This window comes from Microtus pennsylvanicus, chromosome 11 (assembly GCF_037038515.1).
Source record: "Microtus pennsylvanicus isolate mMicPen1 chromosome 11, mMicPen1.hap1, whole genome shotgun sequence".
Taxonomy (NCBI): Eukaryota; Metazoa; Chordata; class Mammalia; order Rodentia; family Cricetidae; genus Microtus; species Microtus pennsylvanicus.
The window spans coordinates 24,206,168-24,313,949 of NC_134589.1; the positions used below are offsets into that span (position 1 = coordinate 24,206,168).

Sequence of the window (107,782 nt, forward strand, 5' to 3'; positions counted from 1 at the left end):
GCGGAGAGAGAAGGGGACTCGCGCGCGCCCCTCTGCCGCCCACCTGCTCCAGCCAAGCGGCCGCCTTCCCGCGCCTGCCCGGCCGCGTCACTCGCCGGCTCGCGTGTCCCGAGCTATTTTTAGGCGCGGGGGGGGGGGGGGACAAGCGAGCCCGAGGCTGCTGCGGGGGTGACAGGGCACAGAAGGTGGGAATCTGCCTCTTTTGACAAGTACACTCTTCGTCCATCCCAGTCTGGGTCCCGCCTCCATCTTCAGAGCTAGGTAGGCGAGGTGGGACCAGACTGTGGTGCCTCCTTCTTGAGCATCCTTTGGGCCCCTTCATCCAGTAAAAGCCTTATAGATTGAGAAGGGCAGCCCTCTCCTAGAATCTCCCGCCCTGGAACTGGAAGGGAATTTCACCCCCAAGACTGAAGGCTTTCTTTTCTTTGGAACAGGGTCTTGTTTTGAACTCAGTCACCGCCCTGCTTCAGGCTCCCAGGGGCTGGGATTGCAGGTATAAGGCGCCATGCCTGGCTCTGAAGGCTATAGAGAGAATTATGTAACTCAGGCAGACCATTTCCTGAGTAGCTGAGATTACAGGTGTGCAGTGCACTGCCTGCCTCGAAAGGGACACCGGGTGCGGCCCACGGAGCATGCCAGGAACTTCATGCTATTGGGTCCTCTCACCGACCCTTTGACCGACGAGGACACTGTCGTAGAGATGGGGAGTGGTTTACTGAGGTCGCACAGTTTATACAACCCAAACCCCATCCCTTTCATACTTGGGAAAGCTAATGCCTAGAGAACGCTATTGACTTGTTCTGATTATCAAGCGATCAGTGGCCCAGACATCTTTCTTACTGCCCTGCCCTGTGGCTCTCAGTGCCATAAGCCACTAGGAGAGAGGACAGCCTGAGATGTTGGGCCAGGGCCTCCAGAAATAGATGCTTCCACCTCACTGGAGACAAGTGGGAATGTTGTATTCCAGCCTGATGCAGCCCCAGTGTCTGCCACCAGCCAGCAGCTGGCCTGGAACAGCCCCCCCTCTCCCCCACTGGTTTGCCGCACTGCTGAGTACAGCAGCTTTTTCAGGTGGTTGAACCACTGACAGCAGGCTCACAGCCTGGGGGCTGGGAACAGCTGGTGTCCCCACTATAGCCTCTGCCCTCCTCTGTGCCCGTTCTTGGGGGGAGGGTCTGGCTGAACCAGCAATCCTACTGGCCTGGGATCCCCAGAAATCTGCTGCCAGTACCATCTCTGACCTCCACACACCCTTCTTCCTGAGCCCACCTAGTACACTCCATCTGGGCTCAAGGAAGATGCAGGAAGAAAAATTAAAGGCGTGGTGGCACACGCCTTTAATTCCAGCACTCGGGAGGCAGAGACAGGTGGATCTCTGTGAGTTCAAGGTCAGCCTGGTCTACAGAGTGAGGTCCAGGACAGTCAGAGCTGTTACACAGAGAAACCCTGTCCTGGGGGGAACAAAAAAAAAAGAAGAAGGAGGAGGAGGAGAAGGAGGAGGAGGAGGAGGAGGAGGAGGAGGAGGAAGAAGAAGAAGAAGAAGAAGAAGAAGAAGAAGAAGAAGAAGAAGAAGAAGAAGAAGAAGAAGAAGAAGAAGAAGAAGAGAAAAGAGAAAAACCTAGGAGCCAGAGACAGGGAGGCCTAAAGGGACGAGGGGGTAAAGGGGGTAGATGCTGGAGACAGGGAAGATTCAGGCAGGTTTTCTGTGTAATCCTGCCATATTGCTAGCATATCCCCTTCCCTTCAGCCTTCTGCATCCCCCAGTCTCCTAGGACTCTGACCAACTAGGGACCTGCTGAGACACTCAAGGAAGGCAGCTGTGCATGTCTAGACTCAGTCTCTTGTGCTTCATAGAAGATGGCCTAGCTTGCCTGCCTCTGCTTCACTGATGTCACCAGGGAGGAGGCCAAAGCCATCCCCAATTTCCCAGCCCTTCCCCACCTCCCAGCCGACATCGGTGGCTCTGCTCTGAGTCTATAACCAACAGCTGGAAGCCCAGTGCCAGACTGGTGTGGTAGAGTCTAACTAGACAATGCTGAGGTTCTGGGGAGTCATTGAACCTCAGCTGCCTTATTTAAAGAATAAGTTCGGTAGCCAGGCGGTGGTGGCTCATGCCTTTAATCCCAGGACAGGCAGGTGGATCTCTGCGTTTTCCTAGTCTACAGAGCAAGTTCCAGGACAGTTAAGACAGCCAAAGTTACACAGAAAAACACTGTCTCAAAAACAACAGAAAAAAGAAAGAAAGAAAGATCAGCAATTAAGAGCACTGGCTGCTCTTCAGAGGAACCCAGGTTCAATTCCCAGAACCACCTGGCAGCTCACAACTGTCTACAATTCACTTAGTTCCAGGGGATCTGACACCTTCATACCAATGCACCTAAAATAAAGTTAAATAGATACTTAAAGCAGGAGGAAAGAAAGATGAGTTGGGTTTGCTCAGGGTGTTTACCTGGGGGAGAGTGAGCCCCTTGGAAAGACATATATGTTCTATAGGGAATAGTTCTGCGCTTTTGTTCTGTTTTGCTATGTATCCCCAGCTGGCCTCAAGCTTGGCGCAATAAGGCTCCTGAGTGCTGGGATTACACGTATCACTTTGCCTGGCTAGTCATATACTTTTTAAAGATTTGTTTTTTATTTTTATGTGTTCCTATATGTGTGTGTGTGTTACATGTATATGGGTGCCCACGTATGTGGGCATCAGTAGCCCTGGAGCTGGAGTTACAGGTGGCTGTGAGCTGCCTGATATGGGTTCTGGGAACTGAACTTCCGTCTTCTGGAATAGCAGGAAATGTTCTAAATTACCAAGCATCTCACCCCACCCAAGTCATATACTCTTGAATGAGAGGGCGTATATTTAGGGGTGGAGGGGCTGAGTAGTGAAGCTAGAGATGAAACCCATGCTAAGTACATACTGTACTGTAGCTAGATCTTCAGTGCTAAACTGACTGGATTTCCAGGGCATGGAATGGATTCAATGGTTAGTTAGGAGTTCTTAATGATTGCAGCTCCCTGAAAATTAGATGCCCTCCATACATTTCCTGTAAAGGTTGTCAGACCTCATGGCAGGAGGGACGGACTTTCCAGGCCTGGGGTAACATTCAGAAAGAAATGACCCCGGGGTGAGTCAGTAGTAGAGCCATGGTCATGAGTGAGCAGTCAGTGAAGGAAGGGGCTCTTCCGAGAGGTGGACTCCTCCACCTTTGCTTAGTTTGAATCTCTATGGCTGTGATAAACAGTGACCAAAAACAGCGGTGGGGAGAGGAATGGGTTTATTCAGCATACAGATTACAACCTATCACTATCCAGGGAGGAAACTGGAGGTAGGAACAGAAGCAGACTGTGGAAGAATGCTGCTTACAGACTGGCTGGCACCTTAGTAGTCTCAATTTAGCACTGAAAACCTGGAAAATTCTTAGAAAGTTCTTATCCTTAATCAGTGACGGAGACCTGAAAACACCGGTTCTGGTATCAGCGAAGGGTGAATTAATTTGGTGCCGAGGGAAGACCAAGCACGGAGAAAGACTAACCTTCCATCTGCCGTGACCCTTTTATCTGGGTCATTTCTAGAAGAGGTGGGTCTTCCTAACATCTATTAAGGCCATCAGAATTCTTCATCTGAGGCTCTCTACTCATTTGTGGTAGGTTGACATTAAAACCTGTCATCTTAACTTTTCAAAACAACTCAATGTCAACTCATTGAAGCCCGAGTCAGTGAGCGAACAGCACCACCTTCTGGCCTGGAATGGAATCGGTCCCTGTAGAGTGGTCTCAGGATCCAGGGAGGGCCCCATGCTTTATCACTATCTCTACAATGGGGGAGGCTGGGATTGGGTGGTCTCCTAAGCCTTTCCCCCTCTGAGTTGGGCTGGAAAAGATGTGTCTGTGCTAAGCTGAGCTTGGCTAAGGCCACCCCACTTTTAGGCCTTAGAAAGATCTATTAGGAAGTTAAAGCAAGAATTCAAGGTAGCAATTGCAGGTTGCTTCCACGGACAGATCCAGAAATCACTGTTCCTTTTGCCAAGCCTTGCACATGGCAGGATGGGGGAGATCCTTAGAGGTCTTCCGAGTAACCACCCCTTTCCTACCATGCTCAGAACCAATGAGGTAAAACTGCTTGGTCCCCTCGTCACAGTGCCTCCTCCCACTCTTTCCGGTGGACATCCTATTTCAAACCACCACACTTATGCCTCCCTTTTTTTTTCTTTTAAAAATATGTATTATGTATACAATATTCTGTGTGCCTGCCTGTAGGCCAGAAGAGGGCACCAGACCCCATTACAGATGGTTGTGAGCCACCATGTGGTTGCTGGGAGTTGAACTCAGGACCTTTGGAAGAGCAGGCAATGCTCTTAACCTCTAAGCCATCTCTCCAGCCCCTCCCTTACTTTTTGCAGCTGCCCACCCCACTGGTTCCTTCTCACTGAGGTTTGGAAGTCCTCAAAGACCTGGGAATCTGGTTGACTGCCCATAGTACATGGTACCTAACTGCAGCTCACCTCAGCACAGGCTGTGAAGCCTTGTCAGTTCACCGACTCATTTGCAAAATGGAGGTGGTGAGCCCCACTTCATTATATTGTGAGGATTAGTTGGCTCACAGGAATCACCGAAAACCTTACTGGCAGCCACTACCACAGCTAAGTGAGAAATTAACTACCAGACCCATTTAAATAGGCTCACAATAGCCCGTCTGGTCCTAGAGCGGGCTACTGCACAGCCATACCAGTATTTTTCTGACTAGGACCAGGCTGCTTGACATATGCCCCAAATCTCTGGAGAATGGATGCATAATCACTTAAACCTATGCACTAGAGAAATAGGCAAAACCTCAATTCCTGGTGCTGCTTCTGAGCTGCTGTGTGAGGCAGCTTCTGGGTTTTCATTTTATATTCAGCCTATTTCCCCACACACTACCTTGGAGAAGGTAGGTCTGACTCTGCAAGCCATGTAACCCTGCCTCTTTGACAGACAGCTTCTATTGGGTTCTAAGCTAGAAACCAGGCTGGCCTTGAACTTCTCTAAACCATTTTCAAGAGCTAGAACCACAAGTATCAGGTCACCATGTGTCCAATAAAGGGCAGTTTTGAAATACAGTATTTTGAAGGTAAGGGTAGAAGCCACCCCTTGTATCCCTTCTAATTTTACAAAAACCACCCCACAGAAACAAGGTTAAAAAAAAAACACCCCCTACAATAATCTACAAAACTTGAAATGGCTGACATCCTCCCAGGCTCATGTGGTCAGCTGGGGCCCTCGAATGATTAAGATGCAGCAGGCAGAACTGCCAAAAAAGAGGGCACCAGGCAAAGGCTTGTTTTATTTTAATGACTGATCCACCTGAGGCCACAGGCAGCCCACTATGTACAGACTCGAGGAAAGCTCTATTTCTTGGTCTCTTCCTCCTTGGACAGAGTCTTGATGATCTCCTCCTTCTTGGCCTGGAGGCGCTCCTCCCGGCGCTTTCTTGCTTCCTTGGTCTTAGACCTGCGAGCCTCAGCCTGGTCACTAGTACAAAGGAAAAAGATTATCAGTCTGCGGACAGGAACAGCTAGGGAAGCAGACGCCCCAGACTCTACACCCTCAGAGCTCCATCACCCCAAGGAACAGCAGCTGCTGTCCCGCCAGCCCGTTGCCAATGGGCAGGTGGCATGGGAACATGCAAGCCAACAGCTGTGCTCCTAACAGATGCAACACCAGGAAGCACCAGATCCCTCAGTAGTACTGTCACAAGGCAACTCTAAAAGAAACTTACGCCAGGAGCTTCTTGCGGGCCTTGTCTGCCTTCAGTTTGTGGATGTGCTCCATGAGAATCCGCTTGTTTTTGAAGACATTCCCTTTGACCTTCAGGTAAAGGCTGTGATACCTGTATGGTCAATAAATAGCTCTGGTTAGCAATGGGACCAGAGATGGCACCTGTGGGCTGCTTCTCTCCCCAAGTCACTCAGCCGGTTCAGAGTCTGTTTCCCATTACCACAGGGACTACCATTCCCAAACCAAACCTCCTTGGGCAGCCTACATGGAACCTGCCTAGTAAACCAGTTCTTGGGCTATTCTGATAGTACAGGGAAACCAAGAAAGCAACCCTACTAGAATTAGATAACCCAAAGTCACTGAGAGAGATCTACGAAAAGACAAAACCAACAAAGTGGCTTACATATGGCGGTCAATCTTCTTGGATTCACGGTATCTCCTGAGGAGGCGGCGCAGGATCCGCATTCTTCTCATCCAGGTCACCTTCTCGGGCATTCGGGCATTGGCAGTACCCTTCCGCTTTCCTGTTGAAAGTTATGGACTGGACTCTAGGTAATAGCTTTAAGCTCACTGTTAAGTCAGTTACTAGACACAGCCAAGTTCACCTCACTTAACCCTTTCATTTTAAACAATATTACTCCCAAATGTTTAACTCAATTTCTCCTCTGGGGAGAAGCATCAAAGCTGGCCTTGGAACTGATATCTACCTGCTAAATGTGCAAACACGGAAAGTATTGTCCTCTTATTCTATAAGCATGCTGTTACGATAGGACAAAAGGTAACGACAGCTGGGCCGTGGTGGTGCACACTTTTAATCCTAGCACTAGGGAGGCAGGCGGATCTCTGTGAGTTCAAAGCCAGCCTGGTCTTCAAGAGTTCCAGGACAGGATCCAAAACTACAGAGAAAGCCTATCACCAAAACCTAAAACCCCACAAAAACACACAACCAAAAGCCCCCAAATCAGCATGGCTTTGGATGCAGTGTGACCCTAACTCATCTCTTTAAAAACAGCCCTAGAAAGCGGTTTCTCAAAACTATGTGGGGCACGTGCACACCTATGTCCAGGTGTCTGTGAGTCACCTGACATGAGTGTTGGGAACCAAACCTCCCATCCTCTACATGAGCAGTAAACAGTCCCAATTTCTCCACCACCCCCCCCAGTTTAAAAATACCCAGTATAAACCCCAGCATAGAGACTTAACATTAGCATTTTTCTCCCAAGAATAAACACAACTCAGTGCTAATTCCAACTTGTATCCATGCAAAAGATACAAAGCGGCAAAATAAAGATCACCAGAATTAGTGCCAACTTCAACAGTCTTTCCACAATGACTGGAACTGAACCCAGATGACTGCTCTACCATTGAACTAGATCTCTGTCTGAACCCATTATTTAATAGGCAGGAGAAAGGGAAGACTGTTCTCACCTATGCCCATATGCCTGCCCTTCCGTCGAGCCAAAGTGTTTTTCCGGCATCGAGCCCGGGAATGCACAGTCACAGGCTTCCGGATGATCAGCCCATCTTTGATCAGCTTCCGTATCTGCTGACCTGGGAAAGCATTAATTCACCTGTGTAGTTAGCAAAGGCCTAGCCACAAACTCAAATAGAAACAGTGCTTATATCCTTGACCCAACATTCTCAAAAGATGAATTCCTGGTGTACTTTTTTTTCTTTTGAAAAAGCCATTTCTAGTTTTTAAATATTTCACAGCATACTTAGTGTACCTGAAATGTGGACGCAACACAGGATGACTTGGAGTCACCTGTCAGGAAAACAATATACTAACAAGCCTCTGCTTATGTCCTGAAGCCTCATCAAACACCCTTCTAGTCCTCAAATCTCTCTTCACACTTCCATTCGGCAGGCTGCAGAGATGGCTCAGTGGTTAAGAGCACTGACTGCTCTTCCAGAGGGTCTGAGCTCAATTCCCAGTAACCACATGGTGGCTCATAGCCACCTGTAATGAGATCTGGTGTCAAGGCACCAAGCAGACAGAACACTGTGTACACACACACACACACACGTCATCTTGCACACAGTTTAAAATCTACACTGGATAGTTGCAGTAATTTCCCTCCTAGTTTCAGGCAAATAAAGGACCTGCATTTTTTACCCCATTTTATGGCTCCCGTAGAATGTGAGCCTTCTAAGGGCCATAAAAAGCCAACACATTTGCGATGTCCTTTACCTGAGGCAAGTAGGAGGTGAGGGTGAAGGATTATACTTACGGGAGTTGGCATTGGCGATTTCATTGGTCTCGTTGGGGTCCAACCAGACCTTCTTTTTACCACAGCGCAGGACGCTGGAGGCAAGCCTCTTCTGTAGCCTGAGCATACTGGGGAACACAGAAAGCAGTATTAAGCCCTGGAAGCCACTTCTGGACAACGGCAAACACAAGCAAAATCTTCCCTCCAAAGTCTCGATATTGTTTGAAAAATACGCATTATTGTCTACACATCGTTACTACTAGGGCCAAATACACTTTCTAGTCCCATAATTCTTGCCATCCCTTCGTGTTCCATAACCATTTCCAAATCAAGATCGTTGCTAAGGCTGTGGGGGGTGCATGCAGATGTAAGAAAACTTAAGTTCGAACTAAGGATCTAAAAGGAGACTTGAGCCCGTTCAGGTATTTAGATATAGTTAGGATTTGGTGTTAAGGATCAGACAGACGCCAATGGATCAGGGCTGTGACGTAGCCTGTTTACCCAGAAGGGCAGGCGCTTGCTGGGTTCTTTGTCACAGTAACAAACGCCGTCCAGCCGTCCTTCCAGTTTGTTACATCCGTCCGATTGGAAGCCTCCCTGGAGGCTCACCCTCGGCAGACGGAGGCCTGGGCTTGCCCAAGACTTGTCCCACGTCACATGGCGGAGGTCCGCTAAGCGCCAGGCACGCCAGGGAGCCACAAGCGGCCCAGATGCCGCCGCTCTACCCGCGCAGTCGCCCGCGTTGCAAGCCGAGCGGAGAGCAGCGCTCGTGGGAGATTCTCTCCAGGCCCCGGCGTCCCGCACCCCACCCTCCCCAGGCCCAGGCCGCGCGTGCTCGCGTCCTCCCCTCGCTCCCGGCGCTGCCGCACCACGCCCGCCTCCCTCTCCTCTTTGCCATCCGGGGTCGTGGCACTGATCCCCGCCAAACCCCGCCGGACCCATCGGCCGAGAACCGAGAGCCGCGCGCGCTCACCTCATGGCTGCGGACGCAGCAGCGAAAGGAAAGAGCTTGCTGGTCGCGGGCTCCTCCCATTATCTGAGAAGGGGAGAGCCCAAGCCCGACCCCATGCTCATCTGTATTTCCACTCCGCTCTCTCATCTTATTCCTTCTCATACACACTTAAATCCTTCCTAAAAAATTGTCATCATAGATGCTTAAGGTCTAGAATCGGTTTTAAGCTTTAAAACACAGACGGTGTACCCCTTTCGTCTGGCATAATGGTTCAGTCCAACCTCTCGGCAGACATGCGCAGTGAGGGTATTTGATCACGTGGGTACTTGGGTGGCCGGAAGTCGCACTAAGTCGCGCAAGCGGAGTGAGGAGGGTTTAGCCCGAATGGCCTAGTCTTCGCAGAGGCCCAGTCATCAGTGAAGGCTGTTATTCTAGCTGGGAGAAAATTAGCGAACGAAGCGTTAGAGGATAATGAAAGCAGAAAGCGAGAAAAGGTAACCTCGCGTTCACACTCTTAGAGGAAGAACTGGTGTGCAGGCTAAATCACCAAAAACTTTACCTCGGTACCACTGCAAATCCCTAATCCCCGGATACCTCCTCCATTGTAGACTGAGCCGAATCCTAATTTCTGTCATCCACTTGTGAAAATCATATGCATCTACTTTTACAAGGAAGGCATTAGCACAAGCAAGCGAAACCAATTTTTGGCTCACTGTAGCAAGCACATAGAAGAACTACGTTGACTGAGTAGATGAATTGTCTAAACAACAACAAAAACCCAACGGCTTTGAATACTCCTGAGACATCCAAGGAGAATGTTCTGGGAGGCGGAATCAAGAGTTAAAACATGGCGGTCTGGAGCAGAGAAGCTGACTCCCTTAATTCTAGCAGTTGGGAGATGAGATTGAGGTAGCGAGATAGCCAAGGTGAAGGATTCCAGGCAGTCTGGGCTGCAGAATGAGACCCTGTCTTAAAAAAAAAAAAAAAGCGCTGAGATGGTAGTACAGGATTGAGTACTTGCTGCTCCCTCAGACAACTATAGTTGCTTTTCCAGGACCCGTATCTGGTGGCTCACAGCTGCCTGCTACTCCAGTTCCTTGGGATCTGTTGCTGTCTTCTACCGCCTCATGCACCCATAGATATCAGCCATGCTGGCATGCATGCATGCAAACTCATACACAAAAGTAACCCCTCCTTTTTTTTAAAAAAAATAATGTATACAATGTTCTGTCTGTGTATATGCCTAAAGGTCAGAAGAGGGCACCAAACCTCATTACAGATGGTTGTGATCCACCATGTGGTTGCTGGGAATTGAACTCAGGACCTTTGGAAGAGCAAGGAATCCTCTTAACCACTGAGCCATCCCTCCAGCCTAGTAACCCTCCTTTTAAAAAAGTCTGAGATCAGGAGCTGGGCAGTGGTGGCGCACACTTTTAATCCCAGCACTAGGGAGGCAGAGAAAGGCAAATCCCTGTGAGTTTGAGGTCAGCCTGGTCTACAAGAGCTAGTTCCAGGACAACTAGGACTGTTACAGAGATACCCTATCGCGAAGGGAAAAAAAAGTCTCTTTTTTTTTCTCCTTGGTTTTTGTTTTTGTTTGTTTTGTTTTTTGAGACAAGAGTTTCTCTTTGTAACAGTCCTAGCTGTGCTAGAGCTAGCTCTGTAGACCAGGCTAGCCTCAGACTCACAGAAATCCACCTGCCTTTATCTCCTAAATTCTGGGATTAAAAATGTGCATCACCATTGCTCAGCTGTTCCTATCATTTTCATCTGAATTTTCTAGGCAGTTAAATGAGCTGAGAATTTAAAAGGAAAGGGAGAGGGTGTGGGGAAACATTTATGTACTGCCTCACAAGAATGCAACTTTTTTAAATAGGTTTTTTAATTTTTTTTAGAATTTATTATGTATCTAATATTCTGTCTGTGTGTATGAAGAGGGCAGTAGCAGACCTCATTACAGATGGTTGTGAGCCACCATGTGGTTGCTGGGAATTGAACTCGGGACCTTCAGAAGAGCAGGCAATGCTCTTAACTGCTGAGCCATCTCTCTAGCCCAAGAATGCAACTTTTTAAAAATCTTCATTTTGGTGGTGATGAACGCCTTCAATCACAGCATTTGGGAGGCAGATGCAAGGCAGATCTGAGAATTCAAGGCCAGCTTGGTCTACAGAGGGAGTTCCAGGCCAGACACGGCTTCATAATGAGCCATGTCTCAAAACAATCAATCAAATAATTAAGACAAACAAACAATTCGCTTCACTTTACAACTTAAGAAACAGATCAAGAACACATGTCTTCCTCTTCCTCCTCTTCTGCTGTTGCTGTTTGAGACAGGGTCTGTAGCCCTTACCTGGCCTGAACTTCCTATGTAGACCAGGTTAGCCTCGAACTCAGATCCGCCTGCCTCTGCCTCTTGAATACTGGGGTTGAGGGCCTCCGCCATCATGCCTCGCTGAGAAGTGCATGCTTCCCTGCTTCCCTCCTTGCAAGGCTCTGTTGTCCTTGGTGCACTGGCGGAAACGCTGCCAGGGTTGGGGATGTTCATGGAAAGACACAAAGTCTCTCACTACTGCTCAATCCTTATCACAAGATGATGTGACCAGAGCGTGAGAGTTCACCTGTCAGAATCCAGAGTGAGGAGGAGTCCACGTCTCCCTGGTCCCCAGTAAAGGGGAACACAGAAAGTTGGCTTTATTTTAGGAGCACTTGACCTCGACAAGGCTTTATTTGGCCTCTCTGCTGAATGCGGAACACAGAACAGGGTGGGGAAGGGAGGAAATGGTCCTCCTGCCACCAAGGACCCCTGCACTGCTCCTCAAAGCACCTCCAGAACCTCAGCATCTTTTTTCACTGTGGGGCATTTCTGTTTATTCATTGATATTTTGTAACCAGGTCTTTCTATGTAGCTGAGTAGGTGGTTGAGGCTAGCCTCCAGCCCTGATCATCCTGCCCCATGCTGAGTGCTGGCATGGCTGCTGCACACATCACACCCAGCTTCCAGGCTTTTCCTGGTTCTCTCACCTTGCCAATAACTCCAGTAGACAAAGGCACCATAACCAGCAACACCTTTGATAGGAAAGGAAACTGAAGCAAAGAGACTGGCTGGTTTGTTTGAGATGGGTCTGTCTGTGTAGTCCCTGCTGTCCTGGAGCTCGCTATGCAGACCAGGCTGGCCTCGAACTCACAGAAATTCTGCCTTTGTCTCTCCAGTGCTGGGATTAAAGACATGCTACACCCCACAACCAGAACCTGAGCCTAGTTAGCACTGAGTTGCTAGGATCCTACTCCTCCCCACAGGCCTGGGACATTTGTTCCCCAGTAAGGATAAAGGAAGGACAATCCTAGGTCAACATTCATGGCTTCTGATCTTGAATAGTCTTTCTCCTTCTCTCATCTTCACACTTGCTCCTGTTTCTTTCTGTTCTAAGCAACAGGGACTTTGCCTAACCTGACCGCTGGGCTTTTGAAAGGGCCTGGGGAACCTTAGTAACTGATGAGACAGACGCACTCCTGGGTCCCTGGACAGCATTCCTATTGGCGTGTCCCTTTGGACAGTTATGCCATCCTCAGCCAACAGCCCTAAAGCCAGGCTGGAGAGGGAGGTCTACTCTGTGGGTTTCATGGCGGCCTGGGCCCCACACTGGAAAGAAAGGAGTTAAAGCCAGGTCCCAGGATCACAGGGACCGGGAAGTTCCGGTGGCCCAAGCAGGAGTGGTCAGGGAGACCCGTTGGGACAATAGTTTGGGACAGAAAGGGAGGTAGTGCCAGCCCTGCCAACCTGCGCTTCAGCGCTTGGCACTCACTGGTAAACGCCCCCCACCTCCACCTCAGCCTCAAGGCCTGTTTCCCCTTGATCCCCTGCAGACTGCCCTCATCCTAGGCTAATCGGAGGACAGCGGTCAAGCCCTTATGGGATCGGGAGGCCAACTGGACTCCGCCGCTCCGCCATTGTCTGCGCGCAACCCGCGGAGGGGCTAGAGGGGCGGGGCCGCGGCGCTGGGCGGGAGCGAGGGAGGGGCGGGGAGGCGGGGGGGGGGGGGGGCGATGCTGAGCCTTCAGGGGCGGAGGCGGCGGAGACGGCCGCAGAGACGAGAGCGCGAGCCGGGAGGGCGGCAAAGCGGCGAGCTTGCAGCTCCAGGTCCTGCTGGGCGACTGCACCCGGTGCTGGCTGCGCGACGCCGCGCTGCTTTCTGCTTGGACGGCCTCTCCCATGCGCTGAGAGCGTCCGGCTGGGCCGGGCGGGCGGCCGGACGGGAGGATCCTCTCCATGGTCCAGAAGGGCGGCATGTCCCGGGGCCCTTACCCACCTTCCCAGGAGATCCCCATGGAGGTCTTCGACCCTAGCCCACAGGTGAGGGGAGGTGTCGGGCTCGAGGGAAAGGAACCGCTCCTGCGGAGCTTGGGGTTGGCTCAGGAAGCCCCGGGAAGGAAAGGGTTATATGCCCGGCGTGGGTGAAAGAGGGGTGTCTGCGCGACCCCCTATTCTCAAGGTTTAATGATCAATGGACTATTGGTCCGAGCTGGGCTGCGGTCCTGCGGAGAGGAGAGAGGGTGGGCGGTTTGCCTGTCAGCCTTGCCTCCCGGTCTCCCCCGCGTTCAGGTCCCTGCTGCTGGTCCCAGCGGGCTGACAGCGGGGTTGCTGATGGGGGGCGGGGGAAATCCAGGCCTTGAGAAGAGGAGTTGGAGGGAGGCTGAAGAGCGAATCAGGCGACGGGGGCGACGCCAGAGCACGTTTGGGGGTGCTAGCGGGTGTGGGTGGGGTGGGGGTAGGACTGGGAGACGGCAGAGACGATGGTCAGAGGGCGTTGCCAACAGGCCTTCGAAGGCTCAGCCGCTGGCTTTCGAAGGTGGGGAAGGGATCAGCCCTGGGAGGCCCTCCCCTAGTCACCTGGTCTCCATCCCTCTCTTGGATGTTTCCCTCCCCCCCCCAACACCCACATTGACTTACCCCTCCTCCCACCCTAAGGGGTGGGAGCCTCCAAAGTTTGGAAAGTTGGATGGGTGCCAGCTCACTGTCTTTGGAGGGGAGGAAGCTGTTTTACCTGGGGGAGGGGCTCTGCCTGCTCGCATTCTCACTTTTTCTGTACCCTTGCATTACCCTCAGGTAGGGGCATTCCTGGGTATAGAAACTCCCCAAAGAATGACCAGCAGGGTATGTGGTGGCCATGCCAGGGGATTTCTCTCGGCCTCGTCCTTCTCCAAGGATAGCATTAACTCTTGTATTGCTGTGGCCAGCCTGGAGCAACTGTGAGCCCCATGATGTGGTTATGGGTGTGTATGGGGTGGGGGTGGGGGGTCAGGCCAGGCCTAAAAATACCTCCCTCCTCACCCCAGGCCCCTTGGAGCCTGGGAGGCAGCTGACTGATGCCTTCCTTTCAGCTGTCCCCTGTCCCTCCGGAGGCCACTCCCTTTGCTCAGCTGGCTCCGGGTAGTGATGTGAAGAGTCTGAGGTTCTGGGCAGGGTCCTCTTAGGTTTGTAGGGAGCCTCCAGCTAGTTTAGCTGTATGTCCAATCTGAAAGAAGAAGGAAAGAGGATCATGGAAGGTTCTTGTTATTTGTGTGTACATTGTGTGTGTGTGTGTGTTTGTGTGTGTGTGTGTGTGTGTGTGTTAGGGTCTTATGTAGTTCAGGCTGGCCTTGAACTCCTGATCCTCCTACCTCTACTTTGGAAGTGTGGTGATTACTATGCTTGGCTATCCAGCCTCCTTGTTACTAGGTCTCAGGAGCCAGAGCCTGCAGTGTGGTTGAGGCTCCTCTAGGTTCTTTGGTCAAAGAAAGTCTGGGATTGAGGCTGGGGGCAGGGGCTCTTGGGCTTTCTGCCCATTCTGTACTGGGCTAGGGCCGTGTGTGTGTGTGTGTGTGTGTGTGTGTGTGTGTGTGTGTGTGTGTAAAAGAGGTGGGGGGGAGAACGAGAGAGAGCAAAGAAGCATCTCTCTCGTAGGAAACAGAGAAATTGAAGCCTTGGCCTATACCTTTGGCATCTGAGAGATGAGGCTGAACCCCCACCCCAGTTAAGAGTCCAGCAAGATCAACTGATTAGCCATTTACCTGGGACTGGCAGGATTATGTTCTAGTTTCAGCTTGGGGTGGGGCCAAAGGGGCCTTTAGATTGCTGGAGCAGGGTTAGCACCCTGCAGAGAGGCACAGGTGGGATAGGGTGGATTCTACCTTGGGAGGAATGTAAGCCCTGATTATGAGGACAGCGGCTGAGAGAAGGGCCTGGTAAGCTGCGGGGAGAGTGGGAAGATGCTACTCCCAAGGCGCCAGGCCACAGGTTGGATGTTTACTTTCCAGACACGGTTGTGTGCCTCCTCCCTCTTTTCCTTCCCCAGAAATGAGGCTTTGGTTCTTGAGAGCTGAGTGCTTTACCCTTCCTACTCTGGAAACAGAAAGCACAAGAGGTGGGCTCAGGGGAAAAGCCAAGCCTGGCCCTGGGTTGCTTTCCCTCCTCTCTCCGGGGAGGGGGCGGGCACAGCATACTCTGCTGCCTCAGCTCCAAACGCAGGGGAGAAGACATCCCCCTCTCTTCCTCCGCCCCCCCAGCACTGCAGGCAGCCTCCCCCCCCCCAAGGCTGGTGCAGCCTGGCCAGCATCTAATTACCTTTGCTGCCTAACGAACCTGCCTTTCTGCAGGCCCTCTGCTTCCCAGCCTTCAGCTCGATTTGGGGATCCCTGTGTGTGCATCCTGGGTGCTCTTACAGGGTTCCTCATGGTGGCTGTTGTCTGTGCGCTGTCAGTGCGAAGGAAGACCCTCTTTCCTTTCAGGCTGGCCATCTCTAGAAGGAGAAGCTGGGAGAGGGGTGGGGCAGAGCAGAGAGTGCTGGGGTTAGCTGTAGCACCAGCCCTGGGAGGAGATGAACTGGAAAAGGTCTTTCTGATTTCCCTCTTGTTCCTTCCCCACCTCTCCAGGGCAAATACAGCAAGAGGAAAGGGCGGTTCAAAAGATCAGATGGGAGTACATCCTCGGATACAACATCCAACAGCTTCGTCCGCCAGGTAACGGGATGGTGGCTTGGGAGGGAGATGCAGCTGGTTGGTACAGGCTGGCCTGTGACTTTCTCCAGGCACCCTTTGTCACCTGCCCGGAACCACCACAACACATTGACACCCCGTGACCTCTCCTGGATGTGCTGTCAGCTGCACCCACTGCCTCAGCCCCCGCCCCCGCCAGCCCCTCCTCCAGCACCAGCTACCAGCCCCTGCTGCCTGCCTGCCTGCCTGCGTCATCTCATTCAGGGACAGCCTGGCCTGCCTCCTCCTGGCTTGCTTCGGGCTGTCACCCACTCCCCCTGCCGGCTGTCTGCTTCCACATCCTCCCCCAGAATCTGTGACAGGGTGGGGCTGAGGCAGGTGCTTGGCAATAAGCTGAGCCTCTGAGCCCCGGTTAGGTGTAGGTCAGAAACATGTGCTCCCCACTTCCAAATATGACTCCTTAATATGCAGAGAGAGAGCAAAGTATGGGAGAAGAGGTGTTTCACTCTAGAGAGCTCTCGCCTGCAGCCCTAGCTGAAGTGGGTGCTGACAGTAGCTCCCTGGGCCCTCGTACTGAGCTGGGAAAACTGCCACTTTCCTCCCTTCCCTCAACCCCAGGCCGTCTTAGACTGGGGAGAGGCAGTGAGGAGGCATGTGGTTGCTATGACTACTGAACATCTCAACAAAGCCTGGTACCCAAAAAAGGCAAGAGGGTCTTGGGATCAGACAAGGAAAGCAGTGTGTTAGGCAGAACATGAGAGGGCAGAGGACACCAGATAGGAGGACCCCCTGAGGTGAGCCCCACTAGGGCCCCCGTGAGAGCTAGAGAAGGTGGTAGTAGGCAGAATCACCTCTGACTGGAGCGAGTACTTTCTTTTGGATTCTTCTATCTCTAGGATTTGCACATGTGAGCCCAGGCCTAGCTCCAGGGACTGAAGGGAGGTGGCCTGAGTGTGTCTGAAGCACACAGACAGACAGAAGTCCTTCTGTAATCCTTCCTTCCGCCCCCTGCTCCCGAATGCGGCCAAGGCCAGGTCTAGACAGAACGATGATGTGTTTTTATTGTTACTCAAGGCAGGAAGAGCCTTCGGTTTCCCATTGCCAGCCAAGGGCGTCAGACCCCCACATCCTCCCGTTCTTCTGTTCTTCCTCCTCTTAGCTCCCCAAATCCTACCCCCGGTAGGTGGCAGGAGTGGGGGGCAGACCTTGCCACATCTCTGAGCTAAATATACCCTAGCAGTTTGCACATGTAGCAACTCTACTTGTAACCTGAGCTCCTGGGGGAACGGGCTGTGTGGGCCACCCCTAGGCCAGCAGGGCCGGGCACTGAGGGCGCCGGGATGGAGGTGCCCAGCCGGACTCTGGTAGTGGTGAGCTGGGGATGGGGCAGGTGGTGGGCGGGGGAACAAACCCTCAAATTGCTGTGGAGAGTCTCTCTCTAGCCCATCTTCTTGCTTCCTGACTTTCCTATCTCCCATTTCTGGTTGTGTGTATGTGTGTGCGTGTGTGTGTGTGTGTGTGTGCGTGCATATGCAAGTTTGTTGGGGTCAGTGGGTGCCTCTCTGCTTGTCCACTTCTGCTTGTCCCTCTGTCTATCTGGCCATCTGTATTCTTGTTTTGGGTGTCTGTGTAACGGGAGAATGGAGGTTCTTTTGCTTCTCCCTTCCCCAGGCTTTGTGTCTCTTTCCAAATCCCTCACCCAACTCTGTTCCAGTGAATCCCCATTCTCAGATTTTTCCCTAGAAAGGTAATGCCAGTACCAACTGACGGCCAGGGGTGCTTGGGGAGAGGTAGGTCTTGGCCTCTTCTCTCCATGCCAAACCAATGGACAGTCCCGGCTGGGTGATTCTTTCCTGCCCTCAGATCCCTCATGTCCCTGTAATCCCAGTCTTCCCCATATTCCCTCCCAGACTTGCCACCACCCTAGAAGTCACAACAAATCCCGCATCCTGTTCTCTGCCATCCTTTATCTCCCACTGTCGGGGACATAGACCTCAGGGTTGCCCTTGGTGACTCGATTGTCCACACCCGGTACATACTATGGAGTACATCTTTTCAAGCACACTTTTTATATTCCCAAATATACTCACACGTGTCTGCACATTCATGACTAGTGCCATGTTATCTGTACAGGTTCCATGTGTCTCATACATATAGACGTGTCTCTACTAGAGTCCTTTGCACTCTGGGGTGGTGACTGTGGTCCAAGCTGGCTTCCTGGCACACCCAGTTTTCTCAACCTGACTTTACCCTGGCATTCTAGGGGCGAAGGCTATTCCATGTTCTGCCCTTCACTTGCATCTCCTGTCTGTACTGCACTGAAAATCATAGGAGAGCCTGGGGTTGTCTCTGAGTGGCTCTATTCAGAAATTCCCAGCTGGAGGGGTAGGAGAAGTATGTGTCTTGCTCTCCTGATCCTTAAGCAATATTTTTGGTGGCCCTGTCATTCCAACAGGCCACCCACAGGCAACAGTGAGGATTCGGGTCTAAGAAGGTGACTACAGTCCCTGGGAAGGGTGGCATTGAGCTTCTGCTGTGCTTTCTCACTCAGCCATTCAGGGGGCAGAGCTAGGAAGGAGGAGCCAGGAGCTAGACTCATCTCCTGGCACTCCTCCCTTGGGCTGTGCCCTATCAGGTTCCCACCCCCTCCCAAGCCCCAAACAGCTGTCATTAGACCTGCCTTAACCCCCTAGCTTGCTCTTGTCACCTTTCCTGGGGTCACACTCATTCCAAAGGCCTGCAAACCTTGATCCCTGGACCCCTCTCCCTAACAATCCTTCTTTCTAGGCCTTGTGGCATTGTGCTTGACAGATGGGGCTTCGGGGCTTTCAGATGGGTAGCAACTCCATGTCTGTCCAAGAGCCAGAGCCTGCCCTGAGCTGGCCCCTTCTGCTTTCAGGGCTCAGCAGAGTCCTACACGAGCCGCCCATCAGACTCTGATGTATCTCTGGAGGAGGACCGGGAAGCCTTAAGGAAGGAGGCAGAGCGCCAAGCTTTAGCCCAGCTTGAGAAAGCCAAGGTGAGATGGATGAAGAGAAGGGAGCTTGTGGGCATTGTCCTCACCCCTCCCCTACCCCCATCCCAAGAGAGCCTGGGCAGACCCAGTGTCAAGTTTTGGACCAGTTACTTGCAGAGGTCTTTCTCAGACCTCATGGTGTCTTTCCCCTGTGAAGAAAGTATGGACTGTGATAGCCCCCTCCCCAGACAGCATTCAGCGTGTCTGCTGCTATTCCACACAGCTTGATGAGTGAGGGAACTCTTTCTGTCTGGGCTAGGAATGTAGCTCAATGGTAGAGTGCTTGCTTAGCTCGTGCAAGGTCCTAGGTTCAATCCTCAACACTAGAAAACAAACCTATTTTCTAGCATCAAACATACTGGGTTGGAATTCCAGCCCTGGCTGTTGTTTGTTCTGGAAGGCGGGTCTCCCTAGGTGGTCCATACCTGCCTTGAACTTCTGGTGTTTCTGTTTCAGGCTTCAGAATACACCTAGTCCTGATTCCCCTGCCAACACACTCATACCTACACACATCTACACACTTGTACCTACCTACACACACATCTATACATTTGTACCTACCTACACACATATCCACACACTCATACCTATACACACACACGAGATTGAACCTAAGGCCTTATTCATTCCAGGTGAGTTCTCTACCGCTGAGCTATATCCCCAGCCGTTTTTTAGGAGGGTTTTTGCAGTTTTAAAATCACCATTTTCTTGTGGGGGCATCCAGCCATGCCGTACTGAACGTGTGGAAGTCAAAGGACAACTTGGGGGCAGTTATCTACTTCTACCAATGAACCCAGTTCAGGTGGCAGGCTTGGTGGCAGGCTCCTTTGCATGCTGAGCCATCTCACTGGCTCTCGCTCTTCTTTAATGTTTGAAACAGGGTCTTGTTCCATAGCCCAGGATGTCCCAGAATTTATAGCAGCCCTTCTTCCTCAGCCTCCCAAGAGGAGGAATTGCAGACTGAGCCACCACACATGGCTGATGGTAGCCCTGTGTGGGGTGTACATGTGTTTGTAGTGTGTGCATGTGTGTGCACTGGTGTACAGGTGCACTCCCCCATGTGTGCTGGAGCAGAGGCCAGAGGTAATGTCACATAGCTTTCTCAGTTGTTCCTCAATGAACCTGAAGCTTGCCATTTTGACTAGACTAGCCAGTGAACCTTCTTGGGATTCACTTGCTCTGCTCCTGAAACCTCAATGCTGGGGTTCCAGATGCGAACTGACGTTTCTGGCCTTTACATGAGTGCTGGGAAGTTTCAGGGCCGGTCTCTGATATACCCCCCCCCCACACACACAGGGTAACTTACCCACTGAGCCCTCTCACAGCCATGATGATGACTTTTTGCCACCTTTCCATGACAGCATAATGTGGACAAAACATTGTATCTGATGCTCTTGGAAGCACCAACAATGTTAAATATCAAATTCTAGGTTCTTTTAAAAGATTGCTTTATTTATTTGTTTTGAATCAGAATCTTATTATATAGCTTTGGCTGACATGGAACTAACTATATAGATCAGGTTGGCCTCAAACTCATAGAAAACCCTCTGTCTCTGCTGCCCAAGTACACCACCACATCAAGCTTTAAGATTTACTTATTTGTTTTTAGCCGGGCAGTGATGGCGCACACCTTTAATCCCAGCACTCAGGAGGCAGAGGCAGGTGGATCTCTGAGTTCGAGGCCAATTTGATCTACAAAGCAAGTTCCAGGACAGGCTCCAAAACTATACAGAGATATCCTATCTTAAACTGCTCCCCCCAAAAAAAATTATTTATTTTTACTTATGCATATGTCTGTATCCCAAGCAAGTCCAGATACTCACAAAGGCCAGATGAAGGCAGCAGACCCTTGGAGCTGGAGTTACAGTTGACTGTGAGCCACCTGATGTAGGTGCTGGGAAACAACCCAGATCATTTTCATTGCCGAGCCATCTCTCCAGCTCCTAAAGGCCTCGTTCTCCTTGGGCTGTCTGCTGTCATCTGTGTCTGTGGTGGTGACGGTGGTTCTTCTATCAGTGTGTTTGAAATCTCTGATCACCACTGGGCTGAGAAATATTATGAACATCACAGGCTGGTTAAAATGGATGAGTAATCACCTTAGGTTTGGTCGGAAGGCCAAAACTCCAGAAGAATGAATGACAGTCTGAACTGGGGCTGTAGCTTAGTTGGTACAGTGCTCGCCTATTATATGTGAGGTCCAATCCCCAGATCAATAAGAGCAGATATGGTGGCCCGGGCCTGTAATCCTAGTACTTGGGAGGTAGAGGCCCCATGAAGAAGTTCAAGGTCAACCCCGGGCTAGCCTAGACTACGTTAGACCTTGTCTAGAAAGAGAAAGGAAAGAAAAAAGAAAAAAAGAAAAAGAAAGAAAGAAAAAATGGGGTGGGGCATTGCTCAGATTGCTCAGTCAGTAAAATGCTTTGCTGGTCAAGCCTGACCAATTCCTGGGACCCACAGTGAAAGGAGAGAATTGATTCCTGACCACATAGGTGTTATGACATGTGCACACTCATGCTCACAAACATCTTTCCCTGTTTCTCTCCCTCTCTGTCTCTCTCTCACACACACAAATTTAGAAAAATTAAACTAAATCAAAAGTAAGCCAAGCCTGGTGGTGATGGCACACACCTTTAATCCCAGGCAGAGGCAGGTGGATCTCTGTGAGTTCAAAGACACCCTAGTCTACAGAGAGAGTTCCAGGACAGGCCCCAAAGCTATACACAGAAACCCTGTTTTGAAAAACAAACAAATAAACAAGTAAAACAAAAACTAGAAATAAACACAGATAGTGGTGAGGGTGTAATAGGCTCAGCAGTCGGGCACTTGTCTTGTGGACAAAGCCTTGGTTTGATCCCAGTCCTGCAAAACAAAATAATAACAGCAAACATCTTTAAAAACAGTTCTAAGTTTTATGGAAAACTTGTTTTTGAGGCGTAGTCTTTTCCTGTAATCTAGACTGTCCTAAAGAGACTGATCTAAATTCAGAGGCATCCTCCTGCTTCAGCCTCCTGAGTGCTTGATTACAGCCGTGAGCCCTGGCATCTCGAAATAAATAAACAAAGTGGAGATACTAACAATTCTCCACAAGAGCATAGGGTTTTGTGAAGAATTGAGGTGACCAGTGAGACTGTGCTGTGCCTGGCCACGGGAGTGGCAGCTGTGTGGTCCTGCTGGCCACGGGAGTGGCAGCAGTGGGGTTCTGTTATTTCCTCAAGGCCCCCTCCACCGCAACAGTGTTAGATTCCATTTTTAAAGATGTTAAAATTTACCTTATACCTTATTACCTTATACCCATGCTGCACGTGGAGATCAGGAGACAACTTGCTGGAGTTGGGTCTCTCCTTCCACCCACCACGTTAGTCCTGGGGAATCGAACTCAGGTGTCTGTCAAACTTAGTGGCGGGTACCACTACCTGCTGAGCATCTCTCCAACCTTGAATCCCACTTTTTCTTTCTTTTCTTTTTACTCAGCTAGTGTGTGTGCTGTTGTTTGTATTTGGACATGATGCTGTATGTGTGTGGATGTGCACGCTGCAGCACACGTGTGGAGGGCAGACACCTTTGTAAAGTCTGTTCTCTCCTCCACCCCTACTTATGTTCTGGGGATCAAACTCAGATTGCTAAGCTGTACAATAAACGTCATTACCCGATGAGCCATCTCTGCAGTACCCCCCCCCGCCTTTTATTGAAAAAGTTACAGAAAACCACAGCATCCATTCAGCATACATTTTAATGAATAATTTACAAGCAAACAGCCACAGTCACTATCCCAGTCAAGCAAGGCACGGCTTGGCTACAGCCTGCTTTCGTCCACCTCATGTGTCTCTTCTAGACCAAACCAGTGGCTTTTGCTGTCCGGACAAATGTTGGCTACAATCCATCTCCGGGGGATGAGGTGCCTGTGCAGGGAGTGGCCATCACCTTTGAGCCCAAGGACTTCCTGCACATCAAGGAGGTGGGCCAAACACTCGGCACCTGGAGGGAGGTGGGGATGGGCTAGGGATGCCAGGGGTGTTTGGAAGTCTAGTGGGGAAAAGCTGCTGAACAGAGCCGAGCTGGGCTGAGTCTGCTGTGCAACTTTAGGCAAATCCCCTTGCCTCGCTGAGCCCCTGAGTTTTCATTGGTTAATGGATGGCAATGCCTAGGTCACAGAGATGTTGAGTGGTTTGTTGAGTCCTGAGATGGAGTGACAGTGTCACTACCTGGTGCGTGCAGGTGTCTGCTCTCACTCCTGCTGCGCTCTCCTGGGGATGGGGAAGTCTTCTTCCCTCCTCTAGCAGATGGTGGGCCATGCTTGGGGAGGGGCCTGGTCAAGGGTGAGGGTGGTTTGAGGGAACCATCTCCTGGCAGAGCCGGCCACCTGGAGGTCCCTCTTGGTCTCTTGTTCACAGAAATACAATAATGACTGGTGGATTGGAAGGCTGGTGAAGGAAGGCTGTGAGGTTGGCTTCATCCCCAGCCCTGTCAAACTGGACAGCCTTCGCCTACTACAGGAACAGACCCTGCGCCAGAACCGCCTCAGCTCCAGGTGTCTGCCTGGGGGTGGGGCATTACTATCTTGGGAGAGGCCAGCAGAGAGGAGTCCGCAGGGCACGGAGCTGCCTGCCGTAGCCTTATGGGAGAGGAGGGTTGGAGAAGTACCAGGCATGCGCCCTGCGTCAGAACTAAAGTCCTGCAGCCCCACGCCCACCCGTGCTCACCAGCTCCTTTGCTTCCCTGCCCACACAGCAAGTCAGGTGACAACTCCAGTTCCAGTCTGGGAGACGTGGTGACTGGCACCCGCCGCCCCACGCCCCCTGCCAGTGGTAAGAGCTGCCGGCAACCCAGGGGAGGGAGTTTTTCCTGGGTGGGGTGGTCTCTCCACAGGGGTGGCCCCTCTTCCCTGCAATAGGAGGTACCCCAATTCTGAGTCCCCCATACACATACAATGGTACCTCTCCGTCAAGGATAGGATATCCTACAAGCTGAGCCTGTTGTGTCTCTCCTGTCCCCTCTCTGTGGTAGCTCCATCTCTCTGCCCCCCCACCCTCCATCCCCCCATTCATTCTCCTAGCCCCATTCCATTCACCTCTTCTTTCTTTCTCCCCCATCCCATCCTTGTGTCCTGCACTGTATCTTCATGCTCATCTTACTCCTCCCTCCACCTCCTTCCCGACTGGTCCAGGTAACGAAATGACTAACTTAGCCTTTGAGCTAGACCCCCTAGAGTTAGAGGATGAGGAGGCAGAGCTAGGGGAGCAGAGTGGCTCCGCCAAGACTAGCGTGAGCAGTGTCACCACGCCGCCACCCCACGGCAAGCGCATCCCCTTCTTTAAGAAGGTAATTCTGCCTGATTTCTTGTGAGGGGAGTCAGGACCCAACTCTTGGCAAAGAAGGGGGCTGGAATGGCCCAGATGTGGTCCAGTCTTTACTTCGGGCATCAGGGCTTTCTGCCTAGCTGGGTGTAAAGAGGGTGGGGCAGGGCAGGATGGGACCATCCCTCTCTTTATAAAACCCCACTCCTAGGATTGCAAAGGATGGGATGGTCTTCATTAGCCCCTTTTCTGCTCTATGAGTGGATGTATGAGGTGGTCTATGGATGCAGAGCAAGTCCTCAGAGGAACCTTGAAATATCCGGGAAGATAGCCAACGAAGCAGAGGGTGGGCTCTGAGTTAGGGGCTTCCATCTTTTCTAGCTCTTCCCAGAGCTAGGCTAAAGGGGGCAGGAGGCATGAGCCACTATTCCCCATTCCACGGGATGGTTGTCAGTCCTGCCTCCAAGGCCACCTTTGGCTCCCCTTGGCCCCGGGGTCCCATCCCCTCTCTGGCTCTGTCTGTCACTAACACGCATGCCTGTTATTTTTCCTCGTCTACCCACTCTCTTGCTCCCTCTTCCTGTCCTGGCTCCGTCCTGGCCTTCTACCCCTGCCTGGTGCCTTCCCCTCTCTCCTTCCCTTCCCCCTCCTGGCAATCTCTGGACCCAGCCAAACAGAAGCAGAAGTCGGTGAGTATAACAGCTTTCTGTGTCTGTCCCACCCCGGGATGAGCTGGGGGACCTTCTAACACCCATCCCCACATCTTTCTCCCTTTACCTTCCCTCCTGGTCCTTCCCAGCCATTCCTCCCCATCCCATGACACCTGAATCTGGGTTTTGGGGTCAAAGGGAGGAAAGGCTGCATGTGGGAGCCTGGAGACTTAGGGAGAGGGGCTGATGCCATCTCTACTCTGGGATTTCCCTTCCCTGCTTCCCTCCTAGACAGAGCATGTGCCCCCCTATGACGTGGTGCCTTCCATGAGGCCCATCATCCTGGTGGGACCGTCGCTCAAGGGCTATGAGGTAGGAGCTCTAAAAGACTGTGCACCAGATGGGCCCAGACCTCCAGAGTGCATAGAAACATCTCCAGAGATCCCGTGTCCCCAAAGCCCATATCCCGTCAGAGAAAACCCTCAGAGGGGGCTGACCCTAGGGAAGGCCACTCAGGAGGGCCCAGTCTCCCAAGGGAAGCTCTTAAGAGCCTTCTTAGAGATGCCATATATTAGACCAGTGGGGCTCGGGGTGCATTGGAGGCCCCAGGGGAGGATCCCACCTCTCTTAAAAAGGCCCCTACATCTCAAGAATTTTGAAAGAAGGTAGAAAGGGTGAATGCCCTCTCTGGGGTTTCAGAGCCTGACTTCTCTCTTCCCCTCCAATTCCCACCCCACCCCCACAATGACAGGTAACAGACATGATGCAAAAGGCATTGTTTGACTTCCTGAAGCATCGGTTTGATGGCAGGTAAGACCCTGAGATTCCCACCATCCACGTAGGGATGAACACGGTGCCTGGCGGCACTTAGAGACAAGGGTAGCAGCAGGCCCGCAACCTGTGCGTGGACAGTATGTGTGTTCTTGCCCACCCAACCCCTGACCTCCTCCCTGCCTGGTCCTTCAGGATTTCCATCACTCGGGTAACGGCCGACATCTCCCTGGCCAAGCGCTCAGTCCTCAACAACCCCAGCAAACACATTATCATAGAGCGCTCCAACACACGCTCCAGTCTGGGTGAGCTGCCCCTACTCTCCCCCTCCCGGCCTGGCAGGGTGGGTGGGATGTCTTCCCCTCCCCTGCCTCCTGGGGATGCCTTACGAGTCTCCCCCATGCCTCCTGGGGATGCCTTACAAGTCTCTCCCCTGCCTCCATGCGCCAGCTGAGGTGCAGAGTGAGATTGAGAGGATCTTCGAGCTGGCCCGGACCTTGCAGCTGGTTGCCCTGGACGCGGACACCATCAACCACCCAGCCCAGCTCTCTAAAACTTCGCTGGCCCCCATCATTGTTTACATCAAGATCACATCTCCCAAGGTGGGTGCAGGAGACCGGTTCTAACGGTAGACACGGTCTCCAAGGAATGTTCCGGAGTGGGGCTGCGTGGTTTACTCTGCTGATTCTGATAGGCTGACCATCTCCAACCCCACCCCACCCCTAGCCTTAGTTCCCGTCTCTGTGACATTCATGTGGCTGTTGGGACTACATAATCTAATATGGATGGAAAGTGTTTGTACCTTCTGTGTATTCGATGTTATAAATTTTATTAGGGTTACACAGGCCAATTTCATCTCCACTCTTTTGATCCATCATTGGATCTAAAAATGAAAGAATGTGGTGTAGTTTGTTCCAGTGCCACCCAGTTACGTGGTCATGGGATAGTTACTTCAGGCCTGTTCTGCTGTAACTGTGGTCATATGAACTTTGATACAGAGGATATTGGCAGGGAGGCTGGTTTCATTTTCATCACGTTGTCCTCTGTGAGCTTTCTCCTTTTTTTCTTTTTAATCATGTATCTGTATGTGGGTGTGTGCACGTGAGTACAGATGCCCTGGCAGCCCATGGCGTAGGCTTCTCTCTGGAACTGGAGTCTCAGGTGGCTGTGACTTGTCCCACCTGGATGCCAGGAATCAATGAAACCTGCGTCCTCTGCAAGTGCGATGCATCATCCTTTTTAAAAATTTAAAAATTTTTATTTTAGGGCTAGAGAGATGGCTCAGTGGTTAAGAGCACTGGCTGCTCTTCCAGAGGTCCTGAGTTCAATTCCCAGCAACCACATGGTGGCTCACAACCATTTGTAATGAGATCTGGTGCCCTCTTCTGGCATGCGGGCATACATGGAGGCAGAATGTTGTATACATAATAAATAAATAAATCTTTAAAAAAATTATTTTATTTTTATTTTTCAAGACAGTTACTCTGAGTAGCCCTGGCTGTTCTATAACTAGCTCTGTAGTGCAGGCTGGCCTTGAACTCACAGATCTGCCTGCCTCCGTGGTACTGGGCTCAAAGGCATGTGTGCCACCACCTGGTGCAGTACTGCTCTTAACCACTGAGCCATCTCTCCAGTCTTTTTGTTTTTCAAGACAGGGTCTCCCTGTGTAGCTTGAACTTGCCTCCTCTGCTCTTGATTACCAGGTACTGGGATTCATATATGTGACATCACAATGGCCCCATGAACTTCCCCTTCTAGACGTTAGTGGGGACAGGAGAAACGTGGAAGAGGAATTTAGGTGAAGGTTTTGTTTTGTTTTTGTTTTTGTTTTGTTTTGTTTTGTTTGAGGCAGGGTCTCTCTGTGCAGCTCTGGCTGTCCTGGAACTTGCTCTGTAGACCAGGCTGAACTCAAATTTAGAACCGCCTGTCTCTTTCTGGGATTAAAGGCGTGCACCACCACCACCCACCTTGTTCTTAATTTTTAACTTAATTAATTAATTTTGAGGCAGGGTCACCCGTAGCCTAGGCTGGCCTTGACTTTACAATCCTCCTGCCTCAGCCTCTCCAGGGCTGGGTTAGGTGTAGGTCACCCCACCTGGCTCTCTGAAGCTCAGGGATTTTGAGGCCCATTGCACAATTCAGTTACTGATGGCAGCTGCAGTAGTGACTGTCACCTTTGCAGTGTCCTGGCAGCTAGAAACCCTGTGCCATTGTGTTGACCTTTCTGAGTCCCCTGTCCCTAATGAAATAACTGGCATGGTGGGATTTACATACTTGAGGGCAGAGAGTTTGGAAAGATCAAATGAGGTGATGGATGCAAAACATTCCGTGGCCTAGAATGTAAAAGAGATTCCATTTCCTCTACTGGGGTTGTGGGCGTGGACTCCAAGTGCCTGGGCTTCCTACTTGGCATCACTGTGTTCTCCTGACAAGTCTTCCATCATCTCTGTGCCCTAGTTTCCCCACCTTCTACCTAGTCACGCTTCAGTGATTATTGTAAAAACTTGGTAAATGGATTGGTTCTGCAGAAAGAAAGGTAGCCTGCTGTCTACCAAGGTACCATATTCTTTCTGTTAGCCTTGTTTTCAGTTTTGAAACAGGATCTCATGTAGTCTGTTCTGGCCTCCAGTTCACTGATCTGCTTGACTCTGTTTCTCTGTTTCCCAAGCGCTTAGGATTTCAAGCATATGCTGGCATGCGTCACCATACTCTGGCTTTTTGCTTCGTTGTATTGTGTTTTTGGCTTTTTGAAATAGGATTTCTCTGTAGCTTTGGAGACTATCCTGGAACTAACTCTTGTAGACCAGGCTGGCCTCGAACTCACAGAGATCCACCTGTCTCTGCCTCCCGAGTGCTGGGATTAAAGGCGTGCGCCACCACCCAGCTGTTGTGTTTGTTTGTTTTGAGATGGTGTCTCCTGTTTCCCAGGCTAGCCTTGAACTCACTGTGTACCAAGGATGACACTGAACTTCTTGTGTAAGTGCAGCTGTGTGTGTGCGTGTGTGCATGTGTGTATTGATGTGTGTGTGCGCATGTGCATGTGTGTATTGGTGTGTGTGCATGTGTGTGTGCGCGCGCGCACGTGTGTGTGTATGTGTGTGTACACGTGTGTGTGTGTGCTTGCATGTGTGTGTGTGCACGTGTGTGTGTGTGCACGTGTGTGTGTGTGCATGCATGTGTGTGTAGGCCAGAGGACAACCTCCAGTGTCATTTTTTGAGACGGTCTGGTAGACTAGGTTGACTGGCCCTGGGGATCCATTTGTCTCCAGCCCCCAGCACTAGAATTATAAGCCCACACCTCTATGTCCAACCTTTTATGCTGGTTGGTTGGAAATCAGGTCTTGAGACTTGGGAGGCAAGCACTCCAGCTGAGCTACCAGCCTGCTCCTGGACTTGATTCTACCTCCTGCCTTCATTTCATTGTTTCACTGCTCGGAATCAAACCCAGAGTCTTGTGAGTGCAAAGCAAGCTGTGCCAGCAGGCTATACCTCTAGTCTAATTCTATTTTATTTCAATCAATTAATCTTTATTCTCATTTTCATTATGTAGCCATGTCTGGCCACAATCCCCAGACCCTCCTGCATTTGATCCCAGAGTACTGGGATGATAGGCTGTGCCATTCTGCCCAGCTCCAATTTTATTTTGTTTTATTTTTGTTTTGTTTGAGATGGGGTTTCACACTATGCAGCCCTGACTGGCCTGGAACTCACTATGTAGATCAGGTTGGCTCTGAACTACAGAGATCCCCCTGCCTCTGCCTCTTGAGTGCTGGGACTAAAGGCATTCACCACTACCCTGGCCTTTCAATTTTATTTTTAATAGATTGTAAGTTTGGTATGTATGAACCCTGGATTCAGGTCTCAGCACACACTTAACAAAAAAATCTTATGCCTTTATTCTATTTGCTTTAGCATCATGCCTTTCTTAATTGCCCCATACTCCGTCCTATGATACCATTTTCTGTAACCAGGAGGCCAACCAGGGTCACATTTTTTTTTTCCCTAAACAGAGTTTCTCAGTGTAGCCCTGGCTGTCCTGGAACTTGCTCTGTAGACCAGGCTGAACTCAGACTCAGAGATCCGCCTGCCTCTGCCTCCCACGTGCTGGGATTAAAGGCGAGCGCCACCTCTGCCTGGTGTAGGTCGTGTTTTTAATGTGGAGTAGTTCTTCCGCTTTCTTTAGAGTTTTATGACAATGACATTTGCAGTAGTATAGGCCAACCATGTTGTGCACCATTTCCCAGTTTGAATCTGATGTTTTTCCATGGCTGGATTTAGTATTGGGAGGACTAAACTGATCACATAAAGAAGCACAGGAACAACCAGGTAGAGTGTAGCATGTGTCAGCTACTCAGGAGACTAGGCAAGAGGCAGCCAATCCCTGGTACCCAGGACCTGTTGGATGTCAGCCTGGGTGAAACTGCAAGCCCTCACCTCGAAAAGAAACTCCGAACAGTGCTAATATCCAACAAGGAGTTCCTCCCTGACGGATGACAAGAGGGGCATACTAGAGGGTGAGAATGAAACCTGTAGACAGGTGTGTGTGTGAGAGAGTATGTGTGTATGTGAGTGTGTGTGTGTATAACCTGTAGACAGGTGTGTGTGTGTGAGAGAGAGAGAGAGTATGTGTGTATGTGAGTGTGTGTGTGTATAACCTGTAGACAGGTGTGTGTGTGTGAGAGAGTATGTGTGTATGTGAGTGTGTGTGTGTATAACCTGTAGACAGGTGTGTGTGTGTGTGAGAGAGTATGTGTGTATGTGAGTGTGTGTGTGTGTAACCTGTAGACAGGTGTGTGTGTGAGAGAGTATGTGTGTATGTGAGTGTGTGTGTGTATAACCTGTAGACAGGTGTGTGTATGTGTGAGAGTATGTGTGTATGTGAGTGTGTGTGTGTATAACCTGTAGACAGGTGTGTGTGTGAGAGAGTATGTGTGTATGTGAGTGTGTGTGTGTATAACCTGTAGACAGGTGTGTGTGTGTGTGTGTGTGTGAGAGTATGTGTGTATGTGAGTGTGTGTGTGTGTAACCTGTAGACAGGTGTGTGTGTGAGAGAGTATGTGTGTATGTGAGTGTGTGTGTGTATAACCTGTAGACAGGTGTGTGTGTGTGTGTGTGTGTATGAGAGTATGTGTGTATGTGAGTGTGTATATGAGTGTTCATGTATGTGTGTGTATGAGAGAGTGAGTGTGTGTGTGTTTCTGTGTCTTGCCTGTAGCCTTGAGCCTGAGCCTTGTGTGGTGGACATAGAGCTTGTGAGATCATTCTGGCAGAGGTGCTCAGGGCAGAGAATCATGGAACATTCCACTGATCTGACTCCAATTTCCCACTGGCTCCAACCAGAATCTGCCTTTTAGATTTGGTTCATTGCCTGTGTCCTTCTAGCTCCCTCTCTATTCCCCAACCAGGTACTGCAAAGGCTCATCAAATCCCGAGGGAAGTCTCAATCCAAACACCTCAATGTCCAAATAGCAGCCTCGGAGAAGCTGGCCCAGTGTCCCCCCGTGAGTGCTCAGACTGGGGGGTGGGATGGGGTGTGCATTTGGGTTCTCCTCTTTCCTTCAGCCTGCATGGAAGACAGCTCCTGGGATAGGTCTTTGGGTTTAGACTGGTCCTTGGGTAAAGAGGGTTGGCTGGTGGGCAAATGGCTCAAACACTCCTTAGTACGGAGCCAAGCCGTGTTTTCCTCGTTCCTAGAATTCGAGGGAGTTTGGGCTGAGATCTGCAGTTCCATCCTTTGTAGGACTGAGTGTCCTTTCCTTGCGCCACTCCAGAGGCCTTTTAACCTTGTCCTTCAACCCCTTGACTCCACCCACTGCACCCAGGCCACACCTTCAACCCTTGGACACGCCCCCGCTCATCCCAGCCCCGCCCCTAACCCCACCTCCACAGGAAATGTTTGACATAATACTGGACGAGAACCAATTGGAAGATGCCTGCGAGCACCTGGCCGAGTACTTGGAAGCCTACTGGAAGGCCACACACCCGCCCAGCAGCACGCCACCCAATCCGCTGCTGAATCGCACCATGGCTACCGCAGCTCTGGCTGCCAGCCCTGCCCCCGTCTCCAACCTCCAGGTACAGGTGCTCACCTCGCTCAGGAGAAATCTCAGCTTCTGGGGCGGGCTGGAGGCCTCACCGCAGGGAGGCGACGCGGTGGCCCAGCCGCAGGAGCACGCCATGTAGCCGGTGTCTCTCCGGTCTTCCCTCCCACCCTGGAGTGCAGGGAACATGGGGAAGGAAGGGAAGAGTTTTATTTTGTAAAAAACGTGGTGAGCGGCAGCCTCTGGTGTCTGTGGTTTTTGGTGGGACTGGGGACTGGCTGGTGCTGCCTCCCTGGAACTGGTCCCTTAGGACTGCATCTGCTGCCTGTTGGATCTGAGACCTGATGGGAACCCTTATAAGTCCAGGAACTAGGAAGAAAATCTGAGGAAGACCAATAGGCTTGTTTACTGGACTCGACATTCTTGTCTTTTTTGTTGTTGTTGGTTTTTGAAAACAGTTTCATTCTGGTAGTAGCTGGCCTGAATTTCCCAGTGTTCCAGACTTGAGGCAATCCTCCTGCTTCAGCCTCCTGGGTGCTGGAATTACAAGCTAGCCCTACAGCTCCCAGCGCTTTAGATCTAACAGAGTCCAAAGAACTTGCCCCTCCCCAGCACCCTCAGTCCTGCAGCATCTATGTGCAAAACTGGGCCTCCCGCCGTCTCCCAGGGAACAGAGTCCAGGAAAGGCTCTCCTCCCACGGAGCCACAGCCCATCTCTTGCCCACACCATTAAATGTATGGTCTGGATTAGAGCCAGAACACCATGAAGTCATTCCAGACTGCTGCATCTCAAGTGCATTTTCAGCAACAGAGCCCACTTGCTCAGTGAAGCTGAGCCATCCTGGATCTACTCCTGGCGAGCTGGGGGCCTGGCGGGCCTGGCGGGCCTGGCCTCCCTTCCCTGCCTCAGGGACCTCAGAAGCACTTTGCTCTCCCCACTCTGCCATAGAGCAGCTCCAGGAAGCAGTTTGGAAACATGGTGCTGCAGTCTGTTTCCCATCACGCTCTACCCAGGAAGTGGTAGCTGCAGAGAGGGGATCATTTGCTTAGCCACACAGCTTGAGATGGCAGGAGCTGTCACCACTGGTGACAGGGCATTGGGCTGTGGATGGGGAGATGGGGGTGGAGACATGGAATCATTAGCTGTTTTTAATAGGCTGCTCTGAGTCCGCTGTAGGGGGCAGGAGAGGAATCCTATCAACCTTGGAGACTCGTTTATGTGAGGAATGGCAGAAGTGTGGGGTTCTAGAGGAAGCCTGTGACTGAGGTCTAGTGTGGGCAGAGGAAGCTGGGGTCAGTGCGTTGGAGCTGACATCTCAGTGTATTTAAAAAATTGGAGGATTGACTAACCCAAGTAACTGCTAATGAGTGGCAATACTAATGAGCTGTTAACGATGATTAACCCAGGAAAGCATTAATAACATGCTCTGAGGAACCGGTGACTAATTATTCAGGGCTCCTTAACCATGGTTACCAGGAGAGTTCATGATCAGATGAAGTTGGGTGCCCTTGGGCTGCTAGAGGAGCAGATGGTCTGAGCAAATGTCCTGTGGCCTGCCCTCAGGCTGAGCTCTAGAGCCAACTGCCCTGGTCCTGGGTGCCCCTCCCCTAGAGCCAGCGCCTCCAGGAGCCAGGCTGGTGTCTTGGCACCATCACTAACCTGCCTTGCTTTGTTGTGTTTTTCTCATCCCTGCCTGTTCTGCATGGTGCGTGCCGTCTGTCTGCTAACCAGGGACCTTACCTTGCTTCCGGGGACCAACCGCTGGACCGGGCCACTGGGGAGCACGCCAGCGTGCACGAGTACCCCGGGGAGCTGGGCCAGCCCCCGGGCCATTACCCCAGCAACCACCCACCTGGCCGAGCAGGCACCCTGCGGGCACTGTCCCGCCAAGACACGTTTGATGCTGACACCCCCGGCAGCCGAAACTCTGCCTACACGGAGCCGGGAGACTCGTGTGTGGACATGGAGACGGACCCCTCAGAGGGCCCAGGCCCCGGAGACCCTGCAGGGGGAGGCACACCACCAGCCCGGCAGGGTTCCTGGGAAGAGGAGGAAGACTATGAGGAGGAGATGACCGACAACCGGAACCGGGGCCGGAATAAGGCCCGCTACTGTGCGGAGGGTGGTGGGCCGGTTCTGGGGCGCAATAAGAATGAGCTGGAGGGTTGGGGACAAGGCGTCTACATCCGCTGAGAGGCAGGGGCAGCGTTGGAAGAGGAAAGGCTCTGAGCCCGGGGAAGGGAGAGAAGAGGGGCGCACCACCCGAGATGTATCTTGCCTCTAGGGGGCGCTGTGTCCCTCATTTTCAGATGCCTTTGGTGGTTATCATCCCAACTCCTGGGAGGCCCTAAACCCCCAGCTCTAGGTCCTTCCCTAACTGCTGTGGGTGGATGGGGGAATACCTACTTTCCGAAGTGCCCCCTTTCCCCATCTTAGGGGGCTCTCTCCCTCCCAGAGAAAAGGTGCACTTCCTTAACTCTTTCTACTCGGGGCTGTAAGTGAAGGTCCTACAAGGGGTGGGGGTGGGGCTTCTTTTACCAACATAGGGGTATTTGGGAAAGGTTGGGTGCTTTTCCTGAAGAGAGAGGCCGCTGAATCTCCCCCAAACTCCAGACCCAGAGTCCCCCACCATGTCCATCCCATAACCTGGTTTCCTAGCAGCGTCCTCTGGTGGGTGAGAGACACAGCTTGGAAACCCGTGTGGAGCTTGCCTTGGGGAGCAGGGACCTGTGGAAGCTGACAGTCATGCCCTCTGCCCTCCGTGGTCATGGCAGGAGCCCAGGGCCTAGAACCTTGAGGAATGAGCAAATCAAGATGCTGCCCTCCCACCCCCATATCCCAGCCCTTGCCTCCCCCAGGAATGAGCTTTGTCTACAGCATCCCCTGCCTGCTGCCATCGGAAGAGAGGGGCCCTCTGCATCTGAGCCCCACATCTCCGTGCCACCTGGGTGTGGAGACCATGAATATTTTGGTCCACCTCATTCTAAACCAAAAAAACTGCTCCTTCACCCTGAGGCCCCAGGGGAGAGGCTCTGTGGGTTGGTGCCCAAGAGGTGACCATCTTCCAGGAGCTGCCTGAGAACCTTGAGTCTCCCTAGGGGCCTTGGTTGCTGCTGCTTCTCTGTATTTGCCTCTTGTGGTCCTGTCCTTTCCCAGTGTCCACTTTCCCTAAGAGGTCCTGGTAGCCCCTCTCCCTTGGGGTACCACTTAGCCTCAGCATCCCCATAGTCCAGCAGCCCCACCCCTCCCCAGCATCACAGCTGGTCCAGAGAGAGCCGATTGTGCCAACGAGGACTGGGCCCTGCCCAGCTGCCCACCTCAGGGATGGGCACCTCACGCCTGTCTCGCCACCTGTGCCAATGTCGTCCCACCCCTCCACCTGGGGGCGGGGTGCAGCTTCCACTTACAGGTTAGAAGATACCACTGCCCAACCTTTCGCTCCCTGTCTTGTCCTGTGCCCGTCTGTCTGTCTATTTGTCTGTACTCCTCTAGGAGAGATATTTTGCCACATATAAAACCGCAGTCCTGTCCTTTGCGGCCACCTCCTGAGCCTGTTTCTTTGTTGCCACCATACGTAATCAGCCTTGCAGCCTCACCGGCTCTCGGTAGTGGGAGCTGAGGACCTGAGGGGACGCGAAGGAGGAGCAAGAAAGCTGTGCCCGGGATTGGGCCAGAAGAGAGCTAGTATTCCTTTTGCTGGTTCTGAATTGTCTGCAAGGGTCCTAGTTCAGCCACAAGCTTACGTCTTACCCGTAGAGGTGGGTGGGGGTGATGCTAATTGGTGTGTGGCTCAGTGGGTGGGCTCCAGACCCCCTGGTTCACATCTTAAAGACACATGCGCTTTTTCTTTTCTTTCTTTTTTTCCTTTTTTCTTTAACTTCCAGTGCCCTAGTAACCCACCTCACGCAAGAAGGGGTGACCTTCAGCTCCTCTGGGATTTTTTTTCCCTACTGGAACTAACAGGTTTGTCTGCCTTGCTTTTGAGTGCCAAGTTTAAAGGCATGTGTCATCATGACCTCAGCAACCAGTTTTTGGGTTTTGTATCCCCACACCCTCCACCCCTCAGACAGGGTCTCACACTGTAGACAAGGCTCACTTGGAGTTCAAGTTGGCCTGGAATTACTTCAGCTTCCCCAGATGCTGGAATCACAGGTGTGTGTGAGCCACCATGCCAGAATATTTTATTTATTTTGTGACAGAGCTTGCTATGGAACCCACACTGACCAGGAATTCAAGTAGTTGAGGGGGGACTCATAGTAACTCTCCTGTCTCAGCCTCCTGAATGCTGGGATCACAGGGTTACACAAGTGCCACCATGTGGGTCCTGAGAACCAGTTTCAGAGCTGAGAAGGCTGTCTGCTTCTATGAAGAGGTGGTAGTGACCAGCCCCCTGAGACATGTGAGGAGAACACAAGCAGGTGGCGGGCCCCTCCACCATCGCCAGCTGGCAGGATGTGGGCTGTCACCCATATCCTGCCTCACACAGCACCTGCGAGCTTCCCCACCCTGCCAGGTCCAGTCTCTGAGGTGATGGCTCTAGAGGACTTGAATGTCTGGGTCCTCCACCTAAGTGCTTCTGCCCAGAGTGCTCAAGTGTGCAGAATAACAGTAGACCCCTGATGTTCCAGCAGATCACAGGGACAGGAACGGGGCAGGCCACTGCCAGAGTCCCTTAGGGAATTTGTTTTTTGTTTTTGTTTTTTGTTTTTGTTTTGTTTTGGTTTTTCGAGACAGGGTTTCTCTGTGGCTTTGGAGCCTGTCCTGGAACTAGCTCTTGTAGACCAGGCTGGTCTGGAACTCACAGAGATCCGCCTGCCTCTGCCTCCCGAGTGCTGGGATTAAAGGTGTGCGCCACCATCGCCCGGCCCCCTTGGGGAATTTGTAGTAGAGTTGCTGAGAACCTTGCGCTCCCCTCTCCCCCACCTTCTCATTACCTTTCTAATTGTTCACTGCTGTGTTTAGCTATGGAACCAGCAGTTATTAAAGACCTCATACATGGCGGGTACAGATCAAAATGGCAACCACAGACAGCACCCTGAGTTTCTTGCTGTGGGGAACATTTAGTTCTAGGAGTACCATTTAACTTAGCTGGGGAGGTCAGAGAAGGTTTGAAATCTGGGAACAGGTTAGCTTAGCTTAGACAGAGAAGTGGGAGGAAATTCTTAATGCAGAGGAAGAGGGAACATGCATGACATGCTAGTGGCACCTGATTAACAAAGTGTGGTGGCAGCTGGTGGCCAGAGGGGGCCTGGCAGGAGCAAGTCGCAGTAGGCCTTATGTTCTGCTAAGGTATCTGAGTTTTGTTCTGAAGCTAATGCAAAAATTTAAGGAGTGTAAGTGGCTATGGCAAGACAGGGGTGCGGTGTGCATCCCATAGCCTTCCCTGCAGACAGTACTGACACTCCAGGTTGAAAGGAAGGTTTAACCCAGGCCACAGTGGGAGGCACTGATGGCTAGAGGGAACTTACAGGTGAGAAAATTGGGAGTCACTAAGTGTGACTTCACCACCCCCCACAGATATTGAATTTTGTGGTGCTTGTGACCCCCAAGTTCAACTAATTCTTCTGTTCCAGGAAGCCCAGGCTTTAGAGAGAGTTGGGGCTGGGGGGGGGGGGTTGAGGAGGAGGAAGCAGGTGTCAACATGCTCTGATGTCCTCTGGGTACTTTTTGCCTACAGTTACATTTGCTCAGAACTTAGAGGTGGCCATTTCTAGGGGCATAGATAATAGAAATAGAGAGAAAGCGTGGTTTCTAGGTAACCACGGCCCTGTATGGCTGCTCAGTCAGCAAGCTGGTGGTTGTCACCACGTGAGGATTGTAACAGCCATGATGTCAGTCAGCGTTGCTACCACCATCACTCCCAGGACTCAGAAGCAGAGGCAGGGGGGCCCTTCCTAACCGGACCTTTCCTTCACTGCTTCTCTGACTAGCTGCTTCCATCTCTGGTGGATGCTGCCCCAGTGAGCTGCAGTGGGAAAGCCATGGATCCCATTTTGCCCTAACGTTCACTATTCTGAAACTGGGCTGAGCTGAGGCCGCTTTGACCTAGGATGGGACTATGGTTCTAGTCTAATATCCTAAGTCTTGTTTTAGCTCCTATAGCGGATTTCTTGGTGAAGTCTACCTAGGCTCCCTTCTAAATAAAGCCTCAGAGAGGCGGGTCTGTAAATGCTGTGGAGGCCAGAGAGGATGCTGGATCCTTTGGCCTACATGGATGCTAGGAACCAAACTCTGTTCCTCTAGAAGAGCAGCAAGCCATGCTCGACCCCAAATGGAGTCATCTCTGTAGCCCCCAAGGAAGCTCTTCCTACCTGTTTACTTAATGTGCTTGCAGAAGGTCACTTTCAATTCTGCAATTGGGTGACAAAGCAGGAAGCCTTTCTCCCCCAGGACTACAACATCGCTGATTCTCCAGATACCCTCTGTGCTCCAGTCAAGTCTCACAGACTCAACACCAGCTCCCTCCCTAGGGCTGAAATGGAACCAACCCAGATGGACTGTGCTCTGTGGTGGTCAGTTGGGTATCATTTTAACTCTGGCCACCAAGTAGAAAGGGATGAAGTTTGTTATATGTGCCTGGGTGAGCCTCTGGAGGTTACTGCCCAGCTTCCAGAGCTTGCGTCTGTTTTGCTTTGCTCACTACAAATGTCCCAGCTTTCCTTAGGTCTCTTACACTGGTGCCCATGTTACTTTTTTTTTTTCAAGACAGGGCTTTTTTTTTTTTTTAAGACAGGGCTTTTTTTTTTTTTTTTTTTTTTTTTTTTTTTTTTTTTATGTAACAGCGCCCCTGGCTGTTCTGGAGCTTGCTCTGTAGGCGAGGCTGATCTCAAACTCCCAGAGATTTGCCTACTTCTACCTCCTGAGTGCTGGGATTAAAGGTGTGAGCCATCACCGTCAGCCCATGTTACTTTTTGATACTCTAGCTGGCATTCCCCAGGCTATAGTTTATCTCATTCTAATGCAACCCAGTGGCTTCTCTTCCTTAATCATATGCCAGGCATTGGACAAGGCCAGGAGGGGATCATATGCCAGTGAACAGGATTCAAGCTCCACAGGACTCACAGACAATGAAAGGAAACAGGCTTCCAATCTACAGACCCCAAAGAGGGAGAGGTCTGTGTAGCAGCAGAACCAAGCCAGAGGCAGAAAGCGGTGGCGATGGAGCAATGCAGATGAAGGCTTTCAGATGGAGCATTCGAGGTAGAAGAGACAGCAAAGCACGGGCACATTTAGGAAGATCTGGAAAAGATCTGGGCCTATCTGAGTGAGGACCAGCAGATGCAGAACTTGGTGGGGCAGGCTGCAAAGGCAGGCAGGGGCTGCTTGTGGAAGCCCTTGAGAGCCACAGTGGGCAGCAGAGAGTCATTGAAAGCTTATGGAATGGCAGTCAGTGACCATGTGTGTCCTTAAGACAGGTTGGCAGGGCATGAGGAGGAGGAGGGCCCGAGCACAGCAGAGGAAGTAGAGACAGAAAGACCAGCTGAAGGGTGGCTGCCTTAGTAGAGAGCTGGAGGAGAGGCTGGAGGAGGCCCCTTCCAGGGTGTGTTGGTGGGAGAGATGACTGGAGCCACTCTCCTGGAGTCTGCCTTGATTTACAGTCTGGGAGAAGACTATCAAAAATCTCCAGTTTTCTCAGGGCCAGAGAAAAACCGTGGAGTCCGGGAATCTGAGTTTCTCAGCATGAGGTCAACTTGCCTTTTCCACTTCTTTTTGGGTTTTCTGGGTTTTCCCCAAGTTGTGAAGTTCACAAACAACACATCCCTTCCCCTCCTCCTGGACCTGCTGTTTCCCTTGTGACCCATGTCACCCTCTGTTGGGTCTGCCCACTGCCCACTGCTGGAGCCTGTGGGTCAGCCACTTACAAGGTCGAGGCAGGAGGATTGCTGGAATCCAGGAGTCTGAAGTCAGCCCAGGTGACGTATCACATATTGAGGGTCTTCGAAAAAAACAAACCGAAAAAGATCAACAAAAAGACCGTTTCTCCTCGGCTGAGAGAAGTTGGTTGGTGTTTTTTGAGACACTCTCACTAGGAGCCCATGCTGGGCTTTGACTCCAGATCCTCCCCGCTCAGCTTCCCCAGTGCTGGAATTACAATTTATGCTATGACCCCTGACTCCTCCCCTCCGTAGGGCCACCAGCGGGATGATCTTGTCTTCAGACTTCCAATCTTGGTCAACTGCCAGAGAAGTTTGTTTGTCAGTGGATCACAGAAACAACTGATTTCTCCAGAAACTGACCAGGGGTACCCACAAGAAGAAGAGACCCCTCTTCTTTCCTAAGGGAGTCCACTTTGCCTGGACCCAGGAAACTCCCTACTAATGAACCAGCTGGAGCCCTGACAAAAGCTAGAATGTGATCCATGAAGCTGCTGGACATTATTATAAATTTATGTTATTTTTTTTGTTTTGTTTTCTGTGCAACCCTGGCTGTCCTAGAACTTGCTCTGTAGACCAGGCTGGCCTCTAAACTCACAGAGATCCACCTGCTTCTACCTCCTGAGTGCTGGGATTAAAGGCGTGTGCCCCCACACCTAGTCACCTAGTCACTAAAATATTTACTTATATTTTTAATTATATGTGTGTGTGTTTGCGCACGTGCGCGCATGTGGGTATGTGCTGGTATCAATAGAGGCCAGAAGCACCAAACCCCCTGGACCTGGAGTCAACAGAGAGTTGTGATCTGTCTGATGTGGATGCTGGGAACAGAATTTGGGTCCTCTGGAAAAGCAGCAATACCCTAACTACCGACTCATCTCTTCAGCCATTATTGTGATTTTAGGCATGTCCAACCTGTGATCTGTAGGCTGCATGCAATTCATGTAGCCAAGAATAGCTATGAATGTCACCTAACACAAAATGGGGAAACTTAATAACATGCAATTAGGAACTGGAGAGATGCTTCAGCAATTAAAAGCACTCGCTGCTCTTCCAGAGAACCTGAATTGGGTTCCAAGTATCCAAGTTGGGATCTGAGTACCTCTTCTGGCTTCCGAAGGTACATATACACAGGTACTCACACATGTGGCACACACACACATGTAAATGAAAAAATAAATCTTAAGGAGCCGGGCTTGGTGGCACCTGTCTTTAAACCGAGCATTCTGGAAGCAAAGGCAAGTAGATCTCTGAGTTCGAGACTGGACTCAGCCTGGTCTGCAAAGCACAAAGCAAGTTCCAGGATAGCCAGGGCTACACAGAGGAACCCTGTCTCGAAAAAACAAGACAAAAAAAAATCTTTTTAAAATTACGAGGGTTTTTTTGTTGTTTGTTTTGTAACTCAGTTGCAGGGCTCTCTAGTGTGGAACTTTGTAGATGACAATGCTGTGTCGCAATGTCAGAATGTTGCACCGCTCTCGGAGGGTTTCGTCCCGGCGGTGGCTGTTGGGGGAAAGAGCAAGCCTGTGCTTTGCACGTTGCTAACTCTTCTACTCGCCGCTCTGGAGCAGATGCTCCAAAGTCCTCAGTTTTCTCAGAGTGAAGAGGACCCTGGGATTTTCCTTGCACTTTCAAAGTCCTGGTCAGGTTCCTGGTCTTCACGATGACGTCCTTAGCACCGGTGAGTTGCTGGCGTCCCGAGGGATTCCCAGATCTGGGTGATGACGCTTGGGGTTTCCCCCAGCTGATAGGAGCAGCAAGTCCGGCCCTCTCCCAGGCCGGGCTTTGAACGCTTGAGGCTACATCCAGCCGGGGAGGCCACTGAGTCCCCCACATCCCTAGACCACCAGTTCCGGGAGTGCCATGGGACAGCTGATAGCCAAACTGATGCGAATCTTTGGGAGCCAGGGTGAGGGGCGCATTGGACAGCCCAGTGACCTTTTTGAGTCGGCTGTCTTCTGGGGCTCTTGGGATTTGGGGGTCGTCGGGGAAGACGGACTAGAACTTTGGGTTCTAGAGTTCATTCTGTGAATTCCCATATGCTCCATGGCCTCCTCTCCGCTCTCCCCCCTCGCACCCTTCCTGTCCCTGCCCTTCAGTGTGCTCAGTGCATGGGGGTGGGAGAGCTTCCTGCCCCTACCCCACCACCCAGCTGTGCTGAGTGCAACCTGGATAAGTAAATTTCCTCCGATGGTGACTTCGATGCCCCCGTGCTTCGGACCCTCAGACAATCGCTTTCTAGAAATGTGGAGAGGGAGATGGAATGGGGTCAGCTCACTTTTCCACGTTCCTGGAGAGGTTCTGGGGTCCGGTCCAAGGGCAAGTGAAGTGGTACAGTCCTAGTCCGCGGGGGATGCGTTTCCCAGCGCACCCTAGAGATGGTGGGCGGGGAACGGAACGACGGATCGACACGACACAGAAAACTGAGATACTGTCAAAGTGGTTAGGTTCGGAGATTTCCAGGAGAGGGGTGGAGCCGGGAGAGGAGAGGGCACCCAGGCTGGGAGGAGGGTGAGGACAAGAAGCCTCCTGGGGACACCCAAGCCCATTGTTGTCGGGGTTAGCTCTGACCTTGCCCTTCTCCTGGATTCCTCCAGAGCACAAAGTCATCATCGTGGGACTGGACAATGCAGGAAAGACCACCATTCTCCACCAGTTGTAAGTAACGGCAGGGCGAACAGAGCGGGCTGGGCCTCACACCAGACTGATAGTCATTTGGACCAATCACCAGAGCCCTTCCCTGGGTTCCTGGGCAGCGGCAGACGAGAATGATGGGAGGACGCTGGTGTGACCTTTCGGACTTAGTGGCTGTAGGCCTGGATTTGAATTCTGCAAACTGTGGGCGACCCCCAGTTCCACCACCTCCCGCAATCAGTCTTGATCTCACGCACCTCAGTCCTGGCAGGTTTGGAACGCCAAGAGGTCTATCTCCTCGCTGCTCTTGGCGCCCCCTGGCGGCAGGGCCCTTCTCACCCTTGCACCTCGCACTTAATCACTCAATTGTTAACTGCATCCCGATCTTCAAATCCCTGGGCGGACCATGAGCTCCCCGAAGCTCTGCAGCTCCGGGTGTATCGGACAAACTGCGCAACCAGCCACCAGCGCTTTCTCTCCTGATTTTTGCTTCTCTGACAAAGATATAGATAGATAGATATAGATATATATCTTTTATTATATATAATATATTTATATTATATAAAGACATATATAATTTATATATATATAAATTGATTAATATTTAGAAAAAGAAAGGTCTGGCGGTGTTGGTCAAAGGCGCTTAGGGGAGTGCTTGCCTAGAATTCTGGAGACTCTAGATTCCTGACACCATTAGATTAGAAAAGAAAAATTCAAACAATACGAAGTCCTCACTCCCAATCTTCCTCCTTATATCTTCTTGGTAAGCTTTCAGAAAACACGTGTAAACCGGACATAGTGCTCCTTGCCTACAATCATGGCCCTCTGGAGGTTAAGACAGGAGCATCTCATATTTGAGGTCATAGAGATACGACCGTTAAAAAAGAAAAGGAAAGAAAAGAAAAAATAGAAAGAAAAACAACCCCCAGGGGGAAAAACAAAATGAAAACAAACAAAATTTTATTTTATTTTATTTTGCCTTTAAACCAGTAAAGGGTCTGATGGTCCTCACTCGGATCTACGTGGTTCTTCACAATCCCACAATCCCAGTGTGGTCCACAGACCAGAAGCCTCTAAGATTGTTGTCTGGGGTCGCAGGCCAGGCCGCACTTGGACCAACTCACACCTTTCTTTTCCGACACCAGTCATCGGATGTCCACCAGCGACAGTTTGGTCGCCAGGGGCTGAGTTGTTCTGAACTGAACTCAGCCACTCTAGGAGTAGAGGTACGATGCCAAGAGCTGGGCCGAGACCTCAGAACCTTCTTTTGCCTCTCTAGCCTGAGCAATGAGGTGGTTCACACATGTTCCACCATTGGTAGCAACGTGGAAGAAATTGTTCTTCGGAAGACCCGCTTCCTCATGTGGGACTTAGGGGGCCAGGAGGCTCTGCGCTCCTCCTGGGACACTTACTACTCCAGTACGGAGGTGAGGAGGAAACCAGGTCTGGGAGGTCCAAGAGGTGACTGCATTAATCCCCTTGCTAGTCACTATACTCTCTGAGCTCAGCTTCTACCACCTGGGATGTGACTGACTAACCGCTACTCAAGCTGGGCTGAAAGGGAACAATAAACAATGTGTGAGATACTTAACTGCGTAGCATTTGTAAAGATTTCTGAATCCTAAAGAGCAAAACCATTAAAAAAATAAAAATTTAAATATATAAATAAAAATATAAAAGAGAGAAGGGCGTTGTCAGCATGTACCTTTGATCCCAGCACTCAGGAGGCAGGGGCAGGCAAATCTCTGTGAGGTCAAGGCCAGCCCAGTCTACAGAGCGAGTTCCAGGATAGGCTCCAAAGCTACACAGAGAAATTGTGTCTTGAAAAGTCAATATATATAAGAAAGATTTTCAAATCCTAAAATGAGTGTGGTGGTCCATGCCTAGAATCCCAACACTTAGGGGACAGAGACAGGTTCGACTGCCTTGGGTTGCATACCAAGATCTTGTCTCCAAAGAATAAAATATAAGGTGATTAAAATGGGTCCAGCCTGGTGCAAGTGGCAGGCTGCACAGTTCCTTTTCCGTGGGACTGGGACTTGGGTAGGGCAGAGGCCTAACCGTCGATAGGAAGCATCTTCACCAAAGAGAAAGCTTGTAGCTCACATCTCGCTCCTGCTGGACAGTTTGTCATCCTTGTGATCGACAGTACAGACCGGAATCGGCTGCTGACCACCCGGGAGGAGCTGTATAAGATGCTGGTCCATGAGGTAATCCCCCTGAACCGGGAAGCTACCGGTGAGACTAGCTATGTGCTCCCAGGCTGGTCGGTGCCCTCAGAACGACGGAGCCCAGAAGCCAGAGTTGCTGGCTCAAAGACAGCTCGCCACCACTCCCTGTGAGACCCTGAGCAGGCTGCTTGGTTTCTAATAAATTGTCTCACTTCTACCAATAAGGAGGACCGTTACATGGGGATGGCGGCTCTTACAAGTTAGATGGGGATGGCGGCTCTTACAAGTTAGATGGGGATGGCGGCTCTTACAAGTTACATGGGGATGGCGGCTCTTACAAGTTACATGGGGATGGCGGCTCTTACAAGGTAGATGGGGATGGCGGCTCTTACAAGGTAGATGGGGATGGCGGCTCTTACAAGTTAGATGGGGATGGAGGCTCTTACAAGTTACATGGGATGGAGGCTCTTACAAGTTACATGGGGATGGAGGCTCTTACAAGTTACATGGGGATGGAGGCTCTTACAAGTTACATGGGGATGGCGGCTCTTACAAGTTACATGGGGATGGCGGCTCTTACAAGTTAGATGGGGATGGCGGCTCTTACATGCAATCTGGACAGCTAAGGCTGATGCCTATGAGGTTGAAGCCAGCCTGGGCTCTACATAGAGTTCCAGGCCAGCCTGGGCTACAGAGTAAGAGTCTGTTTGTTTTGTAAGCCACAAACAAGCAACAACAATAACAAAACAATGTCTGAGGTTCTCGTAACCACCCTGAAAGCAGTCGTAAAACATCCCAGGAGCTGATGGGGTTGCTAATGTCGGGGTGGGCCATGGGCGTCTCTTGCTAAGACAGTTGGGCAGGGATCCCAGAGGACTCTTGAGACTGTGGGAGGGAGGCCTGGCTGGCTGACCTGGGTGGGGCTCTTCTGCCCACAGGCGCTTCAAGATGCCTCAGTCCTGATCTTTGCCAACAAGCAGGATGTGAAAGACTCCATGAGCCCAGCAGAGATCTCCCAGTTCCTCACGCTCAGTGCCATCACGGAGCACCCGTGGCATATCCAGGGCTGCTGCGCCCTCACCGGAGAAGGGTCAGTTCCCCACCTTTCCCTGGCCTGGCCCAGCCAATGGGCAGCAGGTTACAGGAACCCCTCTCCTGTCTCCTTCCAGTCAGGATGTGGCCCACAGTTGACTCCAGGCCCAGTAAGCTGGACACAGGCCCATAACTAAGGCCATGGGAGCCTGCAGAGTCCCTGTGCTCCAAGGTCTTGCTCTAATGGTAAGCACTAAGACTCCCCCCAAACAACAGGGATGGTAGGGACTGAGAAACTCTTCGGAGAAGTGGATACTGTGGCAGAAGGGCCAGGGTAACCGATTTTGTCTAGGTGGTGGGGACAGCTGAAATCCTAGTGAAGAGGGAGAAGCTGTGGAAAGACTTCGGGGGACCGGCCTTCAAGGCGGAAGTCACCGACTCTCTGACTGTTTCTTTTCTTTCTTTTTTCTTTTTCTTTCTTTTTGGTTTTTTCGAGACAGGGTTTCTCTGTGGCTTTGGAGCCTGTCCTGGAACTAGCTCCGTAGACCAGGCTGGTCTCGAACTCACAGAGAACCGCCTGCCTCTGCCTTCCGAGTGCTGGGATTAAAGGCGTGTGCCACCATCGCCCAGCTTCTCTGGCTGTTTCTTACTAGTCAAAGGAGGGGGTCACACTTCCTTCTCCCCCAGTTCTGCAGGGAGTGACTGGCATGATTTCTTCATTAAGCTTTTCTGAATGCCTTTGTGCCAAGTACTGTTCTGGGAATTAGAAAAAATTAAAACAAAATAGTGGTGAATGAACCAGACAAAACTTCCTGCCTTGGGGCTGGGACGTAGCTGCGCTCGCTTGAAGCCCTCAACTGTTTATTGCAGACTTGTAATACTTGGACAGTAGAGGCCAGAGGATCAGAAGTTCAAGGTCATCCTCGACTATCCAGTGAGGGCAAGGCTAGACTGGGCTAAGTACCAAGTCCCCACCACAAAAATCAAAACAGAGAAAGCAAGTGAAACACAGGAAGGTGGAGAGCAGAAAGAAAGATTGGGACTTAGTGGGCACACGCCCTTGATCAAATACCTCAGAGTGTGAAGGGCTGGACTTCTCCAAAAGGGCCGTCCAAGAGGCCTGGATATTTCCTTTTATCTCCCCTGTCTAGATACTTTTTTGAAAAAAAAGAAAACTTTAAATAAGTGAACCCAAGGAACCACAGATTTCTGGCAATATGTTTCTCACCCCATTAGGGACTCTCATCATCTCCCATCTACATTCTCATTCACAGTACTCCCTGGGCCCCACGTGCCCTTCCCTGGAACCCCGCGTGCCGTTCTCTGAGCCCCACGTGCCGTTCCCTGGGCCCCACGTGCCGTTCCCTGGACCCCACGTGCCGTTCCCTGGACCCCACGTGCCGTTCCCTGAGCCCCACGTGCCATTCCCTGGAACCCCGCGTGCCGTTCTCTGAGCCCCACGTGCCGTTCCCTGGTACCCCACGTGCCGTTCCCTGGGCTCCCACGTGCCGTTCCCTGAGCCCCTGCGTGCCGTTCCCTGGGCCCCCCGCGTGCCATTTCCTGGAACCCCATGTGCCGTTCCCTGGGCCAGGCTAAGCTGGGTGATGACAGACATGGCCAAGTTTCCACTTCTGCTCTGGGGCGTTTTTCACCTCATGAGGAGCTTGGCTCTTCCCAAGCCTTTGAGGTCACACTGCTACTGCCCCTAGTGACAAAACAGGACACAGAAGTCTGGCCCAGAGACACTGCTCAGGGGCTCAGGAAGGTGAGTCTCCGAGCTGCCCCAGAGGAACTTCTGGAGTTACCTAGACCTCTGACTCCTTATTTTTGGGAATTCATTTAATGTCCATCCCGTCTGCTAGACTGTGAACCTCGTAGGACTTCTCCCCAGGAGCCCCAGCCCCCAGCACAGCGGTTCTGCTGTGCTCTGGAATTCAGCTCACTTCCCTTCTACCATTAAGTGATTGGATATAACCTTGGCTACCCTCTCAGTCCGTCCCAGGCCGAGGCTTGGAGCTTTCCAGCCCTCATCTTCTGGGAAATGCTGACGGTCTTTCGTGCCATCCCTTCCTCCCTGCAGGCTGCCAGCTGGGCTTCAGTGGATGCAATCTCAGACCATGACCAACTGAAGTTGCCGCCTGAGGCCTACCAGAAGCCACATGGTTAACACCGGTGACACACCCCGTCATTTGCTGGTGGAAGCGGGGTGTCTGGCTATGGACAGAGAGACTGCCACTGGCCCCTCATTTGTCACTGAGGAGCTGGATCAAGGACTTCAAGATGGTGCTGGCAGAGCCATAGATGAAACTGTCCCCGACTCCATCACTGAAGGTGTGAGGAGACACGGGGAACCTGCTGGGTGTGTTGGAGGACCCCCTCCCAGCCTTCACCTTCTGTCTGCCCGGAAAGCAAGAGATGTTTGACACTGGGCCATATTCTTTGGACAAAGGAGATCCCGATAAAGGAGCCAACGGGACCGGGCCAAAACTTGCCTGGTGTGGTGAGATGGATCTGTGGAGGATGGGAGGACAGAACCTTCCGGACAGAGGCAATCCTTCACACTGCAGGAATCGATGCCCCCCATCCCCCTCCCCTTTCTGCTCCCTCTTGGGTGCTAACTCTGACTCCAGCTTTTGGGGTCTAAGTCACCACGTGGAGTCTCTTAGTGTTCTTCCAGTGTGAGTTTTTACTCCTCTCAAATGTCAAGGTTTTCTCCAGGACCTACTTATTTGTCTTTGGGTCATGATTTTTTTTTTTAAACATTGCATTAAAAATTTAAAAGTGAAGGTATTTAGTAAGTGTCGTTGAAAACGTCTCTCCTCTTATTTCCGTCCGTTCCTAAAACTGGATTTTGTTTTTTGCCTAAAGGTTTGATGAGATTTACCTTGGAAACGGGGTTGGGGAGCCGGCTGCTTCAACGCTCCTTTTGGTTAGAGAACTTGGCTATGGTTGGCCGGGTTGAAGGGCATTGGTACCCGCTAACCAGGACTGGGGTGGGGGGTGGGGGTTCTTGGCCCTAGAGTTAGTGGTGATGAGAGGCTTGATAATGATCCACTAAGAAGGGGACCCCAGAGGGAGGAAAAGGCCCCACTGTCCTTTAGAGGTGATGCTAAAGATGGATTGGAGGCCCTTGCTGCCGTTCAGGGATCTAAACAGGATAGCATGTCCCTTTTGCAATCAGGCAGTGGACCTCTAGGTATCTTCAATTTTGTAGTTTCCCTGAGATGTTGTTATGAAAGAAAAACTTGTGAATTCTAGGCATTTCGGTCATACTTTATGTTTTCCTTAGGTTATTTTTGACATAAATGTTCTAAAAACACAGCAGGGACCTAAAAACCTTTTCCATAGAAATTCATTCGGATAAAGCCTTCCTAGCACATTGGGGGTATAGCTCAGTGGTAGAGCATTTGACTGCAGATCAAGAGGTCCCCGGTTCAAATCCGGGTGCCCCCTCGCAGCACGTGGCTGTGCAGCTTCTTTTGCTAAGCTGACCTAACTTGAAACTTTAGAGAGGGGTACTCCCCGAGTCCCCCGTATTTTGCTGACCCTGTGGGCCGACCGCTACCCCGAGGCAGCCGCTCGTGAAACGCGTGGAGTGGGTGGGTGTTACTCAGGTGCCGGTGACCTCGACGGCTGTCCCTCGTCAGGGAGAGCTGAGTGTCTAGGGTCAGGCTGAGGTTGGAGGCAGAAGGTCGGGAGAAGTCGCGTGAACGTGTAGGAGGGAGAGGAGAGGGCACGCGGAGAAATAGTGGCGGAGCTGCAGAGTGGGACCCCGCCCAGAGGCGCGCCCCGGCCGCCAGGGATCGTCTGTATCTTTCTGGCTACTTTTTCTCGGACTGGTGGAGGACTCTCAGAGCGCCAGGAAACACTTTTTGTTTTCAAGCAAGCAGTCGGCACGTTAGTTCCTTATAATTCCTGAGAACTTCAAACACGATTCTGCCCTTACTTTTAGAGATGCTTTATTGCGCCTGCGCGAGAATCACATTTAGTTGTTACTGGCGCGTGCTTGTCGGCAGAGGGGGTATAGCTCAGTGGTAGAGCATTTGACTGCAGATCAAGAGGTCCCCGGTTCAAATCCGGGTGCCCCCTGCTGTGTGTTTTTCTTTTTACACATCCAGCATTTATTTAGCTGGCTTCCTTACGTTCCAGGTGTTTTTATGGTAACGTTTCGTTCTCCAACTTCCAGACAGTCGGGAAGCAATGACGGCGGTAGCGCCTCTCAGAATGTGATCACTAGCAACACTTTAGGTCCATGCTAGAAATGAAGATTCCTGTGAAGTAGCCTGAGGTGGGGCTAGAAATGTGTGTTCTGAGGAGAGCTCCAGGCGCACGCCCAAGTTCTAGAGGCTTGCGTTTAGAAACTTGTAAACAATACTTCTTCTAATACTTCCAAGTTGCTGCTATTGCCTGACCCCTAATAAAAGACCTTATAAAATTGCAGCGCGGGCACCAAGCCTGGCGGTGCACGAAGACACCAGACCCAGGTTGGAGGTCCGTCATGGGACGCTCTAGAGGCTCTCCGTGGCGCCTGCGCCGGCGGAAAGAGACCGGAGAGCTGCAAAACGCTAACCCGCTGGCTCCTCACAAGTCCACTGGGTGGCGGTAGGAGGCCGCAGCTGGAAAAGACAGCCAATTCGGTTCTCCCCGTCCCCCGCCCCGGGCTGTCCAGGGAGAATTCAGGTTAGGATTTGAGGATTCTTCAGGTTAGGATTTAGGAATGCTGTGGTCCGCTTGGTGGGGCTCACACCAGTAATCCTCTCAGTAACCAGAAACAGGAGGCTTGGTCCTGAGTTCGAGGCCAATCTGGTCTAAAATGCGATTCCCTGTCTGGAAAAAAACAGCAGTAACAACCAAAAACTTCTGCTGCAGCGCTTGCCTTGGCCCCTAGTATTCCACAAAGGGTTGAGGTCGGAGAGAGGCAGCCTCTGGACTCTTGGAACAGCAAGAGAGTGGAACTGTATCCTGAAAGAGGAGAGAGAATTTAGTTTTCATTTCCTTCCTCGGGTCCTTCCTTCGGTCTCCGTATCAGGCTACCCACCTACTCAAGACCACAGGCTACTTCTCCTGTCCCCCCTCCCCAGCACCCTCCTTCTCGGGATGTGCCCCATGAAGCAGCCTCTGTACCCTTTCCTTCCAAGCTCTTCAGATCTCCAGCAGGGAGGAAGCCAGGGCCCCTCAGTCCTCTCCACTCTCTAGGCCCCAGTTCTTCGCCTTCACACAAAGTAGGTCACAGGCATCTTTGCGCCTTGACCTGGTTCTGTGCCGTCTATCAAATCTCCTAAATTGCGGGTATTTTTATTCTCTCCTGGAAGGAAAAAAAAGGTGCCCTATTCCCAGAGTACGGTTGGTGGCAGTGGGCGCCACTTCCAGGCGCTGGGGTCTAACTTTGACTGGGTCTGACCTCCTTGGGGAGGGGGCATCCGTGCTGCTCCAGAGTGGGAATGTGCCAGATTCCTGCACCTACATGTCCTACCGGGCTGGGGGTCGGAGGAGAGCCGGTGTTGGAGATGGGGTGTGAAGCAATGAAATGGGGGATGCAAGTCACACCTCTGCTGGGGCAGAAGCTGGGGGGCTCTGCTGCGGGCGAGTCCTGGTGCGTGGGTCGGTGTCTACGCTTAGGCAGAACACCAGGAAGCCACAGAAGTCTAAGAACCAGCTCAGAAAGTCACATGCCCTGGGGATGAGCGGCAGGAGCCAACGGCCCAAGTAGGGGCGCTTCCTGGGGGTCCTCCCCTGCAGCCTTTTTCCCGGTCTTCTGGGCCAGTCGCGTTCTGGTGACCAGAGGTGTCTCGGCGCAGTACGGGGTCCGGCGGGGCGCGGCGCGGCGCGGAGCTCCGGGAGGCGGGGACCCCGGCGTCGCGCCCCGCCCTCCGGGCCCTCCCGCCCGCGCTCCCCGAGGCCGCAACGCCGCGCTTTGCTCGCGGTGCCAGCTCCGCTCCTGCTTCCCACTCGCCCAGCCCGGGGTCCCTTCCTCTTCAGCCGCCAGCGCGGGGACCCTGAGGCCGTCCGCGCCCACCATGCGGGCTCAGCTTTGGCTGCTGCAGCTGCTGCTGCTCCGCGGGGTCGCGCGCGCTCTCAGTCCCGCAACACCCGCAGGTAGGGCGCGCGGGCAGGGCAGGTGCAGACTCACCAGCAGGGCGCGGGGTATCGTCCGCGGGAGGCCGGGGGACAGGGAGACAGGGACCCTACTTTCCCTGTGTGCGCACAGAGGGTGCGCTTCTGTCGGAAGGACGTGGAGGAACCCAGCTGGGGGTCCCCTAAAGAGTCTTAGGGACCGCGATCATTCCAGAGAGGCGGTTGCCTTTCCATGCTCTTTCCTGTTGCCACCCTCAGCTGCTCTAGGCTGGGTTCCAGTTGGGCTTGAAGACAGCGTGGGAGCCGCCGGAGGATGGGGACACCCTAGCCCAGTCTTTCTCTCTGGGCACCAGCGTGGTCGTCTAACTTGCTTCCCCTACCTATTGCGCACGGGTGGAGAGGCAGGGGCCCTAGGAAAAAGCAGCTTGCTGTTCCCGAACCTCCCAGAGTCAAGGGTCTCGTCCTGTATGGTTCTGCTTGGCTCTCAGTTGCCCTGTCTGCGTCGGGGGGTGGAGATGGGGGCTGGAAGGGGGGAAATGGAGGAGGAGCTTCCATTCCGCACACTCCTCTTTCCCCTAGACCAGTTTCTCAAGCCATTTCTTCCACTTGGAGATGCTTTTGGAGATCTATCTTGAATCCCTCATGTTATCAAGAAAGGCCATTTTTCAATACATAATTTAGGTTCTGCACACAGACTTCCTCTGGGACTGGGAATAGAGAATTGGGTGGCCCTGATTTGGGGTCAGGGAAGGGGTAGTTCTTTGGGATGTAGCTATTGGCTGTTGTGTCAGCATTGGCCCTAACTGTGTGACTTTAATGATCACAATATGTTATTCAAATGAATCTCTGTTGGGATGAGAATGGTATGGCGGGGGGGGGGGGATGCTGGTGATGACAGTGGGGGCAGAGGGCAGAGAATCACGTGTTCAGAGACTGGTGTGGAGCCTACAGAAGGTGGCCAGACCCTTGGCTTCTAGTTCTGCTGTCTCACTTACTATGTGACCTTGGGCAAGTTACTTGCCTTCTCTGGGCCCGTTTCTTGATTTATAAAATGAGGTTACTGGCAAAATCTTCGGCTTTTGGAAGTGACAATGAAAGGTCTTTCTGCTTTTCATGATATTCTTCCCTCTCAAACGTGGACAGACAACCGATGATTTGCTTTAAAATGGAAAATAGGAAGGCACTGGGAGGGTGGATTCCTGAGTTCTTGTCAGCCTTAGCCTGGTGTGTTTTCCGGGCTCAGATATGGCTGGGTTGGTGAGGGGTTTGGGCCATGGTGAGCTGGTGTGTTTTCTGAGCTCAGACATGGCTTGGTTGGTGAGGGGTTTGGGCCATGGCGACCTGGTGTGTTTTCTGAGCTCAGACGTGGCTGGGTTGGTGAGAGGTTTGGGTCATGGCGAGGGTTGCTGAAGGGGAGTTGGCTGCCTCAGGGGTCCAGGGCATGTGTCACCTGGGTAAGTACAGACTACTCTGCTTTTTCTGCATTGAGATTCATCTGGGAGATGAGGTATGGACTATATATGCAGCAAGCAAGACTGAGGTTAGACCCGAGGAAGCTGTAAAAAGCCATCCGGGCAACTGGTGACTCTTCCGGCTTCAGCTGGGCCTCGTGGTGGTGGTGGGGTTCGTAGAGGCCATCAGAGGAGGTGTGCCAGTGGGGAAGACTGGGACCGAAGTCAGTCCCGTCAGGGAGTCACTGTGACCAGCGAGTGTAGCATAGAGGGGCTCCAAGGAGGCCCAACCCCAGAAAAGGCAATGGTGTCCCCATCAGGGCTGGCAGGCTTGGCAGCAGCAAGGTCCCCCCATCCCTAGAGCCTTAGAGTGGGAACAGGAGACACCAATGACCCGAAGTGGGAGTCTAATGACAGGGAGACCAGAAGTCAGTAGACAAACATGAAGACAGACAAACAGATGACAGACAGGAAGATGGCCTCAGAGCCATCTGAGGAGTGGACCCTGAAGGTCTGGTCCCAGGGGAACCAGAGACAGCCAGGGCATACACAGAAGGCAACCATTTCCAAACCTGCCAGGGCCACCAAAAGTGTCCTATTCTCTGAGTCAAGGCTGCCTGTCTCGAGACCGAACGGAAGTCTCATGACCTCTCTAGCCATAATCTGACTCCAGCTTCCTCCTTGCCCACCAGGGACCTCCTAATAACCTAGTATACTGTGACACAATGGCTGCTTTCCATCAGCTCCAGGACTCCCTCTTCAGAGAGACCTCCCTCTCTAACCTGATTCGCTGTGCTGCTGATCTATGGGAAGAGGTCTGGAAGGTTTGGGCTCAGGACCAGGCCTGCCTGTCACTGGGAACTCCTCCACCTCCTCACCACAGCTTGTGTGGAAACCTACTTAATCAATGTGTGTGGGAAAGCTGGGCGAGGTGGGCCACACTGAAAGCAAGGCCACTTGGGGGAAGAATGACCAGAATGATCGGAAGTTCAAGGTCATCCCGAGCCGCCTAGTGAGTCTGAGGCCAGCCTGCTACTTGAAACTGTTTAAAACAAAACCGTTGAACAGTGAGTGTGTAGGTGCTTCTGACTGACCACTTGCTGAGTAACCAGAAAGCAGAGGGTTCGTCCCCCCACTGGGTTTAGTCATCATTGTCATTCTCGTGTGTGTGTCTGTGTGTGCGCGCGCACATGCATGCACATATCCATCACACAGCCACCTGGTGTCCGTCTTCCTTGTATATGTTTCTACCTTTCTAATCTGTGAGGTGAGGGGCAAGGTCTCTGCAGGAGGGACTTTATAAGTAGGAAGTGGGATTTGTTAAGCCTGGGGGGACCTCGTGTGAAGCAAAGAACAGGACCCAGGTTGGCTCTGAATTCATCGTGTCACTGAGGATAACTTTCCGCTTTTGCTCTTGTTGCCTCCGCCCCACAATCCTGGGACTCCAGGCACAGTGCCGTCTGGTCATATTCATGTGGCCCTGGAGAATCGAACCCAGAATGCCCTGCATGCTAGGGAAGTGTTCTAACTGAGCTGCATCCCCAGACCCAGGGAAGGTCAGCTTTGCTGGCTGCTTTGTGAACACAGTTTTGTTAAAGTTTCCACCTAGCAAGTGGTCGAGCTGTTCTCACCCCATCTTATCCGTCAGAGATGGAAGCTTCCAGAGGTTGTAAACTGTGGTGTTGTGGTTCAAGGCTGGACCTCCAGCTTGGTGGTAAACATGTCTCTTCCACTGTTGTGATAGAATAGTGGGGGGTCTCCAGCAGGGCTGTGCCAGAGGGAGGCTCTCCTCGGCCCTCTGAGCCTGGGTGCTGGCTTCCCCTTCCCCCTGCCAGTGTCCCCCCTTCACTCACTGGTCCTTGCAGTACCCAGAATTCTAGATGCACAGGGAGTAAAGAGCATGATTGATGGTCCTGGAGGCTTGGGTGGTGCCCCGGGCATCTGGGGGAGAGGGAGAGAACTGTCAGGAAGACTGTGGGAAGCAATGACATCTTGTCACTTCATCAGATGGAGAGGGCTGTTTAGCAGCAGAGTGGTCCTGACTGAGGCCACTGTGAGTGGCTGGTGGCTGGATAGCAGGACTGGGTCCTAGAGGGCCTCAAGGAATGTGAGGGACAGCAGGACCTGGCCATGAGAGCCCCCAGATCAGCAGGAGGGATGCGTGAAGAATGGAAGGACCAGTTTGAGTGACAAATGGGATTGTGGGTGGGTCAAGCCCCGGGTGGTGTAGTCTGGCTCCCCCTCAGCCTTAGAAGGGTTGTGCCAGGTCGTGGGATGGGACCTTTGTACTCACACCACATCAGGTCACCTGTCTCCTAGGACAGCTCCCACATTCAGGCCAGTGATACCCTGGGGCTGCCCTGCACCTTAAGAGACCGCCTGAGAGTTTCTAGTCATTTCTTTTGTAGCCCAGTCTGATTTTTTTAAAATATTTATTTATTTATTATGTATACAATATTCTGTCTGTGTGTATGTCTGCAGGTCAGAAGAGGGCACCAGACCTCATTACAGACCACATTGTGAGCCACCATGTGGTTGCTGGTAATTGAACTCAGGACCTTTGGAAGAGCAGGCAATGCTCTTAACCACTGAGCTATCTCTCCAGCCTGCCCAGGCTGATTTTTAACTAAAGATTCTCCTACCTCAGCCTCTGGAATGATGGGAGGACAGGGTGTTCCATCCTTCCATCCTGTTAGCTTCCTACTGCTTTTTTTTTTCTTTTCTGGGATAAGATCCCATTATGCAGTTCTGGCTGACCCAAAACTTGCTATGTGACCAGGCTGGCCTTGAACTCACAGAGTTCTGCCTGTCTTTCCCTCCTGAGTGCTGGGATTAAGGGGCATGTGATAGATACTATGCTTGTCTTTATTGCACTGTGTTCTGTGGTTCTAACCAGACTGGAGCCAGCCTGCCTGAGTTCAAATCCTGAGTTCTGCCTCTCTTCTGGAAGCAGAGGATGGAATGGGTGCTGAGAGAAAGCAATAGGGGCAAGGGTGTCGGATGTCCTAGGGTGTCTAGGCATGCCACCTGTTGTGTGACCAGCCACCTACACTGGCTCCTGGCATGGGCTAAGAGGTGACATCCTGGCCCATCCAACTGGGAGGGGCGAGAAATACAGACACGCTGAAGCCGGAAAGACACATCTGGGGAGTTCAAGCTCTTTGTGGCATCCTCTGCCCTTCCCCCACCATCCTGCACAGAACCTGCGCCCCTGCTCCTGGCTGGTTGGAACCTCATCTCTGATTTTATTCAGTACTCAGGGCAACCTGCATTTGGTGTGGTTGTCACAAAGGGAAGCTGAAGCTTACAGAGTTAAACTGCCAGGGCCCAGCTTGAGGGCGGTGCGCTGGAACGGACTGTTTTGTGGGTCTCCCATCTGACATCCCTCTCCATAGTCAGTCCAGGCTTGGTACTTCCTGCCAGTCCACACATCAACCCTTCCACTTGGCCTGCATGTGTACCTTCCTAGTTCTGACTCCTGCCTTCCCCTCGGGGCTACTTGCAGGAGGACTTGGGGAGAAGGCCACCCAACTTAGCACAAACAGCCTGCCACAAACACCCGTGGCCTTGGCTGAAGTGGCCAGTCAGCTTGCGTGGGGCCCAGTGGTCTTCAGCAGCCACCTAGCCCAGGGCGCTCAGCCATGCAGTAGGTGTCTCAGGGGAGAGGTCAGAACTGCCCCTCTGCCCATTCTCCCTGAGCATCTGGCTATGATTAAGGGCAGAGACGTAAGAGGGGCCCCGGCAAGAGTCCAGCAGGCACCAGCCGCCAAGAATGACTTAATTGGATAAAATGTCTAACGACAAATCTGCACTCCACAGCAGCATCCTGGCGAGGCCCCAGGCCTGGTCCAGCCAAGCCTGTTTCAGCCTCTGTCCTTGCTGCTACCCGAGAGTTATCCCCCAGTGGAGTGTCCTCAATTATGCAGTGATGGATGGAGCGCTTACTCTTTGCCAGGCGCTCTGAGGAGAGTGGAGAGAGGCCTGGAAAGCACAAGTCTCCCCAAGAGAGGGCACCTAACCCTCTGAAGTGGAAAGGGGTGCTTTTCAGTATCATTTTGGATCAGTTTAACAGCCCAAAGACGGCTGGAGTCTTGGAACAACTGCATCTGGGCGGCCACTTGCCAATCCTGTGCTCAAGACAGACATTACTAATCGATCATGACACTCTCAGCTGCTAAACACAAATGAAGTCTTGGGATTCCTATCTAGAGTGCTTCTGGCTGCCACTTATTAATGAAAGATGGTATTTGTGATGAAACCTCTTTGCCACGCCCGCTGGTTTCTCTGCCCCCTTGTTACGCAAGGAAAGTGATTTGCTGGAGGTCAAAGCTTGAAAGTAGTGATGGAGCTAAGACTTTGCTCCTCAGTAGGACAAGGGAGCCAGGTGTGGTAATACACACCTTTGGCTCTAGCCCCCCAGAGGCAGTTACAGGAAGATCTCTGTGATTTACATAGCAAGTTGCAGGTCAGCCAGGGCTAAGTATTGAGATCCTGTTTCAAAACAAACCAACCAAATTAAGTGGGCAGGGGAGAACCCTTTGTTTCCCGGGACTGTCTGATAATGTCTGCAGATATATTCAGCAGTCAAAGCCAGTGGAGGAGGGAGGAGAGGGAGGTGCAACAGGGTCCAGTGGGCAGAGAAAAAAGATGTTATTAAATAGCTTACAAAACTATGATCCTGGCCAGCAAGTCACCAGGCTTAAAAATGGGCCAAAGACATTTTCCCAAAGAAAGTATACAAACAGCCAATATCACATGGAATGATGCTCGTCGTTATTAATTATTAAAGAAATGCAAATCGAAGCCACAGGTACATATCACTTCTTGTCCGTTGATTAGAATAGCTACTCCAAGACCCTGGGAAATAACAAGACTTGACGATGATGCTGTGAAGAAATAGGAAACCTCTGGCAATATTGAGAAGAAAAACTGGCCTACTGAGTCTGGAGAGACGGCTCAGTGGCTGAGAGCACTGGCTGCTCTTCCAGATAACCCAGACCTGGTTCCCAGCAGCCACACAGCTACTTACAACTATCTGTAACTATGATTCCAGGAGATCCAAAGTCTTCTTTTGGCCTCCATGGGCACTATATGCAAATAAAACACCCATATATGTAAAATAAAATGAAATTAAAACAATTTTAAAATATACAAACAAATGAACTAGTATAGTTCATATGGAATGTTCCGTATTGTTGTATGGAAAGAAATGGAATTACCGTAGGAGCCAACAATTCCATTTCTGGGCACATAACCCAAAGAATTGAAAACAGGTCCCCAGAGAGATGCTGGTGCCCTTTGTTCCCCTTAGAATCATTCACAACAGCCAACTCATGAACACAACCCAAATTTCTACTGTCAGATGACCAGGTAAGCAAATGTGGTTTAGCATGGGACACGGTTTAGTCTTCAAAATGAACATGGCTGAACCGATGTTATTGTGCTAAGTGAAATAAGCCAGTCACAAGAGATGTATTGTATGAGTCCACTTATATGAGACATAGAGAGTATTCAAAAAACCAAGAGATAGAAGGTAAAAGGCCAGGTGGTGGTGGTGCATCCCAGTACTCGGGAGGCAGAGGCACGTGGGTCTCTGTAAGTTCAAAGGCAACCTGGTCTACAGAGTGATTCCAGGACAATCAGAGCTACACAGAAAAACAGTCTTGGGGAAAAAAGAAGAAGACGAGAAAGAAGGTAGAAGGATAGAGTTGGGCATGTAGATCAATGATAGAGCCTGGCACGTGAGAGGCTCTGAGTTCAATCCCCAGCACCTTTAGCCTCTGAACCAGATTCGTGTTTACCAGACATACCTTCAGATTCTTGTTTGTCAGACATACGGTGTTGAGGGGGTTTAGCATTGCTTGTGCATGTTCCTGGGCATGGTATAAGGCACACGGCTCTCAATCTGTGTTGTGAACCTTCTGTCCTGGTCATCAAGTGTCTCCAGACTCAGTGATGCTGTAGTGTTGAGGCTTCTGCAAGACAGGCGGTCTGGACCCCTTCTTAATCCTTCCTCAGGACCGCCAGCACTCAGCATTCTGTCTCTTCTCGCAGGCCGTGGAGAAGGCCAAGGCTCTGGCTGGACTGTCAAGAGGACCAGGCAAGGATGGAGTCGGACAGCCCGAGAGAGTCCTGCGCAGGTTTTGAAACCAGGCAGGACCCAGCTAAGCCAGGACCTGGGTGGGGCCTCCCTGGCCATTGACACATTACCGGACAACAGGACCAGGGTGGTGGTAAGTTGCTCAACCAACGCGGCGGGAGAGTGGAGCTGGGGTCTGTCTAAGTGTCTGATGTGGAGATTGGAATGGTCGGCGATCCTAGGGAAGAAGAGGCATGCTGACTTCAGGCTAGGCCATACGATCAAAGCATCTCCGAGTTTTGTAGGCTGCTGGCTTCTGCCAGAACCCTGAGAAACGAAGTAACCTGCTCCAGGATGCACGGTCAGGCTGGCACTGAGTCTGCATGACGTGACTTAGGGAGGACAACTCTGAAGGTGGCACAGCTGCCAGTCCAGGCTCCACTCCATCGCATCTGCCTCATCTGTAGACTGCGGGGCCCTGAAGGTTAAGGACAGGGGCCACAGCAGAGGCGGTTGGCAGGGAGGAGGAAGTTTCTGGGCCTGGGAGCGGGGAGCGCTCTGGGGAGGAAATACAGCTCTGAAAGCTGAAGGGCCTCTGCATCCACGTGTGAGTGTGAGTTGGAGGCCTCTGCATCCACGTGTGAGTGTGAGTTGGAGGCTTCTGCATCCACGTGTGAGTGTGAGTTGGAGGCTTCTGCATCCACATGTGAGTGTGAATTGGAGACCTCTGCATCCACGTGTGAGTGTGAGTTGGAGGCCTCTGCATCCACGTGTGAGTGTGAGTTGGAGGCGTCTGCGCCCACGTGAGTGTGAGTTGGAGACCTCTGCGCCCACGTGTGAGTTCTGCACCCACGTGTGAGTGTGAGCTTTGTGTGTCTGTTTGGTTTTGAGACAGGTTTCACTCTGTAGCTTTGACAGGCCTTGAGCTCGCTCTGCAGACCACGCTGGCCTCGAACTCACAGAGATCCACCTGCCTCTGCCTCCAGAGTGCAGTAAAGGTGCTCGCCGCTGCCACCCGGCTCCAGAAGCTTTCTTACATGCCATCCTTTGGCTGCAAATGTAATTTTCAGTGTGGCCAAAGCTGTCATCAAGGGAGCTGGGCTGTGACCCAGTTGATTGAGTGCTCACTTAGCATTCATTAAGCCCTGGGTTCCATCCCCAAAACTGCATAAACTGGGTGCGGTGGGTGGAGCGTGCTTGCAATCCTAGCTCCCAGAGGTGGAAGTAGAAGGGTCAGAAGGTCAAGGTCATCCTCGACCACATAGTAAGCCCAGGCTACTTAGACCCTATCTTCAAAGTAAACAAATACATAGATATAAAAATTTGCCTCAACTTAGCAGACTGCTTACCTGCTCCACGGTTGCAACCCTACACTTCCTCCTTTGTCTCTTAATCATTGGAGGATCTCTGTGAGTTCGAGACCAGCCTGGTCTACAGAGCAAGTTCCGGGGCAGCCAGGGCTGTCACACGGAGAAACCCTGTCTTGAAAAACCTAATAAATAAATTAATTATTTTTCCCCCTTTCAAAGCTTGAGGGCATCTGACCATTTTCTTCTAATGTCACTGAGAAGGGATATGTTGTAACCACAGAGCATGGCTGCTCGCACCTTTAATCCGAGCACTTGGGAGGCTGAGGCAGGAAGATAACTAAGAAATCAAGACCAGCCTGGGGTACCCAATGAGACCCCCATTTCAGCACACATCCACCCCTGTCTCACACCTGTAATCCTAGGATTTAGGCTGAGGCGGGATTGCTGAGAGTGTGAGGCCAGTCCAGCCTACAGAGCAAGTCCCGTCTCAGAAACGAAAACTGAGGTTTACTGTCTCTCTTATCCCTGACCTGGTTATACACTTCTGAAGGCTTTTGGAGTGGTCACTGTCACTACCGCGTTCTGTCTGGGTTGGCCTGGGATTGCGATATAGGACGGGCTAGCCTTCAACCGGAGCCACCACACTGTGTGGGGTGCCCACCAGAGAAGACTGACAGGAACGGGTTTAAGCCCATAGAAAGTCTTCATTAGCCAGTCAGCAAATACGCTCGATGCTTGGGATCCCAGTGTAGCACCGAGCCTTTCTCAGGGTGAGCTTTTAAGCACGAAAACCGTACTCTGGGTTGACATCCTTCTGTTAACAAGAGCAGTTAGCCAGAAACAGAGCCACAGAAGCCAGAAGCCAAGGTCAGTACATTTAGAGACTTTCCCAGAACTATGGACGTTGATGGATTAGGCCTTTGTTTTTGTTTTGACGGGTGGTACTATTTATGTGTTGAGTTTCGTGGCCTGAATGTTACTTCCATCATGGAGTCAGTTGTGTTAAGGTCTTGGGTCTTATTACACACACCTGGCCATGCTTTAAATTTCTAATGCCTTTTTATTAAATATATATTAAATACATAAGTCCTCGTTCTTGTTCTTGCGTCAAGGATGAGCATCTTTTCTCTCTAAAGGTATTTCATAAGCTTTGAGGGTTTGTTGTTGTTGGTATCCCTGCGTCATTTCTGACGCTGCTTTGCTTTACCTCAGTCTCTGAAATACTTTGGTATCATGACCAATTCTGTCATTATTTAACATTCTGAAATTTCATTCATCAAAATATCACCAGCGTTTGGCACTAACTAATGTTGATTTTGTTTGTTTGTTTGTTTTGTTTTTCAACACAGGGTTTCTCTGTGTAGCCCTGACTGTCCTGGAACTGCTCTGTGGACCAGGCTGGCCTTGAACTCACAGAGATCCGCCTGCCTCTGCCTCCCAAGTGCTGGGATTAAAGGCGTGCGCCACCACTGCCTGGCTCGAATGTTGATTTTTAAAATTCCATATTAAGATGTTCTTCTCAACAACTCCTGAACTTTTTGGTTCCCTTATCACTGTGCCTGAAGTAAATGGCTCGCTCAACAGGCCCTCATCCCAGCCCCGAGGTGGATTCTCCAAGCCCGCTTCTTCTTCCCATTCTGTCTTGCTTTCTGGAACACTCAGAACTGAGGAGTAGGGGAGGTGTGGAAGAATGGTAGTGTGCTTAAAAGGAATCCCACACTAGCGCAGAATTGAGACATAGATGGTTGTTTATTTAGGGGTAGCCTCACAAATCAGAATCCTCTGCTTGAACGGAGACCAGAAACCGAATCCCGCAACCAGAACAGAAAGGCCGGACACATGCTTTATATCAGCATACATAGTATAAGAGGCCACACCCAGGGGGTGGATAACCTCTGGCTGTAAGACTTCCTACAGCAGTAGAGTGGACAGTCAGACCATGAGATGTCCCTAAGGACAGGACTCCCATTAGCTTACCCCATTCCTCGCTGCTTTCTCGGACTCTGGATTAAATAACTAACACCTGCTCAGGGGCCGGATGTGGTGGTCAGAGGGCCCGAGTCCCAGTCTGCACATCACAGGAAGTAAGCAAGAGACAAAGACTTCTGGAAGCAATTATCTGTGGGTGTGTGGAAGGAGCAGCGGCATTCAGTGAGCCCCCGGGGATTCAGTAACACCAGGGCTTAAAAACAAAGTCACATTCCTCAGCTCCACTCCGGGAAGGTTAGTTCAGTAGCACTGAAGCCTGGGATTCCTCTCAGTACCCCACAAGGGGCTGGAGAGAACATCAGAGCGCCGGCTGCTCTTCCAGGGGACCTGGGTACTGTCGCAAGTGTCCACAAAGCAGCTCACAACCGTCTGTAATTCCATTTTCCAGGGATCTGATGCTGCTCTGGCCTCCGCAGGCACCAGACACACATGTGGTACACAGACATACGTGCAGGCAAAGTACCTGTACGCATAAATAAAATGAAATAATTTCAAAAGCTAAAAGCCTGCACTTGGGGTAGGGGCGTAGCTCAATGGGGGAGTATTTGCCCAGCATGTGTGTGAGACCCTGGGTTCCATTATCGCTCCCGTGAAAAAGGAGATAAGTAACAAAACTCTGCATGTGGTTGTCTGGGTATGAGAGCTTCTGGGGTCTAAGATGTCCAGGCGATTTTGAGTTTGTTTTTTTTTTTTTAATTTATTATGTATACAATGTTCTGTCTGTGTGTATGCCTGCAGGCCAGAAGAGGGCACCAGACCCCATTACAGATGGTTGTGAGCCACCATGTGGTTGCTGGGAATTGAACTCAGAACTGTTGGAAGAGCAGGCAGTGCTCTTGACCTCTGAGCCATCTCTCCAGCCCCAATTTTGAAGTTTTTAAATGAGATTTGTTTTTCATTTATTTTGTATTTATGTGTATGTGTGTGTGTTTCTGAGAGTCTATAGCATAAGTGTGCAGGTGTCCTCAGAGGCCAGAACAGGGTGTCAGATCCCCCGAAGCTGCAATTACAGGTAGTTATGAGTCAGTGAATGTGGGTGCTGGGAACCCCACTCAGGTCTGGAGGAATTCATATTCATTTCACCGCAGAGCCATCTCTGCAGTCTCTCCAGCCAGCTTTATAATGGTGAGGAATGCTGGGATAGGGAGATCGCAGAGTTAAGGCCTGAGAGGGGTACAGGGTGATTTCAAGACTAGCCTGGGCAACTTAGTCTCAAAACTGGACCGGTGTGGTCGTACATGTCTGAATCCTAGCACTCAGAAGGCAGAGGCAGGAGGATCTCTATGAATTCGAGGCTAGCCTGAGTTTCATGGCCACCAGGGCTGGGTAGAGAGACCCTATCTCAAAAAATAAAATAAAATGGTTAAAAAAGAGTTAGGTATATTATTCAGTGGCATGGGAGACCCAAAGTTGAATACTTAATACTAAAACAAAAAATGAGGTGTGATAGTTCACACATGTAATCCCAGCACTCAGAAGGCTGAGGCAGGAGGATTACTACTAGTTCAAAGACAGTCTGGACTACGTAGTAAATTCTAGAACAAAAAGTGAGATCTTGTCTCAAACTTTCTGAAAGAAATAGCTAACAGTGGCCAGGGTGGTAGCCAGGAAAATGTGTCACGTGGAAATACTTGAGCACGTGACTTCTACCGTCTGGAGGCTTCATGACCCCTTTCACAACCACTCACCAAGAGGTCACACTGCAGCTAGGCATGGTGGTACATGCCCTTTTTTTGCTTTTGTTTTGTTTTTGGAGACAGGGTTTCTCTGTAGCTTTTGAGCCTGTCCTAGAACTAGCTCTTGTAGACCAGGCTGGCCTTGAACTCACAGAGATCCACCTGCCTCTGCCTCCCGAGTGCTGGGATTAAAGACATGTGCCACCACTGCCCAGCTGGCATATGCCTTTTGTCCCAGCACTATGGAGGCAGAAGCAGGCAGATGTCTGAGTTTGAGGCCAGCTTGGTCTACAGACTGAGTTCTAGGACAGCCAGAGATACACAAAGAACTCTGTCTCAAAAAATAAACAAATGAATCAATTTTTAAAAAAGAACAAGGCCATCTGAGAGAAGGCTCCTCTATGGAGTTGTCCCCTGCTCTGTCTAAGAAGTGGGAGGTGAAGGCTTAGGATGAAATCTCTCTGAAATATGTTTCAGATGCTACATCAGGAAGGAGTCAGCGTATCCTTAGTGGGCCGGAGTGGGACCTGTCCCACGCTAGGTGCAGCTGCCTGGACAAATATAAACCCTGGGGCTCAAGGCTCCAGTGAATCAGTGGCTCAGCTGCCAGCCCTGTGGGCCTGCTGTGGGCTGGGCTGAGTCAGGCACGGGGGCCTCTGCCAAGAATGGAGGTGGGAAAGCAGCTGCACTAAAGGAAACCCATGACAGCCGGGAACCAGAGCCAGGGCTCTGGGGATCTTGCAGGCTGTCTTCTGGCTTGCATCCCTTTCTGGTGGCCCTCTAGAACCCAGAGGAGCCCAGGAGACTATAGACTGGACAGTGAAGAGACTTGAGTCCTGGTCCCTGGAGGCTTGGGGGGGGGGGGAGACTCTTAGGTTGCTTCTGGGTTCAGAGAACGCTCTCGATATGGCTGTTTCTGGCAGCTGTGGAGCTGAGATGGACAGAAGGAATGGTCTTATTTTTGCCTCGTGTTGCTTGGCACCCGCACTGCAGTACCTGTGTCCCTTTGTATTGCTTGTCTCCTCCCTCCTTAGAGCCAGGCTGTCTTGTGGTCCTTGCCTGCCTGCAGCAGGTACTCCTCCTCCTCTGAGGGAGCAAAGGAAGGAGGGGCTCCCCATCCCTCGTGGTCTCCAGTGGTGTTAGAGGGAGAACCCATCCGGGTGGACTCAGGTAGCCCCGAAGGACCTCTGCTCCATTTACCTGGTGCCAGGGTCTCTAGGGAGTCTGTGTCTATTTCTCACCTGTTTCTGCCCTAAGCAGCGTTCACCCAGGGCTGCCGATTGCCCACCCATGAGACAAGATCTCTCACTAAACCCAAAGCTTCTCGTTGGGCTAGGCTAGCAGGACCCACCTATCTCCGCTCTTCAGCACTGATTACCAGGGCGTGGCCCTGCCCTGCTTGTATGTGGTTGCTGGGGATTTGAACTCAGGTCTTCTTGCTTTCATAGCAAGCTCTCCTCCCCGCAGGATGTCTGCTTGCTTGCTTAGTCAGAATCCCATCCTGCAGTCAACATAGGAGCTTGCTATAGCCTGTAGTCAAGCATGTTGTCCTCCTGCATCAGACTCCTGCGTATTGGGATTACAGGTATGTTGACTCCCAACTCACAATGCTGTTTAGACGTCAGTTTCCCCAGCGACTAATGATGCTGAAAGTTTTCCTGTGTTTTGATTGGCTATTTGTGTATCTTCCTTGGAGGAGAGTCTACTACCGACTTTTCTGTTTTTTAATCAGGTTGTCTGTTTTGTCTTGGGAAAATCCTTGAGCCTCGCGCCCAGGTTTCATTGTGCTGCAGATGCTGTTGGCTCAGGGACGATGCCCGGTCAGGTCCGTGAAGGCTGGCCCTGGCAGGACTGCAGGGGTGCACGCTGGGTGTGAAATGGGCTGTGGTCCACAGTGGCCAGCCATCCTGGTTTTCCTATGAAGGTCTTTTGAAGAAAGAGACTTGCCAGGAGGGTGATGGATGGGGGAGCAAACCTTTAATCCCAGCACTTTAATCCCTCTCTCTGAGGAGAGAGAGAAGAAGGAGGATCCCTGTGAGTCCAAGCACTACAGAGCAAGTTCCAGGCCAGCCAGAGTTACATAGAGAAGCCCTGTCTCAAAACAAACAAACAACAACAAAACAACTCCCTTGCCAAAAACAAAGAGAAAGCCTTACTAGCTATGAGCACAGGTGTCTGCAGAGGTCAGAGGTGTTGGGTCCCTGGAGCTAGGATTATACACAGTCATGAGCACCTGACTAGGGTGCTGGGCACTGAACTCAGGTGCTCTTAACTTCAGAGCCATCTCTTCAGCTCCCCAGACACTCTCAACATGGACTTGCCAGTATCCTGGGATGTTTCTATGCTCCAGACACATAGGAGAGTCGGTCACTGTATTCTAGTACCAAGTGTGTGTCTTCTATTATCTGTGACTTCGTGTGTTAAAATTGATTCCCACGGCCCCACTTGTAAGTGCTATACTGGGGTTGTAAAGGTGGAGCCCTCAGGCTATCAGATTAATGCCCTTATAAAATAAAAATCCAACAACAAAATGCTATCTGTAAGTCTCTCATGGGAGATTAAATTCACTCACACCTCCTTCTAGGACTTCCTGATCTCCAGAACAGTGAGCAATAATTTTTTCTTGTTTACAAATTACCCAGCCTAAGGTATTTTGTTATAGCAGCCAAAACAGGCTAAGAGAGTATTCTTGCTAAGATATCACTCTAAATCAGTGTCTCCATCTGTAAAATGGGATAAATAAAGCCTCATAGAGTTATAAAAGCCAAACATGTTAAATGGCTGGGAGCAGAAAGATTGCTCCCAGGCTTTACCAGAAACTACAAAAATAGGATCTCAGGGACAAAGAAAACGCCCTGCCTGGGAGCCTGAGACACTGTCCCTTGGGTGTTCATGTGCAGTGGGGCAGAATCCCAGCCCTAAAATGCAGACTCGGATTCCCAGAGTCGGGAAGCACCATCAAACCTGAGCAGCACGGAGTCATACCTGTGGCTTTCACGCAGGGGCATCTGACATACAGAAAATGCGCTCACCACAGTGGTGTTTAGGAGAACACAACACACAGAAGCCAGCAAATGGCCAGTAAAAAGGAAATAGTTAAGAAAATGGTGGGGTGCCGGGTGTGGTGTTACACGCCTACTAATTCTAGTACTCAGGAGGCAGAGGTAGGTAGATCTCTGTGAGTTCAAGGCCAGCCTGGTGTACAGAGCGAGTTCCAAGACAGCCAGGACTGTTACACAGAGAAACCCTGTCTGGAAGAACTGGGGGGAAAATGAGAGAGAGAGAGAGAGAGAGAGAGAGAGAGAGAGAGAGAGAGAGAGAGAGAGAGAGAGAGAGAGAAGGTGGAGTGTGGTGGTTTACACTTGGAATTGCGATCCTTAGGAGGCTGAGGCAGGAGGATGTCTGGGAGCTGAAGGCCAGTCTGGGTACATACAGTGACTTTGTCTTAAAAACAGAGCAAAGAGTGGTTTTCTTCTATTTGGACCATCAGGAAGCTTTTATGAATGGTGACCACTTTTATGAATGGTGACCACTTTCACCATCAGAACCTACTTCGTCTGTCTGTTTTGTGAGACTCCCATTGCATCAAGCTAGACTGACCGGCCCCGGAGCCTCAGGGATTCTCTCGTCCCTTCTTTCCCTGTGCTGAGATTCTGAGGGTATGCCATGATGCCTGACTATTTATGTTGATATTGGAACTGAGACCTCAAAAAAATTAATTAATTATAAACAGAAAGGTTTATTTACCTCACGGTTCTGGAAGGCCAAGATTTGGGGCTGCATCTGGCAAAAGCCTCACCAAGAGTTATAACGTGGCAGGGAAACAGGTGGTAAGACGGCTCAGTGGGTGAAGGGCTGTGCTGGGTGCTTTTTGTCAACACAGACCTAGACATATCTGGGAAGAGTCAATCTTAACTGAGAAAGTGCCCAGATAAGATTGGCCTGCAGCTAAGGCTGTAGATTCTTGTCTTGATTAATGACTGGTGTGGGAGGGGCTGACTCACTGTGGGCACAGGGCCAATCTTGGGCAGCTGGTGTTGGGTTCTGTAAGGAAGCAGTTAGAGCAAGCCTTGGGGAGCAAGCCAGTAGGAGCACTCCTCAGGGTCTCTGCCTCCAGATTCCTGCCCTGACTCCCTCGTGCTGGCCTGTTACCTGCAAGGAAGAGGAAGTAAACCCTTTCTACCCTCAGTTGCTTTTGGCTGTGGTGTTTTACAATAGAAACCCCAGGATGACCCGAGTTCAATCCCCAGGACCCACATAGGAGAAAGAGACCTGACTCCTTCCTGTCAGCCTCACACTCACCACGGCACAGACACAACGAGATAAGTGGGATTTGTAGTCTTGTTTGTTTCTCAAGACAGGGTTTTTCTGTGTTGTCCTGGCTGTCCTGGAACTCGCTTTAGAGCAAGCTGGCCTTGAACTCACAGAGATCTGCCTGCCTCTGACTCCCAAGTGCTGGAATTAAAGGCGTGCGCCACCACTGCCTGGCCAGAGCATCTCTTTCTTTTTAACATTTGTGTAGTATGTGTGCCGTCACAAATGTGTGAAGGTCACAAACATGCATTTTGGGAATGGGTTTTCTCCTTCCACTGTGTGGGTTCTGGAGATAGAACGTCCATCTCAGGCTCAGTGGCAAGTGCCTTCACCCACTGGGCTGTCTTTCCAGCTCAAAACAGGTGATTCAGATGTTCTGTTTTCTCTTGATCCAGAATGGACAACTGAAGTCACCTGCCCAGGGTCACACTTGCAGTGAGTGGCAGAACCCAGACAAGAATGTCAGTTCTGCTTCATAATCTAGCTCTTAGCCACCATCTCCGTAAGGATGAATGATGTCTGGATAAGACCTTTTTTTTTTTTTTTAAATCTGTAGTTTTATTTTTTTATATATTTTTCTCTGCATAAGCAGCCCGGAGAATCTTCTGGAGATGCTGGCTCTGACTCTGCAGGGTTGGGCTGACCAAGGCCACTGCACTCTCCTGCCTCCCCTCTAACCCTCTTCCTGCTGGCCTGCCTGCCTTTTCCTGTTTATTTACAGGTTTTCCTTTTGGCCTCTGGCTGTCCTGTAACTCACCCTATAGCTTAGGCTGCCCTTCAACTGGTAGCAATCCCCCTGCCTCAGTTTCCCAAGTACTAAAATTACACAATGAGACCCCACATCTGGATTTTTTTTCTTTTCTTTCATTTTGAGACAGGGTCTCACTATGTCACCTGGCTGGAATGGGACTTCATATGTAGCCCAGGCTTCCCTGAATTCACAGAGATCTCCCTGGCTCCACCCCCTGCGCTTTGGGATTCAAGGGGTGCACTACTACACCTGGCCCAGAACGCTGCATTTCCAGTGGGCTCCCAAGTGTCTGCTGTCTCTGTCCCAGGAACATTCTGAGTAGCTGGGATCTGGAACACGTTCCCGATGGGTTTGTAAACCCTCGTGGACTGGGGTGATTGAGAGCCCGCCTCTCAGCATCACTTCCCCGGTTGGCCCCAGCTGCCTAAGTGCTGTGCTAACAAGCCTGGCCAGCCAAGCTCTCCTGCCAGCCCTGCGGGTGCCCTTGGTTACTTGCCCAGCATCCCTGTCAGCCAGTTGGCTGGCAGGTGACAGGATGCTTGTGACAGCTTAGCTGGAGTTCCTTTCCAGAAACATCCTTAAGCTCAGCCAAAGTCAATCCGGTGCCACTGTCAGAGTGAAGAGCCTGCAGGATCTCGGGGCATCGTGAGCACTGAGGGAGAGGAGCCCTTGCTATGCAGATCCTGGACTGCAATGTGTATGTGGGGGGGGGTGTTTGAGGAGGCGGTCTGTGCTGTCACGACATTTCATGGAGAAGCCCAGCAAAATCATCTAAGAACTCGCGCTTATGGGACACCTGCTGTGGGCACTGAGCCAAGAGCTCTCCGTTTGTCCTGTGCCGTGGAATGCTTTCAAGACTGCGGCATTGGAGAAGGGACTGCGACCAGGAAGAAGAGTGATGTTTCTTCACCAACCATCGTCATGTCTGCGTTTCGAACTTGGATCAGGCTGACACCAAAGCCCGCACACTTGATCGTGGAGCAGTGGTTTTTCAAATGACGCCCCCACAGAACCCTAAGAGTTCCCGGAGATGCCCCCATGGGTTGCTGTGGGGTGGAGGGTGCTGGAGAAGGCACCAGAAGGTAGGGAGTGGCTTCGCTGGGATGTGATGTAGGTGCTGAGCTGCCACGGAAGAAAGAAAAGGTTGGAGCTCACCCCACTGCCTGTGAAACAGGAAGATTATTGGCCAGGGCTTTGTGACGTGTCATGGATGCTGCCTCCTTCACTAGACTTCCTGACCCTCTTTGAGGTGTCAAACCAGCACTGCCCCAGTCCCAGCACCTGGGGACCACCCTCTGGGGTAGCAAACAGCAGGTTGTATACAGCGATGGCCTGTGCTTTCTGAATAAGACACACACACAATATTGATACATTGTACAATATATTAACTGTAAATCATTACAGGGAGACTGACTAGGGCTTGCTTTCCCACCCCAGCCCCTTTTCTTTCTGTTTTTATTTATTTATTTGAGATAGAGTCTCACACAAGGGAGGCTGCCCTCAGACTTGCAATGTAGCCAAGGCTAGCCTTGAGCTCCTGATTCTCCTGCCTTTTCCTCCCAAGCACTGGGATCCCAAACATGTATCGCCATGCCCTGCTTTGATATTAAGTAGAATGCACACACATTCAGCCCTTGTAGCAAATGCCGCAGTGACTGGGCCTTAAGACACACAGTAACTCTCTTCCCTCGCAGGGAATAGTATGAACAAGGGCTGTTAAAGAGTCTCCTTGAGCCGGGCGGTGGTGGCGCACGCCTTTAATCCCAGCACTCGGGAGGCAGAGGCAGGCGGATCTCTGTGAGTTCGAGACCAGCCTGGTCTACAAGAGCTAGTTCCAGGACAGGCTCCAAAGCCACAGAGAAACCCTGTCTCGAAAAACCAAAAAAAAAAAAAAAAAAAAAAAAAAAAAGAGTCTCCTTGATCTGGGAAGTTTCCCTCTGTCCGGCTGCTCTGCAATCTGCAACCATGCCTCCCATTTTTGTAATCTAAGATGGTGGTTTCCATTCTAGCCATCACATCTGCATCCTGTTTGGACCCGGTGAGGGCACAGAGTTCTGCTGCTCTCCCATTGGTCATACAGCCCTGTGGGTGGGAGGACTAGTGGAGATCCGGTCAGGCTGGATGGCCCGCACTTAGCTAAAGTGGAGCAGCTGCTGTTGGAGTAAGATGAGACAGTGGTGACTGCAAGACTGTTATCCACCTCTGCCACAGTGGACATCCTCATCAGGACCGCTGGGGTAGGTAGTGGCAACTGGGAAGTGTCCTCGAGGGTCATTCCAAGCTATGGGACCCTTCGTTCATGTTCAGTCAAGAAACCAGCCATGGCTGATTTTGTATAAGAAGCAAACAAGCATGGTGGCCAGGGAACAGTTGCCCAGGGAAGACTGTTCCGTGTAAGGTCCCTTCCGTTTCCAGCAGCCATCTTAGCAGCGTCACAAGGAAGGTCTAGACCCTGCGGATCCTAGACAGCTGTGGGAATCAGAGCTGTTGAGCCTGTCTTCCCAGGCAGCCTCAGTTCTGGTCTCGTTTCCATGCTTCATGAGTTGGAGCAGGAAGCAGGGGGCTGTTCCTTCTCCTGTCTGGGGACCAGTGGCTCCTGTGGCCAAGGCAAGATAGCAGTTTTAACTCAGCTCTTCAGCCACTAGTTTCTCACCCATTCGGTTTTACTGTCCCTCTGGAAGGATGAGATTGGCTTAGGCTGCAAAAGCAACAGATGCATGATGTGTGTGTATGTGTGTGTGTGTGTGTGTGTGTGTGTGTGCACATGATGTGTATGTGTGTATGCACGCACATACATATTGGTCTGACTGAGGAAGCACCAGGTTGCAGAACATGGCAGATGTGGCCTGAGATGAGGCAGATGTTCTTGAATAATGGGGTTTGAGAACTCTAAAACACACCTGCAGCTGGGTGTGGTCCACACATACACAGCAAGACTTGCTTCAAGAAAATGAACAAGGAAAAAGGGGCTTGAAAAACCAAAAAAAAAAAAAAAAGAAAGAAAAAAGAAAAGGAAAGAAAGAAAGAAAGAAAGAAAGAAAGAAAAGAGTCTGCAAAGGGCAGAGGGTATCCATCTGAGGTATGTATAGCCCCTCAACCGTCCAGGAGAGCATCTTGTAATCCACAAGCCAGGACGCGAGTGAGCCATACTGTGTTTACAAGGTACCCAGCCTTAGAACCTATGAGGAGGACAACAGACAATAGAGACGAAAGGCCCAAGATCTTGACCTTGAGGCATTCCCGATCAGTTGTGCTGTGAAGACACCTTGGTCTGCTTTCCTCACTTCCCTCCCTGCTTCCTCAGGCCCTAGCCCCTCAGATGATCCAGGCAGACTGAAGCTGACTTCTGTCTTCCAAGCTTCCTGAAGGACCTTGGGGCCAAGTCGTCTTTCTGAACTTGAGCAAGGAGACATGCAGCCCTCTTCAGCACTGGGGTTATCATGGTGTGAGGACCATGAGCTTGATGTGTCTGTCCTCCCCAGACCCTGACCCCTGCTAGACTCCCAGTCACTGGCTGACAAGCTCTTCCTCGTTCCCCCAAAGCATCACTTTCTCAGATAAGAGCTTAAGGAACCAAGGTGGCAGTCTGTGGCTGGGGTGTCCTCACAGGGAACGTTCTCCATGGACTCAGACTTCCAGAGCCACTGATGGCTTCCGTGTCACCTGCCATCAGGAGTGAAGGGAGGTGACCTTACCTGCTGGAGCCACACTGTGCTTCTACATCATGACTCAGGACCATGGGCTTTAAGATGGCTCAACTGTGCCACAGTTTCAGGTACTGGTGGTGAGGTGCAAGGGACCCTGTCCCTGAACTCTGTCTGTCCCCAACATGAAAGGCATTTGATGTAGCTTTTTGAGATGGTTTCACTGTGTTGGCCAAGGCTGCCTTGAATCACATGGTCCTCCCACTCCGGCCTCCTGAAGATCTGGGGTTCCCAGGGTGTACCACAGCACCCGGAGACATGAGAGATTAGGGAAGTATCCCAGGTCACCTTCTAGTGAGACAGCTGCCAAAAGACCCAAGGGACAGTAGACAGAGCACAGATCACATACCTACATGGGGTCAAATCATAGTGATCCGAGGCCTTAATTTCCCTGCTTAAAAAATGGAGGGCCAGGTGTGGTGGCGCAGTACTCAGGAGGCAGAGGCAGGTGGATCTCTGAGTTCGAGGCCAACCTGGTCTGCAGCGTGAATTCCAGGACAGCTTGGACTACACAGAGAAACCCTGTCTCGAAAAACAAAACAAAAGAAGAAAGAATATGGGCCTCTGGAATGGCTGGCAGTGCTGCCTGTGAAATACCAGCTGGTTTCTGTGCCCGCACCACGAATATTGCCTGCCCGTCTTCTGCCTCCCATCTCCCACCACAAATACAGCCTGCCCCTCTGTCTGCCTCCCATCCCCCAGCTTCACCCTGACGTGGGTTGCTATGCCCGAGTGTCCCCTAAGCTCCATCTGGTCCCTCTTCCCACCTAGTATTCCTCGGCCAGGACGCTGGATAGGTGTAGCTCCTGACTTTGGAGAGTCACCTGTGCCGGGAGAAGGGGCAAGTGAGGGGCTGTGTGGGGCCTGAGGGTGACTTTGTGTGGTGACATCTGGTGTAGTAATCTCTGGCAAGCCATTGTGCTGGTGTTGCCGGGGCCTGAGCAGAGCCTGGTCTGGACTACCTACAATCCTCACAGAGATTCTCCCTGCTCTCTGGGAGTGGCTGGCTCTTGGAGAAAATTGAAGCTCAAGAAGTCACTGTGGTTGAGGTTATAATTTACCTGTGTCCCTAAAAGGCAATAGGGTTGAATTTCAGTCCCCATGAGGAAGTATTATGAAAATGGGAACTTAATCTACCATGAAAAAGTAGGGCCCTTGGGAGGTGAGGTTGTCCCCACTGACCCAGAGCAGCATGTGGCCGTGGGCACCTGAATTCATTCATTTTACACACACACACACACACACACACACACACACACACACACACACGAAGCATTTATTCTCCCTCACACCTAGAGACTGAAGCCTCTCTCTCAGGAGGCCCTGGGAAGGGCCCGTCCTTGCAGCCTCTTAGCTCCTGGTGACTCCTGGCCTAGGAACATCTGTCCAGGCTCTCTATGGTCACATGACTTCCTGTGCCTCCTCGTTTTCTCTTCCTGGCCCTCTCTCTCTCCAATGACAAAGACAGCAGCCCTTGGATCAGGGCTTCCCTAATCCAGGGTGACCTGGCGTTCCCTTGACTCTACTTACCTGCAGAGACTGCTTTCCAGGGAGGGCACCCTCTAGGTACTAGGGAATGGGCTTGAATGCCCCTTTAGGCAGGCTGGGCCACCTTCCGCCACTGTGCCCAAGGACAGGACATCAGAGCTTGCTTGTCATTCCTTCCCTTCACTGTCCCCAGGACTTTAGCCTTCAGGGAGGCAGGTTTATTTCCAAACTCTCAACCCACCGTGGACCCGGACTCCTCACTAGTCTCTCAGCCATTGGAGGGCCACTGTACCCCAAACACGGTTTGCTGGTATTTCTTTTGTCGCCCTCCTGGAGACCAAACCCTGAGCCTTGCACATGCTCTACCGCTGAGCTATGTCCCAAACTTGGTTTTGTTTGTGTTTATTTTTTGTTTTGAGGTGGAGTCTCAATAAGTTACCTGAGCTGACCCTGACTCTATGAACCTCAGGCTGGCCTTGAACTTGTCACCCTCCTGCCTCAGCCTCCCAGGTTCCTGGTACTCCGTGTATGCTCCAGCACACCCGAGTCCTGCCCACTTCTTGAGCACGGATGAACAGTGAGGGAGAAACCTTGGTCCACAGCTGCAGAGGTGACTCCCTTGATCTCACATATTAAGAGCGCAAGTTGAAGCTGCCACAGTCATTAAGCCAGCACAGTGGCTCACGCCTGCAATCTCAAGCGCTTGCAAGGTGGAAGCGGGGTGAATATTGGGAGTTCAAGGCCATCCTTGGCTACAAAGCAAGTTCTAGGCCAACTTGAGCTACATGAGGCACTGTGTTAAAAACAACAAAATGTCAGACTTAATAGCATCTAAACTTGATTTCATTTTTTTCACAGAGACCAGATTCCCTGGAGCCGGAGTGATAGGCGGCTGTGAGCCCTGCCATGTGGGTGCTGGGAACTGAACGCTGACCCTCTGAGGAGCAGCAAGCACTCTTAGCTGTCACGCCAGCCCAAAGCTGACCTTTATTAAATAAACTGTTATTTTGTTTGAAACGGGGATGCAGAGAGACAAGCTGCAGGCTTGCCATAGCAGGTGGTCCCTGCAGAACCTCCTATGTTCCTTCTCTCCAAGCCCACCCCAACCCTAAGTCTCCAAAATGTGTTCAGAGGGTGTTGCTTGTCAACATGAGTCTGCTGCCTTGTAGGCGCTCAGTGGCAGGGGACCCAGCTCCTGCTCCCACTGAGCTCAGGCCAAGGGCTGGCTGGGCAGCTGGCAGCTCGACAGGAAGAACATGGTTCGCTCTGCTGTGCCTGCAGCCTGATTAATGACCCGTGGTACAGGGCATCACTGTACCCTAGGTGGCCTTGGAGCCTCTGACCTCGCTGCTATTGCTGCTAAGCCTGCTGTGAGGTGTTCTTGGGCCAGCTCCAGACATGCTGAGACACAGCCCAGCTCACTAGCTTCCCCATTCTTTCTGCCAGCCACTTCCCTGGCCTGCTATCAGCCCTGGCCCCAGATGCTCCTCCAAGGGAGACTATGGAACGAACCCAGCCTGCTGTGGTATCCCCATCAGCCACATAGGGAGATACTAAATTACCCCTTGAGGAACTCCTGGCTTCTTTCTTCTTTCCCTCCATCTGGTGACCACAGCGAGAGCATTGCGGCTCTCGGCTCTGCTCATGCCTGCGGCTGAGTGTTCCGTTGTCTGTGTCCTGTCTCCTCCGTCAGACCAGCAACTCCCGAGACTAGCGGCCGCCTTCTCCCTCGGACATCTAAGACCTCTTTGTAGTTGTTTTTCACTTTTTTCCTGGGGCAGGTCAGAGATTATGTGTCGTTCCTTGTGGTCTGGGCACGCTTCTTTTAGTCAAAGGCTTTATCTGCGGTTCCCCATCATGTCCCCAATGCTGAACTTGGCCTTGGTTCACGCTCTGAAACACTCAGGGTTACAGGAGAAGCCTCTGGCTTGTCTGGGCAGGACAGAGCTGAACCCAGATGGAGCAAGTGTAGATTTGGCTAAGGCCAGATCTGTTGAGGAATAACTGAGGACCGTGCTTTCAAGGGGTGTTCTGAAGCTCCTGGGCCTAAAGCGGTGGCTCCCGTGCTCTGGGCCAGAGGATCCGGGGAACTCTGGGTAGGGAGGGGCAGAGGGTAGGGACCAGTTCACCTGGCTTATTACACCTCCTCTGGGCTCTGTCTCTGTCCCCCGCAGGAGGACAACCACAACTACTATGTGTCCCGTGTCTATGGCCCCGGTGAGCGTCGCAGTCGAGATCTGTGGGTGGACATGGCTGCTGCCAACCGGAGCCACGTGAAGGTCCACAGGATCCTCTCAAGCTCTCACCGGCAGGCTTCGGTGAGTGCCTAGGCCTACCAGGACAGCCTGGGCTGGCTGACTGAGGCTAGGCCAGCAGTGGCTGCCCAGAAGTGGACATGGTTATGGCCTGAGGTCTGTAGGTACAGTCAGAGAACACTCAGTGTGGGCACCCAGCTGTAGTCTAGGGAGTCTGACCCTGGATATGCTGGTGTCCACACTGTTCAGACAAGTCTGGAGCAGGGAGGATGACCAGCCTTCGGCTGGCAGCTCCACCCATGGGGATTCTCTCCTGTCCCTGCAGAGAGTGGTCTTGTCCTTTGATTTCCCTTTCTACGGGCATCCTCTGCGGCAGATCACCATAGCAACTGGAGGTAAGGAAAAACCAGTGAGGCTGGGGGATGACTTGGAGGTCTCATCCTGACTCAGAGAGGCTGTTGAGGGACTCACGGGAGACAGGAGGATAGGTGGGCTGGGGATGCAGTCAGGGAGTGTCCCGTTCAAATCAGGTGGCCTGTGTGTGTGTGCCTGTGTGCTTGCCTGCGTGTATGTGTGCCTGCGTGTATGTGTACATGCGTGTAAGTGTGCCTGCGTGTATGTGTGCATGCATGTATGTGTGCCTGCGTGTATGTGTGCCCGCGTGTATGTGTGCCCGCGTGTATGTGTGCCCGCGTGTATGTGTGCCCGCGTGTATGTGTGCCTGCGTGTATGTGTGCATGCATGCATCCATCCTGCTGGACAAACACGTCAGTATACATAGCTCTGGGGTCTCTATTCTGAGTCTGAGCCCGAGGAAGCAAGGACCAGTGTCCCTGTTGATATGAGAAGTTTCTTTGATTCCTGTCACGTTCATTCTGTTTCCCACTTCCCCGAAACTGGGGAGGATGGGAGTCAGTTCCCCTTCCTTCTCCTACCCAGAGAGAAAGGACAAACATTCTCTAGTCTGAGCCATTTTTCTCTCACCAAGTCACTGGGTGAGGAAGGGGATGAGGCAGCAAGGCTCACTTTAAGCTCCCGCCCGTGGGAGACAAAGACAAAAACAAAAACCCTAGAGGCAGCCCCTCGAGCCATTTCTGGTGGCACCCTTAAACCTCTCTCCCTTAGGCTTCATCTTCACTGGTGACGTGCTCCATCGGATGCTCACAGCCACCCAGTACGTGGCACCCCTGATGGCCAACTTCAACCCTGGCTACTCTGACAACTCCACAGTCGCCTACTTTGACAATGGTGAGGTCTGATCTTAGGGTATATTTCACCTAATCCCAGAGTGTCCTGGCCTAGCCCCTTCCCGGGAGCCCTAGGCAGACAGCCGCCTTTCCATTCTGCCCTATGCTGTCCTCTCTCCTGTAAAGGTGGAAAGGGCGGAAGCATTGCCGCCCACCCAGCATGGTTGAACGCTTTCCCAGAACCTCCCCTCCTTCTCTCATCAGCCCCCACCCACCGAGGAGACAGACATTTCCCCTTTTCCTTTTGTCTCCAGAGGTCAGGATAGTCAAGATAGAAGGGGCACACACACGGTAAGGGATGAGCAAGTTAGGGACCTCTGTAGCTCGGAAGCCAGGCTGATGCTGTGGTTGCCCAGTTCCTGCTTCTCAAACTCACAAATGGCCCCCATCTCTGATTACCGTGTCTGCTGGGTCCCCTTGCACTAGCCAGGTCTCTGTTCTTCTCCCCAGGGACAGTCTTTGTGGTTCAGTGGGACCATGTTTACCTCCAGGGCCGGGAGGACAGGGGCAGCTTCACATTCCAGGCAGCCCTTCACCAGGATGGCCGCATTGTCTTCGGCTACAAAGAGGTGAGCCTCTCCCTTATCCAGCAAATCTTTATAGCTGATATGCAGTGTGGTAGGCACAGGGCTTGGTGCCAAGACAGCTCCGGGCTTGTCTGTGGACCTGGGGCTTAGGCAGCTACAAATCTCATCAAGAGAGATGATTACAGACTGGAAATGCCATATTGATTAGTGCCCCTACATAAAGGCTAAAAGCGCGCTGTGGGGATCTTCACATTGTCAGAGGCCGGGAGAAAAGAGTTGAGAACCCCAGGATGAACAAGAGTGAGGGGAGAAAAGGAAAATGCGGTCTCAGGGTTCTGTTGATGTGAAGAGACACCGCGGCCACAGCAACTCTTGTAAAGGAAACATTTCGTTGGGATGGCTCACTTACAGTCCTGTATTGTCATGGTGGGAAGCATGGCGGTGTGCAGGCAAACATGGTGCAGGAGAGGTAGCTGAGAGTTCTTACACCTTGACTCACAGACAACAGGAAGCGGTCTATCTCACTGGGCATGGCTTGAGCATCTATGAGACCTCAAAGCCCTCCTCCACAGTGACACACTTCCTCCAACAAGACCACACCTCCTAATAGTGCCACTCCCTTTGGGGGCCACTTTCTTTCAATTCCACAAGGGCATCCAGAAGAGAGAATGGCCCACTCAGAGATCCTGTGGCAGGACAGAGCAGGGTCTACTACACAAAGTACTAGAAGAAGTGGAGAGGAGGGGGACAGGACGGGACAGGGGAACAACCAGATGTACCTTTGGGAAAGGACACTCTGGCTCCAGAGTGGAGAACAGACTCTTGGAGAACAAGGGAATGCTGGGAGGTGGCATAGGAAAGTGGCACTTTTAGGGAAGGGATGGGGGAGCCCCAGACAGATATAAGAGCCTTGGGCTAACCTCACAGTGTCTGGAGGTGAATGAGAAGAGGGAGGAAGAGAGTGAGAGGTTTCTGAGCTCCATAAGCCTCTCCACCCATGCGGCGATCCAGACTAGCCGGGCGATGGTGGCGCACGCCTTTAATCCCAGCACTCGGGAGGCAGAGGCAGGCGGATCTCTGTGAGTTCGAGACCAGCCTGGTCTACAGAGCTAGTTCCAGGACAGGCTCCAAAGCCACAGAGAAACCCTGTCTCGAAAAACCAAAAAAAAAAAAAAAAAAAAAAAAAACCAAAAAGCAGACTAGGCCAAATCAAACTGAACTAGGAAAGGCCCAGGTTTAACAGATACAGCACTCCGGGATGATTTTCCAGCCCCACAGAGGAGACAAGAAAGAGAGACTGGAAAACCACCTGTCTGTTTTCTGGGGTGCAGTTTAAATACCTTGTGGGAGTGGTCTTGAGCATCTCCAGAAGAGGAGTCATCATTTGGCAGATTTTCTGAGATTGGCAGGGTTTGGTGAGAGATGGGAGAGGGGGCTTGGGGTGGGACTTCCACCAGAATATTCCAGACTCTTTGGGTATATAGATGCCAGGGGCTGGGGTGAAGCTTCCACCAGAACAGAGAGGAAAGAAAGAGGGAGGCTAAGGGCGACTTCCGGCCTGTGTGGAGCGGGAGGGTCTGTGCGGGAGGCAGTGTGAAAGTCCTAGAATCTGGTTCCAGGTGTTCTCGTCCTCAAGCACTGAGCGGACATTTGGGTGTGGAGCTCTGAGTGGGGACTTGGAGGCCACAGATGGTTCCAGGGGGGTGGCAGGTGCCTCTTCTCCCCGCTGCAGATCCCTATGGCTGTCCTGGAGATCAGCTCTGCCCAGCACCCTGTAAAGGCAGGCCTGTCAGACGCCTTCATGATTCTCAATTCATCCCCAGATGTACCAGGTGAGTTCCCATACCATTACCTCTATGTTAGCTATTTTCCCCTTTCCTGTGGCAAAATACCCAGCGAAGACAGTGTGAGGAATGTGGGTTTGTTCTGGCTGACATACACAGTCCATGCAGTGAGCCCAGTGAGGAGACAGTGGGAGTGTGAGGTACTGGGCACGTGGAGTCCATAGTCAGGATGTAGAGAGAGGCGAAGGCTGGTGGTGTTCAGTCCTGATCCCTAACCCATGTCTGACACCACCCTGTATCCCAGGCCATTCTCCCTTCCTCGGCTGAACCTCTCTGGAAAAGATGTGTCTCCCATGTGATCCTAAATCTAATTAAGTTGACGATGGAGACAAATCCCCAAGCCCTCAGCATCCAGGACTTTTTTTTTTTTTTTGAGACAGGGTTTCTCTGTAGCTTTTTGGTTCCTGTCCTGGAACTAGCTCTTGTAGACCAGGCTGGCCTCGAACTCACAGAGATCCGCCTGCCTCTGCCTCCCGAGTACTGACTAGGACTCTTAAGAGTTCCCAGTGTCCATGGCTGCTCAAAAGCACCCACTTCCCCCAAGCCCCGCCCCTTTATCTTGTTTTAATATTTTAGGATCTTTTTCGTGGAGAACTGTTTCCTATCTTGGCTGAAGGTGTTGGGAGTTCTCTTTGACCTTTCTAAAGGTGAAGTTTGTGGCTCCCTTTGCTTCACGCTGTGTGGCTCTAAGCGGATCCCATTGTCATTTAAGTCCTAATTCTAATCCTAAATACTAGATTCAGGGCTGGTGGCCAGTGAGTGCAAGTCCCTGTGGTAAGTCTGTTCTGAGAACAGTTGTAGGTGGACCTGGCACGTGGTTCAGTGGTAGAGCCCTTGCATAACTGTGCAAGGCCCCGGGTTCCATCCACTGTCAAGGCAATAGTGAGAGGCACATTGGTGTATTCTTTCTGCGGAGGCAGTGTCCTGCCTGTCTTCACTGAGGTTTAGTTTGGTTTGGTGTTTTGAGACAGGGTTTCTCTGTGTAACAGCTCTGGCTGTCCTGAAACTTACACTGTAGACCAGGCTGGCTTCAACCTCACAGAGATCCGCCAGCCACTGCCTCTCAAGTGTTAGGATTACGGGTGTTTGCTGCCACCACCTGGCTCTTCACTGAGTTTTAAAATGGGCCACATAACATGGGCAAGGCCTTGGGCTAACTCTTTTGGACCCCAAAAAAATAATGTCACAGCCCCTGCTTTCAGGAGGTGGCACTTCAGAGGCTACAATGTCAGGATCCTTTATGTCTGTTCTGCTCGGCAAGCAGGGAATTCACTTGGATTAAGCTGAGTAGCAGTGAACCCTGGATGACTGTGGCTGACCGCTTCAGGGAGAGCCCTGTGGTCTGCAGAGTGCTATTTCCCTGGACATCCCACTGTCCAAGCCCAGAATGGGAGGAGCCTCTTCTGTGCTGCGCCCAGGGTCAGCTCTTTTCTGCCTGGGATGACAGAATGGAACTCTGTTTTCCTGATGGTGAAGCTCTCCAGCCATGTGGGTGTAGTGACATGTGTCTGTGATGTCACCACCCTGGTGACAGGCAGGAGGTCAAGGAGTTCAAAGCCAGGCTGGGTTGCAGGAGATGCTGTCTCAGGAAACAAAACAAACATGCAAACAAGAACCTGAGTTTAGATTCCCAACATCCATGTAAGTCTCCCACCCCTCTCCCATGAAGGCGCATGCCTGTAGTTGTAGCACTTAGAGGGCAGACACCTTTGAACTTGATGGACAGCTAGTCTTGCCCTGAGCTGCAGGTTCAGTAAGAAACTATGTCTCAAAAACTGAGGTAGAGAGCAATAGAGGAAGATGCTGGCGTCGGCCTCTGGCTTACTCATACATACACACAAACCCGTGCACCTCCCCACCCACCCCCACCCTCATACATACACACAAACCCGTGCACCTCCCCACCCACCCCCACCCTCATACATACACACAAACCCGTGCACCTCCCCCCCCCACAGAATGGAATATAATAAAGCAAAACAAAGAGCAGCAGCAAAAGGTGAGCCAGCCAGAGTCCTTCTGTCTGGGGGAGCCCTACTGAGTAGGCTGGGAGAGGTCTTAGGAGGGACCAGGGGAGCTTTGCTGGATTTCTTACCATTACCCCCTATGTAAACTGTCGCTTACATTGTGATCAGAGTCCGCAGAGCTGTGTGATGCAGAGAAAAGCCGTGTATGTCAGCAGCATCTGCTTGCAGAAGCGCTCAAATCCTCCACGGTGGCCTCAATGTTCTTCATCTGGCTGGAGATAGTGCCAAAACATAATTCCCTTCACTTGGTTTTAGTTGTTGTTGTTTTCATTTGTTTTTGTTTTTGGAGACAAGGTTTCTCTGTCTGTCCTGAAACTCACTCTGTGGACCAGGCTGACCTTGAACCTCTTCACTTGTCTTAAGACAAGTGGCCGGGTGGTGGTGGCACACACCTTCAATCCCAGCACTTGGCAGGCTGGTTTCTGATTTCAAGACTAGCCTGATCTACAGGGTGAGTTCTTGCAGGACAGTCAGGGCTACACAGAGAAACCCTATCTTGGATAAAGAATATTTCATGTAGCTGTCAAAGCTGACAGATTGTGAATCAGTGTGAAGTCACTGACGGCCAGATTATCCAGGACTCCAGACTGTAATATGAACTCTGGATGGCACCTGACTGGCCTCAGACGGCCCTAAAACACTGGTCCTCCTTTCCCAGAAAAGCCGACTTGAGGCCAGATGTGTGTCGGGAGCACGTGCTGTATCTCTGTGCCAGGCGGTCATGACGGAGGTGGAGGCCCCAGAGCTGGCTGTAGAAGGGAGAGGAACCAGCCAAAGAGGATGTGGAAGGAGGGTTAGCCACCAAATCTGGCCCGTTTTCACTTCTTACTCTCTGATAAAGGATCCTTCATAGACAGAACTGTTAAGTATTTTTTCCTTGAGCGACAAACCTCTTCGCCAACACAAATAATCCCAATGAGACCAAATCAGACCAAATTAAAAGACGCCCATCTTTACTGGCTGCTAGAGCTCCTGGGTGGCCTCCCGGGAAAACACGGAGAGGGGAACAGAGAACCGAAAGACCACGGAGACCACACGTCCATTCTCTAGGGGGCAGTTTAAATAGTCTGTGGGAGTGGTCTTGACCTTTTCTGGGGAGGGGTCACCATTTGGCGGGCTTTCTTGGAGGTGGAGTTTGGACTTGAGGCAACTCCCAGAGGAGGGAGCGTTGAAATGGAACTTTCCACCCAATATTTCGTGATGGAAGCCAGGGGACTGGGATGAAGCCCCCCAACTAAACAATCCAGACTCTTTGTAGAAAGGGGTGCCAGGTGATGCTTCTGACCAAACAAGAGCCTCTCATGATGCTGTGCTCCTGTAGTCCCAGCACTCAGGAGGTGGAGGCAGGGGGATGACCAGTTTAGGGTCATCCTCAGCTGTATTGTGAGTCCCAGGCCTGTCTGGAATTTAAAGAATTTCATAGTGTTCTTCCTTGGAGAGTTTCCCCCCTTTAGGGCCTTTAGTCCTCTCTTCCACTTTTATTCTGTGTTCCCAGTACTTGGCCCTTGGAGTCTTGTGTTTTCATTTTCTGCCCTTTCTTTGCAGTGATGAAGACCTGTTCTGCTTCCTGCCCTGAGCTGAAAGTTCCTCAGGGTTTTCTGCCCGGGTTCTAATCCTGATTATTGACTAAATAACCAAATGAGCAAAGGATGGATGGATGGATGGATGGACGGACGGACGGACGGACGGACGGGCGGATGGATGGAGAGACCCACCACTGCACATTTCCAAACAATGCTTACAACATCTGGGGTGACAATGAAGGCTGAATCCTTCATTGTCTACTAGTGGTGGCTCTCTTCCTCATCCTTCTCCGTTTTTCCTTTTCTCTCTCCCTCTCTTCTCTCCTTCCCCTCAGCTTCCTTTTTCTCCTTCTGAGACAGGAATGAATATAGACCAGGCTCAACTTGAATTTTATATAGTGGAAGGTGACCCTGAGCTCTGGGCCCTCCCGCCTCTACCTCCCCAGTCCTAAAATTACCGGTGTGCACCACTGCTCTTGACTGTAACCAGAGCAACGCTGGCCTGCTGGTGGCTGGTGTGGGAACACACCGGGACAGGTGACCCTCTGCTCTGAGCCATTGCCACGTCTGGATGGGGCAGCAGGCTTTCTGTGGACCTCAGGGTTTCTGAGTCTTGGAAAGCTGAAGCAGACAAAACAGAATATCTCAAACTGCCGGAAGTGTGGCTTGAGGACCTGCCCCTGTCCTGCTTCCAGAAAGCTGGCCAGGCAGATGGATGTCATTGTCACTGGCTGAACACCACATGTTGGTGTAATAACCCAAAGGTAAATGACTCCAGTATGGAAATTCAGGATCCTGTTTATAAAAATGAAAATGTACCGAAGTCACACACTCAGACGGGTACAAGGTGGCAGTTGAACCGGACAGTCTTTTCCATTCAGGGCAGATTTCTGAACGGCACCCCACACACCCCTCCACACTACCATTCCCCTGCCCTGCTGCACCGGTGTGGCTGTGCTTTCTCCCCTAGGACATCCAGCATCCCCTGGGTGCTTTCTGGTCCAGGGCTCAGCCCCACCTCTGCCCCGTCATCTAGTGGGCGCCCTGCAGCATTTTGGCTTCCCTGGTCACAGATTGTACGTCTCAGTCCTTGGACTCGGCTTCCTTGACAAGTACCTGTCTCCATCTCTGCCTGGGTCCCATGTCACCTTCCTTCTGACCGTGTCTGAGCTCTGGCCTCCATCTTTTTAGGAAGGGATTTTCTCAAATTCAGCTCTGTGCCTTCTTTGGGATGTCTGACTTTCTGGGGCCATCTGATGATTCTCCTTCTGAGGTTTTCCGTCCTGATCTGTGGTGAGCAGACAGGAAGGGGCTTCTTAGGGGCCGTGGCTGATGTTAGAATAGGCAGGGCCATCTATAATCTGTTCATTCACAGTCATTTCCTAACCCATGTTAGGTAGGTGGCCTCTGACAGGGAACTGGCAAAGACAATGCCAGGCTGATGCTGTGCTCAGGGATCTTGAAGTCTAGGGGCAGGGGCAGGTAAGACAGGAATCTAGATATCGATGGACCAGTGTGACAGGTAAGATGACATCGGTGATTCGGCCTGAGGGGGGATCCAGTCAGCTGAACCCTGCAGGTGGAGCCAGAAGAGGGAAGGAAGGTTGACATTAGATTTGAGGCCTCATGCCTCAAAGGGGTGGCTGAACGAGGAGAGATGGCTCCTGGGAAGAGTGGACAGGGACGGAGCTGTCAAAAGCTCACTAGAATTTTCCATCTTCTATTTAGATGTTCCCAGGCCCTTCAGGCCACCTTCTGGGCCTCAGTGTCCATCCAGACACATGAATGACAGGAAACTGCCTTCTTCTCCCCACTACCCATATCATCTCTTTCCCCATGACTAGGGGTCTTTTGTCAAAAAGGTCCATATGGGGAAAGTTGAGCATGGTGTCACAGGCCTATAATCTCACCACTCAGGATGCTGAGTTCAAGGACGGCCTGGTATAATGTGAGGCTCTGTCCCAAAAACCATAAGTCTGTGTGGGTGTGGGGATGTGGCCCAGTGGCAGAGTCCTTGCCTAGTAGGAATAGATCCTAGGTTCAGCCCACTGCACTAAAAAACAATATTAAATCTGTGTGCATGTATTTATTATATGCAAACATATTTGTCTATGAAGGTGGCTATTTGAGTTTTGTTGTTTAGTTTTGTTTTGTTTTGAGACAGGATTTCTCTGTGTAACAGCCCTAGCTATCCTGGAACTAGATCTGTAGACCAGGCTGACCTTGAACTCAGAGATCTGCCTGCCTCTGCCTACTGAGTGCTAGGTTTAAGGCAGGCACCACCACTGCCCAGCTGAAGGTGGCTATTTGTGTGTGTGTGTGTATGTATGTGTGTATGTGTATATGTGTGTGTATGTGTGTGTATGTGTGTGTGTATGTGTGTATGTGTGTGTTTGTGTGTGTATGTGTGTGTGTATGTGTGTGTATGTGTGTGTATGTGTGTGTATGTGTGTATGTGTGTGTATGTGTGTGTGTATGTGTGTGTGTGTATGTGTGTGTGTGTATGTGTGTGTGTATGTGTGTGTATGTGTGTGTATGTGTGTGTATGTGTGTGTATGTGTGTGTATGTGTGTGTGTATGTGTGTGTGTATGTGTGTATGTGTGTGTATGTGTGTGTGTATGTGTGTATGTGTGTGTGTATGTGTGTATGTGTGTGTATGTGTGTGTGTATGTGTGTGTGTATGTGTGTGTATGTGTGTGTGTATGTGTGTGTATGTGTGTATGTGTGTGTGTGTATGTGTGTGTGTGTGTGTGTGTGTGTGATAAGTGGAAGTGCTGTGGGTTGATAGGAGTGAGAGGTTTATTCCCACATGCAAGACCTCATTCCCAGAGTTTGGTTTGGTTGTTTTTGTTTGTTTTTGTTTTTAGAGACAAGGTCTCTCTGCATTGCCCTGGCTGCCCTGGAACTCACTGTGTAGAGCAGGCTGGCCTCAAACTCGCAGAGATCTGCCTGCCTCTGCTTCCCAAAGCCATGCACCATGCACCACTATGCCTGGCTGCATTTTCTTGATTGTTGATTGATGTGGGTGGGGCCACCCCTGGGCAGGTGGTCCTGGGTTCTCTAAGAAAGCAGGTTGAGTAAGCCATGGGGAGCAAGCCAGTAAGCAGCTCTCCTCCATGGCTTCTGCATCAGCTCCTGCATCCAGGCTCCTGCCTTGAGTTCCTTCCCTGCCTTCCCTCAGTGACAGGAGGATGGCACAAAGCTGTGAGATGAAGCAGTTCCCGTCCTCCTCCATCCTCCCCAGGATGCTTTTGGTCATGGTGTTTCATCACAGCAGTGGAGACTCTCAGACACTAGAAAACAAACACAATCATCCAAGTTTTAGATGCTGGTATAATTGTTTACTTTCAAAGACAGTTACACAAATGTTCCCTTCTGTCTCTTTTGGAAACACCGGTAAGGATGGTGAAAGCGGGTGCCAGAGCATTTACACCTCAGGGATCAGCCAGAACTCACGTACTCTCCCCTGCTGAACACTCCCCTGCACATACACCTCACAAACAACTCCGGGACCTTCTGGAGCTTCCCAAGGCCTGGGACCTGGGGCTGTTTGTGTGTTTTTGAGACAAGGTCTTGCTCTGTGGCCCTTGCTGGTACTCACTATGCAGGTCTAGGTTCCTCCCACTCGTAGCAATCTTCCTGGCGTAGCTCCCTGGGTGCTGGGATTGCAGGCATGTACCAGGATGCCTAGCTGAATCCTGTGTTTTAAGTCTGCCCCTCGGATTAAAAAAAAAAGCTACCTGTCTTTGAACAGATGATACACATAGATGATAGCATGTAGAAGACACATACGTGATACAGCTAGATAGTACACACAGCATCTCCTTGTTCTCACGTCTTCCTCTAACATGCAGTGAGCAGTGGCAGCTGGCCACCAACTCCAGAAGGGCGCCACGGCAAATGAGACGGTCCAGATTCAGGCTGTCACATTGCTGGGCGCTCAGGATTTAGCAGGTGCCCACACCTACATACCGGATGAGTAACTGAAGGCATTCACGGTGGTGCTGGGCTCTTGCGCAATTTTCCCTTTCCACTGCAGAAGGTGTTTTCTATTTGAGGCTGTGGGTAGGCTTGGCTGGAAAAGTGGTTATAAAAAAATTTATCTGTCCGTGGATTAATGTGTCTGCACCTCAGTTTCCCCACTTGTGAAATGAATGGTGGGACAGTACGTCTTGGCTCCCTTCCAGCTCAGCCTGAGGCGTCTGATGTTACCTCTGTCAGAGCCTACAGGGCAGTAATCCCTTGGAGGTCTGAACCCTTCCTCCCGCCACTGTTTGCCTGTGGATGAGCCTGGGATGGAGGGAAGGGAGGAAGAAGCAGGAGCCTGGATCTCATTATAAACCATCTGCCAAAAAAACAAAAAAAAAAAAACAAAAAAAACCCATCTGCCTCCAAAGCAGGAGTCCCCAAGGAAGGAAAGTGCCCCAGGCCTGGGGTGGTCATCTTCCCTGGCGGGAAAGGAAGGTCAAGGTCCCCCAGCAGCCCCAGAGAGCTAGTAGGATGTGTGAGCTTGGGTTAAGTGGGGTGGGGAGGGAGATCTGGGATCAGCGTTCTCTGAATTGCCCTGAGAGAGTGTTTGCCTGGACCCCAAGACCGCCTGCCACTGATCATGGACAGCAGTGTTTCCTCTTGCCTTGCTTTCTGGTGGGGCCAGCAGGGTGTCAGCGCGGTGGGGATGGCAGAGGCTTGGAGGGCAAAGGCAGGAAGGACGTTCAGATTGCTAGTCAAGGGTCAGGACAGAGACTGCCAAAGTGGGAGGACACTGCTGAAGTTGGCAGAGGTTCTCTGACATGAAATATGCCATGGGGGAATGGGGAGTGGGGGCGGAGGGCAGGGGATCAGAGGGGAGGGAGGGGAGAAGGGAACAAGTGGGGCACCCTTCCTCTCCATGTTCGTTTATAAACATTGGTTAGAGCGGGGTTTGAAGGGTCTGAGGAGGCTGAACGGCCTCAGAATCTCAGCTGAAAACAAAACAGATGAGTCAGGACTGAGAGGAAAGAGAAGCTCACAAGTTTTTGTCTTCTGTAAGCCTCAAAACAAGCCAGGGCTAGTGGGGGTGCACACCTTTAATCCCAGCTCTCTGGATACAGAGGCAGAGGGATCTTTGTGAGTTCAAGATCGGTCTGGTCAACAGATTGAGTTTCAGTCCACCAGCCAAAGCTACCTAGTGAGACTCTGTCTCAAGAAAAACCACAAAACAACTAAAACAAATAAAACCCCAATGCCTCAAAACATCCCCATTGGTAGAGTTTAACTCTACCCATTTCTTGGTGTGGCTCACTGAGCCTAAGTCTCTCATCCAAAGTCACCTGGGCAAGGTGGCCAATCTCACTTCCCTATACAGCCCACCTCCTGGCAAAGGCTTCTCTTTCTCCATGGTCCTGAACCTTGCCTAAGCCTCTACCACGAGGGGAGAGCTGGGGCGTGGACAGACTGGGCAGCCTGTCTGTCTGGAACCTTTGTCAAGCATTCCCTGGGGTCAAGTTCACAATTAGGATGTCACTTGTCCAGTTAGAAGTTAGTAAGGCAGTGTGGGGGAAGCACTGGGCCTGAGTGGAGCGGAGCCGCCTAGGTGCTCTGTCCTGAGGAAGCAGTCCTCCAGCTGGGTCTGCAGGAGTGCACTGGACACCAAGAGAGGCTAGACCAACCTGTGGGCTTATAAGCAGCGACTGTGAACGTCACCCAAGCATGAGGAGGATGTCCTAGGTCCTGACTCCCTCCAGGTTCAGCCTGCCCTTTACAGAAGGCTCTCCTTCTATGGTCAGCCCCAGGTTCAGCCTGCCTTCCACAGAAGGCTCTCCTCCCAAGGTCAGCCCCAGGTTCAGCCTGCCTTCCACAGAAGGCTCTCCTCCCAAGGTCAGCCCCAGGTTCAGCCTGCCTTCCACAGAAGGCTCTCCTCCCAAGGTCAGCCCCAGGTTCAGCCTGCCTTCCACAAAAGGCTCTCCTCCCAAGGTCAGCCCCAGGTTCAGCCTGCCTTCCACAGAAGGCTCTCCTCCCATGGTCAGCCCCAGGTTCAGCCTGCCTTCCACAGAAGGCTCTCCTCCCACGGTCAGCCCCAGGTTCAGCCTGCCTTCCACAGAAGGCTCTCCTCCCATGGTAAGCCCCAGGTTCAGCCTGCCTTCCACAGAAGGCTCTCCTCCCATGGTCAGCCCCCTCACACTCAGTCTCCCTGCAGCTTCGGCACCATCATCCCAGGCTGCCGGGTTCACTTCCTCCTCATTGGCTGCATACTAACCTCAGTTGGGGTGCTGGGCACAGGCTTGGGGGACCTCTGACTATGACATGCTCCTGATATAAATGACAAACTCTACTTTTCTAGAGTCTCGGAGACGGACCATTTTCGAGTACCACCGCGTTGAACTGGACTCCAGCCGGATAACCAACACGTCGGCCGTGGAGTTCACCCCATTGCCAAGTGAGGAGGGGCGGGCAGCCTGCTGTTTTGGAACATGCTTTAGACTAAAAAATGCCGGCTTCTGATCTCAGACTCTATCTCTGATCCCTGGGGACACAGTCACCTAACTTCTCTGGTCCTGCAAAGCTGTAATCAGGGTTGGAGCCACGCAGGCCAAGTTGAGTACAGAAGTGGCAACCTTGACATAGACCAGCTCACCCAGGCCTGGGGTGAGGTTTATGTCTAATAAATGCTATCTATTGCTAGGGATACGTACCTGAAGGCCCAGAGAGCCGAGCCTGCTTGGACAGGGCTCCAGATCTTTGGTTACTCACCCTCTTCCCCCTAGAGGAGATAGACGTCCCTGGAGGCTACCTCACTGGGCAGCCTTGGTTGAGATGGAGCTTGCTATGTAGCCAAGGCTGGTTTCTCCTTTGTGGTGATCCTCCTGCCTCTGCCTCCCAAGAACTAGGACTAAAGGCGTGTGCTACTGCCCTGGGTCCAGAATCCTATTTTTCTAGAGGATTTTGTTCCTTCTCTTGTCTCACGAGTCTTCCTGCTGACAACTGAGGCTGTAGCTGTTCACCAGCCTTCTGTGACATTTCTTGTGTCTCCTACAACCTCCCCTGCCCCACCCCAAGCACTTTTCTCTTCCCTGGAGGTTCTGGGAACAGATAGCAGACAAAGAAAAAGGCAGTTTTGTCATGAGTCCCGGGCCCCACCTCAGCCCGATCTCAGGCAGGTGTCTTCTCCCAGGGTGGTCAGAGGATGAGGACACAACCCAGGTCACAGTCATCCTCCACTGAGGCTAGAAGCCCAAAGGCCTGGGAAACAGGGGTTTCCCAAAGACCACTGTAAGAGTAGACATTGGGATCATGGTGATGTTGGTGTGTAATTCTCTTTGAGATGCTAAGGCAGGAGGGCATTGAGGTCAGGGATATCTTGGGCTGTATAGGGAGACTCTGTCTTTGGGGGGAATTAAACCTCAAGTCCTAGAAATCAGGAGCAAGAATTTCCAGGCTCAGGTGCCCCAGCAGTACAGAGCCAGCCTAGGAATGTGTCTCTTGAGACTGGAGGGAGGCTGGGAGCTGGGCAGACTGAACATTCTGACTCCAGGCTCAGCCAGGCCCTGGTTCAAACCCAGACCTGCCATTCTTTTTTTTTTTTAAATTTTCATTTATTTTTTTTATTGAGAAAAGGAAGAAAAAAAAAACAAGTTTCCACCTCCTCCCAGCCTCCCATTTCCCTCCCCCTCCTCCCACCCTTCTCCCTCTCTTCCCCCCCTTCTCCCCCTCCTCCCACTCCTCTCCCCCTCCCTCTCCAGTCCAAAGAGCAGTCAGGGTTCCCTGCCCTGTGGTAAGTCCTAGGTCCTCCCCCCTCTGTCCATATCTAGAAAGGTGAACATCCAATCTGACTAGGCTCCCACAAAGCCAGCACATTGCGTAGGATCAAAACCCCGTGCCACTGCATTCTTAACTGCAAGACGCCAAGTCTCAGTTCCCCTGTGAAATGGGGTAAGGAAAACTCCTGCCCACGGTTTCCATATATTCCTGACTCCCAGGACATATGAGTGTCCTGTATTGGCTATTGTCCTTGCTGATGTGACAAAATACCAGACAAAAGCAGCTTAAGAAAGGAAGGGAAGGGGCTGGAGAGATTGCTCACTGGTTAAGAGCACTGACTCCTCTTCCAGAGGACCCTGGTTCAGTTCCCGGCACCCACATCCCACATGGTGGCTCATAACTGTCTGCAACCCCAGTTACAGAAAACAAACATGCAGGCAAAATACCAATGCACCTAAAAATAAAAAAAATAAATTATTTAGAAAGAAAGGGAGGGTAGGGTACAGTCCTTCATAGTGGAGACTGGTGTGGTAAGTGCAGCTCACATAGGGTCAGCAGTCGGGGTTCCTGGGTCCCCAACCCGCTGGGCTTCAACTCTCCAACTGTTCTACCCACATTCAGGGTGGATCTTTGTCCTTGGTTGTGCCTCTCTGGGTGGGGTCCTCACAGATACCCTCAGAAGTGTTTCTTCTAGGGTATCCACAATCCAGTCAAGTAGATAAAGAAGACCAGCCATCCCAGTGACCAATAACCAGGAGGGCTGGAGAGAAGAAAGAAAGGGAAAGAGGAATGGCTCTCTAATGAGCACATCCAGGAAGCAGAGGCAGGAGGATTTCTGTGAGTTTAAGGGCAGGCTGGTCTGCATAGCAAACTCCAGGGCAGCCAGGACTACTTAGGGAGAGCCACTGTCTCAAAACATAACAACAAAAGCAAGAGAGACAATAATGACCTTCCATGCCTACCCAAGTCAGAGGCACTGCAGTTCAGGAAGGACGGAATTCAGAAGAAACAGTGACGTCATACTGACAGCAGCAGTTTCCTCTCTTGCAGCCTGCCTCCAACATCGGAGCTGTGACACCTGCATGTCCTCAAACCTGACCTTCAACTGCAGCTGGTGCCACGTCTTACAGAGGTTTGTGTCCAGGTTACACACGGAGGTGAGATGGGGTTGTGAGGGGTGGCCAGAGCCCACTGACAGCCTCAGGCCACACTGCCCACTGTCTGCTGGCATTAGGGTCTCTGTCCAGTGCTGCTCTGGGTCTTTAGGACAAGAATGTCACAAGTAAGTTTCTCTCAAGGCTTGTACCTGCTCCAGGTGGCTGTGTGGCACAGTAAGGCCTGGGGTGGCCAAGCTTCAGGAAGATCATCTGGAGACTCCAGAGACTGTAGATCTCCCAGGAAAGCCAACTCATTCTGGGCCAGAGCTTCAGAGCTGTGGTCACTCCAGAATCACTGGCTCTTGTGTCAAGATTTCCAGGGAGACCCCAGGTCTGAATTTTTGCTGTGGTTATTGTTTCTTTGTTTTTGTTTTTGAGACAAGGTTTCTCTTTGTAGCCCTGGCTGTCTTGAAACTCACTCTGTAGACCAGGCTGACCTCAAACTCACAGAGGTCCACTTGTCTCTGCCTCCCTAGTGCTGGGAAGGTATGTGCCATCACCGGCAGGCCCAGGCCTGCATTCTAGCCTCATTTATAAGCATGTGGCAGGCCATGACATAAAGCTCGTCACTGCTGGGTGAGCTCCATGCCCCCCCACCTCCCCACCCCCGCCACTGTCCTCTTGGGCTGCCACAGATTTCCTGAAAACCAGGAGCATGGATGCTGCAGGTATCGGAAGCTCAGGACATTCTGGATGAGATGCAGTTCTTAAACCCAACACATCTTCCAGTCCTTGTTCTGGAATCATCCCCTCACCAATTAAGCTTGTAATCCAACCTCAGTTCTTCTAGCCAAGATAAATAGTGGCAGGAGATGGGGGAAAGGACTCCTTTGGGGACGCTGACTCTCCTAAGAGTGGGAAGCCCCACAAATTCCAAGAGCCTTTAAGGCCATCTTGAAAATTGCAAAATTATAGTCTCTAAGTCTCTAAGCAGCGGTTGTGCAGTGGTCAGCATTTCCTTTGCTCCTCTCCGGCATCCCAGGGCAGAAATAGAAGCTCTTGATCCTATAGACTGCCAGCCTGTCACAGGAGACACCAAGCCACCCATCAGAGAGCAGCTGGGATGGGATGCCAGGGACCTCGGCCCCCGAGGTGTGTCCTTCCCTTTCCCTTAATTCTTTGCCCTATGAAATGGTCCAGAGTGTGTGACTCAGGGAGGCATGGGTAGGGCACACACTGTCACTGCAGCTCATGTGGTGTTAGATAGCACTTTACCAAACGCATCCAGAGCCCTTAGCAGCACGGAGCCCCAGGGGAAATGGGTGGCATAGACCCCCTAATTGTCTTCTGGGAGCAACGCTTTACTTCCTGTGAACTGTGAGAACCACCTAGAAGACTTGGTAAAAAGAGCAACTGGGCTGGATGTGGTGGTATAGGCTTCTCATCCCAGCACTTAGAAAACAGAGGCAAGCCGGGCGGTGGTGGCACATGCCTTTAATCCCAGCACTCAGGAGGCAGAGGCAGGCAGATCTCTGAATTTGAGGCCAGCCTGGTCTATGGAGCTAGTTCCAGGATAGCTAGGGATGTTATACAGTGAAACCCAGTCTCAAAAAAAAAAAAAGGAGGGAGAAAGAGAGAGAGAGAGAGAGAGAGAGAGAGAGAGAGAGAGAGAGAGAGAGAGAGAGAGGAAAGAAAAGAAAAGAAAAAGAAAAAAGAAGAACACAGAGGCAGGTGGATATCTGTGATATTTAAAGCCATCCTGATCTACATAGTGAGTTCCAGGATATCCAGGGCTACATATTAAGGCCCTGCTTCAAAACAAAACCAAACCAAAACTCAAAAAGCCAGCCCAGGGCTGGAGAGATGACTCATCTGTTAAGAGCACTGACTGCTCTTCCAGAGGGACCCAGGGTTCAAGTCTCAGCATTCAATAGCTTACAACTGTCTGCAATTCCAATTCCAGGGATCTGGTGCCCTCTTCGCCCTCTTCCAACTTCTGCAGGCTCTGCACACATGTGGTACACAGACAGACACACAGGCAAAAATCCATATATGTAAAATAAAAATAAAATACATCTTTAAAAAAAAGCTATCTGAACATGGTGGCACTTGCTTATAATCCCAGAACTTGAGAGGATGGGGCAGGACCAGCAGGAGTTCAAGGTCACCTTCAGTTGTGTAGTGATCCCCAGGGAACAAGATCCCAGGAGCCTGATTTTTTAGTTCACCTCATGCATTTTCAAAGTTGAGCAGCATTTTCTGAGCCTTGGGGTGATACTTGAGATGACCTCACATGATCTCTGGGATTTGGGGGCTGCTGCCAGGCATGACTCAGTATCCAGCTCGTGCTGAGCCCTAGGAAAATGGGTCAGACAAAGCAAACCCTCCCTTCACCACCCCCAGTGAGTGGCTACACCCAAACCTAGCGACGAGATGGTGGAATAGGAGCTGGAGCCCCCGAATGTGAAGATGCTGGCCAGGTTGGGAAATGTAGGGGCTTCGGTGGTGGGCTCTATCTCTGTGACAAAACAGGAATGCCTCAGCAGAGGGTACAAGGGAGCTGAAACCACCCATCCCAGCCAGACACCCACGGCGCTGGACTCCCTCCAGCAAAAACTTCCAGCAGCCAGCTCTCTGGAGCCTCAGCTCCAAATGAGAGCTGATCCCAGTTCCCTGAAAAGCCAGAGGGCAGGGCCAGTGCACTGGGGACACCAGTGGGCTTCTTCTCCCCTCTCTCCCACTCACTCTACCTTCTTTAGCCACTCAGGGCCTCCCTGCTCCCATGCTCTGTAAAGAACACCTGCATGGACCACGGCAGGTAGTTTCCTTTTATCCTACCCTGATCCCCACTTGTCCCCTTGACTCACAGTGGAGTCTGTGGTGGCCTTAGCCCTGGCATTGCCCAGGAGATGATGGTCATAATTCTCATCTTACCATGTCATTGTGAGGGTTCCTTGAGATGAGCCTGGTGCAGTGGCAGACTGCACCAGATATTCAAGACACACTCAGTAAACGGCCCGTTCTCACATTCTTCTCCGAGGCAGTGTTAGCTAGCCTGAGATTTAACATGTGCCGTTAAACCTAAATGGGAGACTCAGGGTTGGGGTAGTTTTTGATTTTTGTTGTTTTTGTTTTGTTTTGTTTGTGAATATGGGTGTTTTTCCTGAATGTATGTCTGTGTACCATGTTCATTCCTGGAGCCCTTGGAGGCCAGAAGAGGGCATGGGATCCCCTGGAACTGGAGGCACAGACTGGGGATGAAACCTGGGTCCTCTTGTCTGGAACTTGCTATGTAGACCAGGCTGCCCTTGAGCTGCTTCTTTGGCATACACTACCACAACCAGCATGAAGATTCAGTCTTTTGTATTTTGGTTTTGTTTTTGTTTTGTTTTCTGAGACTAGGTTTCTCTGTGTAGCCCTGACTGTCCTGCAACTCACTCTGTAGACCAGACTGGCCTTGTCAGAGGTCTTCCTGCCTCTGCCTGGGGTTAAAGGTGTTCACCACTGCCACCACCCGGCTCAACTTAGTCTTAAAAGAATCTGCAGCATCATCAAAGAAGCCTGAGTTCCAGCCTGCAGACTACTCCTTGTCCTCCATCCCCTTAAAAGGGAGAGGATGGTGGCTGGGCCAGCTTAGCCTCTGGAGGCCTCACTGGATGGCCCTCTGGAAACATCGCCTTGATCTCACTGGGGTGTGGGCACATGGCAGCTGCTGGGACTGGATTAACTCGCTGAGAATTCTTTCTCTGCGCTCGTGGTTTAGGATGTTATTCTTCCATGGCGATATGCTTGGGTCGTGTTAGGCTTAGTGGCTTCTTCTGGCAGCAATAACGAAGAATGGAAATTCAAACAGGATGCTGTGAAGAACGAGCTCGGGTTCATGCGTGTGCTCCACCCTCTCCCTAGGAAAATCCTTGGTGTCTCCTGTCCTCTCCAGAGACCCATGTCAGTCTCTGACACCGTTCTTATTGCTGTCTTGTGATTACACAGAGGGAGTTGGCTACATTACATAATCTGATGCCTCAGTAGTGATGGAGAGACCTGACTGAACAAGGTTTTCTCCAATGGAAAGCACAGGCATGGACATCCCAGATTCTCAGTACAGAATTGAAAGGACCCTGAGAGCATCCAGGGTCCTGCACACACAGACACTGCTGGGCAGAGAAAGCCTTGATCTGGGAAGCTGGGGCAGAAGGAAGAAGTAGAGGACATGCAAATCTCATAATGAAAATCTCATATAAAAATCTCATAATGAAAATCTAAATAGAGGACATGCAAATCTCATAATCATCTCCTGCCCAGGGCACCTGTGCAGTGGCCTTCTGGAGCCTAGCCAGCCAGCCTGGAGCTGAACCCCTCCCCTTACTACCCTTGCAGGACTGTTAATGAGTAGAGGGGTAAGCGAGAGGGGAGGGATTCCCTTCCGAACCCCTCACATCTCCCTATTTGCTTCCCCTATAGATGCTCCAGCGGCTTTGACCGCTACCGCCAGGAGTGGTTGGCCTACGGCTGTGCCCAGGAGGTGAGACCCATGAGTGATCTGCTCTAGTCCCCGCTGGGAGAAGGGATGCTGCCAGAGGACTCTGCCCCTGATAACGCTCCTGGCTTTGGTTTGTGACGGCCTCATCCTCCCCTTCACCCCACATAGGCTTTCTGTTCTGCTCTGAGCCACTTTGGAGGGTTTTCCAGGGCTCGTTGAGCCCTAGAGTCTAGTCGAACTAGCGATGTGGCCGTGAGCAGGTCTTACTGCAGAGGAAGGGGTGTTATGACTTGCCTTGGCCACAACCGACTCTTCTGGGGGCCACTGTCACTCTATCCCTTCTGATTTTGAGGGAGGCGGTCATTCTGCGAGTGAGGGGGCTTGTTCCAGGAACCTCCTACTTGGATTCCTATCCAGGTTCCAGGTTCCTTCTAGACCAGTGGTTCTCAACCTTCCTCATGCTGCGACCCTTTAATACAGTTCCTCGTGCTGTGGTGACTCCAGCCATCAAATTATTTCGTTGCTCTTCATAGCTGTCATTTTCCTACTATTAATGAACTGTAAATATTTTTGGAGATAGAGATTTGTTAAGGGGACACAACCCACAGGTTGAGACCCACTGCTCTAGACGCTAGAAAAACCTCACGTGGGCACGAACAGGTGATGTTATCCGGGTACCACCCCTCTCCCGTGCCCTCTCAGATAGGCCTCCCTTTGTGATCTGGGCTAGCCTCGAACTCACGTGGCTTCCTGCTCTAAGCCAGGCACACTTCACTGCTCTTATTAAACATGACCCAAAAACCTGGGGACCAAGGCCTTCACTGACGAGAGGGGAAACTGAGGCACAGAGAAGTTTAAAGAGTTGGCCTGATCTTCACCACGACAAAGTACCAGGCTCAATGTTTAAACACGAGGCCTCAGGCTTCCCTGCCATGTTCTCATCTTTCTCTAACCTAGGAAAAAATAATTGGGGCAGCAAAATGGGTTAGTGAGGAAAGGTGCCTGCTGCCAAGGCTCAGAACCTGAGTTCAATTCCTGGAACTCACATGATAGATGGCAAGAGCAGACTCCTGCGGTTTGTTCTTTGACTTTCATGTGCTTCCTGTGGAGGTCACATACTCTAAATAGATAACATACACAAAATGGATAAATGGGGTGGAGAAGCCAGCCACATCTGATATTGGCTGTTAGTGACTATTAAGATATTATCATTTATTTATTTATTTTGTTTTGAGACAAAGTCTATGTAGTCCTGGATGTGCTGGAACTCACTATTTAGACCAGGATGCCCCCAAACTCACAGAGATCCCCTTGCCTCTGCCTCTGAGTGTTGGCACCCAGCCAGGGACTGTTAAGATTTTATCTATTTATTTAAGATTGACCTCTTGCCAAGTGGTGGTGGCACACACCTTTAATACCAGCACTTGGGAGGCAAAGGAAGGTGTCTCCGTGAGTTTGAGGCCAGCCTGATCTACAGAGTGAGTTCCAGAACAGCCAGGACTGTGACACAGAGAAAAAGATTGGCATCTCAGCCCTCCTCAGAGAATGGTTTGAAGCGCTGGCAGATAAATTACCCTGTGAGATAAGTCGCATTAAAGTGGAAGATTCAATATTAGTTATTTTCTGAGACAGGGTCTCCCTCTGATGACCAGACTGGCCTTGAACTCCTGGATTCAGTCCCCCCACCCCCACTCCCGCTCCCAGCCCACCTCCTGCTCCACCTCCCAAGTAGCTGAGTGTGTCAGGTTTGGATGCATTCGGGACTGGCTGTGTCCGGAAGCAGCACTGGGTCTCTTGCAGGCAGAGGGCAGGACATGCGAGGACTTCGAGGATGAAGGCCACTACTCAGCCTCCCCCGACAGCTCCTTCGGCCCCTTCGATGGTGACCGCACCACCTCTTCCTCCCTCTTCATCGACAGCCTCACCACGGAAGGTAAGACACAAGTCCTGGGGCACAGAGACACCCCGGAAGAGCCTGCCCATTCCTGACAGGGACTGTGTCACAGGACAGGGTCTGCCCTGGTCTTTCGCTGACGGCGCACTGAGGCTCAGACAGCGTAGCTGTCTTGCTGGTGAGAAGTGGGAGCCAATAGAGGAGAAGCTCTGACCGCTGGGAAGACTGACCGTGGGGAGATAGAGATCCCCTCAGAGAGGGGAAATGGATATTAGAGCACCCCATCTTAATAGTAACCTTGCAGAACCCGCGAGGCTATTTATACTATAGAACAACATCTCTGTCCATGTAGTCAGTGGTGAGAGACGATTGTCTGATTTTATTTTTCTATAACCTTCATTTCTTTCCCTTCTTCTGGTATTGAGATCAAGCCCAGGGCCTTGCACGATGCCAAGCAAACACTCCGTCACTACAGTACATGCCTAGCCCTCCTCTTTTACTTATTTTACTGAGACGGGGTATATTAGTTACTTTTCTATTGCTGTGACCAAATGCTGTAACCAAGGCAACTTATACAAGAAAGAGTTTAACTGGGATTATGGTTCCAATCACTGGACAATCCTGGCCATCCATCAGGCGGCCAACTGCATCTTGATCGTGTGCCTAAGAACAATTGTGGTATATGTCCTTTATCAGCTTAATAGCTGCTGCATCCTCCTTCCTCTGACTGGAGAGCCACCTCATACTTCACGAGCCTGGCAAGATGGCTTCCTTCCACTGTCAATGGCTCTGTAGGACAGACTGGAATACTCGTGTCCACCAGGATAGGTGTGGGCTGGGCTGTAGTGAAAGGTCTCGAAGAGATGCCGAGATGATGGCTGGGAGTATGGAGTTTATTGGAAGAGCTATTGATGCCATGGACAGACAGAGAACAGCATGATGGGAGTTCTGAAGAGAGGAGTCAGAACCTGAAGTCTCTCCTGACACCTTCCCTGAGGATGGGAGTGGTTCCACTGCACAAGCCTGCAGTCAGGGAAGGGGCGGGGCAGGATGTGTGGCGAGCAATACCTCCTTCGATGTGAACTCTCTTCTCCAGGTGAGAAACCCTGGCACTCAGGTCCTCTGGAAGAACAGCAAGCACTCTTTACTGCTGAGCCGTCTCTCCAGGCCCCAGCATACGTTTTTCTTATGGTTTTCTTCTGTTATCTACATTTTGATGCTTCAGAACCCCAGAAGAGCGGACAGAGTAGATGTGGAAGCACTTGGGGATCCCAGTGCTGCAGACAAACGGGTGTCAAAGACAGTGAGGCACAGAGAACACACAAACTGTCCCCTGAGAAGCCGCAGTACCTGGACTAGTGAGAGGCCAGCAGGGCATTCGGCTTGGGTGAGGGTTAAAGGAGGCTCCTAAACACCCAAAACTAATATTTGAGATAAATAGTTCAATGCGGTGTTTATAAAGATCAAAATTAATCTAAAAACTAGACAATGAACCAAATACCAACGTTTTCAGCAGAGGATGGGACTCCCAGGTCAGCTCTGCAGGGTTTTCTGTGGTGATGCAGTGGAGGGGGCAGTTGGGGGAGGTTTGGGGATGATGGACATGGAGGCAGAAGCGACAATGGCTCCGCAGCTCAGCCTGGGAAGGACCAGGGCCCTGAAGGGCCTTGAGCATCTCTCCAGCTACTTTCAGCAGCTTCCTCTGCAGTGTGCAGCTGTGACATTTAAGAGACTACTAGGGCCTCAAACGCCAGTGAGCAAACACGGTACCCACTAAGAGTCTCCAGCAACCTGGACGGTGGAGGTCCAGCAGGAAGATGGATGAAAAGCTATAAATTGTGGTGCCGTTAAGACGGTTTCAAGTTGAAGTGGTTAGAGCCACAGCCTGCAGTGCTTTGGGACTCTCAGACACGGAACTCCTGGCTCCCTTTGCCACGTGTGGCAAAACCCCAGGAAGAAGGTTGACCGCGGAACAGACTGAGAAAGCCGCTGGTGTACACCTTGAGCAATAGAGAGGGAGCTGAAATTACTGCAGTCCCAGGAGTCTGCCAACAACCCGGGGGACCACTGTAAAGCTTCCACAGCATCCGGCTGCCCCTTAGAAGGCCAGGCAAGATTTCCATACAGCATCCCAGCCAGCTGCCTGGCCCCTTTCATCTCTCCGCCCACCTGTATACACAGCTGGCAAATTCTTTGACTGGGGGCTGTCCTGTCTTCCCTGCTTCCCAGTTTACGACTCACTTCCTCCCTCTGGGAAACTGTTGATTCCCATGATCTGGGTGAGGCCTGCAGAGATAGCTTCATCATGTGAAGTCTATTTATTTATAGTTTTGGGAGTTTTTTGTTTGTTTATTTGTGTGTGTGTGTGTGTGTGTGTGTTTGTGTGCATGTGCACGTGTTAGAGCCTAAATCCAGAACTTCCCACATGTCTCATGCTTGGCATGTGCTCAGTGACTGAGCTACAGCCTGGTATTGTGTGTGTTTAACTGCCCCTTGCTTCCTACCCCATGTGGGTGAGGACCATGTCCATCCATTATCTGTGGTCTCCCTAACCCTATCCGCAGCGTGCCCAGCCCATAGTAAACACTCATTTTTGTTGAATGAACAACACAGATAGGAAAAGCTGGGTTGTCCCAATCATCCCTTACACTGCTATATAGTTTTGGGCAGGACATCTCCCCTGTCTAAATGGAAAGTTTGGAAAGGACAGCTCCTTAATGTTCCATCTAAACCTGGGGTGACAAAGTCTGAATGATCCACTAATCTTGCTCCTTCTGTCCTCTTTGAAGATGACACCAAGCTGAATCCCTACGCAGGAGGAGACGGTGAGTACAGAATTGCCTGTCCCTCTTCACCAGACGAATGGATGGGGGTCCACCCTGAGGAGTCACAGCGGTGGGGGAGGGAGAAGAGCAAACCACAAGGGTCTCAGGCCTCTGGCTGAACAGGAGGTTGGCAGGTCTGCCACCATAGACCCCTGGTCAATGGAACACGTCTACTCTAGACCCCTCTTGTCTCAGCCAGGAGCCCCCTGTGTCTGTTGCCCTGAAAAGAATTTGAGGAAGTGGCTGATCTGGTGCCACTTGGCAGGGGACAGGGGGACTTGTGACAGGGGGACCTGCTCCCCTGTGGGCCTCAGCTATATGGGGCAAGCAGTTTCCTCAACATTCAGGTTCCCTTCCAGGCAAAAAGCATGCAAGTGTTTGTTGTCCATGCCCCTCTGTAGAGGTCCCAGAGGGGGGCTACCACCAGCCTGAGAGAATGTTCTCTGGTCGTGGAAAGCCCCCCTCTTGCTGTGGCCCAACAAGGATGGACGTGGGAATGCCTTTCTAGCTCCAGGCTGGGGGTGTCCTTGGGAGTCCAGCGGGAGAGCCTCCTTTTTCACAGCGCAGTCTGGCATACCTCCCAGTGGAGATGACACGATTCTTCCCCTCCTTAAGTTTGAGAAGCTTGGTGTGTGTGAGGGGGGAAGGAACCGGGCCAGACTCTTCCAGCTTGTGCTACGTGCTCATCCACCACAGCCCAGATCAGAGCATCACAGCAGGCTAGAGGCCGATGGCGAACCACCAAGTCAGCAGAGGCTAGCCTGGGTGTGTGCCCTCAGCGTTTCCACTTCACAGCATCACTAGAGTGGCCCGGATAGTCTCTGTCCTGGGTTTCTTCTGTGTACACAGTGCCCGGCAGAGACAAATGGGGTGAGCAGGAATCCTGATGCAGTCAACGTCCTGTCGAAGGCCTCACACTCCAGTTCCCCTTCCCACCGAGAGCCACGTGAGGAGGATTGGGCGTTTCCGTTGCTGACATTCACCTCTGTCTTTTTAGCTCATTCCTCCACACTAGGTAGGGGAGCCAGAAATACCCACCTCAGGTAATGTTAGGGAACCCGCCGTCCCAGCAGCCGACACTGTCTGTGTGTCCTTAGGCAAATGGCATGACATCTCTGTGTTTCTGTTACTTTGGACATAAAAGAAAGGGTGAATTTGGATGACCCTTTGGATATATTTCAAATGCCTGAGATATTCTCTAACAGCAGTTTGTAGGTTCCTGTGGAGGGTTTGGCTCATCCCACTGACTTCAGGCAAAATGGGACCCCCATTTCACAGTGAACCCCGTGGTTCTTAAGAGCTAGATAGTAATCCTACCATCCCACAGGCAACAGACAGAAACAAGATAACTATGGTTGCTTGCTATCAAAGCGATTAATACTAGTTCAGGATTTCCGAGATGCTGGGCGAGGTTCTCAGGGCTTCGCATGAGTTCTGTCATTTTATGCATGGCACAGTAACCCCCAGCTAGACAGCTATTGTCCTTGTCCTACAAAGGTGATAACAGGCTCACAGAGGCTAATGTGCCCAAAGTCACACAGCTAAAATGTGATAGATTATAGGTTTGAAGCCAGTCTAGATTCCCTATCTCTCTTTACTCATTATTGTTGTTGTTGTTACTATTATTATTATGATTATTTAGATAGGGTTCTTACTGTATAATCCTGACTGTCCTGGAACTCATTCTGTAGCCCTTGAACTCACAGAGATCCATCTGCCTCTGCCTCCCAAGTGCCAGAATTAAAGGCATGCACCACCAAACTCAGGCTGAGTTCGGACTCACCACATAGGTGAGGATGCGATCTTGAATTCTTCACCCTCTTGTCTTCTCCTAACTTCTGAGATTACGAGCCTTTGAGACCACACTCAGAGCTAAGATCCCAGCTTTTTAAAATTACATTTATTTCGTGTGCGTGGTCTGTGAACACATGCTACCCTCCCTCTGGAGTTCAGGGAACAGTTCGCAGGAGTCAGCTCTCTCCTTTCCACCATGTGGTTCCCAGGGATCAAACTCAAGTTACAAGGCTCAGCGGCAAGCACCTTTACCCACACTGAGCCATCTCGTTAGCTCCCAGTCTCTCCTAACTATCACGTGCCCTTTGCGAGTTCCTCAGAAGTGCTTACTGATGTGGCCTCTTTATAACTTAAGAGAAGCTTCTAAATGATTCTAAAGGCCGGGTGATGGTGGCGCACACCTTTAATCCCAGCACTCGGGAGGCAGAGGCAGGCGGATCTCTGCGAGTTCGAGACCAGCCTGGTCTACAGAGCTAGCTCCAGGACAGGCTCCAAAGCCACAGAGAAACCCTGTCTCGAAAAACCAAAAAAATAAAAAATAAATAAATGATTCTAAAAAAACGCATCAAAGGTGCCAGGACGTTCATGTTGTTATGTACATCCCACCAACTCTCACCGTACCTCTCTGTGGGTTTGAAAGTGTGGGTGTTTGGGGTGTTCATCTCGGGGACCTTGTCAGAACCCAAGGCTCTGAGGCCCAGCTTCTCTTTGTCATCTCCACAGGACTTCAAGACAACTTGTCCCCGAAGACCAAGGGCCCTCCTGTGCACCTGGGCACCATTGTGGGCATCGTGCTGGCTGTGCTCCTGGTAGCAGCCATCATCCTGGCTGGGATTTACATCAGCGGCCACCCTAACTCCAATGCTGCGCTCTTCTTCATCGAGGTTAGTGTGGAATTTGCCCGCGTCTGCTACGGGCAAGCTTCCACATCTGGATTTCCCTCACCATTCGGAACCCATTCCGTCCCGTTCCATCCCATGCCATCCCTCACCTCCCTGAGGAACTTTCCTCCGCTCCATCCCATCATCCTGGGACCCAGCATCAGTGCTCTCCCTCCCTAGGGCATGGTCTCCCTCCTTTCCCACTTGTGAGGTTAGGAAAGCCCCTAGAGGAGGTCGGTCAGAAATGTCATAGGTGCCCTATTAGTGGCTGGGGACTGTCCCCTAATGACCTACAGCTTCTTGTACCCAAATTTGAGATTTTGAACGTATTCAGAGTCATGAAGGAGCTAGCATATTTCCCTGCTTCTGTGGGCTTCATAGGTGATAGCCGACAAGCCAAAATGCTCATGAGGGCTGTGCCCTCAGGCAGCTCTAGCTGGGGATGCTGCAGGTTTGATGGTCCAGAACCCAGAGGCGACAGAAGTAGATCATAGGAAGTAAGCCTCAACAAGCCAGAGCTCAGTAATGTCTGGCTCCCATCCGACTGGTGAAAACATTCCCAGAGACCCATGAACACCCCCGACAATGATGTCTGAGGATGTGAAGATGAACATGACCCTGGCCCTGTCCTCTAGGGGGTCACAAGCAGGTGGTACCCCTCAGTGAACCCAACAGCACTTATGTCGTATATCAGAGTGAATGTCCCCAGAACCCTGATTAAGAAGGACCATTTGAGACGGTTCCAGAGGGGTACATCTGATACACCAGGGTCTACCTGGGTCACAAGCCCACTGACCTCATTCCCCAGAGGCCTAGGAGGTTCCCTCAGCCTTTTAAAATGAAACAGCATCTTTCCAGTTCTGAATTTATAGCCTACCTGGGTATCACCAAGGACCAGTGGTTCCTAGGCAACAAGGACTTGGAAGGGTGGGGTCAAGGTAGGGCATATGCATTTTGGTTTCCCATGGACTCTGATGCAGGACCTGTGCTATCTAGCAGGCCCTCTTGGCATTTTCAGAGTCTCCTAGATCATTTGGACATCTGCAGCCGGCTTCATCCTTCCTACAGTCTCGTGTCTCCAGTCTGCTGTTGAAGCTTCTAGCTCAGTTTTGCAAACCACACAATGATGGATAAAATGTGTTCCTTCCAAACCTGCTTCTCAAAATGCCGGGCAAGGTGTTGCACACTTATAATCCCAACACTTGGGAGATATAAGCAGGAGGATTTCTGCAAATTCAAGGTCAGCCTGGTCTACATAGAGAGTTCTGGACCAGCCAGGACTATATTGGGTTTCTAGTGGCTGTGGGTTTACTTGAGAGGAATCTTGCTGAGAGAGTGGCCCCAACTACCAGGTGTCTCTCCACAGTGAGCCCCTATTCCTGAGCCCCCATTCCTTCAAAACCCTTGTAAGAGGAAACCTTACCAGGCAGTGGTGGTGCACGCCTTTAATTCCAGCACTCAGGAGACAGAGGCAGGGCTGGAGAAATGGCTCAGAGGTTAAGAGCACTGACTGAGTTCAATTCCCAGCATGGTGGCTCACAACCATCTGTACTGAGATCTGGCGCCCTCCTCTGGTGTGTGGGCAGAATGTTGTATACATAATAAATAAATAAATCTTAAAAAGAGAGAGAGAGAGAGAAGACAGAGGCAGGTGGATCTCTGTGAGTTCAAGGCTAGCCTGGTCTACAAGAGCTAGTTCCAGGACAGGTACCAAAAACTACAGAGAAACTCTGTCTTGAAAATTTAAAAAAAAAAAAAAAAGAAGAAGCAAGAAAGTAAAGTAAAAGAAAAAAAAAAGAGGAAACCTTGCCCTCAGGGGAGGGAGTCCGATGAAGAGGTGGTATTCGCTGACTTTGCTTTCCTGTCTCTACAGCGGAGACCTTACCACTGGCCAGCCATGAAGTTCCGCAACCACCCCAGCCACTCCACCTACACCGAGGTGGAGCCCTCAGGCCACGAGAAGGAGGGCTTCATGGAGGCCGAGCAGTGCTGAGCACATCAGGCCAGAGACCTGGGGATGGCGTGAAAGCAAGTCACAGCAAAGAGAAGGGATTTTTCCCGGCCTCCTCTGAGCTGGCCCTGGGCCAGGAAGACAATGACTTAGGGTGCCCAAACTATAGTTTGGTTCTCACACCCCAGAAAAAGGGGTACAGCAACGCAAAGGAACACTAACCTCAGAGTTCCCTGTTCCGGTGGGAGAAGCCTCCTTTTTGGGGTCTCTCGATGATCTGCGCTGCAGCTTTTAGCAGAGCCCCTCCTCACTGGAGACAGCCTGGCCACTGAAGCCCTTCTGGGGCTACTGTATTCTAGGGTCAGTAGACTCAAGGGGTGGTCTTCCTAGCTATGGAGTCAGTGCCCTTGACTCCAAACCCTGTGGCTCTGGAAGCCTGAAGAAGGGGTGCCCTCCATCTGAGAGCTCTTATCCCTTGAGACAAACCAAATGAGGGGCGAGAAAAAAAAACCTTGGGGAACTCTTGTTTTCTGGCCTTGGTCCTTTGCTTCATCCTTTCTGCAGAGACCCAGGGCCGACATCAGAACATGCAGCCTGCAGCCCGGGCTGCACCCTGCCCTGTTCCTCAGCCTTCACCTTGCAAGCCGGTCTTGCATGGCTGCCAGTAATGAGTGGGGTGCTTACTCCCCCATGTGCCTGGTGCCCGCTTTATTTGCTGGTCTGGCCTGTTGTCAATGCCAGTAGTTTCCTTCAAAGGGAGAAGCAACTCACCTGGCTCATATTTCTCCTTGACTGACCTGGGTAGGGAGGGTTTGTAGCCATTAAAAAACAAACAGGAGGCTAGAGGTTTCCTTGAGACACCCCTGCCTCAGCAGGGAGCTCCAGTTGGAGCCTGTGGAAGCACAGTTGCCATGAAGGTGAGGAATAGAAAAACCTGGCGTGGGAGGGAGGGACCTTGACCTGGAAATCAGCCTCCAGCTCTCCAGCTCTGCAAAGAGCTTTGGGGGCTTGGAGTTCATGCCTCCCTACTTAGCCTGGTTTTAAGGTACTTCTGTCCCTCTGATGGGCACATCTGCTTCCAAAGGACGATGAAAATCCAGCGCTCACCCTCCCTCCAAATAACTACCATCAGCCAATAAATATGTCACAGCCTCCTCCACTCTGTCACAGTTCCTGTGCATGTAAGGAAGCACCCGAAAAGAAGTCTGAGCTCCAGGTGGGTCAGTGGGAGGAGGGAAGGTTGTCTGCAGATACCTGGATACATCCGGTCCAGAAAAGTCCAGCTACTCCACAATAGACCCATGAGAGGACACTGGTGACAAACAGAACCAGAAATATGTTGGTGCCTGCTCTGCTTCATAAACCAAAGGAGAGAAGGCTGTGGGGACAGGGGTTGTGAAAGGGGCTGTGAGGACAGGGGCTGTGGGGACAGGGGCTGTGGGAGGGGCTTGAGAAAGGGACCATGAAGCAGGGTGGAGTGCCTTGCATCCATGAGG

General features: G+C 51.4%; 4 protein-coding genes and 2 non-coding genes across 12 annotated transcripts; 5 read left to right on the top strand and 1 right to left on the bottom strand.

Annotated features, from left to right (window-relative positions):
• Window positions 1-5,303: 5,303 nt before the first annotated feature.
• On the bottom strand, window positions 5,304-9,048 carry Rpl19 (ribosomal protein L19). Its single transcript, XM_075990865.1, has 6 exons — window positions 8,932-9,048; window positions 7,980-8,086; window positions 7,177-7,299; window positions 6,152-6,272; window positions 5,750-5,860; window positions 5,304-5,502 (listed from the first exon to the last, which is right to left on the bottom strand). Exons 1-6 carry the CDS (start codon window positions 8,934-8,936, stop codon window positions 5,379-5,381), a joined length of 591 nt encoding a protein of 196 aa, XP_075846980.1. The 5' UTR covers window positions 8,937-9,048; the 3' UTR covers window positions 5,304-5,378.
• A 3,916-nt stretch (window positions 9,049-12,964) lies between these two features.
• On the top strand, window positions 12,965-35,196 carry Cacnb1 (calcium voltage-gated channel auxiliary subunit beta 1). Of its 3 annotated transcripts, none has more exons than XM_075990867.1 (14): window positions 12,965-13,261; window positions 15,820-15,906; window positions 18,782-18,901; window positions 22,731-22,853; window positions 23,290-23,426; window positions 23,627-23,703; window positions 24,862-24,881; window positions 25,134-25,214; window positions 25,594-25,652; window positions 25,809-25,918; window positions 26,064-26,215; window positions 31,019-31,114; window positions 31,503-31,688; window positions 33,387-35,196. In XM_075990867.1, exons 1-14 carry the CDS (start codon window positions 13,178-13,180, stop codon window positions 33,846-33,848), a joined length of 1,794 nt encoding a protein of 597 aa, XP_075846982.1. In that variant the 5' UTR covers window positions 12,965-13,177; the 3' UTR covers window positions 33,849-35,196. The 3 variants fall into 3 exon arrangements, with proteins under 3 accessions (XP_075846982.1, XP_075846981.1, XP_075846983.1); XM_075990866.1 differs by lacking the exon at window positions 24,862-24,881 and adding an exon at window positions 24,063-24,217 and having other exon boundaries at window positions 12,966-13,261; XM_075990868.1 differs by lacking the exons at window positions 12,965-13,261; window positions 15,820-15,906; window positions 24,862-24,881 and adding exons at window positions 17,146-17,252; window positions 24,063-24,217.
• A 6,078-nt stretch (window positions 35,197-41,274) lies between these two features.
• Window positions 41,275-48,100, top strand: Arl5c (ARF like GTPase 5C). 5 transcript variants are annotated; one of them, XM_075990872.1, is made up of 6 exons: window positions 41,275-41,438; window positions 42,127-42,187; window positions 43,443-43,590; window positions 44,290-44,373; window positions 45,273-45,424; window positions 47,447-48,100. In XM_075990872.1, exons 1-6 carry the CDS (start codon window positions 41,393-41,395, stop codon window positions 47,493-47,495), a joined length of 540 nt encoding a protein of 179 aa, XP_075846987.1. In that variant the 5' UTR covers window positions 41,275-41,392; the 3' UTR covers window positions 47,496-48,100. The 5 variants fall into 5 exon arrangements, 3 of the variants coding, with proteins under 3 accessions (XP_075846987.1, XP_075846986.1, XP_075846984.1); XR_012912291.1 differs by lacking the exon at window positions 41,275-41,438 and adding exons at window positions 45,504-45,612; window positions 46,641-47,131 and having other exon boundaries at window positions 41,450-43,590; XM_075990871.1 differs by lacking the exon at window positions 41,275-41,438 and adding an exon at window positions 41,450-41,976.
• A 647-nt stretch (window positions 48,101-48,747) lies between these two features.
• Window positions 48,748-48,819, top strand: Trnac-gca (transfer RNA cysteine (anticodon GCA)). Its single transcript has one exon. It is a non-coding gene; the product is annotated as a tRNA-Cys (tRNA).
• A 564-nt stretch (window positions 48,820-49,383) lies between these two features.
• On the top strand, window positions 49,384-49,455 carry Trnac-gca (transfer RNA cysteine (anticodon GCA)). Its single transcript has one exon. It is a non-coding gene; the product is annotated as a tRNA-Cys (tRNA).
• A 1,681-nt stretch (window positions 49,456-51,136) lies between these two features.
• On the top strand, window positions 51,137-106,819 carry Plxdc1 (plexin domain containing 1). The gene is made up of 14 exons (XM_075990873.1): window positions 51,137-51,462; window positions 58,947-59,125; window positions 76,378-76,521; window positions 76,784-76,853; window positions 77,584-77,706; window positions 78,156-78,274; window positions 79,965-80,064; window positions 89,947-90,042; window positions 92,415-92,496; window positions 96,923-96,983; window positions 98,742-98,874; window positions 101,625-101,660; window positions 104,178-104,338; window positions 106,209-106,819. Exons 1-14 carry the CDS (start codon window positions 51,384-51,386, stop codon window positions 106,326-106,328), a joined length of 1,503 nt encoding a protein of 500 aa, XP_075846988.1. The 5' UTR covers window positions 51,137-51,383; the 3' UTR covers window positions 106,329-106,819.
• The last annotated feature ends 963 nt before the right edge of the window (window positions 106,820-107,782 follow it).

Bases quoted from the DNA above. Each gene is read 5' to 3' on its own strand.
- Rpl19 (XM_075990865.1), bottom strand. The intron at 7,300-7,979 runs GTAAGTATAATC...ATGCTTTCCCAG, and splicing joins AATCGCCAATGCCAACTCCC to GTCAGCAGATACGGAAGCTG. The intron at 5,861-6,151 runs GTAAGCCACTTT...TTGACCATACAG, and splicing joins AAGAAGATTGACCGCCATAT to GTATCACAGCCTTTACCTGA.
- Cacnb1 (XM_075990866.1), top strand. From the start codon at position 13,178: ATGGTCCAGAAGGGCGGCATGTCCCGGGGCCCTTACCCACCTTCCCAG. The intron at 25,919-26,063 runs GTGAGCTGCCCC...TCCATGCGCCAG, and splicing joins CAACACACGCTCCAGTCTGG to CTGAGGTGCAGAGTGAGATT. The intron at 26,216-31,018 runs GTGGGTGCAGGA...TTCCCCAACCAG, and splicing joins TCAAGATCACATCTCCCAAG to GTACTGCAAAGGCTCATCAA.
- Arl5c (XM_075990869.1), top strand. From the start codon at position 43,165: ATGGTCCTCACTCGGATCTACGTGGTTCTTCACAATCCCACAATCCCA. The intron at 44,374-45,272 runs GTAATCCCCCTG...TTCTGCCCACAG, and splicing joins ATAAGATGCTGGTCCATGAG to GCGCTTCAAGATGCCTCAGT. The intron at 45,425-47,446 runs GTCAGTTCCCCA...TCCTCCCTGCAG, and splicing joins TGCGCCCTCACCGGAGAAGG to GCTGCCAGCTGGGCTTCAGT.
- Plxdc1 (XM_075990873.1), top strand. From the start codon at position 51,384: ATGCGGGCTCAGCTTTGGCTGCTGCAGCTGCTGCTGCTCCGCGGGGTC. The intron at 59,126-76,377 runs GTAAGTTGCTCA...TGTCCCCCGCAG, and splicing joins ACAACAGGACCAGGGTGGTG to GAGGACAACCACAACTACTA. The intron at 77,707-78,155 runs GTGAGGTCTGAT...TCTTCTCCCCAG, and splicing joins AGTCGCCTACTTTGACAATG to GGACAGTCTTTGTGGTTCAG.